Raw genomic sequence first — 144,179 nt, 5'->3', positions numbered from 1 at the left:
AGATCTAAAGCCATCACATATATGTTTAGCAGGTCTATCGTGTACGTTTGAGCGCATTGCTAGGATAATAGCACAGTGAGCTATGAAGATGATATGTGACTTCTATCCCTTACAAACCCCCAGTTTTATGTAACACATCCTGTACATTAATTTACAAACTTATATAATTTATTGTACATGTACTTTGCACGTGTTGATGTAAAGCGCTCTGACACCCTGCATTGGGACAAGTAGGGCTATACAAGAAAAAATAGTGGTACTTAAATTATTTCAATGTCTCCTGAGGTGTAGTTAGCTCTATATAAAGGCAATTTACTTTGTGTAAATACTGGGAAAGACCAACACATCTCACATTCTTACAGTGCATGCATATCTCTTAAACAGGGACTGAACAAAGTGAAAAGCTACCTCTCTAAGTATGTGTGAAGTGCTAACAAGGTGTAAGCCTTTGTTTCCCCTCCGCTTCATTTGCATCAGGTGTGAGGCTCCTGACTGCTCCCAGCCAAGAGACTGGAAGAAAAGGAGGCCTGATGACCCCTCAAATTCGGCCTTTGTTATGGTCCCCAGCAGGAGTCTTAAATACGACAGCCCTGTCTCTGCCTGCACTTTGTTGCAGATGGAAAGCAGACAACGTACAGGTGGTAAAGTGTCCGGGTGTTTGGAGATTACACCAGGACGGGTTCAGCACATTATTCAGTGGGGCCTAAATTCTTGGCAGGGTGGACGGCGTTCACCCTGTGAAAATAGTGGGTGGATGCCGTCCACCCGCGTGTACCCCTAACTCGTGTCCCATTGCTAGGTAAAGGAAGGTTCTCTTTCGACCAGGGCTTTAAGTGGGCCGGGTCTCACCGGGTCTGAGCACCGGCAGTTTTTTTAAGGAGGGCTCGAAACGGGTCTCTATCGGGCTCTGTTTTGTGCCCTGGCACAGGAGGTCAGTTTTTTTCGAGCGTTGTAGTGGAAGGGAAATCCTTTAAAGAGAGTGATTTTCTCTCTGGATTTCTCTTCTCTTTTCGGAACTAAGGAGCAGCAACATTGTCGTAATATCACCAGGGCTTTATGTGGAAGCTTTTTAAATTTAATATACAAGCAACAGTTGCTGCTTATCTATCTTATGCAACTAACAACCATTGACAAAGTCAATAGTCCTGCCTTGTTGTAAGTATGATGTTACTTGTTGTATCATATATCTGGATGCAATGACAGGAACAACAAAATACCAGGCGGGTGAAACACTATGCTGGGCACAAACTTTTAGCTTATGTGTTTTTAAGCCACGCCCTAATTACATTGGCCACGCCCCCTTGAAAGACCCCCCAGTTTTTTCATCCCACTTAAAGCCCTGCTTTCGACATCAATACCCTTCTCATTGCGGCAGGCTCCAGTGGGGCACCCTGTCCACTTAGGGAACAAGGGGGCTCCACTGAAGTTTTGTGGTAATTACTTAGGAATGTGGGGGGGGGTTAAGTCTGTGGGGGGATGCAACTCCCAGAATGCATTAGTTTGTTAAAATAAAAACGAACCCCACGTCCTTTGAGGCATAAATTATCTGGTAACCTTATCAAATCTTCCCTAGCATGGACATTTCCTGAACTGTATGAACTTCCCCTCCCCTCTTTCTGTGGCGTGGAAGTAGTGGCATCAGCCGCTACTCGAGGCCTTTCGTGCTCCGCTATCCTGAAGTCTCCTTCTTTGCTGCACGTAGGAGGGGGGGGGGCAAAGGTCGGGGAGAGGCGGAGGGAGGGGTGTGCGGTAGAAATCTACGGTACATTCCCATACGCCACACCTTCCGGCGTGTTACAACACAGCCACCCCCTCAGCGCGGCTGTCGGTGTCAGCGAGTTCACTGCCAAGTGTAAGAGGAAGTGCTCCCAGCAGCGAGCCAACAGGAAGCAGCTGCTGCCATGGCGACCACGTCAAAACAAGTCCCGCCTTCAGCCAGGACTTTCCCAAGCAGGCTCTTCCCACAACAGGCTGTGCGAAAACAGCACTTACGGCACCCAGACAGGCCTTTGACGAAAACAGGAAAACCTCCGAAGGCGCTTCAAGAAAACAGGATCAACACCCAAACAGGCCCTTCGCCATAACAAGGAGAACACCCAAATGGGGCAGTTGCGCAAGAGGCCCTTCGGGGAAACTAGCCGTACACCGAAAGAGGCACTTCGTAAAAACACGAATAACACTTGCACAAGCCCTTTGTGGAAGCAGCTATAACGTCGAACCCCTTGATGAAACCAGATCTTACCCCAAACAAACGGTTCGCAAAAACAGAAATAAAAACCAAACAGCCCTTTGAGAGAACACAAAAGGGTACCCAAACAGGCACTCTATGGAAACAGGCCCTTCACAAAAACAGGTTTTAAATGGGCAGGTACTCTCCGGCACTTGAGTACTTGCATTTCTTAAATTTGAAAGAGAGTACCTGCACACTTCTCAGGAGCAAACAGGTACACTAAAAAGTGAGTACCTGCACTCCTATTTTTCAATTTAAAGCACTGCTTTACATATAAAAAGGCCATTCACGAAACAAGAATAACACCAAAAAAGATCCTTTTACGAAAATCGATCTGCACCCAAGCAATCCTTGAGGAAAATAGGAATGAACCCCAAGCTGGCTCCCCCAAAAGACTAATGCACCGAAAATAACATTACCCCAAAAGAGGCCTTGTACCCAAACAAACCCATGTTCAAATTAGGCTTTATACTCTTAACGGGCATTAAGCACAGCTGACCTTGGGTCAAATCAGGCTCGTCATCAAAACAGACCATTAAAAAAAAAACATTCTCTCCACACATTGCAGGCAAGGCAGGCCTTTCATCAAAATAGACCCGACACTATAAACAGGCTTACATTAAAGATGTGTATCTCCCCAAAGAGGCATCAGCCTTTGACAAAAGTATGGTTTCTGTCAATACTGGTCTTCTGTCCTTTTGCCAAAATGTACAATTGTTCAAACAAAGCTGAACCTTTATTTAAACAGGCGGTGTGTTAAAAGAGCCTGTACAGCCTATCCTTGTAAACAGGCGGTCCATGAAGAAAAACCTTGGGCAAAACAAGTTTTTTTTTTAAAACAGACAGTTAGACAAAGCCGAGTTTATATTAAAACGGGTCTTGTAAAAAAAAAAAAAAAGGTAGACCGCAACCACTATATAGCGCCAACACAGGCATTTTACAAGAACTGGTCTTGTAAAAAGTAAACTCATCATCGGAAGAAGGCTCCTGACAAGCATGACAATGTTAGTAGGTGCCTCGTGCCAAAAAAAGACTTGCTCTAAAACAGTAATTGTGCCAAAACCTAAAGATACCGGAAGTGTAGTGCCAGAGTAGGCGCTACTTCAAAGTAGGCCTGATAGCACTAGTGGGTTCATGCCTCAAGGCCTTGCACTGCAGTGGCAGCAATGATTAGGACCGGTGTTGTTGCACAATCTAGCCTTGGAACCTGAAAACCTGAAGTTCACATACAACAGAGTGGAAAGGGGAACTCTGTGGTGGTGGATTCAGGGGCCTAATCCTTCCTCCCTCAGCAAGTGTGTTGCCTTAGAGAGCATGGCCTCTGTAGTGAGCCCCAAGGCCAGGATTTTTTTAACAACAGGCCAAATTATGTTTTGCCATTGGAGCGCTCTCTTTACCATAGCATCACAGACGTTTGGGGCCATTTGTTTCAATTTGGCACAGTCATGTGTCCATTTGTAGTGACACCCGAAGACATTTTCCCGCAGTAGTCTTAACACAAACCCCCTCTCTGTGTTTGCGGCCAGGCAGGAGCCATCCTAAGGTGGAATAAATGAATCCAGGCGCATGTGGGCACCCAGCGGGGGACATACCTGGGAACACAAGACCCACATCGCTCAGGGTTCTGGGCAGGAATAGTGATCCTGTCACTTCTAGGACAGGATAGAATCAGGGGACAGGCACAGGGATACCGGGTGTGTAACCTAGACGTTACCTGAGTGGTTTGGACGGTCTCAGGGGATTGGCACAGGGATCCAGAGCTGTCACCACTTGGGTTGAAAGGGCTGACTCTGGCTCGGATGATTGGCTGAGAGGATTGGCATACATAGTTCGTCACCTCTGGGACTGGATGGCTTGACAGGATTGGTTGATAGGGAGCTTGTATTCGATGGGCTTGGATGTCTCAGGAGACTGGCAGAGGAATCCCAAACCTGTCACCTCTAGATCTGGGTGGCCTCTGACGGCTGTCACAGGCACACATCATCTCTCCTTTCTGAGGCAGCGTGGTCTACGGTGACTGAAACATGGATATAGAGTCTGTCACCCCAAGGACTGAAGAGGCACCGGCACAGATTATGGGAAGGATTTAGATTTTTTTTTATTTTTTATTTAAGCTCATAGCAGTAGGAGGAGGGTTGGCATGAGTAAAGGGAGGTGGAGAGGGGAGGGGTAGCAAGCACTATGAAAATTCAAACCCTTCCCTCTTGTACCCCTCCACTATTCTTTTTCAATAAAAATAACAAACTCGCATGTCCACCACTCAAATTCAGTTCGAATTCCCTATATACTAATTTCCCCACTAATCCTGCTTGGGTTACAGAGTAGCGTGCTACCTGCCGCAAATAGCTTCAACACCCATCAGGGGTAGCAAGCGCTATATAAATGCAAACCCTTCCCTCATCTGTCCCTCCACTATCCTTTTCAAGCCAAAAAACAGACTAAAATGTCCACCACTCAAATGAATTTCATATTTCCCCATAACAAGTTGTCACTAATCCGTTTTGGGTTTCAGAGTGGCGTGCTGCTCACCGAAAAAGTGCTTTAACACCTCATCAGGGGTAGTAAGCGCTATATAAATGCAATTACAATTACCATAAAACACAAAGCAGGAGTAAGAAACACAGACATAAAATAACATCTAACAAAGGTAAAGAGACATGGAGACAGAGGTCCAGAAAGCAAGAGAGAGTGGTAAAGACAACAGAAAGAGGGAGAGGGAGAGGGAGAGAGAGAGAGAGAGAGAAAGAGAGAGAGAGAAAGATAGAGAGAGAGAGAACGAAGGATGCAAGCAAGGCAGAGATGGTCTGGGTGGATGACTAGGTGCATGGAGGGAGGGAGCGGTGGATAGATCGATGGGAGGGGTGGATGGATGAGGCAGTTGCGTAGGAAGTGGGGGGGTGTTGGGTGGGGGCCGCCCTGGGTGTCATCACTGAGGGGGGTGACAAAATGGCAAAAATGTGTGTTTTAAACACATCTTTTTGACATTTTGTCAAGCCGGGGGTGGTATCCACCTGATCTTGCTTCGCCACTGGGATGAGACAGGGAGAGTGAGAGTGGATGGATGAGGGAGGGGCAGCCTCATGGAAGCTAAAGAGTTTAAACAAGAAGAGACGTGAAGGGAGCACAGAGAGGCGCAGTATAAGTAGAAGACGGACATAACGCCGACAGATTAGACCGTCAGATAGAGATGCCCATGATATAGACTCGCGAGCTAGACACATGCCACGAAAGAGAAGAAGCGAAGTCTGACAGGAGCGGGCAGCAGGGGGGGGGGGGGGGGGGGGGGGTGTACCAGCGCGGAGAGGACGTGGGACTGATCGCGAAGGCAGGGAGAGGGGAGGCGCTCAGTCAGGCCCCGGGGCACATCGAAGAAGACATTTCTTATAAACTTGTCTTCAGTTTCTTTCAACAGTTCGTGAAGCAGAAGTGTTAAACCCCAGTCACCGAGTTCACAGCATTACTCACCCCTGGGCCTCTCTGGCAGCCAAGTAACCAAAGACAGAAAACAACCAAGGGGCAGACAGGACACAGACAGGGCCACGCCTAGGTGCGGGGGGCATCGGAAATACACAGAGAACAAGAAACAGACACTGAAAACCAAGCAGGGGCACAGCAGAGGCACTCCCCACATGGTCGCACCACCCGAATCCCAATAACTTCAGACCACACAAGTTTTTTGTTTTTATGGAAGAATTGAGGCCGCAGTTTATTAGGCATTTCCAACTTACAAGCGATCCTTTGCACACCATTATTTTTGTCTGGCAAGCCTGTTTCCTCACCCCATCAACTCTGCACTGTGCCCTACATCCAGTGCAGCTACCTTCGCCAAGGTGACCTATCACCGTCCTTAACCCCATTTGCTCTGCACTGTGCCCTACATTCAGTGCAGCTATCCATGCCCAGGTAACCCATACCCCTGTGGACGCACCTTTTCCTTTCACTCCGGGCAAGCTTCTGCTTCCAGCCCGACCGTGTAACCTTTTACCTCTGGTTGCCACGCACTCTTGGGTAAGCGTCTGCTTTAACCCAACCGGACGGCCCCTTTTGCTTCCGGTGTCCACTCACTCCCGGGTAACCATAGGGTTCCAACCCGGCCGGATGACCTTTCACTTCCGGTGTCCACACATTCCTTCCGGGTAAGCGTCTGTCCCACCCCCGCCCATTTACTCTTCGCTTCCGTTGTGTACCCTTTGTTACCTGGGCAAGCCGATGTGCTTCCCGCCCGTCCAACCTGATTTCCTGTTCCCCCATCCATCTCTGCGAGGTGACCCGGTAATTGGTCTCCCCACTTCCCCCCTGCCACCGGCTCCGCCCTCAATCGTTTACTTCCGGTTCACCTGAATCCGGGGAGCTCGGGGAGCTTGCCAGTGACCCCCTGAGTCCTGACTGCCCTGTTTGCGGTCTGTGCCCGCTTCACAGCCTGCTTTTGTATTCCTCTTGGATCGCTTTGTACGTCCTGCCTGCTAATCCTTCCTCCGCCAAAGGACCTCTTGCAAGTCCACTATGCCTCTGCGACAATTATAACCACCTTGGCCAGCCCCCCCCCCCCCGAACTCTTGTTTTTTCACGGGTGGGTGGGCGGGACTTCTCCTGACTCAATTCCCGGAGAAAGAGGGCCTTGCGCCCGGTGCTACAGAATATGGCGGAGGAGGCTCTAGCAGTGGGAACAAGGCACCGGTATCGACGTTGTGTGGACACTTTTAGGAACTTTACAGCGGATGATTCCGAGCTTCCAAGCAATGTTCAGCAACTGGGGAGGCGGGTCAAGCAGTTTGTGGTGTGGGCCAAGGGAGCCCGCAAATCTAGGTCATGGGTTGGAGAGCACCTAGCAGCAATAGCATACCATTCAAAACTAAAGGGTTTTGACGATCCTACGAAAGGTTTTGTGCTTAGGGCAGCCTTGAAAGGGTGGGCAAAAGAAGAAAGTAAAAAGCAGGATCACAGGTCCCCAATTGACTTTAAAACACTAAAGATTTTAATGGACCACCTCCCTTTGGTATGCTACTCGGAGTTTGAAAGTACGCTGTTTAGAGTAACATTTTCCCTGGCCTTCTTCGGGGCATTTCGCATTAGCGAATTAATTGCCAGGTCAAAAGGGGATAAAAGCAGCAGGGCCTTGTTGGTGAAGGACATATCACTAGGCACAAAGCAGGTATCCCTACGGGTGCGGCACTCTAAGACAGATCAAGTGGGAAGGGGACAGTTCATAACACTGAATAGGATGGAAGGGCACAGCTTGTATTGCCCAGTTACGCTCTTGGCAGGGTACATCCGGGAACGGGAAGGTGTTAATGGCGATAACTACCTTCTCACCCACAAAGATGGGTCCCCAGTAACATTGTACCAGTTTAAAAGGGTGTTAGCAGCAACGGTCCAGGCAGCTGGCCTCCAAGGGTGCCATTACACTACACATTCATTCCGCATTGGGGCAGCCACCACAGCCTTCCAGGAGGGCATGTCGGCAAATGCAATAAAACAAATTGGAAGATGGCAATCAGACAGGTATCGGGTGTACATTCGCCCAACATCCGACGGGTAGAGGAGGGAAGAAGACATGGGTTGCGGTGATTCAGTGGTAGGGGTCTTGACTAAACTTATGTACTGCAATTAAATGTATAATAAAAGGCGGATATAAGATTGATACACGACATTTATGTGCTTCTGTTCTACTCCACAGAATACAAAACAGTGTGGGTCATCGGGCACTCTTACGTGTCAATGGCCGCTAACAGGGCCCGCAGCCTTGGGTGGAATGCAACGTTCCCGTTCCAAAGGACAAGGGTGCGATGGTTTGGCAAGCCAGGGTTGCACTGGAGAGAATTGGGGAGCGTCATTGAAGACTTCCGCACCTGTGCAAAGGACCCAAATGTTTTAGTAATTCATCTAGGGGGAAATGACCTCCCAGTGATGGGGCGGGGGGAACTCTTTCACATGTTAAAGAGGGATCTCACTAATTTAGCTAGGAGCATGGACACCACAGAGGTTGTATGGTCCGAAATAATTCCTAGAAGGGTATGGGCTGGTGCTCACTCCCAAAACGGCATGGAGTTATCAAGGAAGAGACTAAATAGCCTCATGGACAAGTTTTTAAAAGGGGTAGGTTTAGGTAGCATCAGGCACACACTAATTAACTTGCGGCAGCCGCACTATTACAGGGCAGATGGGGTGTACTTATCAGACACTGGAACAGATGTCCTGCTACGAAATATGCTAGCAGCATTGAATGCAAGGGGCTGTTGGTAGTTTGCAAGAATGGGGCCGCAGTAATGGCATGGGGGGGCTCTCGCTGGCAGCGATAGCTCCCAGCGAGGCATGGCGGTACTTACAAAGCGATCCAAGAGGAATACAAAAGCAGGCTGTGAAGCGGGCACAGACCGCAAACAGGGCAGTCAGGACTCAGGGGGTCACTGGCAAGCTCCCCGAGCTCCCCGGATTCAGGTGAACCGGAAGTAAACGATTGAGGGCGGAGCCGGTGGCAGGGGGGAAGTGGGGAGACCAATTACCGGGTCACCTCGCAGAGATGGATGGGGGAACAGGAAATCAGGTTGGACGGGCGGGAAGCACATCGGCTTGCCCAGGTAACAAAGGGTACACAACGGAAGCGAAGAGTAAATGGGCGGGGGTGGGACAGACGCTTACCCGGAAGGAATGTGTGGACACCGGATGTGAAAGGTCATCCGGCCGGGTTGGAACCCTATGGTTACCCGGGAGTGAGTGGACACCGGAAGCAAAAGGGGCCGTCCGGTTGGGTTAAAGCAGACGCTTACCCAAGAGTGTGTGGCAACCGGAGGTAAAAGGTTACACGGTCGGGCTGGAAGCAGAAGCTTGCCCGGAGTGAAAGGAAAAGGTGCGTCCACAGGGGTATGGGTTACCTGGGCATGGATAGCTGCACTGAATGTAGGGCACAGTGCAGAGCAAATGGGGTTAAGGACGGTGATAGGTCACCTTGGCGAAGGTAGCTGCACTGGATGTAGGGCACAGTGCAGAGTTGATGGGGTGAGGAAACAGGCTTGCCAGACAAAAATAATGGTGTGTAAAGGATCGCTTGTAAGTTGGAAATGCCTAATAAACTGCGGCCTCAATTCTTCCATAAAAACAAAAAACTTGTGTGGTCTGAAGTTATTGGGATTCGGGTGGTGCGACCATGTGGGGAGTGCCTCTGCTGTGCACCTTGGTTCAGCCCCCCACTCCCAAGGGGGAGGGGGACAGTGGCTGGACCGGGGGTCTCAGTGGAGGCCTCCCCTGGGAAGCAGAGCCCGGGCACCAATAAGGATTGGCTGGAGATAAGGAAGGAGAAAGAGCATGCATCAGTCTCCAATATTCCTCTTTGAAGGGCGTCATTTCTTGCTGCGCCTCCGGCCATTCTGCCCGGAATCTTTCCCACTGTAAGCGAGAAAGAGCATCAGCTGCCTTGTTCTGAACCCCTGGCACATGCTTGGCTGTTATCTGAATATTATACTGGAGACACCTGCTCACTAAATGCCTTAATAAGCCTACTACAATGGGACACGCCGCCGACTGATTATTTATTGCCTGGACGGCTGCCATGTTGTCGGACCGGACGACAAAGCACTTGTTAACCAAGGTGTCCGACCATATCGATAATGCCACCAGAATAGGAAAGAGTTCTATCGCTGTAATATTGTTGGTGAGGCCACCTTGCCGCCAGGCCGGTGGCCACTCCTTGGCACACCACGCAGAACCCAATATTGCACCAAAACCCCCTTGCCTGGAGGCATCTGTGTACAGTTGCGACCTCTGATCAGCTGTCCATAGTGACGGCCATATTCTAACCCCATTGAACCCTTGGAGAAAAGACAACCACATCTGCAAGTCTTTCTTCCGCCCCTTCTTCAACCTGACAAAGTGATGTTTCTGAGTCATGCCTGACTCAATTCCCGGAGAAAGAGGGCCTTGCGCCCGGTGCCCACCTTTAAATACCCCTATCCCCTGCCACATTCCTAACCCTAGATTTACAGCTGAGCTGGCCCAGCCCCTTCTCTGGTGGGCCCGCTCTTTCTCCTTCCTTATCTCCAGCCAATCCTTATTGGTGCCCGGGCTCTGCTTCCCAGGGGAGGCCTCCACTGAGACCCCCGGTCCAGCCACTGTCCCCCTCCCCCTGGGGAGTGGGGGGCTGAACCAAGGTGCATAAACCGGAGTCAGGCAGACAAGGCACCTGGGTAAAATTAGAGTACAGGGAGGACAAGGAACAGACACTGACAGAACACACAAGTGTCAGGCAAGGGCACAGAAAGACATGTGGAGTACATAGAGTACAAGGAGCAGGCACTAGGAACAGACAAGAGACAGGCATGGGCAGAGAGTGACATCTGGAGTATACAGAGTACAGGCAACAGGCCATGACAACCGAGGACGTGACCTAGGAACAGGCAAGCGACAGGCATGGGCACAGAGAGCCATCTGGAGTATACAGAGTACAAGGAGCAGGCACAAGGAACAGACAAGAGACAGGCATGGGCACAGAGTGACATCTGGAGTATACAGAGTACAAGGAACAGGCCCTGATAACCGAGGACGTGACCTAGAAACAGGCAAGCGACAGGCAGGGGCACAGAGTGACATCTGGAGTATACAGAGTACAGGGAACAGGCCCTGACAACCGAGGACGTGACCTAGGAACAGGCAAGAGACAGGCATGGGCCCAGAGAGACATCTGGAGTATACGAAGTACAGGGAACAGGCCCTGACAATCGACGACGTGACCTAGGAAAAGGCAATAGACAGGCAGGGGCACAGAGAGACATCTGGAGTATACAGAGTACAGGGAACAGGCCATGACAACCGAGGACGTGACCTAGGAACAGGCAAGAGACTGGCAGGGGCACAAAGAGACATCTGGAGTATACAGAGTACAACGAGCAGGCACTAGGAACAGACAAGAGACAGGCATGGGCCCAGAGAGACATCTGGAGTATACAGAGTACAGGGAACAGGCCCTGACAATCGAGGACGTGACCTAGGAACAGGCAAGAGACAGGCAGGGGCACAGAGAGACATCTGGAGTATACAAAGTACAGGGAACAGGCCATGACAACCGAGGACGTGACCTAGGAACAGGCAAGAGACAGGCAGGGGCACAGAGAGACTTCTGGAGTATACAGAGTACAGGGAACAGGCCCTGACAACCGAGGACGTGACCTAGGAACAGGCAAGAGACTGGCAGGGGCACAAAGAGACATCTGGAGTATACAGAGTACAACGAGCAGGCACTAGGAACAGACAAGAGATAGGCATGGGCACAGAGAGACATCTGGAGTATACAGAGTACAGAGAACAGGCCCTGACAATCGAGGACGTGACCTAGGAACAGACAAGAGACAGGCAGGGGCACAGAGAGATATCTGGAGTATACAGAGTACAGGAAACAGGCCCTGACAATCGAGGACGTGACCTAGGAACAGGCAAGAGACAGGCAGGGGCACAGAGAGACATCTGGAGTATACAGAGTACAGGCCCTGACAATCGAGGACGTGACCTAGGAACAGACAAGAGACAGGCAGGGGCACAGAGAGACATCTGGAGTATACAGAGTACAGGAAACAGGCCCTGACAATCGAGGACGTGACCTAGGAACAGGCAAGAGACAGGCAGGGGCACAGAGAGACATCTGGAGTATACAGAGTACAGGCCCTGACAATCGAGGACGTGACCTAGGAACAGGCAAGAGACAGGCAGGGGCACAGAGAGACATCTGGAGTATACAGAGTACAGGGAACAGGCCCTGACAATCGAGGACGTGACCTAGGAACAGACAAGAGACAGGCAGGGGCACAGAGAGACATCTGGAGTATACAGAGTACAGGGAACAGGCCCTGACAATCGAGGACGTGACCTAGGAACAGACAAGAGACAGGCAGGGGCACAGAGTGACATCTGGAGTATACAGAGTACAGGGAACAGGTCCTGACAATCGAGGACGTGACCTAGGAACAGGCAAGAGACAGGCAGGGGCACAGAGAGACATCTGGAGTATACAGAGTACAAGGATCAGGCACTAGGAACAGACAAGAGACAGGCAGGGGCACAGAGAGACATCTGGAGTATACAGAGTACAGGGAACAGGCCCTGACAATCGAGGACGTGACCTAGGAACAGACAAGAGACAGGCAGGGGCACAGAGAGACATCTGGAGTATACAGAGTACAGGCCCTGACAATCGAGGACGTGACCTAGGAACAGACAAGAGACAGGCAGGGGCACAGAGAGACTTCTGGAGTATACAGAGTACAGGGAACAGGCCATGACAACCGAGGACGTGACCTAGGAACAGACAAGAGACAGGCAGGGGCACAGAGAGACATCTGGAGTATACAGAGTACAGGCCCTGACAATCGAGGACGTGACCTAGGAACAGGTAAGAGACAGGCAGGGGCACAGAGAGACATCTGGAGTATACAGTGTACAAGGAGCAGGCACTAGGAACAGGCAAGAGACAGGCATGGGCCCAGAGAGACATCTGGAGTATACAGAGTACAGGGAACAGGCCCTGACAATCGAGGACGTGACCTAGGAACAGGCAAGAGACAGGCAGGGGCACAGAGAGACATCTGGAGTATACAGAGTACAGGAAACAGGCCCTGACAATCGAGGACGTGACCTAGGAACAGACAAGAGACAGGCAGGGGCACAGAGAGACATCTGGAGTATACAGAGTACAGGCCCTGACAATCGAGGACGTGACCTAGGAACAGACAAGAGACAGGCAGGGGCACAGAGAGACTTCTGGAGTATACAGAGTACAGGGAACAGGCCATGACAACCGAGGACGTGACCTAGGAACAGACAAGAGACAGGCAGGGGCACAGAGAGACATCTGGAGTATACAGAGTACAGGCCCTGACAATCGAGGACGTGACCTAGGAACAGGTAAGAGACAGGCAGGGGCACAGAGAGACATCTGGAGTATACAGTGTACAAGGAGCAGGCACTAGGAACAGGCAAGAGACAGGCATGGGCCCAGAGAGACATCTGGAGTATACAGAGTACAGGGAACAGGCCATGACAATCGAGGACGTGACCTAGGAACAGGCAAGAGACAGGCAGGGGCACAGAGAGACATCTGGAGTATACAAAGTACAGGGAACAGGCCATGACAACCGAGGACGTGACCTAGGAACAGGCAAGAGACAGGCAGGGGCACAGAGAGACTTCTGGAGTATACAGAGTACAGGGAACAGGCCATGACAACCGAGGACGTGACCTAGGAACAGGCAAGAGACTGGCAGGGGCACAAAGACACATCTGGAGTATAAAGAGTACAACGAGCAGGCACTAGGAACAGACAAGAGATAGGCATGGGCACAGAGAGACATCTGGAGTATACAGAGTACAGGGAACAGGCCCTGACAATCGAGGACGTGACCTAGGAACAGACAAGAGACAGGCAGGGGCACAGAGAGACATCTGGAGTATACAGAGTACAGGGAACAGGCCCTGACAATCGAGGACGTGACCTAGGAACAGGCAAGAGACAGGCAGGGGCACAGAGAGACATCTGGAGTATACAGAGTACAGGCCCTGACAATCGAGGACGTGACCTAGGAACAGACAAGAGACAGGCAGGGGCACAGAGAGACATCTGGAGTATACAGAGTACAGGAAACAGGCCCTGACAATCGAGGACGTGACCTAGGAACAGGCAAGAGACAGGCAGGGGCACAGAGAGACATCTGGAGTATACAGAGTACAGGCCCTGACAATCGAGGACGTGACCTAGGAACAGGCAAGAGACAGGCAGGGGCACAGAGAGACATCTGGAGTATACAGAGTACAGGGAACAGGCCCTGACAATCGAGGAGGTGACCTAGGAACAGACAAGAGACAGGCAGGGGCACAGAGAGACATCTGGAGTATACAGAGTACAGGGAACAGGCCCTGACAATCGAGGACGTGACCTAGGAACAGACAAGAGACAGGCAGGGGCACAGAGTGACATCTGGAGTATACAGAGTACAGGGAACAGGTCCTGACAATCGAGGACGTGACCTAGGAACAGGCAAGAGACAGGCAGGGGCACAGAGAGACATCTGGAGTATACAGAGTACAAGGATCAGGCACTAGGAACAGACAAGAGACAGGCAGGGGCACAGAGAGACATCTGGAGTATACAGAGTACAGGGAACAGGCCCTGACAATCGAGGACGTGACCTAGGAACAGACAAGAGACAGGCAGGGGCACAGAGTGACATCTGGAGTATACAGAGTACAGGGAACAGGCCCTGACAATCGAGGACGTGACCTAGGAACAGGCAAGAGACAGGCAGGGGCACAGAGAGCCATCTGGAGTATACAGAGTACAGGGAACAGGCCATGACAACCGAGGACGTGACCTAGGAACAGACAAGAGACAGGCAGGGGCACAGAGAGACATCTGGAGTATACAGAGTACAGGAAACAGGCCCTGACAATCGAGGACGTGACCTAGGAACAGGCAAGAGACAGGCAGGGGCACTGAGAGACATCTGGAGTATACAGAGTACAGGGAACAGGCCCTGACAATCGAGGACGTGACCTAGGAACAGACAAGAGACAGGCAGGGGCACAGAGAGACATCTGGAGTATACAGAGTACAGGCCCTGACAATCGAGGACGTGACCTAGGAACAGACAAGAGACAGGCAGGGGCACAGAGAGACATCTGGAGTATACAGAGTACAGGAAACAGGCCCTGACAATCGAGGACGTGACCTAGGAACAGGCAAGAGACAGGCAGGGGCACAGAGAGATATCTGGAGTATACAGAGTACAGGGAACAGGCCCTGACAATCGAGGACGTGACCTAGGAACAGACAAGAGACAGGCAGGGGCACAGAGAGACATCTGGAGTATACAGAGTACAGGGAACAGGCCCTGACAATCGAGGACGTGACCTAGGAACAGACAAGAGACAGGCAGGGGAACAGAGTGACATCTGGAGTATACAGAGTACAGGCCCTGACAATCGAGGACGTGACCTAGGAACAGGCAAGAGACAGGCAGGGGCACAGAGAGACATCTGGAGTATACAGAGTACAGGGAACAGGCCCTGACAATCGAGGACGTGATCTAGGAACAGGCAAGAGACAGGCAGGGGCACAGAGAGACATCTGGAGTATACAGAGTACAGGCCCTGACAATCGAGGACGTGACCTAGGAACAGACAAGAGACAGGCAGGGGCACAGAAAGACATCTGGAGTATACAGAGTACAGGGAACAGGCCCTGACAATCGAGGACGTGATCTAGGAACAGGCAAGAGACAGGCAGGGGCACAGAGAGACATCTGGAGCATACAGAGTACAGGCCCTGACAATCGAGGACGTGACCTAGGAACAGGCAAGAGACAGGCAGGGGCACAGAGAGACATCTGGAGTATACAGAGTACAGGGAACAGGCCCTGACAATCGAGGACGTGACCTAGGAACAGGCAAGAGACAGGCAGGGGCACAGAGAGACATCTGGAGTATACAGAGTACAGGCCCTGACAATCGAGGACGTGACCTAGGAACAGGCAAGAGACAGGCAGGGGCACAGAGAGACATCTGGAGTATACAGAGTACAGGGAACAGGCCCTGACAATCGAGGACGTGACCTAGGAACAGGCAAGAGACAGGCAGGGGCACAGAGAGACATTTGGAGTATACAGAGTACAGGCCCTGACAATCGAGGACGTGACCTAGGAACAGGCAAGAGACAGGCAGGGGCACAGAGAGACATCTGGAGTATACAGAGTACAGGGAACAGGCCCTGACAATCGAGGACGTGACCTAGGAACAGGCAAGAGACAGGCAGGGGCACAGAGAGACATCTGGAGTATACAGAGTACAGGCCCTGACAATCGAGGACGTGACCTAGGAACAGGCAAGAGACAGGCAGGGGCACAGAGAGACATCTGGAGTATACAGAGTACAGGGAACAGGCCCTGACAATCGAGGACGTGACCTAGGAACAGACAAGAGACAGGCAGGGGCACAGAGTGACATCTGGAGTATACAGAGTACAGGCCCTGACAATCGAGGACGTGACCTAGGAACAGACAAGAGACAGGCAGGGGCACAGAGAGACATCTGGAGTATACAGAGTACAGGAAACAGGCCCTGACAATCGAGGACGTGACCTAGGAACAGGCAAGAGACAGGCAGGGGCACAGAGTGACATCTGGAGTATACAGAGTACAGGCCCTGACAATCGAGGACGTGACCTAGGAACAGACAAGAGACAGGCAGGGGCACAGAGAGACATCTGGAGTATACAGAGTACAGGAAACAGGCCCTGACAATCGAGGACGTGATCTAGGAACAGGCAAGAGACAGGCAGGGGCACAGAGAGACATCTGGAGTATACAGAGTACAGGCCCTGACAATCGAGGACGTGACCTAGGAACAGGCAAGAGACAGGCAGGGGCACAGAGAGACATCTGGAGTATACAGAGTACAGGGAACAGGCCCTGACAATCGAGGACGTGACCTAGGAACAGGCAAGAGACAGGCAGGGGCACAGAGAGACATTTGGAGTATACAGAGTACAGGCCCTGACAATCGAGGACGTGACCTAGGAACAGGCAAGAGACAGGCAGGGGCACAGAGAGACATCTGGAGTATACAGAGTACAGGGAACAGGCCCTGACAATCGAGGACGTGACCTAGGAACAGGCAAGAGACAGGCAGGGGCACAGAGAGACATCTGGAGTATACAGAGTACAGGCCCTGACAATCGAGGACGTGACCTAGGAACAGGCAAGAGACAGGCAGGGGCACAGAGAGACATCTGGAGTATACAGAGTACAGGGAACAGGCCCTGACAATCGAGGACGTGACCTAGGAACAGACAAGAGACAGGCAGGGGCACAGAGAGACATCTGGAGTATACAGAGTACAGGCCCTGACAATCGAGGACGTGACCTAGGAACAGACAAGAGACAGGCAGGGGCACAGAGAGACTTCTGGAGTATACAGAGTACAGGGAACAGGCCATGACAACCGAGGACGTGACCTAGGAACAGACAAGAGACAGGCAGGGGCATAGAGAGACATCTGGAGTATACAGAGTACAGGGAACAGGCCCTGACAATCGAGGACGTGACCTAGGAACAGGCAAGAGACAGGCAGGGGCACAGAGAGACATCTGGAGTATACAGAGTACAGGGAACAGGCCCTGACAATCGAGGACGTGACCTAGGAACAGGCAAGAGACAGGCAGGGGCACAGAGAGACATCTGGAGTATACAGAGCACAGGCCCTGACAATCGCGGACGTGACCTAGGAACAGGCAAGAGACAGGCAGGGGCACAGAGAGACATCTGGAGTATACAGAGTACAGAGTACAGGCCCTGACAATCGAGGACGTGACCTAGGAACAGGCAAGAGACAGGCAGGGGCACAGAGAGACATCTGGAGTATACAGAGTACAGGGAACAGGCCCTGACAATCGAGGACGTGATCTAGGAACAGGCAAGAGACAGGCAGGGGCACAGAGAGACATCTGGAGTATACAGAGTACAGGCCCTGACAATCGAGGACGTGACCTAGGAACAGACAAGAGACAGGCAGGGGCACAGAAAGACATCTGGAGTATACAGAGTACAGGGAACAGGCCCTGACAATCGAGGACGTGATCTAGGAACAGGCAAGAGACAGGCAGGGGCACAGAGAGACATCTGGAGCATACAGAGTACAGGCCCTGACAATCGAGGACGTGACCTAGGAACAGGCAAGAGACAGGCAGGGGCACAGAGAGACATCTGGAGTATACAGAGTACAGGGAACAGGCCCTGACAATCGAGGACGTGACCTAGGAACAGGCAAGAGACAGGCAGGGGCACAGAGAGACATCTGGAGTATACAGAGTACAGGCCCTGACAATCGAGGACGTGACCTAGGAACAGGCAAGAGACAGGCAGGGGCACAGAGAGACATCTGGAGTATACAGAGTACAGGGAACAGGCCCTGACAATCGAGGACGTGACCTAGGAACAGGCAAGAGACAGGCAGGGGCACAGAGAGACATTTGGAGTATACAGAGTACAGGCCCTGACAATCGAGGACGTGACCTAGGAACAGGCAAGAGACAGGCAGGGGCACAGAGAGACATCTGGAGTATACAGAGTACAGGGAACAGGCCCTGACAATCGAGGACGTGACCTAGGAACAGACAAGAGACAGGCAGGGGCACAGAGTGACATCTGGAGTATACAGAGTACAGGCCCTGACAATCGAGGACGTGACCTAGGAACAGACAAGAGACAGGCAGGGGCACAGAGAGACATCTGGAGTATACAGAGTACAGGAAACAGGCCCTGACAATCGAGGACGTGACCTAGGAACAGGCAAGAGACAGGCAGGGGCACAGAGTGACATCTGGAGTATACAGAGTACAGGCCCTGACAATCGAGGACGTGACCTAGGAACAGACAAGAGACAGGCAGGGGCACAGAGAGACATCTGGAGTATACAGAGTACAGGAAACAGGCCCTGACAATCGAGGACGTGATCTAGGAACAGGCAAGAGACAGGCAGGGGCACAGAGAGACATCTGGAGTATACAGAGTACAGGCCCTGACAATCGAGGACGTGACCTAGGAACAGGCAAGAGACAGGCAGGGGCACAGAGAGACATCTGGAGTATACAGAGTACAGGGAACAGGCCCTGACAATCGAGGACGTGACCTAGGAACAGGCAAGAGACAGGCAGGGGCACAGAGAGACATTTGGAGTATACAGAGTACAGGCCCTGACAATCGAGGACGTGACCTAGGAACAGGCAAGAGACAGGCAGGGGCACAGAGAGACATCTGGAGTATACAGAGTACAGGGAACAGGCCCTGACAATCGAGGACGTGACCTAGGAACAGGCAAGAGACAGGCAGGGGCACAGAGAGACATCTGGAGTATACAGAGTACAGGCCCTGACAATCGAGGACGTGACCTAGGAACAGGCAAGAGACAGGCAGGGGCACAGAGAGACATCTGGAGTATACAGAGTACAGGGAACAGGCCCTGACAATCGAGGACGTGACCTAGGAACAGACAAGAGACAGGCAGGGGCACAGAGAGACATCTGGAGTATACAGAGTACAGGCCCTGACAATCGAGGACGTGACCTAGGAACAGACAAGAGACAGGCAGGGGCACAGAGAGACATCTGGAGTATACAGAGTACAGGAAACAGGCCCTGACAATCGAGGACGTGACCTAGGAACAGACAAGAGACAGGCAGGGGCACAGAGAGACATCTGGAGTATACAGAGTACAGGCCCTGACAATCGAGGACGTGACCTAGGAACAGACAAGAGACAGGCAGGGGCACAGAGAGACTTCTGGAGTATACAGAGTACAGGGAACAGGCCATGACAACCGAGGACGTGACCTAGGAACAGACAAGAGACAGGCAGGGGCATAGAGAGACATCTGGAGTATACAGAGTACAGGGAACAGGCCCTGACAATCGAGGACGTGACCTAGGAACAGGCAAGAGACAGGCAGGGGCACAGAGAGACATCTGGAGTATACAGAGTACAGGGAACAGGCCCTGACAATCGAGGACGTGACCTAGGAACAGGCAAGAGACAGGCAGGGGCACAGAGAGACATCTGGAGTATACAGAGCACAGGCCCTGACAATCGCGGACGTGACCTAGGAACAGGCAAGAGACAGGCAGGGGCACAGAGAGACATCTGGAGTATACAGAGTACAGGGAACAGGCCCTGACAATCGAGGACGTGCCCTAGGAACAGGCAAGAGACAGGCAGGGGCACAGAGAGACATCTGGAGTATACAGAGTACAGGGAACAGGCCCTGACAATCGAGGACGTGACCTAGGAACAGGCAAGAGACAGGCAGGGGCACAGAGAAACATCTGGAGTATACAGAGTACAGGGAACAGGCCCTGACAATCGAGGATGTGACCTAGGAACAGGCAAGAGACAGGCAGGGGCACAGAGAGACATCTGGAGTATACAGAGTACAGGCCCTGACAATCGAGGACGTGACCTAGGAACAGGCAAGAGACAGGCAGGGGCACAGAGAGACATCTGGAGTATACAGAGTACAGGGAACAGGCCCTGACAATCGAGGACGTGACCTAGGAACAGACAAGAGACAGGCAGGGGCACAGAGTGACATCTGGAGTATACAGAGTACAGGCCCTGACAATCGAGGACGTGACCTAGGAACAGGTAAGAGACAGGTGGGGCACAGAGAGACATCTGGAGTATACAGTGTACAAGGAGCAGGCACTAGGAACAGGCAAGAGACAGGCATGGGCCCAGAGAGACATCTGGAGTATACAGAGTACAGGGAACAGGCCCTGACAATCGAGGACGTGACCTAGGAACAGGCAAGAGACAGGCAGGGGCACAGAGAGACATCTGGAGTATACAGAGTACAGGCCCTGACAATCGAGGACGTGACCTAGGAACAGGCAAGAGACAGGCAGGGGCACAGAGAGACATCTGGAGTATACAGAGTACAGGCCCTGACAATCGAGGACGTGACCTAGGAACAGACAAGAGACAGGCAGGGGCACAGAGAGACATCTGGAGTATACAGAGTACAGGAAACAGGCCCTGACAATCGAGGACGTGACCTAGGAACAGGCAAGAGACAGGCAGGGGCACAGAGTGACATCTGGAGTATACAGAGTACAGGCCCTGACAATCGAGGACGTGACCTAGGAACAGGCAGGAGACAGGCAGGGGCACAGAGAGACTTCTGGAGTATACAGAGTACAGGGAACAGGCCCTGACAATCGAGGACGTGACCTAGGAACAGACAAGAGACAGGCAGGGGCACAGAGTGACATCTGGAGTATACAGAGTACAGGCCCTGACAATCGAGGACGTGACCTAGGAACAGACAAGAGACAGGCAGGGGCACAGAGAGACATCTGGAGTATACAGAGTACAGGAAACAGGCCCTGACAATCGAGGACGTGACCTAGGAACAGGCAAGAGACAGGCAGGGGCACAGAGTGACATCTGGAGTATACAGAGTACAGGCCCTGACAATCGAGGACGTGACCTAGGAACAGGCAGGAGACAGGCAGGGGCACAGAGAGACTTCTGGAGTATACAGAGTACAGGGAACAGGCCCTGACAATCGAGGACGTGACCTAGGAACAGGCAAGAGACAGGCAGGGGCACAGAGAGACATCTGGAGTATACAGAGTACAGGGAACAGGCCCTGACAATCGAGGACGTGACCTAGGAACAGGCAAGAGACAGGCAGGGGCACAGAGAGACATCTGGAGTATACAGAGTACAGGGAACAGGCCCTGACAATCGAGGACGTGACCTAGGAACAGGCAAGAGACAGGCAGGGGCACAGAGAGACATCTGGAGTATACAGAGCACAGGCCCTGACAATCGCGGACGTGACCTAGGAACAGGCAAGAGACAGGCAGGGGCACAGAGAGACATCTGGAGTATACAGAGTACAGGGAACAGGCCCTGACAATCGAGGACGTGACCTAGGAACAGGCAAGAGACAGGCAGGGGCACAGAGAGACATCTGGAGTATACAGAGTACAGGGAACAGGCCCTGACAATCGAGGACGTGACCTAGGAACAGGCAAGAGACAGGCAGGGGCACAGAGAAACATCTGGAGTATACAGAGTACAGGGAACAGGCCCTGACAATCGAGGATGTGACCTAGGAACAGGCAAGAGACAGGCAGGGGCACAGAGAGACATCTGGAGTATACAGAGTACAGGCCCTGACAATCGAGGACGTGACCTAGGAACAGACAAGAGACAGGCAGGGGCACAGAGAGACATCTGGAGTATACAGAGTACAGGCCCAGACAATCGAGGACGTGACCTAGGAACAGGCAAGAGACAGGCAGGGGCACAGAGAGACATCTGGAGTATACAGAGTACAGGGAACAGGCCCTGACAATCGAGGACGTGACCTAGGAACAGGCAAGAGACAGGCAGGGGCACAGAGAGACATCTGGAGTATACAGAGTACAGGGAACAGGCCCTGACAATCGAGGACGTGACCTAGGAACAGGCAAGAGACAGGCAGGGGCACAGAGAGACATCTGGAGTTTACAGAGCAGAGGGAGCAGGCACTGAAAGACAATCTGGATTATAAAATGGAAACAGCCAGGAGACAGAGAGGGAGACACTCGAGCACAAAGAGACACCTGCAATCCGCAGAGAAGGAGAAGCCAAAGCTCAAAACCTACTCTTGAAACGGCCAGGACAGGCAGGGACACACCTGGCCACATGGAGGCGTCTGAAGTAGGACCATGAGAGAATAAGGACCATGCACAGAAACACAACCAAGGGCATAAACTGGAAACAGACCGACAGGAACACCCCTGGAAACAAAGTATCCGAAGTACAGAGAGAACATGGAACAGGTACTGAAAGACAACCAGGTGCATAAACTGGAGACAGGCAGCAAACAGACTGGGCCCCGGCTCGGCACAGAAGCACATCTGAAATACACAAACTGCAAGAAACAGACAGTGAAAATCAATAAGGACACACACAGGAAACTTACAGTGATACACCTGTGCACAGATGGACATCTGAAGTATTGATAAAACCAAAATCAGACACTGAAGAAACAGGAACATGTACTGGAAGTAGACAGAAGACAAACAGGCAAAGAGGGACATCTGAAAAAGAAACGGATGCTGAAAACAACTAGGGGAACTCGCTGTAAACAGACAGTTGACACCCAGGGACTCTCCTGGGCACTGAGGGGCGTCTGAAGTATTAAGAAAACAAGGAGGAGATGGAAACGTTGGAAAACACAAATACAGAATCAACTGCTAAAAGCCACAGACACGACTCACCAGTGACCGCTGCAACATTGAGAGTAAGAAATAAGCGCGGAAAACAACCAGGGGTACAAACTAGAAATATGGGAGACAGATAGGGGGACTCACCTGGGCAAGAGGGGAGTCTGAAGTATTGCGAAAACAAAGAGCAAAAACTAAAACAAGAATTTGCAATGCAATAGGTCTTGCATTAGGAAAGTGTGAGCTATTGGTATTGTAAATGACACATTTTTTTAATATGTGTTGGCTTTGAAAATATATAAATTAATAGCTTGTTATTCACAAAGCCAATAGCTTACACTTTCCTAATGCGAGTCCTATTGGCTATGGCAATGCTTGTTGGTAGCAAGCAAGGACAGTGCTGTTGTGGTGCTGAGTGATGATGTGGTTGGGCTGAGTGATGTGGTGGTGCCCCTTAGTGATGTGGTGGTGCCCCTGAGTGATGTGGTGATGCCCCAGAGTGATGTGGTGGTGCCCCTGAGTGATGTGGTGGTGTCCCTGAGTGATGTGGTGGTGTCCTTGAGTGATGTGGTGGTGTGATGTGCTGGTGTCCTTGAGTGATGTGGTGGTGTCCTTGAGTGATGTGGTGGTGTCCCTGAGTGATGTGGTGGTGTCCCAGAGTGATGTGGTGGTGTCCCAGAGTGATGTGGTGGTGTCCCCGAGTGATGTGGTGGTGTCCCCGAGTGATGTGGTGGTGTCCCCGAGTGATGTGGTGGTGCCCCTGAGTGATGTGGTGGTGCCCCTGAGTGATGGAGGGTGGAGCTGGAGGGTGGAGCTGGAGGGTGGAGTTGGAGGGTGGAGATGGAGGGTGGAGTTGGAGTTGGAGGGTGGAGTTGGAGTTGGAGGGTGGAGTTGGAGTTGGAGGGTGGAGTTGGAGGGTGGTTTGGAGGGTGGTTTGGAGGGTGGAGTTGGAGGGTGGAGTTGGAGGGTGGAGTTGGAGTTGGAGTTGGAGGGTGTAGTTGGAGGGTGTAGTTGGAGTTGGAGGGTGTAGTTGGAGGGTGTAGTTGGAGGGTGGAGGGTGGAGTTGGAGGGTGGAGTTGGAGGGTGGAGTTGGAGGGCGTAGTTGGAGGGTGGAGTTGGATTTGGAACATTTTCCCCACTGATGAAAGAGGAATCTAGAAACACGTGTCTGGGGATACACTTGAAAAGAATACTGGTACTGGCCAACAAACTGTGAGAACTGTGTGTGAAGCGAGTAACACTGAACCACATCGACGATGATGCATGAGGTAATTCAGCTGTGACGTGTCAGCAGGGTGCTCCAAATCCCTTTGACTGTCGGAGAGTGGAGTTGGAGGGTGGAGTTGGAGTTGGAGGGTGGATTTGGAGGGTGGAGTTGGAGTTGGAGGGTGGAGTTGGAGTTGGAGGGTGGAGTTGGAGTTGGAGGGTGGACTTGGAGGGTGTAGTTGGAGGGTGTAGTTGGAGGTTGGAGTTGGAGGGTGTAGTTGGAAGGTGTAGTTGGAGGGTGAAGTTGGAGGGTGTAGTTGGATTTGGAGTTGGAGAGTGGAGTTGGAGGGTGTAGTTGGAGTTGGAGGGTGTAGTTGGAGGGTGGAGTTGGATTTGGAGTTGGAGGGTGGAGTTGGAGTTGGAGGGTGGAGTTGGAGTTGGAGTTGGAGGGTGGAGTTGGAGGGTGGAGTTGGAGGGTGGAGTTGGAGTTGGAGGGTGGAGTTGGAGTTGGAGGGTGGAGTTGGAGGGTGGAGTTTTTTTCTTTGGTGAGAAGTGTGTATGTACCTTTAAAAGCGTCACGAAAGACCTACTGATATCCAGTGCACTTTAAACTATCTGGGAGAAACAAGAGGGTTAGAAATGAGGAGAGTCAGCTGGTAACGGTAAGGCAACCTTTCCAAAGTAGTGGCGAACAGATATATATTACAACAGTGAGCGGCAAGTGATTTACGTTTCTTTTATTTATGCATTGAAGTTCGGCATTTGAATCTATGTCTGAACGGTACGGAAACACCCTATGGGTCAGGCATGGTCAACGCAGAACACAGTGTTGATTTGTAATGCCTGTATAAACTATGATTAAAAACATTGTTTGTTGGTAATGTTTTTAAGTCACTTGTGGTCAATGTCAAAAATCCCCTCGCTCTAATCTATGAAGCAAATTTTGTGGCGGCCATTTTAATCCCAGTCTATTCTATTACATGGGTTGTTAATTTTGCACAGCAAAACTCTCACGGGCATGCTAATCTGGAGGTGGTTTGGGATGAGAATGCAAGCTCCAGATAAAAGTTAATAAAGGCTCACGAGGCCAGCAAGTTCGGGAGCGCATTCCTTTGAAGTCTGAAGGGGGTGCGGGGGAGCGGCTTCCTTTGAAATACCAAAAGTCTTAGACAGGCACTTCGCTAACAGGGTGATGGTAGAATGGGGACAGTTCCACATAAAAACAAGCACCCAGGAAGTTGTACGAGGCGAATAATGGGGCACAAGCCCGTTTGGCGGGGGAGGAGGCTGCAAGCACGTCTGTGTGGAATGAAAAGTGCAAACATCTGTAGAGAACTTCCGAGCTGAAGCAATAAGTGGGTTGAATGGAAACAGGTGGGACAGACGCTCGTGATGGGGAGAGAGGGTGCTAACTGGGACAGGGTAGGAAAGAGGTGAATGGACAGGGGAAAAGGCAGGTAAAAAGATAGATGATGCGGAGGACAGGCGAGAAGGGGCGGGTGAAACAAGCTCTCGGCATTGCTGTGGCGGGGGTGGGCGGGGGAGCGGCAGCCTATGAAGTCTGTTGCAGAGGCTCAGACAAATGGTGGTGTGTGAGTGGCTTCCTTTCAAGTCTGTTGGGGGGCCGGGGGAGCAAATGGCAAGCGCGTGCCCGGCACACATGCACTGGCCATAATCCGCATTGCAAAGCCCTCTTGGTAGGATTTTCTGGTGCCCCTCTGTATCTCTCGCCAGCAAAGCACAAGCGCATTGGCAGGCGAGACCTAAACAAACAGGGAATCAACTAGCAAAAGTAGAAAACAACTCATGGGCACCGCAAAACAGAGAGCAAAAACATCGTAAAAAACGAAAGATTACATAAACTAAGAACTGCCAAGAGACCGGACACAATTGGACACAGAAGGAAACCTTAAGAACAAGAGAAACAAAAATATGGAATACATTATATTAAACTTAAGAGATACACACACAAACAAAACAGAGAAACAGACCCGTGCGAGAAGGGTGTTCCAGCCTCTTTGATAGCCTGGGACTGTGAGAAAAGGTGTATGTGGGCCCAACTGGTAAAAATATTTGCGACCTAAGTTTAAACGAGAGAACAGAAAACATGTTTGCAAGAGTAAATCCCCAAACCAATTCACTGAATCAGGAATGGTAAAGGTTTGTCTTTGCAAATGAGATCTGCCTGTAAGAATATTTTGTACCATATGCTGGAAATCCGTAATTCACAAACCCAGGGTTAGAAGAGGGTTTGTGGAAGTCCTGAGTGGGTCCAGTTGCACAAAGTTGGTGAACATGGCCATGTACACAGCTTCGTAGGTATTCAGCAGTATTCTGCAGGGAATTTTCCAAACCATGTAACAACAGCAGATTTACTGGGCAAGGGCAGAAATGATGTTCTAGGATGTCAACGGAGAGGGAAACCCCAATCCCCCAAGATGAATGGGGAGGTACCAGAACAAATCCTTTTTTTTTTTTAACTTTGTTTTCCATTTCCATAATACAAAAAGTCATTCACATGTGTAGTACACTGCCGCATCACAGTAGGTAACTCTACGTTGAATCATACAATTAATATTGAATACATTTGCCGAGATTGTCTCCTCCACCCTCCAACCGACTTTGCCTCAGTAACTGCCTATCTATGCAACTAGAATATCCAGACAATGCTTTCCAACCCCTCAATAATCATCTGTAATCTGAGAAGGTCGAGTTTCCCCTCCCCTTAAATGAAACATACATAACAATGGGTGCATCTGAGAGGCGTATGCCCACCCTGTAGTGTGTCACCCCCACTCCTGTGAGGACCAGCCCGTCTACCAGAACGAATCCTTCATGTGTAAATGTTTTTTTGCACACACGGAATCAAAGAAAGTGTGTGAGAAGTTGGCCTGATATATGATGTTTCCAATTCTGGAACCACCCTGTATCAGTCGAAGCTTTCCCTTATGCTGTCTGGTTGTAAGTCAACCTTGTAGACAAGCTATCTTAATGGTAGCATAGACTAAGCAGCCTTAAAGGCTTAACTCAAGAGGTCGTGTTAAGCGAGCTGTTTTACCAATCACAGTCCTGTAATATCAAATGAAAGGACACCACACAAGTATATATTATAAAAATATATGTATTTATTACTCAAAATAATCCCCAGTATTCTTTATGAACAAAGGGGCACAAGCGTTAAATCAAAAGCACAGTATAACATACAAAGTTGCACAATTATGGATGTGGGCGAGGGGCCACTCAGACCATATATTAAGAAAGTGGTATAAGAGATACCAATCAAACAGTGGTTAGGCCTAGGGCCTAGGGAATCGCTGGGAGCAGTCGGGACAAGCAAGGCTGAAGTCGGGAAAAGCCCGCGGGATTCGGGTGCAGTGCTGAAAGCACACGCATGCACCAATGCAAGTCAATGGTGCGTAAAAGTTAAGCAAATAGAGTTTTAGGACACTTCCGCTGAACCTAGAAAGACAAAACTTAAGACACAGACCCTAGAGGTGTGTACCAGTGTGGGAACACTGGCGTTGCAATGTTACCTCACCCACAGGAAGCGGGTGCACAGGGTCGAAGTAGTGTCGGGTTTCGTCACGCTGGTTCTTGGTGCTTGAAGCTGCAGAGGCTGCAGGCGCTGTGAAGGAGAAGTGTCCGGTGGGATCCAAGGGTGGATCGAAGTCGAAAAGTACCTGAAAGCAGAGGGGACAGAGTCTGGGTCACTCAGCAGTGACCAGGGTGGAACCAGGATGGAACCAGGCAATGTCGGGCGCAATCAGGTCGTTGTTGAGGAGCTTCTCTCCGCTGTCACGTGGGCTCTGGGGCATCTACGAAGTCCAGGAGTGGGTCACGATCTGCCCCACGAAGGCTCTCGCCGTCGGCGCTGTCGGCTTCAAGATTGGAGCAAACAACACTTGGCAAAAGCAATCCACGTGGAACTGGGAGATTGCTTCTCACTCGGACCAGGAAGGTCAGAGTGGGGGCTCCTTTTCAGGGGAGCTGGTGCAAATCTGGAGCAACCAGAATCACAAGTCGTATTTCGGTTTTCGTTGGCACAGGGGCCACAAGCCAGCTGGCAAGGGACTGCCCAACGCGTTGAGCCAAAAGAAGCAGAAGGGCCCCACGCAGCACTCGTCGAGTGTGGAGGGCTGAACTTCGGTGCAAGAGTGGCTCAGGGTTGGGGCTTCTCAAACCTTGGTGTACAGCTTCGAGGGTCACTCGTGGGCTGCACGGTCAGCGTCTTGTGGTCTTTTCAAGATGGCGTGCCCCACGCTTCCGGTCGCCTCCACGGGTCTCCGCTCTGCAGGGACTGTGGATCGGGCTGTTAGAAGGCAGGCAAGCTTGATCTCGTCGATCTCTGTCGCTCGAGTTCCGGCGGGAACTGCAACAAAGCAGACGTTGAGGTGCTGGATGGTGCCTGTTTGCACAGGGTGGTCACTCCTTGACCACAAGGGAGATTCTTCAGTCTTCTACGTTGAGTAGGATGTCGAAGGGTCCAGAGTTTCATTTCTTATCTTTCATCAGGATAATCTGAAGTGCATTGGCACTGCTCCCACTCTTATTCGAATCTGGGGGGCTGGATTACCTGCTAGGTCCCCTCCTATGGGTGGGACCCAGGAAGGGGATGGATACACCCCTTTCCTTTGATCCAGGCCGCGCTGGGACTGGGGCTGGTGTGCCCCAGAACCGGTTTGACCGGATTATGCAAGGGGCAGCCTTGTGCTCCCCATGCAGTGTCTGGTTTCTTTCAAACCTCCCTGCTACAATCCACTATCTCCTGTCTGGGGGGGTGTGACACCTCCCTGCGACAGGAAACCCTTTGTCCAGGCCCCTTTGGCTGAGTTTCGGTCAGCTTCAGGGGGTCAGACTTGTGTCTGTGGCAGAAGCATCCATTTTGTGGATCTGAGGCCCTTTTAGAAATTAACCGCATTTCAGTAAAGTAACATGTCTTACCCCTCTAGAGGGGTGGAATGCTATCCCCGTCGCCAGAACTGGCGAGGGGATAGTATTCCAAATCCTATGACACCTTACACGACATGTTTTGATAAAGCCAAACCAAAGTTGCTATATAACCGCGAGGATTATAATGCACTTAATAGTATATGGTATGGCATTATCCTGAAACAGCTTAGGGATTTGTTCCCGACGGCTGCAGACAGGCTCAGCTCATGCTAGAGCTCCATCTCACATTAAACCACGCACTCTGCCTCCAGGATTGATAAGGCCTTCCATAGGAGTGACTCACAGGTTTATATGTGTCCAGATATAGGTTTAGATATAGGTATACTATATCTAAGCAAGAGGTGATTACACCATCTTGCCCCAGCTGAGTGATCAGCCAGTCGTGTCAATTTAAGAACCAGCCAGGGGTGGCAAAAGATATGCTGCAGCCCCTGGTAGGCCTTGGTGGCACCTATGCCCTGAGCACCTATAGTGCATGGTACAGGGGCTGACAAGGAGTCCATTTCCAATTGTGGTATGTACCTAAGGTACATGGAATCCATTTTACAGAGAGAGCAGATAGCCTGGGACCCTGATTAGCAGGGGACCAGGCCAACTAAGTAAAAAACCAGCTAAACACAAGGCAAAAAATCTGGGGTAACCATAGTCAGGTAGCCACCTTCCTACAAAGTGGAACGGGTAAATCTACATCTGCGTTTCAGTTACACGTGCAAAATGATACTCCTGTTACAATTCTGCATCTGGAAGTTCATATGCATTCCAATCCTCAGGGGCATCTAGCAATAGTACACTGGAATTTTTTGTATATTCCAAAAAATCCCAAATTGTAGGTGTACCTCTACCAGACTAAATGTGCAGTGTTTGGGGCATTTTAGGATTGGGCTCCTTGTTTCTATGTGATTGTGCGTGAGGTAAAAGGGGAGTGCGCGTGTAATACGATACGATGGGCGTGAATCTGTATAGACATTGCACGTCTTGTTGTGGCTCACTATACTGTAACAAACTGTGTTTGTTAACTATATGTGTGTGAGAGAATGAAAGGAGCCCTGCTATGACGTGTGTAAGACACTCCGAGGGCGGGGGGGGGGGTGAACATGGATGACTGAAGAATGTGCGTGTTTCACCGTGTGCAATATTTACACCCATTGGTTAAGAGTCTATATTATATTGTGTGCATTGTGCAAGTGAGTGTGTACAGTTTGGGCCTTCTGTGTGTTCCTGTAATTCTTGTTTTATGGCAATGGGTGGCAGTGTATGTGAGAACGCCGTGAGTGCTAGAGTGTGAATGAGTGACGGTCTGTCGTGTAGCTGTGTGTAACAGAGAGAAAAGCAAAACTCGTGAGGAATTCTGAGGGTGCACATAGTCGGGCAAGTGAAAGTGTGGCCGTGTGTGAACAGCTGAATGTGGGCACCTGTCACTGCAGCCGTGCAGCTCACTGTAAAGGTATGTTTCTTTATCTGTGCGAGGCTGCAGGCCTGTCAGACTGTGTGGGCAGGCGTGTGCACAGCTGTTGGAAGGAGGTGTGTTGTCTGTTGGCCTCCGACCGTGACGGTGTGACTCAGTGAGAGTACGTGTCACTGTACGCCCCACGTAAAGTGTGCAGGCGCGTGCTTGAGTCAGAGACACGGTGTTGTTTGGCCCTAAGTTAGTGTCCATTGGCGCTTCTGCACCAACGAAGGTGTTTATGTACAAAAAATATGCGTGTATCCGGATTTCGGGGGCCCTGGGCCAAACATATTTTGGGGGGCCCTGTTCGAACCGGCTTTGAACCTATGATTCTGTTTCAGCTCTTTCATTCTCTTTTTGCCCACTGCACATGAATACTGGTCCAAATTATAAATCTGTTTACAACTAGTAATATTTAGGGATAGTGACTTGTTTTTTCGGTATTATAATGCAGCAACAGTTAATTAATATTGTTGCAAATAATCCTTGTGACCCCCCTCTTATCTCTCAAATGTGGGGCCCTGTATTCATCTAAAACAAGCTTTAGTATAGATGTTGTATGGTTTTGAAAAACAAAAAATCTTCTGCAAGATGGCAGTAATAGACTCCCAAACATCGCTCATACTAAAAATAAATGAAAGGAAAATGGTATTTAACACAATCGGTTTAAGAATTATTCAAGGTCAACAGGACAAGACTATCTACAGAACAAAGGTAGCTTGGGGGGGGGGGGGGAGAGACTGAATGGCTGGGGTCCACTTTGCCCATGCCTTAAAATGTCTCTGCTGTGTATAAAGGTAAGAGCGTGTCGGCATGCTTGTGTGTATGTGTTAAAATGTGCACTGCATGGGTGTGCGCGGTGTCCATCTGCCTGAATGTGCCCTAAACAGGGAGTTTATACTGATTTATGTAAGTGTGAACGGGAGACTGGAAACAGTGACCACGTGTGTTTGCGAATTGTTATACGAAAACCGTGGCAGCAGCAGGAAAGCCCCTTTCCAAGCAGAGAGAGGGTTTGGTCGGCGAACTTGTGAGATGTTGGAAACGTGAAGCCGTCTGCGCCCATGTTTGGATCTGTTGTTATGGCATGTCTGCACACCCTGGCGGTAACTGGGAGGCCTTCTGTTTGTGTACAGAGGTGTCTATGTGTGATAGTGAACACGTGCAGTCTCCTCTGCCTCTGTTGGGTCTGTCTCGATTGGGCCTGCTGGTTGTCAGGGCCAGTGTGAGTGTCACAGCTGCAGCAGAGAGGCCATGTGTTTGTGTGGGGTGGCGACTGGTGTGTGATAGTGAAAGTGTGAAGTCCTCTGAGTTGTTTCGGAGGTGTATTGTCGGGGCACATATGAGTGCCCGGCTGAAGCAGAGGGGCCATGGGTTTGTGTGTAGTGGGGGTTGGAGTATGACAGTGAAAGAGCGAACTATGTCTGGTGTTTGGGTGATGCGTTGCCCAGGGACTATGTGAGTGCCCCGGCTGCACCAGAGAGGCCACGTGTTTGTGTAGAATAGTCAGGGCTCGAGCCGGGGTACCACGCGGGTGGACGGCGTCCCCCCACTTGTTTTACTGGGAGCTCGATAACTGGAGCAAATGGAGCCACACATTCACTCTTTGCCCCCCACTTATTTTTTTAGGACTTCTGCCCTGATAATAGTACAATGGTGTGTGTGTGTGATAGTGAAAGCTGAGACGCTCTCTGCACCACCGTTACTTATGTGCCGCATGTGTGTTATCAGGGCCTGTCTGAGTCCCCCACTGCTGCCAGGAGGCCCTGTGTTTGTGTATAATAGAAAAATGGTGTGAGTGAATAGTGAAAGCGTGAAGCACTTTCTGCCTCACCGTTATTTTGGTCTGTGTGTTGTTTGGGTGGTGTGCTGCCAGTGCCTGTCTGAGTGCCCTGGCTGCAACAAGGAGGCCCTGTGTTTGTGTATAATAGTACAATGGTGTGAGTGAATAGTGAAAGCGTGAAGCACTTTCTGCCTCACAGTTATTTAGGTCTGTGTGTTGTTTGGGTGGTGTGCTGCCAGTGCCAGGCTGCGATCGGGAGGCACTGTCTTTGTGTATAATAGTACAGCGGCATGTGTGATAGTGAAAGTGTGAAGCGCTGTCACCTCACTGTTGTCAGGGACCGTGTGATGTTTGGGTTCAAGAGTTGTCAGGACCTGTCTGAGAGCCCCGGCTACAGCCTGGAGGCCCTGTGTTTGTGTATAGTACAGCGGCGTGTGTGATAGTGAAAGTGTGAAGCACTTTTCTGTTTCACCGTTGTCACGGACCATGTGTTGTTTGGGTCCGAGAGTTGTCAGGGCCTGTCAAAAAGCCCTGACTGCAGCCGGGAGGCCCTGCTGTTTTTGTGTATAGTACAGCAGCGTGTGTGATGGTGAAAGTGTGAAGCGCTGTCCGCCTCACTGTTGTCACGGACCGTGTGTTGTTGTGTCCGGGAGTTGTCAGGGCCTGTCTGAGTGCCCCAGCTGCAGCCTGGAGGCCCTGCTGTGTTTGTGTATAGTACAGTGGCGTGTGTGATAGAGAAAGTGTGAAGCGCTGTCCGCCTCACTGTTTTTTTTTTTTTTTTGGGAATTTCAATGCTTTTAATCTCTTATTGAACTAAGTACAGTTAGTCGCCTGACAAATAGAAAGTGGGAAACATTTTTTAGTTTTTGTTTGTCAAGTAGAAAGTAAAAGTAAAGTAAAGTCCACATTTGTAAAGCGCACAATCACCCGTAAGGGTTTCTAGGCGCTGGGGGGCCGTCGGGGAGATTAAGCGAGCTATTGCCCAGAGTCACATGGTGCTGGGCTAACCTGCCGCCGGAGCCGGGGATCGAACCGTGGTCCCCAGATTCCAGCGTCAGTCGCCCTGGCCGCGGCGCCACACAAGTAGAAGAAAGAGATAAAAACCTATAAGATATCACTAGAACTGGGACAGCGGTAAAAGTAATCCATGGCAAATTAAATCAGGGTTTTTAAAAAAAAAAATTTTTAACACCTTTATTAACAACAAAAGGAGAGACAAGTCGAGGCCTACAACCAAACCGGCCGGCCGCCATGTGCAAAACAAGCAGTAGTCCCAATGCAAATAGTACAGAATCAATCAGCACAAAGCAGAGGCAATATAGTCGTAAAGGGGAAAAAAAGACATAGGGAACAAAGGGCCAAGACACAGGAGCAAAAAGGGGTTAATTTTATAATATAGGGAAAAGGCGTATGACAGGCGCACTTACAATATATAGACATCCGATAACCCATAACCAACCTCAGCGTCAATAAGGGGGTAAGGGGCCGCATTATAGGGGAGGCAACACCATGCACACAAGAAAGTCAGGATATTTGAGACATAACCGGCCCCGAGCATTATCATCGTCACATGCCCACCACCCAAAACACAACCAGGCCAGAACAGAGGGATCGGGAAAACAGCACAGCAAAACCAGCCCGTCATAGAAACCTCTAGGAGAAAGGAAGGGAGAGGGGAGGGGACGAGGAAAAGAGGGGAAAGAGGGGGGGAAGGAGGGGGAAGGGAGGACAAGGTGAAACAATGAAAAAGGAAAAGGAAATATAAAAACGAAAGGAAGAAGACACGTCGACACAGGCCTCCCGCGGCGGGAATACAGGAGACAACAGGAGTATCAGCACAAGTGAGGGTACGCAGTCGAGAAGAAAAGCAGCCTAATCATAGAAGGAGGATTAACGACGCCACACACCCCACCCCAAACACACCACAGGAGGCCGGGACAGACGCGGCCTCACGAAAAAGAGATACAAAAGGGCCATAGAACCAGAAAACAAACAACAAATAGGACCCAACCCACCCATCCCACCCTGCACCCCTGCAGAAGGCTATGGCCTACCCTTCCAACAGCGTGCCTGTCGCCCTAAACCAGAACCCAAAATATAGCGAGAAGGAAGAAAGAAAAACGAGAAAAAAAGGGAACAGAAGCGGAAAAAGGAAAACATGAAAACATGAAAACATGAGGGAGGAGCATAATAACGGTAATCAAAATGGTCGGCTGCCGCCCTCCGCTCAACCAAACAAGCACAGCCAAAAGCAGACCAGAACGACACCCCACCCAGCGCCAGAAAACGTACAGAGAAGGGGACCTCCCACCTTTCCACGGGTAGAAACAACTGCGCCACTAAGTCGTATACCAGGAATCGACCAGTCGACGTGCATATCACCCCCAACCCTTTCGAGCCACAAATTCCACCCACTATATGTCAATGTAACACAAAATACTAAATACAAGACCCGTATATAATCGAGAAAAATGGTGACCAGCATAGCGACATGGGGGGTAGATAGGTCCGCAAGGGAGCAGAAGTCCAAACAAAGAGTTGAGATGTATCAGCAGTCGCAGCACGGATAAAGAAAAACAGGAGTTCAGTGTCGCCGCTGGGGCGGGCAAGGGGGTCTCTGCGATAGACAAAGGCAAAGTCATCGGAGCAGGCACAGGAGGTAATCCACCAATAGTTCCAGGCAAACAATACTAGCATACAATTCACAAAGCACAAAGTCGACACATTGCGCAATCAGAGAAATCAGCACGCCGCACAGCTATCTCGGTCAGCAACGAAGAAACCGCCAGTCTGTGATAGGAAGCATTCATCCCTGTCCCGTTTTATCTTGTCCACCACTGCTTACCAAAGTGACCCAGGAGGGCGTGAACAGCAGTCCAAAAGTGTCAATTCGATCGAACCACTCAACCGTAACATATACACTCAGATCCAGCGATCCCAGGCTGGGCCAAAAGCACACCATCCTCATGATATAGAGCGGAGCCGAGCCAGGGAGGGAAGTCTCAGTGTCCAACCACTTCTGGAGCGGCCCCCGGGTAACGGGGAGCATGGCTTGGGGAGAACACTCCCGTCGCGATTGCAATCCGAGGTTTTCACGTCGTCCCGGGCAAACACCATCTACAGCAAGAGTCATCTCAGGGCTTGGAGTCTCAAAGCCAGGTTTGTCGCATAGGGCAGCCATCTTGTCGTAGACAGACGTGGAGCAAGGAATGTCGCTGTGGACCTGCGAATCAGCCAATCTCGAACTTCCCAGTGCACACAGAATATCATCCACCTTGCTGGTCAGGGTTCGAACAGAGTATACCATATCGTGACGAAGGGAGACAACAGCCGCCAGTAGATCGCCATAGCCCTGGTCACGTCCACGCTTCCCTCCGAACATGTCCCCCTGTTCCACACGTCCGCGACCACATTGTAGCCCAGACTCCTCAACGCCGCACTCCATTGTCACCCTCTGCGGTCTTTGGTAGAGACACTCCGAGTCGGGCCAGGCTGCGCACAGTGGGGCATCAAATCACTGTATATTGAATGAGCGGCAAACAAAACCGATATGGTGCCATAAGTAGTGTCCTGTAGAGAAGCCGCCCTGTTTGACGTTTAAGGGGCGGAAAATTCGGGAACCTCCCGCCGATAGCGGGACAATGCGCAAGCAGTTTCGTGGCAGCCAACAATCAGGGCTCCTGCAATCGTACGATTCCCCCAATAAACCGCCAGGTACGCTTTGCTCCGTATCTGCAGTCCGACAGGGCGCACGTTTCAAAATTCGGCCGTTTCTTGGTAGAAATGATCCGACCGGCTCCCCACAGTTGCTGGCGCCCGGTGTTGTTCACTTGGCAACCGGCCTCGACATCCACTCGAGGTCCCGGTCACAGGGCCGCTGCGGGCCGCAAACTGCGGTCGGACGTTTCACCCGCTTGCGAGGAAGCGCAAGCCTCAGGATTTCACCGTAGGTCGTCGGAACACATCAGCTTCCGCAACGTGTCGCATTGGTGCAGGATCACTGGCAGGATAATAACAAAGGAGGAGACGGTCCTCGGAGCCGAGGGACTAGGCGTCCGACCCGGGCCCATCTTGGCTCCTCCCTGTTCGCCTCACTGTTGTCACGGACCGTGTGTTATTGGGTCCATGAGTTGTCAGGGCCTGTCTGAGAGCCCCGGCTGCAGCCTGGAGGGCCCGTGTTTGTGTATAGTACAGCGGCGTGTGTGATAGTGAAAGCGGGAAGCGCTTTTCTGTTTCACCGTTGTCACGGATCGTGTGTTGTTTGGGTCCGAGAGTTGTCAGGGCCTGTCTGAGTGCCCCGGCTGCAGCCTGGAGGCCCTGCTGCGTTTGTGTATTGTACAGTGGTGTGTGTGATAGTGAAAGTTTGAAGCGCTGTCCGCTTCACTGTTGTCAGGGACCGTGTGTTGTTTGGGTCCGAGAGTTGTCAGGGCCTGTCTGAGAGCCCCGGCAGCAGCCTGGAGGACCTGTGTTTGTGTATAGTACAGCGGCGTGTGTGATAGTGTAAGTGTGAAGCGCTTTTCTGTTTCACTGTTGTCACGGACCATGTGTTGTTTGGGTCCGAGAGTTGTCTGGGCCTGTCTGAGAGCCCTGACTGCAGCCGCGAGGCCCTGCTGTTTTTGTGTATGGTACAGCAGCGTGTGTGATGGTGAAAGTGTGAAGCGCTGTCCGCCTCACTGTTGTCACGGACCGTGTGTTATTTGGTTTTGAGTTGTCAGGGCCTGTCTGAGAGCCCCGGCTGCAGCCTGGGGGCCCTGTGTTTGTGTATAGTACAGCGGCGTGTGTGATAGTGAAAGTGTGAAGCACTGTCCGCCTCACTGTAGTCAGGGACCGTGTGTTGTTTGGGTCCGAGAGTTGTTAGGCCTTGTCTGAGTGCCCCAGCTGCAGCCTGGAGGCCCTGCTGTGTTTGTGTATAGTACAGCGGTGTGTGTGATAGTGAAAGTGTGAAGCACTTTTCTGTTTCACCGTTGTCACGGACCATGTGTTGTTTGGGTCCGAGAGTTGTCAGGGCCTGTCAAAAAGCCCTGACTGCAGCCGGGAGGCCCTGCTGTTTTTGTGTATAGTACAGCAGCGTGTGTGATGGTGAAAGTGTGAAGCGCTGTCCGCCTCACTGTTGTCACGGACCGTGTGTTGTTGTGTCCGGGAGTTGTCAGGGCCTGTCTGAGTGCCCCAGCTGCAGCCTGGAGGCCCTGCTGTGTTTGTGTATAGTACAGTGGCGTGTGTGATAGAGAAAGTGTGAAGCGCTGTCCGCCTCACTGTTTTTTTTTTTTTTTTGGGAATTTCAATGCTTTTAATCTCTTATTGAACTAAGTACAGTTAGTCGCCTGACAAATAGAAAGTGGGAAACATTTTTTAGTTTTTGTTTGTCAAGTAGAAAGTAAAAGTAAAGTAAAGTCCACATTTGTAAAGCGCACAATCACCCGTAAGGGTTTCTAGGCGCTGGGGGGCCGTCGGGGAGATTAAGCGAGCTATTGCCCAGAGTCACATGGTGCTGGGCTAACCTGCCGCCGGAGCCGGGGATCGAACCGTGGTCCCCAGATTCCAGCGTCAGTCGCCCTGGCCGCGGCGCCACACAAGTAGAAGAAAGAGATAAAAACCTATAAGATATCACTAGAACTGGGACAGCGGTAAAAGTAATCCATGGCAAATTAAATCAGGGTTTTTTTAAAAATTTTTTTTTAACACCTTTATTAACAACAAAAGGAGAGACAAGTCGAGGCCTACAACCAAACCGGCCGGCCGCCATGTGCAAAACAAGCAGTAGTCCCAATGCAAATAGTACAGAATCAATCAGCACAAAGCAGAGGCAATATAGTCGTAAAGGGGAAAAAAAGACATAGGGAACAAAGGGCCAAGACACAGGAGCAAAAAGGGGTTAATTTTATAATATAGGGAAAAGGCGTATGACAGGCGCACTTACAATATATAGACATCCGATAACCCATAACCAACCTCAGCGTCAATAAGGGGGTAAGGGGCCGCATTATAGGGGAGGCAACACCATGCACACAAGAAAGTCAGGATATTTGAGACATAACCGGCCCCGAGCATTATCATCGTCACATGCCCACCACCCAAAACACAACCAGGCCAGAACAGAGGGATCGGGAAAACAGCACAGCAAAACCAGCCCGTCATAGAAACCTCTAGGAGAAAGGAAGGGAGAGGGGAGGGGACGAGGAAAAGAGGGGAAAGAGGGGGGGAAGGAGGGGGAAGGGAGGACAAGGTGAAACAATGAAAAAGGAAAAGGAAATATAAAAACGAAAGGAAGAAGACACGTCGACACAGGCCTCCCGCGGCGGGAATACAGGAGACAACAGGAGTATCAGCACAAGTGAGGGTACGCAGTCGAGAAGAAAAGCAGCCTAATCATAGAAGGAGGATTAACGACGCCACACACCCCACCCCAAACACACCACAGGAGGCCGGGACAGACGCGGCCTCACGAAAAAGAGATACAAAAGGGCCATAGAACCAGAAAACAAACAACAAATAGGACCCAACCCACCCATCCCACCCTGCACCCCTGCAGAAGGCTATGGCCTACCCTTCCAACAGCGTGCCTGTCGCCCTAAACCAGAACCCAAAATATAGCGAGAAGGAAGAAAGAAAAACGAGAAAAAAAGGGAACAGAAGCGGAAAAAGGAAAACATGAAAACATGAAAACATGAGGGAGGAGCATAATAACGGTAATCAAAATGGTCGGCTGCCGCCCTCCGCTCAACCAAACAAGCACAGCCAAAAGCAGACCAGAACGACACCCCACCCAGCGCCAGAAAACGTACAGAGAAGGGGACCTCCCACCTTTCCACGGGTAGAAACAACTGCGCCACTAAGTCGTATACCAGGAATCGACCAGTCGACGTGCATATCACCCCCAACCCTTTCGAGCCACAAATTCCACCCACTATATGTCAATGTAACACAAAATACTAAATACAAGACCCGTATATAATCGAGAAAAATGGTGACCAGCATAGCGACATGGGGGGTAGATAGGTCCGCAAGGGAGCAGAAGTCCAAACAAAGAGTTGAGATGTATCAGCAGTCGCAGCACGGATAAAGAAAAACAGGAGTTCAGTGTCGCCGCTGGGGCGGGCAAGGGGGTCTCTGCGATAGACAAAGGCAAAGTCATCGGAGCAGGCACAGGAGGTAATCCACCAATAGTTCCAGGCAAACAATACTAGCATACAATTCACAAAGCACAAAGTCGACACATTGCGCAATCAGAGAAATCAGCACGCCGCACAGCTATCTCGGTCAGCAACGAAGAAACCGCCAGTCTGTGATAGGAAGCATTCATCCCTGTCCCGTTTTATCTTGTCCACCACTGCTTACCAAAGTGACCCAGGAGGGCGTGAACAGCAGTCCAAAAGTGTCAATTCGATCGAACCACTCAACCGTAACATATACACTCAGATCCAGCGATCCCAGGCTGGGCCAAAAGCACACCATCCTCATGATATAGAGCGGAGCCGAGCCAGGGAGGGAAGTCTCAGTGTCCAACCACTTCTGGAGCGGCCCCCGGGTAACGTGGAGCATGGCTTGGGGAGAACACTCCCGTCGCGATTGCAATCCGAGGTTTTCACGTCGTCCCGGGCAAACACCATCTACAGCAAGAGTCATCTCAGGGCTTGGAGTCTCAAAGCCAGGTTTGTCGCATAGGGCAGCCATCTTGTCGTAGACAGACGTGGAGCAAGGAATGTCGCTGTGGACCTGCGAATCAGCCAATCTCGAACTTCCCAGTGCACACAGAATATCATCCACCTTGCTGGTCAGGGTTCGAACAGAGTATACCATATCGTGACGAAGGGAGACAACAGCCGCCAGTAGATCGCCATAGCCCTGGTCACGTCCACGCTTCCCTCCGAACATGTCCCCCTGTTCCACACGTCCGCGACCACATTGTAGCCCAGACTCCTCAACGCCGCACTCCATTGTCACCCTCTGCGGTCTTTGGTAGAGACACTCCGAGTCGGGCCAGGCTGCGCACAGTGGGGCATCAAATCACTGTATATTGAATGAGCGGCAAACAAAACCGATATGGTGCCATAAGTAGTGTCCTGTAGAGAAGCCGCCCTGTTTGACGTTTAAGGGGCGGAAAATTCGGGAACCTCCCGCCGATAGCGGGACAATGCGCAAGCAGTTTCGTGGCAGCCAACAATCAGGGCTCCTGCAATCGTACGATTCCCCCAATAAACCGCCAGGTACGCTTTGCTCCGTATCTGCAGTCCGACAGGGCGCACGTTTCAAAATTCGGCCGTTTCTTGGTAGAAATGATCCGACCGGCTCCCCACAGTTGCTGGCGCCCGGTGTTGTTCACTTGGCAACCGGCCTCGACATCCACTCGAGGTCCCGGTCACAGGGCCGCTGCGGGCCGCAAACTGCGGTCGGACGTTTCACCCGCTTGCGAGGAAGCGCAAGCCTCAGGATTTCACCGTAGGTCGTCGGAACACATCAGCTTCCGCAACGTGTCGCATTGGTGCAGGATCACCGGCAGGATAATAACAAAGGAGGAGACGGTCCTCGGAGCCGAGGGACTAGGCGTCCGACCCGGGCCCATCTTGGCTCCTCCCTGTTCGCCTCACTGTTGTCACGGACCGTGTGTTATTGGGTCCATGAGTTGTCAGGGCCTGTCTGAGAGCCCCGGCTGCAGCCTGGAGGGCCCGTGTTTGTGTATAGTACAGCGGCGTGTGTGATAGTGAAAGCGGGAAGCGCTTTTCTGTTTCACCGTTGTCACGGATCGTGTGTTGTTTGGGTCCGAGAGTTGTCAGGGCCTGTCTGAGTGCCCCGGCTGCAGCCTGGAGGCCCTGCTGCGTTTGTGTATTGTACAGTGGTGTGTGTGATAGTGAAAGTTTGAAGCGCTGTCCGCTTCACTGTTGTCAGGGACCGTGTGTTGTTTGGGTCCGAGAGTTGTCAGGGCCTGTCTGAGAGCCCCGGCAGCAGCCTGGAGGACCTGTGTTTGTGTATAGTACAGCGGCGTGTGTGATAGTGTAAGTGTGAAGCGCTTTTCTGTTTCACTGTTGTCACGGACCATGTGTTGTTTGGGTCCGAGAGTTGTCTGGGCCTGTCTGAGAGCCCTGACTGCAGCCGCGAGGCCCTGCTGTTTTTGTGTATGGTACAGCAGCGTGTGTGATGGTGAAAGTGTGAAGCGCTGTCCGCCTCACTGTTGTCACGGACCGTGTGTTATTTGGTTTTGAGTTGTCAGGGCCTGTCTGAGAGCCCCGGCTGCAGCCTGGGGGCCCTGTGTTTGTGTATAGTACAGCGGCGTGTGTGATAGTGAAAGTGTGAAGCACTGTCCGCCTCACTGTAGTCAGGGACCGTGTGTTGTTTGGGTCCGAGAGTTGTTAGGCCTTGTCTGAGTGCCCCAGCTGCAGCCTGGAGGCCCTGCTGTGTTTGTGTATAGTACAGCGGTGTGTGTGATAGTGAAAGTGTGAAGCACTTTTCTGTTTCACCGTTGTCACGGACCATGTGTTGTTTGGGTCCGAGAGTTGTCAGGGCCTGTCAAAAAGCCCTGACTGCAGCCGGGAGGCCCTGCTGTTTTTGTGTATAGTACAGCAGCGTGTGTGATGGTGAAAGTGTGAAGCGCTGTCCGCCTCACTGTTGTCACGGACCGTGTGTTGTTGTGTCCGGGAGTTGTCAGGGCCTGTCTGAGTGCCCCAGCTGCAGCCTGGAGGCCCTGCTGTGTTTGTGTATAGTACAGTGGCGTGTGTGATAGAGAAAGTGTGAAGCGCTGTCCGCCTCACTGTTTTGTTTTTTTGGGGGGGGGGAATTTCAATGCTTTTAATCTCTTATTGAACTAAGTACAGTTAGTCGCCTGACAAATAGAAAGTGGAAAACATTTTTTAGTTTTTGTTTGTCAAGTAGAAGAAAGAGATAAAAACCTATAAGATATCACTAGAACTGGGACAGCGCTAAAAGTAATCCATGGCAAATTAAATCAGGGTTTTTGTTTAAAAAAAATTTTTTAACACCTTTATTAACAACAAAAGGAGAGACAAGTCGAGGCCTACAACCAAACCGGCCGGCCGCCATGTGCAAAACAAGCAGTAGTCCCAATGCAAATAGTACAGAATCAATCAGCACAAAGCAGAGGCAATATAGTCGTAAAGGGGAAAAAAAGACATAGGGACCAAAGGGCCAAGACACAGGAGCAAAAAGGGGTTAATTTTATAATATAGGGAAAAGGCGTATGACAGGCACACTTACAATATATAGACATCCGATAACCCATAACCAACCTCAGCGTCAATAAGGGGGTAAGGGGCCGCATTATAGGGGAGGCAACACCATGCACACAAGAAAGTCAGGATATTTGAGACATAACCGGCCCGAGCATTATCATCGTCACATGCCCACCACCCAAAACACAACCAGGCCAGAACAGAGGGATCGGGAAAACAGCACAGCAAAACCAGCCCGTCATAGAAACCTCTAGGAGAAAGGAAGGGAGAGGGGAGGGGACGAGGAAAAGAGGGGAAAGAGGGGGGGAAGGAGGGGGAAGGGAGGACAAGGTGAAACAATGAAAAAGGAAAAGGAAATATAAAAACGAAAGGAAGAAGACACGTCGACACAGGCCTCCCGCGGCGGGAATACAGGAGACAACAGGAGTATCAGCACAAGTGAGGGTACGGCAGTCGAGAAGAAAAGCAGCCTAATCATAGAAGGAGGATTAACGACGCCACACACCCCACCCCAAACACACCACAGGAGGCCGGGACAGACGCGGCCTCACGAAAAAGAGATACAAAAGGGCCATAGAACCAGAAAACAAACAACAAATAGGACCCAACCCACCCATCCCACCCTGCACCCCTGCAGAAGGCTATGGCCTACCCTTCCAACAGCGTGCCTGTCGCCCTAAACCAGAACCCAAAATATAGCGAGACGGAAGAAAGAAAAACGAGAAAAAAAGGGAACAGAAGCGGAAAAAGGAAAACATGAAAACATGAAAACATGAGGGAGGAGCATAATAACGGTAATCAAAATGGTCGGCTGCCGCCCTCCGCTCAACCAAACAAGCACAGCCAAAAGCAGACCAGAACGACACCCCACCCAGCGCCAGAAAACGTACAGAGAAGGGGACCTCCCACCTTTCCACGGGTAGAAACAACTGCGCCACTAAGTCGTATACCAGGAATCGACCAGGAGACGTGCATATCACCCCCAACCCTTTCGAGCCACAAATTCCACCCACTATATGTCAATGTAACACAAAATACTAAATACAAGACCCGTATATAATCGAGAAAAATGGTGACCAGCATAGCGACATGGGGGGTAGATAGGTCCGCAAGGGAGCAGAAGTCCAAACAAAGAGTTGAGATGTATCAGCAGTCGCAGCACGGATAAAGAAAAACAGGAGTTCAGTGTCGCCGCTGGGGCGGGCAAGGGGGTCTCTGCGATAGACAAAGGCAAAGTCATCGGAGCAGGCACAGGAGGTAATCCACCAATAGTTCCAGGCAAACAATACTAGCATACAATTCACAAAGCACGAAGTCGACACATTGCGCAATCAGAGAAATCAGCACGCCGCACAGCTATCTCGGTCAGCAACGAAGAAACCGCCAGTCTGTGATAGGAAGCATTCATCCCGGTCCCGTTTTATCTTGTCCACCACTGCTTACCAAAGTGACCCAGGAGGGCGTGAACAGCAGTCCAAAAGTGTCAATTCGATCGAACCACTCAACCGTAACATATACACTCAGATCCAGCGATCCCAGGCTGGGCCAAAAGCACACCATCCTCATGATATAGAGCGGAGCCGAGCCAGGGAGGGAAGTCTCAGTGTCCAACCACTTCTGGAGCGGCCCCCGGGTAACGGGGAGCATGGCTTGGGGAGAACACTCCCGTCGCGATTGCAATCCGAGGTTTTCACGTCGTCCCGGGCAAACACCATCTACAGCAAGAGTCATCTCAGGGCTTGGAGTCTCAAAGCCAGGTTTGTCGCATAGGGCAGCCATCTTGTCGTAGACAGACGTGGAGCAAGGAATGTCGCTGTGGACCTGCGAATCAGCCAATCTCGAACTTCCCAGTGCACACAGAATATCATCCACCTTGCTGGTCAGGGTTCGAACAGAGTATACCATATCGTGACGAAGGGAGACAACAGCCGCCAGTAGATCGCCATAGCCCTGGTCACGTCCACGCTTCCCTCCGAACATGTCCCCCTGTTCCACACGTCCGCGACCACATTGTAGCCCAGACTCCTCAACGCCGCACTCCATTGTCACCCTCTGCGGTCTTTGGTAGAGACACTCCGAGTCGGGCCAGGCTGCGCACAGTGGGGCATCAAATCACTGTATATTGAATGAGCGGCAAACAAAACCGATATGGTGCCATAAGTAGTGTCCTGTAGAGAAGCCGCCCTGTTTGACGTTTAAGGGGCGGAAAATTCGGGAACCTCCCGCCGATAGCGGGACAATGCGCAAGCAGTTTCGTGGCAGCCAACAATCAGGGCTCCTGCAATCGTACGATTCCCCCAATAAACCGCCAGGTACGCTTTGCTCCGTATCTGCAGTCCGACAGGGCGCACGTTTCAAAATTCGGCCGTTTCTTGGTAGAAATGATCCGACCGGCTCCCCACAGTTGCTGGCGCCCGGTGTTGTTCACTTGGCAACCGGCCTCGACATCCACTCGAGGTCCCGGTCACAGGGCCGCTGCGGGCCGCAAACTGCGGTCGGACGTTTCACCCGCTTGCGAGGAAGCGCAAGCCTCAGGATTTCACCGTAGGTCGTCGGAACACATCAGCTTCCGCAACGTGTCGCATTGGTGCAGGATCACCGGCAGGATAATAACAAAGGAGGAGACGGTCCTCGGAGCCGAGGGACTAGGCGTCCGACCCGGGCCGATCTTGGTTCCTCCCTGTTCGCCTCACTGTTGTCACGGACCGTGTGTTATTGGGTCCATGAGTTGTCAGGGCCTGTCTGAGAGCCCCGGCTGCAGCCTGGAGGGCCCGTGTTTGTGTATAGTACAGCGGCGTGTGTGATAGTGAAAGCGGGAAGCGCTTTTCTGTTTCACCGTTGTCACGGATCGTGTATTGTTTGGGTCCGAGAGTTGTCAGGGCCTGTCTGAGTGCCCCGGCTGCAGCCTGGAGGCCCTGCTGCGTTTGTGTATTGTACAGTGGTGTGTGTGATAGTGAAAGTTTGAAGCGCTGTCCGCTTCACTGTTGTCAGGGACCGTGTGTTGTTTGGGTCCGAGAGTTGTCAGGGCCTGTCTGAGAGCCCCGGCAGCAGCCTGGAGGACCTGTGTTTGTGTATAGTACAGCGGCGTGTGTGATAGTGAAAGTGTGAAGCGCTTTTCTGTTTCACTGTTGTCACGGACCATGTGTTGTTTGGGTCCGAGAGTTGTCTGGGCCTGTCTGAGAGCCCTGACTGCAGCCGCGAGGCCCTGCTGTTTTTGTGTATAGTACAGCAGCGTGTGTGATGGTGAAAGTGTGAAGCGCTGTCCGCCTCACTGTTGTCACGGACCGTGTGTTATTTGGTTTTGAGTTGTCAGGGCCTGTCTGAGAGCCCCGGCTGCAGCCTGGGGGCCCTGTGTTTGTGTATAGTACAGCGGCGTGTGTGATAGTGAAAGTGTGAAGCACTGTCCGCCTCACTGTTGTCAGGGACCGTGTGTTGTTTGGGTCCGAGAGTTGTTAGGCCTTGTCTGAGTGCCCCAGCTGCAGCCTGGAGGCCCTGCTGTGTTTGTGTATAGTACAGCGGTGTGTGTGATAGTAAAAGTGGGAAGCACTTTTCTGTTTCATCGTTGTCACGGGCCGTGTGTTGTTTGGGTCCGAGAGCTGTCAGGGCCTGTCTGAGTGCCCCGACTGCAGCCTGGAGGCCCTGCTGCGTTTGTGTATAGTACAGCGGCGTGTGTGATAGTGAAAGTGTGAAGCGCAGTCGCCTCACTGTTGTCAGGGACCGTGTGATGTTTGGGTTCGAGAGTTGTCAGGACCTGTCTGCGAGCCCCGGCTGCAGCCTGGAGGCCCTGTGTTTGTGTATAGTACAGCGCCGTGTGTGATAGTGAAAGTGGGAAGCGCTTTTCTGTTTCACCGTTGTCACGGACCGTGTGTTGTTTGGGTCCGAGAGTTGTCAGGGCCTGTCTGAGAGCCCTGACTGCAGCCGGGAGGCCCGGCTGTGTTTGTGTATAGTACAGCGGCGTGTGTGGTAGTGAAATTGTGAAGCGCTGTGCGCCTCACTGTTGTCAGGAACCATGTGTTTTTTGCGTCCGAGAGTTGTCAGGGCCTGTCTGAGAGCCCCGGCTGCAGCCTGGAGGCCCTGTGTTTGTGTATAGTACAGCGGCGTGTGTGGTAGTGAAATTGTGAAGCGCTGTCCGCCTCACTGTTGTCACGGACCGTGTGTTGTTTGGGTCCGAGAGTTGTCAGGGCCTGTCTGAGAGCCCTGACTGCAGCCTGGAGGCCCTGCTGCATGTGTGTATAGTACAGTGGCGTGTGTGGTAGTGAAATTGTGAAGCGCTGTCCGCGTCACTGTTGTCAGGAACCATGTGTTGTTTGGGTCCGAGAGTTGTCAGGGCCTGTCTGAGTGCCCCGACTGCAGCCTGGAGGCCCTGCTGCGTTTGTGTATAGTACAGCGGCGTGTGTGATAGTGAAAGTGTGAAGCGCTGTCGCCTCACTGTTGTCAGGGACCGTGTGATGTTTGGGTTCGAGAGTTGTCAGGACCTGTCTGAGAGCCCCGGCTGCAGCCTGGAGGCCCTGTGTTTGTGTATAGTACAGCGGCGTGTGGGATAGTGAAAGTGTGAAGCGCTTTTCTGTTTCACCGTTGTCACGGACCATGTGTTGTTTGGGTCCGAGAGTTGTCAGGGCCTGTCTGAAAGCCCTGTCTGCAGCCGGGAGGCCCTGCTGTTTTTGTGTATAGTACACCAGCGTGTGTGATGGTGAAAGTGTGTAGCGCTGTCCGCCTCACTGTTATCACGGACCGTGTGTTGTTGTGTCCGGGAGTTGTCAGGGCCTGTCTGAGTGCCCCAGCTGCAGCCTGGAGGTCCTGCTGTGTTTGTGTATAGTACAGCGGCGTGTGTGATAGAGAAAGTGTGAAGCGCTGTCCGCCTCACTGTTGTCACGGACCGTGTGTTATTGGGTCTATGAGTTGTCAGGGCCTGTCTCAGAGCCCCGGCTGCAGCCTGGAGGCTCCGTGTTTGTGTATAGTACAGCGGCGTGTGTGATAGTGAAAGCGGGAAGCGCTTTTCTGTTTCACCGTTGTCACGGATCGTGTGTTGTTTGGGTCCGAGAGTTGTCAGGGCCTGTCTGAGTGCCCCGGCTGCAGCCAGGAGGCCCTGCTGCGTTTGTGTATTGTACAGTGGTGTGTGTGATAGTGAAAGTTTGAAGCGCTGTCCGCCTCACTGTTGTCAGGAACCATGTGTTGTTTGCGTCCGAGAGTTGTCAGGGCCTGTCTGAGAGCCCCGGCTGCAGCCTGGAGGACCTGTGTTTGTGTATAGTGCAGCGGTGTGTGTGATAGTGAAAGTGTGAAGCACTTTTCTGTTTCACCGTTGTCACGGACCGTGTGTTGTTTGGGTCCGAGAGTTGTCAGGGCCTGTCTTAGTGCCCCGGCTGCAGCCTGGAGGCCCGGCTGCATGTGTGTATAGTACAGTGGCGTGTGTGATAGTGAAAGTGTGAAGCGCTGTCCGCCTCACTGTTGTCAGGGACCGTGTGTTGTTTGGGTCCGAGAGTTGTCAGGGCCTGTCTGAGAGCCCTGACTGCAGCCGGGAGGCCCTGCTGTGTTTGTGTATAGTACAGCGGCGTGTGTGGTAGTGAAATTGTGAAGCGCTGTCCGCCTCACTGTTGTCAGGAACCATGTGTTGTTTGTGTCCGAGAGTTGTCAGGGCCTGTCTGAGAGCCCCGGCTGCAGCCTGGAGGCCCTGTGTTTGTGTATAGTACAGCGGCGTGTGTGATAGTGAAAGTGTGAAGCACTTTTCTGTTTCACCGTTGTCACGGACCGTGTGTTGTTTGGGTCCGAGAGTTGTCAGGGCCTGTCTTAGTGCCCCGGCTGCAGCCTGGAGGCCCTGCTGCATTTGTGTATAGTACAGCGGCGTGTGTGATAGTGAAAGTGTGAAGCGCTGTCCGCCTCACTGTTGTCAGGGACCGTGTGTTGTTTGGGTCCGAGAGTTGTCAGGGCCTGTCTTAGTGCCCCGGCTGCAGCCTGTAGGCCCTGCTGCATTTGTGTATAGTACAGCGGCGTGTGTGATAGTGAAAGTTTGAAGCGCTGTCCGCCTCACTGTTGTCAGGAACCATGTGTTGTTTGCGTCCGAGAGTTGTCAGGGCCTGTCTGAGAGCCCCGGCTGCAGCCTGGAGGCCCTGTGTTTGTGTATAGTACAGAGGCGTGTGTGATAGTGAAAGTGTGAAGCACTTTTCTGTTTCACCGTTGTCACGGACCGTGTGTTGTTTGGGTCCGAGAGTTGTCAGGGCCTGTCTTAGTGCCCCGGCTGCAGCCTGGAGGCCCTGCTGCATGTGTGTATAGTACAGTGGCGTGTGTGATAGTGAAAGTGTGAAGCGCTGTCCGCCTCACTGTTGTCAGGGACCGTGTGTTGTTTGGGTCCGAGAGTTGTCAGGGCCTGTCTGAGAGCCCTGACTGCAGCCGGGAGGCCCTGCTGTGTTTGTGTATAGTACAGCGGCGTGTGTGGTAGTGAAATTGTGAAGCGCTGTCCGCCTCACTGTTGTCAGGAACCATGTGTTGTTTGCGTCCGAGAGTTGTCAGGGCCTGTCTGAGAGCCCCGGCTGCAGCCTGGAGGTCCTGTGTTTGTGTATAGTACAGCGGCGTGTGTGATAGTGAAAGTGTGAAGCACTTTTCTGTTTCACCGTTGTCACGGACCGTGTGTTGTTTGGGTCCGAGAGTTGTCAGGGCCTGTCTTAGTGCCCCGGCTGCAGCCTGGAGGCCCTGCTGCATTTGTGTATAGTACAGCGGCGTGTGTGATAGTGAAAGTGTGAAGCGCTGTCTGCCTCACTGTTGTCAGGGACCGTGTGTTGTTTGGGTCCGAGAGTGGTCAGGGCCTGTCTGAGAGCCCTGACTGCAGCCGGGAGGCCCTGCTGTGTTTGTGTATAGTACAGCGGCATGTGTGGTAGTGAAATTGTGAAGCGCTGTCCGCCTCACTGTTGTCAGGTACCATGTGTTGTTTGCGTCCGAGAGTTGTCAGGGGCCTGTCTGAGAGCCCCGGCTGCAGCCTGGAGGCCCTGTGTTTGTGTATAGTACAGAGGCGTGTGTGATAGTGAAAGTGTGAAGCACTTTTCTGTTTCACCGTTGTCACGGACCGTGTGTTGTTTGGGTCCGAGAGTTGTCAGGGCCTGTCTTAGTGCCCCGGCTGCAGCCTGTAGGCCCTGCTGCATTTGTGTATAGTACAGCGGCATGTGTGATAGTGAAAGTGTGAAGCGCTGTCCGCCTCACTGTTGTCAGGGACCGTGTGGTGTTTGGGTCCGAGAGTTGTCAGGGCCTGTCTGAGAGCCCCGGCAGCAGCCTGGAGGCCCTGTGTTTTTGTATAGTACAGCGGCGTGTGTGATAGTGAAAGTGTGAAGCGCTTTTCTGTTTCTCCGTTGTCACAGACCATGTGTTGTTTGGGTCCGAGAGTTATCAGGGCCTGTCTGAAAGCCCTGACTGCAGCAGGGAGGCCCTGCTGTGTTTGTGTATAGTACAGCGGCGTGTGTGGTAGTGAAATTGTGAAGCGCTGTCCGCCTCACTGTTGTCAGGAACCATGTGTTGTTTGCGTCCGAGAGTTGTCAGGGCCTGTCTGAGAGCCCCGGCTGCAGCCTGGAGGTCCTGTGTTTGTGTATAGTACAGCGGCGTGTGTGATAGTGAAAGTGTGAAGCACTTTTCTGTTTCACCGTTGTCACGGACCGTGTGTTGTTTGGGTCCGAGAGTTGTCAGGGCCTGTCTTAGTGCCCCGGCTGCAGCCTGGAGGCCCTGCTGCATTTGTGTATAGTACAGCGGCGTGTGTGATAGTGAAAGTGTGAAGCGCTGTCTGCCTCACTGTTGTCAGGGACCGTGTGTTGTTTGGGTCCGAGAGTGGTCAGGGCCTGTCTGAGAGCCCTGACTGCAGCCGGGAGGCCCTGCTGTGTTTGTGTATAGTACAGCGGCATGTGTGATAGTGAAAGTGTGAAGCGCTGTCCGCCTCACTGTTGTCAGGGACCGTGTGGTGTTTGGGTCCGAGAGTTGTCAGGGCCTGTCTGAGAGCCCCGGCAGCAGCCTGGAGGCCCTGTGTTTTTGTATAGTACAGCGGCGTGTGTGATAGTGAAAGTGTGAAGCGCTTTTCTGTTTCTCCGTTGTCACAGACCATGTGTTGTTTGGGTCCGAGAGTTATCAGGGCCTGTCTGAAAGCCCTGACTGCAGCAGGGAGGCCCTGCTGTTTTTGTGTATAGTACAGCGGCGTGTGTGATAGTGAAAGTGTGAAGCGCTGTCCGCCTCACTGTTATCAGGGACCGTGTGTTGTTTGGGACCGTGTGTTGTTTGGGTTCGAGAGTTGTCAGGGCCTGTCTGAGTGCCCCGGCTGCAGCCTGGAGGCCCTGCTGCGTTTGTGTATAGTACAGCGGCGTGTGTGATAGTGAAAGTGTGAAGCGCTGTCCGCCTCACTGTTGTCAGGGACCGTGTGGTGTTTGGGTCCGAGAGTTGTCAGGGCCTGTCTGAGAGCCCTGGCTGCAGCCTGGAGGCCCTGTATTTGTGTATAGTACTGCGGCGTGTGTGATAGTGAAAGTGTGAAGCGCTTTTCTGTTTCACCGTTGTCACGGACCATGTGTTGTTTGGGTCCGAGAGTTGTCAGAGCCTGTCTGAAAGCCCTGACTGCAGCCGGGTGGCCCTGCTGTTTTTGTGTATAGTACAGCGGCGTGTGTGATAGTAAAAGTGTGAAGCGCGGTCTGCCTCACTGTTGTCAGGGCCGTGTGTTATTTGGGTTTGAGTTGTCAGGGCCTGTCTGAGAGCCCTGACTGCAGCCGGGAGGCCCTGCTGTGTTTGTGTATAGTACAGCGGCGTGTGTGGTAGTGAAATTGTGCAGCACTGTCCGCCTCACTGTTGTCAGGAACCATGAGTTGTTTGGGTCCGAGAGTTGTCAGGGCCTGTCTGAGAGCCCCGGCTGCAGCCTGAAGGCCCAGTGTTTGTGTAAAGTACAGCGGCGTGTGTGATAGTGAAAGTGTGAAGCTATTTCCTGTTTCACCGTTGACACGGACCGTGTGTTGTTTGGGTCCGAGAGTTGTCAGGGCCTGTCTGAGTGCCCCGGCTGCAGCCTGGAGGCCCTGCTGCGTTTGTGTATAGTACAGCGGCATGTGTGATAGTGAAAGTGTGAAGCGCTGTCCACCTCACTGTTGTCAGGGACCGTGTGGTGTTTGGGTCCGAGAGTTGTCAGGGCCTGTCTGAGAGCCCCGGCTGCAGCCTGGAGGCCCTGTGTTTGTGTATAGTACAGCGGCGTTTGTGATAGTGAAAGTGTGAAGCGCTTTTCTGTTTCACCGTTGTCACGGACCATGTGTGTTTTGGGTCCGAGAGTTGTCAGGGCCTGTCTGAAAGCCCTGACTGCAGCCGGGTGGCCCTGCTGTTTTTGTGTATAGTACAGCGGCGTGTGTGATAGTGAAAGTGTGAAGCGCTGTCCGCCTCACTGTTATCAGGGACCGTGTGTTGTTTGGGTCCGAGAGTTGTCAGGGCCTGTCTGAGAGCCCCGGCTGCAGCCTGGAGGGCCCGTGTTTGTGTATAGTACAGCGGCGTGTGTGATAGTGAAAGCGGGAAGCGCTTTTCTGTTTCACCGCTGTCACAGACCGTGTGTTGTTTGGGTCCGAGAGTTGTCAGGGCCTGTCTGAAAGCCCTGACTGCAGCCGGGTGGCCCTGCTGTTTTTGTGTATAGTACAGCGGCGTGTGTGATAGTGAAAGTGTGAAGCGCTGTCCGCCTCACTGTTATCAGGGACCGTGTGTTGTTTGGGTCCGAGAGTTGTCAGGGCCTGTCTGAGAGCCCCGGCTGCAGCCTGGAGGGCCCGTGTTTGTGTATAGTACAGCGGCGTGTGTGATAGTGAAAGCGGGAAGCGCTTTTCTGTTTCACCGCTGTCACAGACCGTGTGTTGTTTGGGTCCGAGAGTTGTCAGGGCCTGTCTGAGAGCCCTGACTGCAGCCGGGAGGCCCTGCTGTGTTTGTGTATAGTACAGCGGCGTGCGTGGTAGTGAAATTGTGAAGCGCTGTCCTCCTCACTGTTGTCAGGAACCGTGTGCAGTTTGGGTCCTAGAATTGTCAGGGCCTGTCTGAGAGCCCCGGCTGCAGCCTGGAGGCCCTGTGTTTGTGTATAGTACAGCGGTGTGTGTGATGGTGAAAGTGTGAAGCGCTGTCCGCCTCACTGTTGTCACGGACCGTGTGTTGTTGGGTCCGGGAGTTGTCAGGGCCTGTCTGAGTGCCCCGGCTGCACCAGAGAGGCCCTTCTGTGTTTGTGTATAGTACAGCGGCGTGTGTGATAGTGAAAGCGTGAAGCGCGGTCTGCCTCACTGTTGTCAGGAACCATGTGTTATTTGGGTCCGAGAGTTGTCAGGGCCTGTCTGAGAGCCCCGGCTGCAGCCTGGAGGGCCCGTGTTTGTGTATAGTACAGCGGCGTTTGTGATAGTGAAAGCGGGAAGCGCTTTTCTGTTTCACCGTTGTCACGGACCGTGTGTTGTTTGGGTCCGAGAGTTGTCAGGGCCTGTCTGAGAGCCCTGACTGCAGCCGGGAGGCCCTGCTGTGTTTGTGTATAGTACACCGGCGTGTGTTGTAGTGAAATTGTGAAGCGCTGTCCTTCTCACTGTTGTCAGGAACCGTGTGTTGTTTGGGTCCGAGAGTTGTCAGGGCCTGTCTGAGAGCCCCGGCTGCAGCGTGGAGGCTCTGTGTTTGTGTATAGTACAGCGGCGTGTGTGATAGTGAAAGCGTGAAGCGCTGTCCGCCTCACTGTTGTCACGGACCGTGTGTTGTTGGGTCCGGGAGTTGTCAGGGCCTGTCTGAGTGCCCCGGCTGCACCAGAGAGGCCTTGCTGTGTTTGTGTATAGTACAGCGGCGTGTGTGATAGTTAACGTGTGAAGCGCTGTCTGCCTCACTGTTGTCAGGGACCGTGTGTTGTTGGGTCCGGGAGTTGTCTGGGCCTGTCTGAGTGCCCCAGCTGCAGCCTGGAGGCCCTGCTGTGTTTGTGTATAGTACAGAGGCGTGAATGATAGTGAAAGTGCGAAGCGCTGTCCGCTTCACTGTTGTCAGAGACCGTGTGTTGTTTGGGTCCGGGAGTTGTCAGGGCCTGTCTGAGAGCCCCGGCTGCAGCCTGGAGGCCCGGTGTTTCTGTATAGTACAGCGGCGTGTGTGATAGTGAAAGTGTGAAGCGCTTTTCTGTTTCACCGTTGTCACAGACTGTGTGTTGTTGGGTCCGAGAGTTGTCAGGGCCTGTCTGGGTTCCCTGACTGCAGCCTGGAGGCCCTGCTGTGTTTGTGTATAGTACAGCGGCGTGTGTGATAGTGAAAGTGTAAAGCGCTTTTCTGTTTCACCGTTGTCACAGACTGTGTGTTGTTGGGTCCGAGAGTTGTCAGGGCCTGTCTGGGTACCCTGACTGCAGCCTGGAGGCCCTGCTGTGTTTGTGTATAGTACAGTGGCGTGTGTGATAGTGAAAGTGTGAAGCGCTGTCCGCCTCACTGTTGTCAGGGACCGTGTGTTGTTGGGTCTGGGAGTTGTCAGGGCCTGTCTGAGTCCCCCACTGCAGCCGGGAGGCCCTGCTGGGTTTGTGTATAGTACAGCGGCGTGTGTTATAGTGAAAGTGCGAAGCGTTGTCCGCTTCACTGTTGTCAGGGACCGTGTGTTGTTTAGGTTCGAGTTGTCAGGGCCTGTCTGAGTGCCCTGACTGCAGCCGGAAGGCCCTGTGTTTGTGTATAGTACAGCGGCGTGTGTGATAGTGAAAGTGTTAAGCGCGGTCTGCCGCATTGTTGTCACGGACCGTGTTGTTTGTGTTCGAGTTGTCAGGGCCTGTCTGGGTGCCCCGGCTGCAGCCTGTTGGCCCTGCTGTGTTTGTGTATAATAGAACAATGGCGTGAGTGAATAGTGAAAGCGTGAAGCACTTTCTGCCTCACCGTTATTTTGGTCCGTGTGTTGTTGGGTCTGGGAGTTGTCAGGGCCTGTCTGAGTCCCCCACTGCAGCCGGGAGGCCCTGCTGGGTTTGTGTATAGTACAGCGGCGTGTGTTATAGTGAAAGTGCGAAGCGTTGTCCGCTTCACTGTTGTCAGGGACCGTGTGTTGTTTAGGTTCGAGTTGTCAGGGCCTGTCTGAGTGCCCTGACTGCAGCCGGAAGGCCCTGTGTTTGTGTATAGTACAGCGGCGTGTGTGATAGTGAAAGTGTGAAGCGCGGTCTGCCTCATTGTTGTCACGGACCGTGTTGTTTGGGTTCGAGTTGTCAGGGCCTGTCTGGGTGCCCCGGCTGCAGCCTGTTGGCCCTGCTGTGTTTGTGTATAATAGAACAATGGCGTGAGTGAATAGTGAAAGCGTGAAGCACTTTCTGCCTCACCGTTATTTTGGTCTGTGTGTTGTTTGGGTGGTGTGCTGCCAGTGCCTGTCTGAGTGCCCTGGCTGCAACAAAGAGGCCCTGTGTTTGTGTATAATAGAACAATGGTGTGAGTGAATAGTGAAAGCGTGAAGCACTTTCTGCCTCACCGTAATATAGGCCCGTATGTTGTTTGGGTTGTGTGTTGTCAGGGCCTGTCGAAGTGATCCGGCTGCAGTCGGTTGGCCCTATGTTTATGCCTACTAGTACAGCGGCGTGTGTGATAGTGAAAGCGTGAAGCGCGGTCCGCCTCACCGTTGTCACGGACCGTGTTGTTTGGGTTCGAGTTGTCAGGGCCTGTCTGGGTGCCCCGGCCGCAGCAGCAGCCCCCGCCCCCGGCCTACAGTGCCGGGCCCTCTGCCAGCGCGTCTGGCCGGGCTGGGAGCGCCTCTTCCAGGAGCAGGCCCGGCCCCTGAGCTGGAAGGCGTCTGGCAGTGGAGGGGCTGGGGGGGAAGGGAGACTCGCTAACAATGAGAGGGGGGCTGACTCACCCACGCTTCCCAAAATTCCCACCACCTCTGCTTACGGGAAGCCTTCCTTCTGTAATTAACCCCACCCCCTCGGGGAGACGGGGTCAGGGGGCGGCGGCTGCCTCTGATGTGGGCAGGCAGTATGGATGGTTGTGCTTAGGCCAGGGCCCTGCCTCCTGGTACAACATCTGCCAGCGGTGGGGCGGCAGGGCCTGCAGTCTGAGCTTCATAACACCTCTGCCCCGCAGGCCGGGGCTGCGGCCTCAACCGTACCCTTGTTCTCTCAGTACTACTTTTGTTCCCTCAGTACTACTGCCCCATACATGCAAAAACTAAGTGGATTACAACTTTACCCTTGTTCTCTCAGCACTATCCTTTCCTCTCAGTACTACTGCTTCGACATGCACAACCTACGTGGACTCCAACCCCGTACCCTTGTTCTTTCAGTACTCCTGCCTCGATAAAGTTAAAAGTCCACATTTGTAAAGCGCACAATCACCCGTAAGGGTCTCTAGGCGCTGGGGGCCGTCGGGAAGATTAAGCGAGCTATTGCCCAGAGTCACATGGTGCTGGGCTGACCTGCCGCCGGAGCCGGGGATCGAACCGTGGTCCCCAGATTCCAGCGTCAGTCGCCCTGGCCGAGGCGCCACACCTCTCCCTGATACACGCCTCGAAACATACACTACTTGATCTCCAACTTTTCAGTGCTTCCTCCCCGTACTAGCCTCTTCAGTCACAGGCATCATACGGCTCCGACACTGCCCTTGTTCTCTCAGTACTATCAGGGCTGTAAGTGGGCCGGGCCCCAGAGGAAATAAAAACGGACATTGAAACCAGTCCCTTTCGGGCTCTGTATTCGTGTCCTTAGCATTAATGGCAAACACACTGATCGATTTCCGCACAATGAACATCAAAACATTGAGGTAATCCAAGTCAGCTATTTAGTTCCTGTTTATATTCCACGTTGTACTTAACCTTGCATTCGTAGAGTGTAAGCTAGTTCAAGGCTAACGCGTTTCTGTATCTTTTTTCATGTGGCATATCATTCTCGTATAGTGCAAACTTTGACCTCAGTCACCAGGTGGTCATGAGGTGTTTAAGATGGGCCATGATTCGGAGCTCTGGAGGCAGTGCGAGTTTCTCACAATGCCTACTAGTGGCTCAAAAAGGTGTTAAGAATACATGGGCATCCTATCCTTGGCCTCTCTGCAGGACGCACAAAGCAATGGTCAGCTTAGTAAAAGAAAATGCAGTGCTTACAGACGAGAGGGAATCACAGAAATGTAGTTTACCAGTTCAAGGCATTTCTTTAATTTACATAGGTCACGCCGTTTTAGAGACCACCCGTTTTATTCATCCTACTTAAAGCTGAGTACCATTGCAATGACCAATACAGACATAATTATGTATAAAACACCACCCGGAATACAATTGCCTCTTGCACGCAAACTTCTGATTCCCAGCTTTACCCTGGTTGTGTCAATACTTTTGTCATGGGACAATAAAGGCCATAACTGGTCCTCCGTTTTGCTTTTCTGATTTTGTAGGTCTCATCTACAAACAGCTTTAGGCAGATCTATTGTTTCTAAAACAAAGTGGGCTTTGCGTCAGCCCCTTGCTCATGATTGGGCAGCTTTGTTGTTTATCTCAGTTGACTCCTCTTGATTTGATGGCATCCCCCCTACATGGCCAGGTATTGCGGAGTCTCTGACTCTAAATACCCAGATTCCCATAACCCTCAGACTATTTATCCCCTTGGCCCCCCCCCTCCTGGGGTACCACCCCTGTGGCACACATGGCACACAACTACCATCAGAACATTTTGGGTTAGGGGTCATAACAACCCCAGCCATATTTTATTTGCAAACCATACATCATACATTTTTACATTTCATATTAATACGCAGAAACCCCCATAACACTCCATACAATATTATTTACAATATTCATGGATGGCTAATCTTAACAGAGACTCTAATACATAGCCATTCCTAATCCTGAACTAATAAAAAACACATTGTCTCTGCCTTTCTTGCATTAAGCCAACGTGTAAGATCATGACTGACAACTACGTGCGAGGCCCCCCCCACCCCTGCCGTGACCTTGCGCAGGAGGCACCCACATGCCCAGAGGGTTACCTACCTTGGGCACCCCCTACGCCCTCAAATACCACCCCGAAGGGGCTGTGCTCCTATGCTAGCTTGGTGTCCACACACCCGTGAGGGTATTGGCCGCAAGGGCCCGCTAGATGCATGCACTTCCCCACAGCGCACCCTCAAGCTAACTGGCCGTAAGTGCCCCCTGGAGGTCCATTAGAGACCGCTGCCCTCCACCTATCATGATTAACAATGGGGATGCCTACAAAGGACCGTAAATGCCCCACCAATCATGACCTTACCACAGACCAAGGATACTATAACGCAAAATACGACACATGCTGACTACTACAAGAGAACAAGCAAGGACAGTGCTGTTGTAGTGCTGAGTGATGATGTAGTTGGGCTGAGTGATGTGGTGGTGTATTAGAGTGATGTGGTGGTGTATTAGAGTGATGTGGTGGTGTATTCGAGTGATGTGGTGGTGTCCTAGAGTGATGTGGTGGTGTATTAGAGTGATGTGGTGGTGTATTCGAGTGATGTGGTGGTGTCCTCGAGTGATGTGGTGGTGTCCCCGAGTGATGTGGTGGTGTCCCCGAGTGATGTGGTGGTGTCCCCGAGTGATGTGGTGGTGTCCCCGGGTGATGTGGTGGTGTCTCTGAGTGATGTGGTGGTGTCCCCGAGTGATGTGGTGGTGTCCCTAATGATGTGGTGGTGCCCCTGAGTGGTGCCCCTGAGTGATGTGGTGGTGCACCTGAGTGATGTGGTGGTTCCCTTGAGTGATGTGGTGGTGCCCCTGAGTGATGTGGTGGTGTCCCTGAGTGTTGGAGGGTGGAGTTGGATTTGGAGGGTGGAGGGTGGAGTTGGAGGGTGGAGTTGGAGGTTGAAATTGGAGGGTGGAATTGGAGGGTGGAGTTGGAGGAGGGAGGGTGGAGTTGGAGGTTGGAGTTGGAGGGTGGAGGTGGAGTTGGAGGGTGGAGTTGGAGGGTGGAGTTGGAGGGTGGAGTTGGAGGGTGGAGGGTGGAGTTGGAGGGTGGAGTTGGAGGGTGGAGTTGGAGTTAGAGAGTGGCGCTGGAGTGTGGAGTTGAAGCTGGAGGGTGGAGTTGGAGGGTGGAGGGTGGAGTTGGAGGGTGGAGTTGGAGGTTGGAGTTGGAGGATGGAGTTGGAGTTGGAGGGTGGAGGGTGGAGTTGGAGGGTGGAGTTGGAGGGTGGAGTTGGAGGGTGGAGTTGGAGGTTGGAGTTGGAGGTTGGAGGGTGGAGTTGGAGGTTGGAGGGTGGAGTTGGAGTTGGAGGGTGGAGTTGGAGGGTGGAGTTGGAGGGTGGAGTTGGAGGGTGGAGTTGGAGGGTGGAATTGGAGGGTGCAATTGGAGGGTGGAGTTGGAGGTTGGAGGGTGGAGTTGGAGTTGGAGGGTTGAGTCAGAGGGTGGAGTTGAAGGGTGGAGTTGGAGGGTGGTGTTGGAGGGTGGTGTTGGAGGTTGGAGTTGGAGGTTGGAGTTGGAGGTTGGAGTTGGAGGTTGGAGTTGGAGGTTGGAGTTGGAGGTTGGAGTTGGAGGTTGGAGTTGAAGGGTGGAGTTGGAGGGGGGAGTTGGAGGGTGGAGTTGGAGGGAAGTTGGAGGTTGGAGTTGGAGGGTGGAGTTGGAGGGTGGAGTTGGAGGGTAGAGTTGGAGAGTGGAGTTGGAGGGTGGAGTTGGAGGGTGGAGTTGGAGGGTGGAGTTGGAGGGTGTAGGGTGGAGTTGGAGGGTGGAGTTGGAGGGTGGAGGGTGGAGTTGGAGGGTGGAGTTGGAGGGTGGAGTTGGAGGGCGGAGTTGGAGGGTGGAGTTGGAGGGTGGAGTTGGAGGGTGGAGTTGGAGGTTGGAGTTGGAGGTTGGAGGGTGAAGGGTAGAGTTGGAGGGTGGAGTTGGAGGGTGGAGTTGGAGTTGGAGGGTGAAGTTGGAGGGTGGAGTTGGAGGGTGGAGTTGGAGGGTGGAGGGTGGAGTTGGAGGGTGGAGTTGAAGGGTGGAGGGTGGAGTTGAAGTTGGAGGGTGGAGTTGGAGGGTGGAGTTGGAGGGTGGGGAGATTGCATGAAGAGAGAGTTAGGTGGGGTGAGGGGGCATAGAGAGGGTTATGGGGTGAAGAAAGGGTGGTTGAGGAGATGGTAGAACAGTAAAGGGAGAACACGGAATGAGCAGAAAGGTGGGACACGGATACAATCATTGTGGTGAGAAAGAAAAAAAAAAAACAAGAAAACACACAAACCCGAGGAGGGCCACAAGAGGCAGGAGGAATAGAGAGAGAAGAGACTAAAATGAAGAAGAGACGACAATTGAGCAGAAAATGGGAGGAAGAGTGTGACTGAGTGACATCATGTGCACTCACCTAGGTGCCTCGAAGCCAGCAGCAGCGCATTGCTTGGTGACTAGCGGTCTCCTTGATGGCTGCAGTGCATTTGTAAGGTAGTAGTGCACACTGTGACAGAGTAGCTGCTACTGCACAGTTATTGTTATTGTTATTGTTAATTTAGATTTGTATCGCGCCAATCACCTACAGGTCTCTAGGCGCTCGGAAATCGATGTATTCATACAATAACTGTGTGTCCCACAAGAAGATGATACAGCAGCCCGACTACATTGTACCCAGAGCCCTCCCAAACAATAATGTCTTTAGACATTTTCTGAATCGCAGGAGATTCACTTCCCTGCGTAGTTCCTCAGGCAACTTGTTCCATAATTGAGGAGCCAACACCGAGAAAGTTCTCCCTCCCTTAGTTACAAGCCTGAACCGAGGGCAGTTCAACAGCTGAGATTCAGAAGATCTAAGATTTCTTTTTGGACAATATACTTCCAGCCGGTCTCTGATATATGCCGGGGCATGGCCATAAATAGCTTTATGGGCCGTACACATGCTCTTAAACTCTACCCTCTCCTTTATAGGGAGCCAATGTAGGTTCCGTAGCAGGGGAGATGCTCTAGTCCTTCTAGGGAGTCTAAAAATCAGACGCGCTGCGTCATTCATGACGACCTGCAATCTGTTCATGAGCGTCTTTGGGAGACCTAGATAGAGGACATTTCCGTAGTCTATTCTTGACATAACTGTTGCTGCCACCACCGTTCGCAGCATAGACTGGGAAAGAATGGGCGCTAGCTTGCGTAGCTGCCTGATGGTATTCGTGCAGCTCCCGACAACGGCAGAGATTTGACTGCCCATTGACAGGTCGCAGTCCAATTTGATCCCCAAGCTCTTTACATTTGCCTTTGGAGTCGGAGTTGGGCCTAGCTCCTGAGGCCAATAGAGATCATTCCAAGGTGAGGTGGCTGATGAAATTATCAAAACCTCAGTCTTGTCTGGATTGATCTTTAACAGATTTCTCGTCATCCAGCCGACCGTAAACCTCAAGATCTTCTGTGCTTGCAGCTGCGCAGCCTCGGTATTATCGATGCTCAGTATAAGCTGAGTATCGTCGGCGTAGTTAAAAACTCTACAGCCCATACTAGCCAAAGATACAATCAGGGGTTGAAGATACAGATTGAACAATAGTGGGGACAGTGCGGAGCCTTGAGGCACCCCACATTTTAAAGTCCCCACATCTGATATCAAATCCCCCAACTGTATCCTCTGGGTTCTACCCAGAAGAAAGGACCTCAGCCAGTCAAAGTCCTCGCCTTTGACCCCGATGTTGTCTAGTCTTCCCAGGAGCAGGTCATGGCTGACAGTGTCGAACGCCGCAGACAGATCTAAAAGAATCAGGGCGCTCGGTTTCTTGGTGTCAGCCATGCCTCTTAACTCGTCCAACACCGATAGCATCACCATCTCAGTACTATGGTATGCTCGGAACCCTGCCTGTCGCTCATGGAGAAACGAGTGGGACTCCACATAAAGGGATAGATACTTCAACACGTGCTGTTCTAAAATTTTCGCGAGAAAGGGCAACTGAGAGATCGGTCTATAGTTCTTCAAGGCAGCGGGGTCCGCGCCAGGTTTCTTCAACAGAGGCCTAACTCGCGCTTCCTTGAATTCGGCAGGTAAATAGCCCGTTTCTAGAGATCTGTTTAGGAGAGAGATAAAATGCTCCTCCAGAATAGGGCGGGCCATGCGAAATACACTAGGGGGGCAAGGGTCTGCGGGGGAACCAGACTTAATTCTACCCATCAGATGTTCCAAGCTCAATGCATCAATCTCAGGGAACTTCATAATAGTACAATCTGTGGAGATGTGGGAGTCAGGATATAGAACGGACCCATTTAACGTATTGTTTTTTTATCTCCACGATGATGTTCTCCACCTTTTCCAAGAAGTACCCTTGAAAGGTGTTACAATCTATAGTGGTGCCTGAGCATTCTGTTTTTTTACTCAACTCGGATAGGATTTTAAAAGTCTCCTTCTGGACATTCCCTGCCTTATTTAACCGGTCCTCATAATATACCGCCTTTGCCTGCAGTATAAGCTTTTTATAGATATGAAGGGAAGCTTTATACTGATCCCTAGCTATGCTACTTTTTGTTTTTCTCCAGGATCTCTCCATAATCCGGAGTTTCCGTTTATGCTCTCTCAAGAGTGAAGTAAACCAAGGAGCACCTTTCCCTAAACCCTTAAAGGGTTTAATCTTTTCAGGTGCTATTTGGTCAATAGCTTGACGCAAGCTCCGCATTAAGTCAGTATGTTCATAATCCAAATTGCATCCAGCAGAAAAAGGTCGAATCACTTCAGAGAGAGGTCGAATCACTTCAGAGAGAGTCTCAGTCAAAGATTTTAAGTCAACCTTATCCCAATTACGAGTTTTCCTGACTTCCCTAGGTGGATCCTTTAAATGTCCGTTTATATGAACCTCACAATTCACTAAATAGTGATCAGTCCAAATGCATGGTAGAACCCCACTTAAGATAACGTTTGGATCTGAGGTCCATGCAAGATCAAGGGTATGACCCTTGATATGCGTGGGTACTTCCACAAGCTGTCTAAGGTTCAATGAAGACATTATAGAATTTAATTGACGTGAAGCCGGGTCCTTATGAGGGTTCTCCCAATGTAGATTAAAGTCTCCGACTACAGCGATTCTTTTATATCTCGTGCAAAGGTCGGATATAATAGGAGCAAAGAGATCGTTAAATAACGGAGTGGAGTTCGGTGGGGGATAGACCGACAGAACGACCAAACAAGAGTCATTTAAAGTGATTTTTACCCCCAATAAATCAGAAAGGTCTACTGTTTCTGACAGTAACTTTACTACCGATAGATTCTTTTTATACAGGATTGCAACCCCCCCTCCCCGTGCACCTCCAGCACGGTTTTGCCATATTGCGTCATAATTAGCAGGGAGAGCTGCAATGATATCTGGCATGGAGTTATCATTCATCCATGTCTCCGACAGAGTCAGGATGTCAATATCATTGTTCTGGAGTAAGGTAAAGATCTCCACCTGATGTTTATGGAGTGACCTCGTGTTTAGGCTAGCTAGTTTTAACAAGGAGGACTTAGTGGCAGAGTTCTCAATGCCAGAACGTAAAATAGCATAGTTATGCAACTTTTCTAAAACTACGGGATCTAATGGCTGCTCACCTTTGTCAAGCTGGCGCAGCTCTTCCAACGAATAGGAGAGCCGTTGTGCAGATATCCTAGCCCCGAGGCCCGTCTGCGCGCGGACGGGCGCAGACGGGAGCAGACGGGCTGGACTCTGGCGTGACTCCGGCGATGCTCCGGCGAACCCGCAGCGCGTGCCCGCTGCGCGTCAACATGGCCCGTTTTAAATACCGGTCTAGCGTCCTTGCGACGACTAGACCGTGCGCAGCTTGTCTGAGCTACACCCCCAACCCAAAATGGCCGCCACAGTGCTGCCTCGAAGGGACAGGGACCCGCACAAACGCGGTGGAACAACAATTATAGTGCCAGTAAGTGGACGTTGTATTAAAAGCCAGAAAAACGGCAGCAAAACAAATTAACTAACTACAAAATCGAAATATTTAAAAAGCTCTTATAATGGCTCTTGTGAGCGCGCCACGCTCTGTATTACTTCCTGTAAGTTAAGAGTAGTTTCCAATCACAGGCCACCTAGTTTGCCCCGTTTAAATACCGGTCTAGCGTCCTTGCGACGACTAGATCGTGCGCAGCTTGTCTGAGCTACACCCCCAACCCAAGATGGCCGCCACAGTGCTGCCTCGAAGGGACAGGGACCCGCACAAACGCGGTGGAACAACAATTATAGTGCCAGTAAGTGGACGTTGTATTAAAAGCCAGAAAAACAGCAGCAAAACAAATAAACTAACTACAAAATCGAAATATTTAAAAAGCTCTTATAATGGCTCTTGTGAGCGCGCCACGCTCTGTATTACTTCCTGTAAGTTAAGAGTAGTTTCCAATGTACTTGGTAACTGCCTCTAGGCACTGTCTAGTGAGTGTTGTGGCTTCCACTGCACACTGTGGTGGTGACGCTTTGTGCAGCGCCGAGAGTGCAGCTGTCATGACCACAAGGCGCTGTTAATACCATGGGGCTTGTGTGAGGGTGCTACGAAGGCTGCCTGCCATACAGTACATGACTGTCACTGATAGCGCAAAGAGAGGGTTAGTTGAGGTGAGGGGCAAAGAGAGGGTTAGTGGGTGAAGAGAGGGTTGAGTCAGGGGACGGTAGAGCAGAAAAGGGAGAACATGCAAGGAACAGAAAGGTGGGAGACGGATACAAGCACTGTGGAGAGAGAAAGAAACAAGAATAAAAGTTAAGCAAAGCCTGGCGAAAGACGCAGCCGCCATAATTACAGATAAAGCGTTGCTAAAAGGAGGGACACGGATACAACCACTGTGGTGAGAAACAAAAAAAAACATGAACCCGAGGAGGGCCACAAGAGGTAGGAGGAATAGAGAGAGAAGAGATTGAAATGGAGAAGAAGAGAAGACAATTGAGCAGAAAATGGGAGGAAGAGTGTACACACGCCTAGGTGCCTCGAAGCCAGCAGCAGAGCAGTGCTTGGTGAAAGCCTGGCGAAAGACGCAGCCACCATTATTACAGATAAAGCGCTGCCAAAAAGGTGGGACATGGATACAACCACTGTGGTGAGAAAGAAAAACAAGCTCTCGGCATTGCTGTGGCGGGGGAGGGGTGGGCGGGGGAGCGGCAGGCTTTGACGTCTGATGCCCAGGCACAGACAAATGGTGGTGCGCAATGTGCACGGGGGGAGGGGCGGGGGATCGGCAGCCTTTGAAGTCTGATGCGAGGCACAGACAAATGGTGGTGTGACGTGGCTGGTGATGGCATGCACACGCCTCTCTCACATGAACTGTGCGTGATCCGCAAGTTTGGTAGAGTTTTTGAAGTGCTTGCTATAATTCTCGCCTATCTATCCCTGCTGGATAGAAATAGTCGAGACCTAAAAATGTTAGACAGACAAAATTGCAACAAACCGAAGGACAGTAACAACTAGATACCTGAAAGGAAATAAACACAGGCAAACCTGCAACGGAAAACCACTTTCAGATAAGACAATCTGCTGCCTCAGGTATGGTGGGTGGGGAAAAATAGAGAGAAATTATCTCCAAGCCCAAGATGGGGCAGCTGGCAGCGCGTTGTGAAGGGAGCAGCGAGGGTGCAAAAGAGACCGTCTGGCCGCTCTGCCACCCCTTTAAAGGGGCGGGAACCGGCGCAAATCAGCTGCCCCTGCCCCAGGCGGGCCAATGACCTTGCATGATAGGGGCCGGTGCCAGCAGCGTGATTCACTGCTGTCACCAGCCCCACCCCTCTAACGGGGAATGGCACACCACCATAGGTGCGGCGCGTCCCGAGTGCGTGGGGCGCCTTAGCATATGGCTAGGTATTGCCGAATCCCCACCCCCAAACACCCCGATTCCTATAACCCTCAGACTATTTCCCCCCATCTTGGGGTAGCCCCTTCCCGAGGCACAGATCGCACAAAACTACCATCAGAACATTTTGGGTTAGTGGATAGAACAACCCCAGTCATATTTTGTTTGCAAGCAATACATCATAAATTTTTACATTTCATAATAATTCGAAGAAAGCCCCATAACACTCAATACAATATTATTTACAATATTCATGGATGGCTAACCTTAACAGAGGCTCTAATACATAGCCATTCCTAATCCTAAACTAATAAAATGCATATTGTATCTGCGTATCCTGCATTGAGCCTCTATGTAAGATCATGACTGGTCCAACTACGCGCGAGGTGTGTCCCCCCCCCCCCCCGCCCCCCCCACCCCCGAAGTGACCTTGGCAGGAAGCCCACCAGCCCAGTATGTTACCTACCTTTGGCACCCCTTAAGCCCTCAAATATCACTCCCCACGGGGCTGCGCTGCTAATTGGGCTAGCTTGGTGCCCATGTGGGGATTTTACCGCAAGGGCCTGCTGGAAGCGTTCACTTCCTCACCCGCACCCTCTAGCCAACTGGCCGTAAGCGCCCACTGGAGGTCCATGAGAGACCGCTGTCCCCCACCTATCACCATTAACAATGGGGATTCCTACTAAGGACAGTACAAGCCCCACCAATCATGACCTTACCGCCACAGGACAGCATAGTTCCCCACTATCTGGGCCCACCACCTAAGCCAAGGTCATGTCTTGCTTCGCCTAAGGGTCAACCATGCCAACAAGTTTTCCAAGAAGAACTCATTCCCCAACTTTGAGAGGTGGACACCGTCCTGTAAGAAAACCTCTCCCCCGTATGCATCCATGCAAGATGGTCTGGAGCTTGGGGGGCCTAAACAGCTTACCCATCTTATTAATTCTCTTAACAGAATGATTCAGGGCCTAGACCGAATCCCCCCACCCCGCCACTACAACCTCGGATGATGCCGGACCATGCTAAAACTGACTGCGGGCATCTACTCGCCAACCACCCCCTCTCGGTGATCAGCGCCTCAAACACGCCACTCCTGCCCAGATGTACCAAATCGTTGCCCCCCAGGTGTATTACTACAACTCCGGGGGGCATATTCCCCTTAATCAACAAGAACTCCATCATGCTCCTTTAATGTCCCAACAGTAAGGCCCCTATGTCAGGTTTTACTCACGTTTTCGCAGTAACGCTATTCAAACAAAGAAAAGATCCTCAACCTCTCCAGGTCAACTATTGTACCCAACTGAGTCAAAGTACCAACAGTCACCCGGGGAAGAAGGGAAATAAGACCAGGAGGAAAACACAAAAGGTCTCACGTCGCACCCCAGTTGGAGTCAGAACCAGTCAATCGAAAGAAATCTCTGTTAGGAAAAAGAAAAGAAGAAGAGCTAAGTACACAGGGTGTTTCTACTCCTACAGTATATCCTTTCTATTGGCGCTTGTGTCTACCTGAATAAATCCTTTCTTCCATGTATTTCTGGTAGCTGGAGTGTGTGAGAGAATGAATAAATCTAAAAAGGCAAGAGATAAAAGTAATTTAAGTACTCTCAGTTGAAGGGTACATGAATAGAAAAAAAAATAAAGCAAACTCTGTGCCAGAACCTACGTATGATGTATAACCACGAACCCAAGTCGTTTTTAGGTCTCGGCCTAGCGTACACTGCGCAGCAGTGCAGTGTCGCGCAGCCGAGATTTAATGTTTTCCTAGAGTGGGGTTTGAACCCGCCCCTCTTCTCCATTGGCTGGCTTCCTAAACGGAGGCCAGCCATTGGAGGAGAGGGGCATCACTCCGTTCAAGCCCCATATTTTTGGGATAGAGGGGTGTGTTTTGGCTGTTCTTTCTCTCCCTGACGTCATCGGGAGAGAGCAGCCCCCTCATCACGCTGCCTGCATGCCCAAGTCAGCTCTCTGATTGGTGTTCCTTATTAACCAATCAGAGGGCCGACTTGGGCGTGCAGGCAGCGTGAGCATTTCTGCCCGACCGCCGCCAGAAGAAGTCGGCTCAGCATCCTGTAATCCTGGGAAAATTACTTAATCTCCTACTGAGGTCCTTTATTATCCATACTTTCAAGAATCTTTGGCACCTCATGCGATATTTACTTTTAATGTACCGTTAACCTCTAGCTAACGCCCAGCATTCCTTCTCTGCGCACCCAGCCTCCTAGTCTTCACCAGCGGTGTGATGTCTGCGGACGGACCTGCGGGAGGAAGGCCCCTGCAGTCAATACTAAAACTCACAGTAAAATGGATCTTCGTCTGGCTCATAGAATGGATGCGTCCTCAGTACGGCCCTGCAGTCTCATCACTGCTGAGGGGCCCTCACACGGGCAGACCCTCACCCTGTCCACGCCGCTCCATGAGTCAGGCAGCGGCAGTACATGCCGGGTGCACTGAAGGCCCTCAGGCCTGCTCAGACGCTGCAGCACCCATGCCCAGGAGCCCCTCACGTGCCCCAGCCCATCGCCAGGGCCACGGGCACTCACTCACTGTGGCTCAGGCAGCAGCACCGACTGGCAGCGTTCCCTGTCCGGGGCAGGCGCAGGCCTCGCCCAGGACATTGCAGCAGGCCTCGTCACAGGACGAGGGAGACTCCAGAAGGAGCTCCAGTGACTCAGTCGGTCTGGAGCAGCTGGGACACGTGTGGAGGATGAGAGCCCCGCTCCCTCCAAAGTCAGCAGCTGCCGGGCATGTCCGGCCGCACATTCCTCTCAGTAACCGGGCAAAAACAGCCAGAAGCAGCGCAAACCAACAGGTATGCTTTGCACAAGCCTTAGGCGATGATCGCAGAACTAGGAATGGTGAAGTATGCACGGCAGGAGCTCCCCCAGCAGTGCTAAACAGATGCAGTCTCCCCTTGTGGGGGCATACCCCACCAGGGCAGTCATGGCCAAGGCCAAAATGCACTGCAGCAACATGTCGCACGAGCCTGGCACCTACCATTTGAAAGCAGGGGGACACTACTGCAGTTGCCCGTCTTGTTCAGGCATGCAATGCCACTGATGTACAAGCTGGGGCACAGAGGCATGGAACCGGTGAATGCTCTCCTGCCCCTGCCCCCTCATTCGTTGTGCTTGCTCTCCTGCCCCTGCCCCCTCATTCGTTGTGCTTGCTCTCCTGCCCCTGCCCCCTCGTTGCTTGTGCTTGCTCTCCTGCCCAGGGGCGTAGCACAGGCCCCCGCAGCCCACGCGGTGCTGGGGGCCCCTAGCTCCAAGGGGCCCCCTCGGCACTGGACTCTGGCCGGGAGAGCTCCTGATTGAGCCCGAGGGGGGCCCCCTAAGTACCGTGCAGGGAGGCCCCCTCACTTTTTGTTACGCCAGTGCTCCTGCCCCTGCCCCTTGTTGCTTGTGCTTGCTCTCCTGCCCCTTCGCTGTGCCTGCTCCCCTGCCCCTTCGCTGTGCTTGCTCCCTGCCCACTCGTTCATTGTGCTTGCTCTCCTGCCCCCTCATTGCTTGTGCTTGCTCTCCTGCCCCTGCCCCCTCGTTGCGTGTGCTTGCTCTCCTGCCCCTGCCCCCTCGTTGCTTGAGCTTGCTCTCCTGCCCCTGCCCCCTCGTTGCTTGTGCTTGCTCTCCTGCCCCTGCCCCGCCCCCTCGTTGGTTGTGCTTGCTCTCCTGCCCTGCTATTGGCATTGTAAATGACAATGCCATTTATTTTAAAAACAAAAACATAAATAAAAATAATGTCATGAGCAATGCCAATAGCTCTAACTTTAAGAATGCCGAGACCATTGCATTGTAAATGCTTGTTAATTAACTGATGCTCTTAACTGTGCTGAACAATGTCCACCTTCACTTCAGGTAGAAGTAACAGTATTCCTTTTTAGGGCTCGGGCCTACGCCACCACGAAGTGGGGGGCGTAGCTTCCGAGCTCTTATGCGTTCAAAAAAAAAAAGAATTCAGAAAGGGATCCGGCTGGCACATTCCTTGGTTTTTTATGGCATCTGCCTAGTGATTCGTCTTCGCTGTGCTGTCTATTTAGTAGCGTTTACGTGATAGGCTATATGTAATGTACGCGTGCCCGATTTGGCATATTTTCGGCGGTTTCGCGCACGGCAGACTTATTAATCTTAATTAGGAGCTGTCAGAGTGCCCGTGTAATGCAATCCAGATGGTGCGAGCGCGTTCACCATTGCATTGCATACAAAAAAGTCATCTGATCTCTTCAGAGAGTGTCCGCAGGCGCTGTACGGGGCATTTTTTTCCAGGCGCGAGGGGTCTTTGTAAAATCGTAGACTGCGCCTCGTTCCCCGCAAATCTAGACGGCCAGCGCTCTAACCAAATATGCGACAAAAATAACCCGGATGACAGGGAAATGTGTTGACATCACTGGTCGTGTAAACTTAACAGTGCGTTTTTATTTCGGAGGAGCCGGTCGCATTTCTTCTCACCCGACAAAGGCTTTGCTGCCTCAACGACACGTCCTAAATGTCAGAATTGCGCCACAGCACAATGAGGCGCTGTGTCCCCCTCTCAAAGCGTCTAATGTGCTGCAGCCAAATGACCGATTTTTATGGGGCGGCCAAGAGGGTCGTGCTGCAGCCGCCCCCGGTTAACGTGCTAACATTACAAGCCTCACATCCTCATGGCAAGTAATGCGCGTCCATGTTTTAAAACCGAAAAAAACCTCAAAATGTAAACGAAGATCTTGCCCTGTGAATTAATTTGTTCCCATCTTAGACTTCAAGAGACAGCATCTAACAGAGAATCAAAACAAGCATTGTCAAGCGCAACAGGTCTAGACTTGCAAGCCTGCCCTTATTTATTTTTTTGCTAGCAAATGCAATAGACATTACAGTTTTAAAAGTGAAAATAGTAAAATTGCAAGTTGGGAAGCTACAGGACCCTCACAGAACAAATAAAATAGAAATGAAAGACATATTGGCCCGTCAAGCCCTGGTGCATGTGGTCATTCTCAGTGTACAACTGTCAATGGATGAAAAGTGGGAGACCTATTACCCCACGGTGTATGCTACGGTGGGCGGAAGCAAAACGAGAGTAACAATGTAACAGGCCACTGGATGAAGAGGGCAGATCCAAAGACTTTATGGATTTACATATGTATTTAAAAGGGTTTTTAAATAACACGAAAGACGATTCTAAGCCAGACCTAAAAATGTGTTGTGTGCAAGGACAGCAATATAAAGAGGCTGTGGGTTCATGACTTTATACTCCACTTGTATCTATCACCATCACTTATAAGAATATGTAACTAAAGGCACCAGATGCCAGGGTGGCATTCTACTGTTCACCAACCTGGGGCACAAAACAAGGCCTAACCCTTCAGTTATTACATACGACAGTGTGGAACTCAAATTTATAATACTGATTTAAGATGTCTGCATTTGCTCCAACTAGAAGGAACTCTGGAATCTTTAGAACCCATGTTTACTATGTTTACTTCTGTGAAATCAAGCAACCTGTTGCAAGTCCTGGTAGGAAGACGCTAAAATGCAGAAAATGTCCATAGATCTGAGAAGGCTGTGGAGTGAATGTGGTTCCAGCTCCTTTCTCTGTAAACATAGTGTAGCCGAGATAAAGTACACATCATACAATCAAAGTTAAATAATGTCAATAAGCACTTTTCGGTGTTCGGTACAAAATGCACTCAGCACAGGTTATGTGATGCAACCGATCCTGTTTACGAAAAAAGGGTGGGGTTCAGGCCGCCATCTTGTGTTTTTGTTTTTTTAAAGAAAACTCTGCATTCTACAGGTTTGAAAATGCTCTTTTAATATCATACGGCACTACCAGTTACTGCAAAGAGCAGCATGGCATCTGACTGATGGAAATCTGTTTAGTGACCACCCAAAACAGGCTGAGTACGGAACAAGCACGTCACAACTAACTTCGAAAAGGACGTTTAAGACCAGGGCCTGCGGGCAGACTACAAGGTGAGGATTCAGGTTCCACAAAAATGTACCACGGACACCTGAAGGAGCTTCAAATAACTCGTTTTTGAATACCTGACTGAAGAAGGCGGTGCATACCTTTGCACTGCTGTAAAAATATGATTATATATCTGGGAAGTAAAATAAGATCTTCTTACATAAGCTGGCTGCGTTACTTATTGAAGTCTCAAAAATGTAAATTCAAAGGACAGCATAGCAGTTTCTGAATTAGTTAAAGATTAATGAGCCAGACGGTCGCATCCAACAACGAGGGATGCCGCTTAAACTGGTCACGCTTCATGCAGCAGTTAAGACCCGGTTTACACAGCATTAACGTATTAATATGTAAAGTAAAATACACCACGTGGACTTGTGGAACCCAGGACTAGGTGCATTATGCGGTAAGTCAAATCTCAAGGAACTGTTACTTACTCCAAAAAAGTTACATATAAAGGAGTAGTGAAGTAGTGAGTAGTGAGTAGAGTAGTGAGTAGAGTAGTGAGTAGTGAGTGCAGAGTAGTGAGTAGTGAGTAGAGTAGTGAGTAGTGAGTAGAGTAGTGAGTAGTGAGTAGAGTAGTGAGTAGAGTAGTGAGTAGAGTAGTGAGTAGAGTAGTGAGTAGTGAGTGCAGAGTAGTGAGTAGTGAGTAGAGTAGTGAGTAGTGAGTAGAGTAGTGAGTAGAGTAGTGAGGTGAGTAGAGTAGAGTAGTGAGTAAAGTAGTGAGTGCAGAGTAGTGAGTAGAGAAGTGAGTAGTGAGTAGAGTAGTGAGTAGTGAGTAGAGTAGTGAGTAGTGAGTAGAGTAGTGAGTAGAAAGTAGAGTAGTGAGTAGTGAGTAGAGTAGTGAGTGGAGAGTAGTGAGTAGTGAGTAGAGTAGTGAGCGCAGAGTAGTGAGTACAGAGTAGTGAGTAGTGAGTAGAGTAGTGAGTAGTGAGTAGAGTAGTGAGTAGAAAGTAGAGTAGTGAGTAGAGTAGTGAGTAGAGTAGTGAGTAGAGTAGTGAGTAGAGTAGTGAGTAGTGAGTAGAGTAGTGAGTAGTGAGTAGAGTAGTGAGTAGTGAGTGCAGAGTAGTGAGTAGTGAGTAGAGTAGTGAGTAGTGAGTGCAGAGTAGTGAGTGCAGAGTAGTGAGTAGAGTAGTGAGTAGAGTAGTGAGTAGTGAGTGCAGAGTAGTGATTAGAGTAGTGAGTAGAGTAGTGAGTAGTGAGTGCAGAGTAGTGAGTGCAGAGTAGTGAGTAGAGTAGTGAGTAGAGTAGAGTAGTGAGTAGGACATCAGAGGCAGCAGCTGTGCAAGCTTCTTACACTCACAAGGAGACCACAGGCAGCTGAGGTGCAATCTTCTCCCAATCACAAGAACGACATCACAGGCAGCAGCAGTGCAAGCTTCTTACACTCACAAGGAGACCACAGGCAGCAGAGGTGCAAGCTTCTCACACTCACAAGAAGGACATCACAGGCAGTAACGGTGCAATATTCTCACACTCACAAGGAGATCACTGGCAGTACACACCACATGAACACACTCCATAACACATAGCAACAATACATTGGCATTTACAATGCCATTAGCTCAAACTCAAATAAATCCGAGCCCGATTGCATTTCTAATGCTTGTTTTTTGAGGTATCAACATGAAAGTAAATAAACAAAAAAGCAAAAAGCGGATCTCCAGCAACTCGGAGCCTATATAGCTTGGGTTATAAATAGCTTGATTGATATAATCTTATAGTTTTAGCGCGCAAGTGCTGTTACTGTGATAGGACTCATGCAGCTTTTCACCTGTTTTTGTTTGGTATAGTAAACAATCTTCCCAGAGGACAGGAACCTGCCGCGGTTGTCAAGAGGATTCACGGAGCCAAGAAAAGGAGAGACGGTGGAGGGAACGTCGCCTCGACGAAGGATACCGAAGAGAAGAGCAATGATCCAAAAGGGGAGGTGATGGAACAGGAACGCCGGTGGAGTGAATGTCACCTCGACGAAGGACACCGAAGAGGAGAGCAACAATCCGAAAACACATGTAAGTGAACCGTAAGAAGTTATGCTTTCCCGAAGCAGGAACACAAAGCATTTCTGCTCAGGGTCAGCAAGTTCTTGTGCTTCCTGCACGGTAACGGGAGTCGGCCATAATTGTAGTTCGCCGGTTGCGTGTGTCTGGCGTGACCGGCAAACATGACACCCTTGCCCATGAAAAGAATTGCAGGTCCGTTCCATATGATTTCCTGTGGAAAAAACATGCCTCAACCTTTCTACATAAGAATGGCCTACAACCAATACTTCAGTTTCACCCGGACCCCAGACGGGCACCTGGGCAGCACAGGCATCCTTCTACCAGCGCAAGCTTCCTTGCTGCGTCACAGGACATGAAAACTACGAAAAACCAAAAAAGAAATAGTATATAGCCCTTGTAGCAATCCGAGGACCACCTGCCAATCCTCTTTACCTCTTGCCCCGAAAGACCCATAGCCGTGGCCTCTGTGGCCGCCCCAATTCTGAAGGAATGGGTAATGAATTCAGAAGGCTCCATCCCTGCCACCCTGAGGGCTATCCCAAGCACCCTAGTGAACTGAAACTTGGTGAGAGGAGTGCAATCCTCGTGGATTAGGAGAGGACCCCTGAGGACTATGAGCCTGGAATGTTTTGAGGTTGCTCATGGGACAGCACGAGTTCCCTTGCGCCCTGTGCAATAAGATGTGGTCCCCGCTGCCGCCCTAGTCCGTTTTTGACCCTGGGATCGATAAGGACACGGAACTCCCCTGTACATGCACGTGTGCCAGCTGAAGCCCTCCTCTCTAATCCTTCTTATTACTTGCCACCAGTTCCCCCCACCCAGAAAGCACCATAAAAGGCTAGCATAAAGGCCACCCTGAAAAGATGAACCTCCCTGGTAGACCTACAAACGCACGCAAGCGATCTCAATTCCTCCGCAAGTGTACTTATGCCAGTAGGGCACCGAGCATCTGCCTGTGACCCCTGGAAGTGTTGCCATCCATTCAAAGCCCACTATGAAAGTTCTGGTTGGATACCGGTGGCCCCGCATTTTTGCTAAGAAAATGGCCACTGTATGGTGCCGTGCGCACGCTGCAGAACGCCCCCATCCCTTAGTCACCTCAAGAATGATGAAATAAGGGAGGATTCATGCCAGACCCCTTCCCAGCCTTCCCCAAGGAAAGAACAATAGGCGCTAAAAGCCCCCTCTTAAGCCTGCCTTGTCCTGGGTGCTAGGCTGGCTGCCACAAGGTCCAATAGGTTTGGGCACCAAGTTGCCATAGATGGTCTGGAATGGGAGTTGGGAATTCAGCTGCTTTAGGGTGGTGCGACCTGAAAACCTACATCTTGAAACGAGACAGAGCATCAGCTGTCTGATTCATCACACCTGGGACATGTTTGGCCCTAAACAACACATTCAGTTTCATGCATTGTAGCACTATCTATTTCAACAGCTGCAGTATCATTTTACATTTAGCTAACTGTTGGTTAATGCACTCCTCCACTGTCATGTTGTCAGACCAAAAAATGACTGATTGGTTGCCAAGCTGATTTTGCCAAATGGTCAATGCCACCAGGATAGGGAAAAGTTCCAAGAAACCTATGTTGGTAGTCAAACCTGACTCCAGCCAAAAAGTGGGCCAACGCTGCGCAGACCATACTGGGCCCAGGATTGCACCAAACCCTTCTCTTCCTGCTGCATCGGTCAGCAGGCCCAGCTCCTCACTGGACCTGGGAGGGAGGTGGGGGGGGGGATGGAGGGCTGGGCCACACCATGGAGCCATTGAAATCCTACAGGAATGCCATCCAAATTCACATGTCCTGGCGGAACTCACTAGACAACAGCTTGCGGTGGTGCTTCTCCCTTAGGTTCGACATTGCCCGCGCAATAGAACGCGAAAATGGGCAGGCCATGGGGATGATTCTCAGTGCAAAATTTAGCTGCCCTACAGATTTGCGTAGCTGGTGCAAGGTGACCTCATCCTTACTCAAGCACTACTGCAGCACGAGGGAGAAAGCGGCACCTTCCCCTGCTTGAGCCGGGACACCCCAGTTACAGAGTCTAACTCGATACCTAGGAATTCAATTGCCATGGACGGCTCCACAGTTTTGCCTGGAGCTAATTCGACTCCAAATTCCCCCATTAGCGCAGAGAAAGAATGCAATGTCTTGCCACACTCTGGCGAGCGAAAGAAAAGGAAATCGTCTAAGTAATGCAGAACCCACCGATGGCCCGTCTCCTGCCTGGAAACCCACTCAAGAAATTAACTGAACTTCTCAAAGTATGAGCAGGAGACTGAGCAACCCATGGGCATGCACTTGTCCAGGTAGCACTTCCCCTCAAACTGAAAACCCAGCAGATGAAAGTCCTGAGGGTGCACAGGGAGAAGTCAGAAAGCTAACTCGATGTCAGTTTTCGCCAAGATGGTACCAGGCCCCAGCTCCTGGAGAATTTGTATCGCCTGATCAAGGGGGGGCGTATCTGACCGAGAATAATGCGCTGTCGACTGCATCATTCAGTGACTGCCCCTGGGAGCGGACAAGTTATGTATTAGGCAAAATTCACCTGGGTCCTTCTTGGGCACCACCCCGAACGGGGAGTAAACAAAATCCTCCAATGGTACTGATTCAAATGGGCCAGCCACCCTCCCTAATCTCACTTCCTTCTCAATCTTTGCTACCGCCACTGCCCTGTTAAGTCTTAAAGACTGCTGATTCCTGCAGTGGGGGAACAGTCAGGTCCCCAGGCGCTGGTATCCGAAAACCCTCCTTAAAACCCTCAAAAAGAATTTGGGCTGTGGTTGGACTAATGTATCTATTAAGCCATGGTATCAGTGCCTGTAAATTCACAGGAGATGCAGCTTTGAGGAGGGGTATGTCATGATTCTTGCTTCTTCCCCCTTTAACCTTTGAAACATTTTGATTCGGGATCAGAAGGGAGGCTGCAAAATGAGCAAGTGTGCTTGAACCTACACGCCCCGGGTGGCCTGGTGCAGGTTCGCTTATTATAGTCCCAACATGTCCCCTTTTTCCCACCTCCCCTGCGCTATCCGCGGGCCTGCCCGAAAGGACTGCCCAGGGGTAGTTTCCTGGCACACTTGCTTCATGTGGCATAACTACATAATGAGATCAATCTGGTCCCATGTTAAATCAGGATCAGAGCCTTCGCCCTCCTAAACTCCTTGTCATATTCCTTCCAGCCCACTCCCCCGTATTAATCATGCGCACAAGCAATCCGGTTCTGATAACATGCCATTTGGGCACCCAATCCAGTGAAGCATTCTGCCATAATGGCTCGGTAATTGGAGAAACCTATTATCCAATTGACCAAAATCTCCTCTATGTTCTTTCTTTAAGGCCAGTGGCCACATTTCCTGGTGTGTGCACACTCCTTGCACCTTTTCACCTCCTCCCTTTCCGGCTTGTCCAGTAGCAAATCAAACATGTCCACATATTACCCTTTCCAAATCTTTTCTTTCACCTCCAGCGAAATGTGCCTGAACAGAAGTTACCGTGGCGACCATATCTCCTGCAAACCTAAATGTGGCAACACTTGTGCCATACCTGAGATTGCTGGGTCTTGCTTCTTGGTGGGAGCGCCCCCCACTGCTATTTAACTTTAGCTGGTTCAGGGGAACTCTTGTCTTTTTCTGCGCAGCCCTGGTCAGCCGCATTAGCTGTTGTGCTACTAATCACTGTTGCCCCCGTAGTCACAGACTGGGCCCCTATCTGCCTGGACCCCTCTATCTGTGCCACCAGCTTCCTAGCTTTCGCCAAATCATCTCCTTCAGACAAAATGGCCCCATTCCCAGCCTTATGGACCCATGTTCCGAACTTAGACTACCATGGCAGCACAGCAGCCAAATTGGCCATTAAATCAGGCTGACTAGGGCCTCCCCCTGCATTCACTCCCCCCGCTGGCACCTCACCTAGAGGCCCCGGACCCACAGGCATGTGCGTCCTCGCCTCTTCACAATGGTCCCTTCCACCTGGCCTTGAGGGCCCAGGTATCTCTTCCTCATGAACCCGTGGGGGCCCTTGGCCTTCTTTCCCGTCCCTAGCTTTCTTGGGCACCGGTGGGAATGCTGCTCTGGGAGCTACCCCACCCCACCTAGGTCTCTCTTCAGCCCCTTCTTGCCCCTCCGCCCGAGGGCGATTTCTCAACTCTTCCAAGGACTAGCCCATATGGTCCATCCTGTGCATCAACAACTCCATCAGCTCCTCCATGTGTGTGCGCTTCTCCCAGTTCTGTGTCCTAGGCGCCATTCTTAGCCCACCACCTAACCTTCGTGCACCAACAATCAAATGAAAAAACGCCTGGCAAGCACTGCCTGTACAACACCCAATAATTTACCAAAATGCTGCCTGCAGTCCTTAAATGCTAAGACCATTCTCCAGCGAGCAAGCGTGCATTGACAATAACAGCTGCACCTGTGGCTTCAACCTGGGCAATGCCTAAACTAGTAATGACAATACTATCATAAAATCACCCCCCACTCACACAGAAAAACAAGTACCAAAAAATGCCAGCGAGCCTGGACAATCTGCTGCAACAGTGACCCCAACCTAAGGCCAGCATCCACTGCTGTGGCTTGACTACACTTGCAAAAGGAGAAAACTAGTACCAGCTTAAATGCCCAGCAAGCACAATGCTAAAGCCAAATGTGCAGCAGGGAACCCAAAGGGGTCAACACCTAAACACCACCCCCCTCAGATTACTACCCCGCACCCTGCCCCTCCCCCTCCCCACGTAACCGCCCGACAGCTACTCCCACCACCGACCTCTACTGGTTGTGTGTGTGTGTGTGGTTGTGTGTGTGTGTGTGGCTGTGTGTGTGTGTGGTTGTGTGTGTTGTGTTTGTGGTTGTGTGTGTGGTTCATTGTGGTTGTGTGTGAGTGGTTGGGTGTCTGTGGTTGTGTGTGTGGTTGTGTGTGTGTTTGTGTGTGGTTGTGTGTGTGGTTGTGTGTGTGTGGTTGTTTGTGTGGTTGGTTGTGGTTGTGTGTGTGGTTGTGCGTGTGGTTTTGGTGGTGTGTATGGTTGTGTGTGCTTGTGTGTGGTTGTGTGTGTGTGGTTGTGTGTGGGGTTGTGTGTGTGGTTGTGTGTGTGTGGTTGTGTTTGTGGTTGTGTGTGTGGGGGGTTGTATGTGTGGTTGTGTGTGTGGCTGTGTGTGTGTGTAGTTGTTTGTGGTTTTTGTGTGTTTGTGCGTGTGGCTGTGTCTGTGGTTGTGTGTGTGTGGTTGTGTGTGTATGGGTGTGTTTGTGTGTGTGGTTGTGTGTATGGTTGTGGTTGTGTGTGTGGTTGTGTGGTTGTGTGCGTGGTTGTGTGTGTGTGGTTGTATGTGTGGTTGTGTGTGTGGTTGTGTGTGTGGTTGTGTGTGTGTGTGTGTGTGTGGCTGTGTGTATGTGTGTGGTTGTGTGTGTGGTTGTGCTTGTGGTTGTGTGTGTGGTTGTGTGTGTGAGAGTAATACCAAAAGCATCTCAAAATAAAGCAACACAAACATCGAGTTTGTGGAAAGAGAAAGCACGTTGTAAGTCAAACGGGTAGCAGCAAAGCATTAACACAACAACATGTTCTTTGATGTTTTTTGAACGAGAACATCAAAGGGGCGCCGCGAAAGTGATGGCGGGCGAAAGTGAAAGTGATCGCGGGCACTTAATGAACATGACGAGGTGCCTCTGCTCCTAAACGCACGCCCGCGCAAATGCACTGCAAGCTGTAGCCAGCGGTAGCATTTTTTGAAGCCCTTCTTACTTAAGGTCTGGCCAGACAAGCGCAAGCACTGGGTCAGGCGAGACCTAAGAATTGTGGGTCAGGAGAGTGAAACACTCAAGCCGGTGCGGCTCCCAGCTGGCCCTGAAGCGCTCAGCCTAAACCTCGTACAAGCAGCTAACGAGGTCCGATGCCTGCAGCACTCCCTATGGTCATCCGACATCCTGGAGGAAAACAAAAAAGAGAGAGTTCATCTCCAAGTCCCCGATGGGGCAGCGGGTTGAGGAGGGAGCGGCGATCTGTGCAAAAGAGACCATCTTGCAACTCAGCCGCCACTTAAAAGGGGCAGGAACTGGCGCAAATCAGATAACCCTGCCCCAGAAGTGCTTGAGGCATTTCCGGGTCACCCTCCAGGCGGGCCAATGACCTGGCATGTTTGGGGTTGGTGCCAACAGCGTCATTCACTGCAGTCACAAGCCCCGCCCCCTCTGGCGGGGACCGGCACACCGCCATAGGCATGTCCCGAGTCCGTGGGGTGACTTAGCATTCTTGTGTTAGTCCTGCACCGCAGCATTTCCATCTCACATGTTCTAAATGGAAGAGTTGTCCCATTCCACTGTTTACTTAAGGGAACTCTTCTTTTTCATTTTTTTTCAGCATTTCATGTGTGCACGTGTTTTCTTGCTCACTCCCCTACTTTTTCTGTTGGACGACTGCACTGTCCTACTCCCCAATGCATATAAATAACAAAAGAGGGAGGGAGAGAAACAGTGGATTCAGTCTCCCTGAGCGTTATAAGTAAACAAAATGGAATCCACTTGGGGGCTGGTGGTGGTCCCTACTGTGGTGGGGAGCACACCGTGTTGTTTAAATACCCCTCACACACCAACAGGCCCCTTGGTGTCATGCTTCATCATTGGGGTCTCCGCACCCCTCTACGGGATGCGGCGTGCTACGACCGACGACTACGTGGGAGCACTTCCTGTGGACTATGTGTGGATGTGTGTGGGGTTCTAAATGTGAGTGGTGGAGTGGTGAAAGTGATATCTTAAAAAATACCTGGCTGGTGGGGAAAAAAGACTTTAATTAAGCCCCGGGCTGGTATTGTTAAAAACAGGGGTGCAGTATGAGGTTGCTGGTGTATAATAATGTACATTAACCTCTTTTTAGTGCGTCGACATGAACATGTTTCGGAGTGCGAAACTCCTTCTTCAGGACGGGAAATGCACAAAATTCCCCACCGTACTCACATGAATGTATATATAAAAGTGTATTATACAAAAATAGTGAACTATAGGTGTTTATGTACCTAAATTGTAGTTCAACACGTAGTCTTTGCGCCCAGTTGGCGTTTTTATCACGACCTGGAGGGAGAGAAGTACATAATCAATACCTTTCTCATTATGCATTTGTAAATGTGATATAGGTTTCAGTGACCTTAAGGACAAAGAACATGCATATATATATAGGGTTATAGATTTCCTCCAAAGATCATACACCCTGTGAATAAAAGTGACAAAAAGGACATGGACACACATGTAAACACAGACATAACACACATGTTTGGATTGCTGTTGGTTCCAAAAATTCCTTCAAGTATGGGGATAAAAACGTATTTATGGCAGTAATTGTCTTACTTAGTGTTTTTGGTTACAATGCCTCATGAGCCTTTAGCGCATTTTTGGGGGTTCCATCATGCTTGGTTCAGCGATCTGTAGGTATTAGAAAAACTGATTTAGGATCCATTACTTACATCCACTGGTAAACCTGCTTTCTGGCTTGTTCGTAATTCACGGTTTTACAGGAGACGATCTGCCCTCTTCGCCTCAGCGCTGCTCCGACGATAGTGCCGGTGTGGGGAGGGCTTGTACTATTTATACCTTGGTGTCCAGAGTTAATTGCCAATTTGCCGGCTAATTAAAGTCGGATGTAGGCCCAAACATGGGCTGTTTTTACCGTTTCCCTTCTGTTTCCCGGTTCCACACTAGTGAGCAGTGTTGTTACCTTTGCGCATGCTCCGATTCGGGGGATGTGAGTGTGCATGCGCCGTAGTCGGAGACTAGGTGCGTGCACATGCGCGGATCGTGTGGGCCGGCTGCTTGATTATACCGATGTCAGTGCAGCTGCTTGATTATACCGATATCGGTGCAGAGAGGCCTTTTAGAAAAGGCGTCTATGGGGCAAAATGAAGTATACTGGCAGCATGGTCTATCGGTAACTTCGATATCGGTGCATAAAGTCTAAAACGGCTCCGCTTAGCAATAAAGATGTGGGGCAAAATTAGGTTTTTCCTGGCAGCACCAATGTTATGAAAACTTACATGTCTCAAGAAATGTTATTGAGCACTTGGCTGCTCAGGAAGAGGAGATGCCGAGGTTCCGTATGGAACCGGACCTGGCCCAATGCGCCACCGCCCAGCTCCAGTAACACAATATGAAAAAGCACTGGCAAAGCCAATAGTTTGGCCAATGTTCAGAGGAGTGAAAAGAACCACCTGAATTAAGATGAAGTAAACAGCAGCACCATTCTCATATAGCATCAATGATTCCTTTTAAAGTGCATTGCTTTCAATCATTGTTAAACATGCAGCATGTGCAGTTTTTAACACTATCAGCCCCTTTTCTTGCACTCCCATCTCACTCTCAACCTTTGTCGCAGTGCCCCCCTACACCAACACCCTCCCTCCCAAAAACAACTTGGCATCAGCCTTACGGAGCTAAGTTCAGAGTTTATAGAGTGAGTCGGGGGAGTTGTGGAGATGTTTGCATCAGAGGCCAGTCACTGCTCTGAAGTAATCAGCCATGGACTGACCTGTGAACGCAAAAGGGGCATCCTACTACCTTATTTTGTTCATCAGCAGCATGGAAGGGCGGCAAATTTCTTCCCACCCAGGGCACTATCCGAGTAAGGGCCGGGCTTTGTTTCCACATGTAGGAGAGGAGACAGTGCAGGTAACAGAGAGAAGCATCGTGTATGGGCCGACACTTGGCAACCTCGATGACAGTACTGGACTGAGAACCCAAAGCAGCCCTTGCAAATTTTGTCGGACCAGCCCCGAACTGTGCGTAGCAAGCGCAGTAAGCGAGCCTGACCATTACAAAGTGGGCTAGGGGAGGGGGTTCTCTCCCCAAGAAAACGTTGGAAAAATATTACAAAAATGGTGCATTCTACAACAATGTTCAATTGTATTAGCTTTCAGGGCACAGTAAATGACGACCTTACAGTGCACCAGGACACGACAATCTTCTTGGGGCCCTTCAATGATTCCCTCACTATTGCCCTTCAACAGCACCCCTCATCTCTCCATAGCCCCTCTCACAGGTATTTCATTTGTTTTATAGGGCCTCTCATTCCAGTGTAGGGAGTTGGAGCACTTTATACTACGTGTGCACATACAGAGACAATGAATCATACATGTGTAAATCAGTGTTTAGAAAATTTTACACAAAACTAAAGGGAATGCAAGGTGTAGGATTTACATGTCATCCTTACTAGTAGGCATTATTTAAGAGTGCTTGGTCTGGAGAGGCACAAACTCAGGATTCAAAACGTAACACAGTGGTTGGATTTATTCAGTGCTTGAAATGGAAAAATAGAAGTGCAGGTACTCTATACCAGAGTACCTGATTGTTTCTGAGAAGTGCCGGTACTCTCCAATTAAAAGTATTGCATTTCTCTTGAGAAGTGCGGGTACTCTCCCGCTCAAAATAAAAAAAGTGCTGGTACTCCGTACCGGACAGTACCGGCTCATTTAAAGCACTGGATTTATTAATAAGAATGTATAAGAATGTATTTCTACCCAAACAACCCCATTTTAGCAGCATTAAGATAATGAAAGACTGGGTTAAAAAACATGACTTTCAAACCTGTCCCATGCATTTTGCGTGCAACTCTTTGATGGCAGTTCATAGCTCACTGTGTTACATTTATTACAAATGTCAGTTACAAATTGAAAGTAACTAGAGGATCTCTGTGACAAAAGCAGTACTACTACTCACTGAGCTATGCACATTAGAAACAGTTCTGTGATCTGTATTGTACACGTTCTTAGCAGCATGCACATTAAGCCTCTGCGCTTTCTTGGATGAGTCAAAACTACTAACAGACAAAACTCCGATCTCTCTCCAACATGAAGATAAACCACCAGATATCAATCTTGTCTGACACTTTTATTGTTGCCTGAAAACTGCTGGGTATACAAAGACCTCTGCAGTGAGAGTGAGAAGTGAGTCATTATACTGGACAGTCTTGCTGATAGTGTTACTGGGGGTCGACAGCTGCAAAACTGGCCCCCAGTTTCAAAACCTGCCTCCCACCCCTCCAGCCTCTCGGGGAAACGCCAGATCCCCGGTACGGCTTTGCTCAATGGTGCATCTCTTCAAGTTGCACTGATACTCAGCAATCTCTAACCCACACCGAAGAAGTATTTTCCTGAAGAAATTGACCACATGCACACCCGAGCAGTGGACAACCATCTTCCCAGCAGAGTACACACACTGAGTCAGGCCTGCACTTTGAAGGAGAAGAACCCCTCCACGCATAGGGGTGCCAACGTTACAAGAGAAAAACACAGCCATATTTTGTTGTTTTAAGAGTCTTGCAAAGGCCAGAAATTATACTAATAAGACTTAAAATCAAATGTATTTATTTGTAACATTACTTTTCTGCCGTTGTATACTTTAATTATTAGTCAGGGGTCGTGTTGTCTATGTAGAATTGCGGTTTGAAGAATGTAAAGATAAGGGTTAAAAAATACTGGCTCTGGGTGATTTTGCTTCTTTTTGTACCAGTCGGGGCATTAAAATGCCAGTGGTGCCGGTAGAAAACAGGCCAGGTTGCACCCTGTCCACCCCGCCTTTTCTCAAAGGAGTCATCCGATCCGTCCTGGCAACTGTCCCCACCTGAAAGGCCCAGCCTAGGCCCCGGCTCACGCCAGACATGGAGCCCCCAGCGAGGGCCCCACCTGTCTGTCTGTCTGTCTGTCTGTGAGGCACCGGGTGCTCTTTCCAAGCACGCCCCAGGTCCTCTCACTGCCAGGTGTCTGAGGCTCCCGAGCGCGACGGGCCAAGTTTGGAGTCAGTCCAAGCACCTGCTGTGCCCCCTGAGCTACCAATCATGCCCGTGCATGGGGAGTGATCACATGGCGAAGACACTCGGGCTTCCGCCCCGCCTTGCTACCTCGGAGGCGTGTACGCATGCGCGCCCTCCTCTTGCACGTTTTTCACTTCATAGACCTGTGTACTTGGGCCTTTTGTGAGGTGTTTGCAACATTGTACTGGGGTAATCTCTACACAGAGTATGCTATGACTATATTTTTTTCAGTACGTGCATGTATATAAAGTAGGTTTCTACGCAGCATCTGTTATGTGTTTCAGCATGCAACGTATACGCTACAAGTGTTTCTGTGCGGGGTGTGTATCGCGATTGTGTGTTTCTGTAAGCAGTGTGTGATGTGTGTCGATATGTAATAGTATATGGGTCAACATGCAGTTTATTATGTGTGGGTATACAGCATGTGCACTCTGTGTGTGCGTCTGTATTCAGCGTGCTACATATGAATCCTGTATGCACAAACTAGGTTTGTATCTCTGTGCAGTGTGCACACTATTTGTGTTTTGTATCACTCACTATGCAGCGTGTATCCTTGGTTTCTGTATCTGTGTATAGTTGCCAGGATGCAGTGTGTGTACTATCAATGTGTCTACCTGTATGTGGTTTGGGATATGCGTGCATGGGTCTGTATAGAATGTATGTTCTTTGTGTACGTGTCTGAATCCAGGGTGCATTGGGTATGTATGTGTCAGTGTTAAGTGTTTGTTCCATGTGCGTACGTGTTTGTTTAACCTGTGTGTAGCATTGACAACTGAACGAATTTATTGTGGCAGAGGAGTCTTGTGTTGTCTTGGGATAGTCTGTTCTTGAGATAGCCCACTTGCGTTTTGTGTATGAGGTTTGGGAGTTGCTCGTTGAGTCTACCCACTAGTATTTTTGCCTATATTTTGCAGTCTACGTTGATTAGAGAGATGGTTCTATAGTTCTGCGGAAATTGCGTGTCTTTGCCTTCTTTGGGGATGACTATGATATTGGCCTCTGCCATTGAGTTTGTCATTTTCCGTGCTTTGATGCAGTGTGCGAAAACCTCTTTTAGTGTGTTTCTAATATGGGGGAGGAAGTGTTTGTAAAATTTGGCTGTGTATCCGTCCGGACCTGGTGCCTTATTATCTTTTAGGGCCGCTACTGCTATGTCTATTTCTGCCCCTGTTAACTCAGATTCTAGTGATGCACATTGTGCCTCTGTTAGTTTGGGTAGGCTAAGCTTGCCCAGGAGGGTTGCCCCCCCATCGGGGTTGAGGTTTTTGTCCTCTTAGTATAATACCTCATAGAATTCTTTGAAAACTCTGAGAATCTCTTAATTGGTTGTTTGAGATTTCTTGTTGGCGTCGGTCATGGCTGCTATGGCGTGTTGTCTTTGCTTGCTTTTAAGGTAGGAGGCCAGGGCTTTGCCTGCTTTGTTTGCTGAACAGAGATTTATGGCTTTGTACCTGTTGATCCATGTGCCCGCTCTCTCGCTTAGAATCTTATTTAGTTCGTATGTTTTCCTTGTCATGGTAGTTAGTGTGTTCCTGTCTGCTAGGTTGACGCTGTGGAGCATCTCCAGGTCTTTGATTTGTCTCTCTAGTTCTGCTATTGTTTTGTTTCTGTCCCTGTTCATTCTGGCCTTGATGCTTATTATTTTCCCTCTTATTGTGGCCTTCATAGCATCCCAGAGTACTCCCTTGTCTATGTTTGGCTTGTCTTTGATTTCTAGATATTCTTTGATGGCTTCCTCTATGGCTGCTGCATTGGTTGGGTTCTTAATGACATCGCTATTGAATATCCATCTACAGCTAGTTTGTTCGTTGTGGCGACCGCTAAGTGTTAGGCTAATGGGGGAGTGGTCAGACACTGTTCTTGGCGCAGTCTCCGTGTGTTCTATGAGGTGAGTGTGAGTGGCCGATATTAAGATGTAGTCAATCCTGCTGTATGAGTTGTGGGGGTGAGAGTAAAAGGTGTAGTCTCTGGCGTCTGGGTTCTGGAGTCTCCATGGATCTCTGAGGTGGAGTTTGGCGCATAGGTTCCTAAGTGTGTGTTGGGGCTTTGCTTGGTGACTGGTCCTTTGTGAGTGTCTGTCTAGGGTTTGGTCCAGTACCTGGTTAAGGTCCCCTGCTACTATCAGTAGTTCCTCTTGGGGGAGACTGCCGAGTTTGTCTCCCACTACTCCCCAGAAGGACTCGTCCTCCGTGTTGGGGCCGTAGATGTTGGCGATGTGTATCGTTTCCTCCCCCCGCTTCAGGCTGGTTATTAGCAGGCGTCCATCCTCGTCCGCCTGGTGTTCGAGTAGGGTCCACCACCACATCCACCACACCCACCACCACCACGTCCACCACCAACACACCCAGCACCACCACCACCACGTCCACCACCACTACCACCACCACATCCACCACCACCTAGTCCACCACCACTTAGTCCACCACCACCATGTCCACCACCACATCCACCACCACCACGTCCACCACCACCACGTCCACCACCACTACGTCCATCACCACCATGTCCATCACCACCATTTATTATTTATTTAGAAGTTTTCTATAGCGCTAACAAGACCCGAAGGTAGCAGAGCGCTTTACAGTAACAGGTGTGACAGGGTGAACAACAAGACATGTAACAAGTAGAGGCAGTCCAATATTGGGGGAGGGAAAGTGAGTAACAGTGGGACTTTTGGTGTAAGGATACATAGCTAACACCATGTCCATCACCACCACGTCCACAACCACCACGTCCACAACCACCACGTCCACCACCACCACGTCCACCACATCCACCACCACGTCCACCACCACCATGTCCACCACCACCACGTCCATCACCACCACATCCATCACCACCATGTCCATAACCACCACGTCCACCACCACCATGTCCACCACCACCACACCCACCACCACCACGTCCACCACCACCACATCCACCACCACCACAACATCCAGCACCACCACATCCACCACGTCCACCACCACCATGTCCACCACCACCACGTCCACCACCACCACACCCACCACCACAACATCCAGCACCACCACCACAACATCCAGCACCACCACCACAACATCCAGCACCACCACATCCACCATGTCCACCACCACCATGTCCACCACCACCACATCCACCACCATCACGTCCACCACCACCATGTGCACCACCACCACGTCCACCACCACATCCACCACATCTATCACCACAACATCCACCACCACTACGTCCACTACCACCATGTCCAGCACCACCACGTCCACCACCACGTCTTCCTCCACATCCACCACCACATACACCACCATCACATCCACCACCACCACGTCCACCACCACCATGTCCACCACATCCACCACCATGTCCACAACCACCACGTCCACCACCACCACAACCACCACCACCACATCCACCACCACCACATCCACCACCACTACATCCACCACTACCATGAAGGTGCACCTTCAGTTTCACTACCATGTCCACCACCACCACGTCCACCACCACCACGTCCACCACCACACCCACCTCCACCACCACCACGTCCACCACAACTACTACTACCACCACGTCCACCACCACCATGTCCACCACCATGTCCACCACCACATCCACCATCACAACCACCACCACCACGTCCACCACCACCACGTCCACCACCACCACGTCCACCACCACCAGGTCTACCACCACCACCACATCCACCACCACCACATCCACAACCACCACCAACACATCGACCACCAGTACCTCCACCACCACTACATCCACCACCACTACATCCACCAACACCATGTCCACCACCACCACGTCCACCACCACGATGTCCACCACCACCACATCCACCACCACACCCACCTCCACTACGTCCACGTCCACCACCACCATGTCCACCACATCCACCACCACAACAGCCACCACCACGTCGACCACGAGGCCACTACCACGTCCACCACCACCACGTCTACCTCCACCACCACCACCACCACTACCACCACCATGTCCACCACCAAGTCCACCGCCAAGTCCACCTCCAAGTCCACCACCACATCCACCACTACATCCACCACCACCACTACATCCACCACCACCACGTCCACCACCACCACGTCCACCTTCACGTCCACCACCACCACCACGTCCACCACCACCACATCCACCACCACTTCCACCAGTACCACTTCCACCACCACTACATCCACCACCACGTCCACCACCACCACGACCACCACCACCATGTCTACCACCACCACGTTCTCCACCACCATGTCCACCACCACCATGTCCACCTTCACGCCCAACACCACCCCCACCACCACCACGTCCACCACGTCCACCACCACCATGTCCACCACCACCGCAACCACCACCACCACATCCACCACCACCACCATGTCCAACACCACCACATCCACCACCACAATCACCACCACCTCCACCACCACCACGTCCACCACATCCACCACCACTGCGTACACCACCACCGCGTCCACCACGTCTACCACCACCACCACCATGTCCACCACCAACACCCCCACCTCCACCACCACACCCACAACCAAAAACTCCACCACCACTCAAATTACCACTCAGTGCCACATAATTACACACCACATAATTACACTGCACTCAATGCAACATACACTCCAAATACCACTCAGTGCCACATAATTACACGCCACATCATTACACTCTACTGAATGCAACACACACTCCACACAATACCACTCAGTGCCACTTAATTATATGCTACATAATTACACTGCACTCAATGCAATATACACTCCACACAATACCACTCAGTGCCACATAATTATATGCTACATAATTACACTGCGCTCAACGAAACATACACTCCAAATACCACTCAGTGCCACATAATTATACACCACATAATTACACTCTACTGAATACAACACACACTCCACACAATACCACTCAGTGCCACATAATTATATGCTACATAATTACAATGCAACATACACTCCAAACAATACCACTCAGTGCCACATAATTACACGCCACACAATTACACTCTACTGAATACAACATACACTCCTCATAATACCACTCAGTGGCACATAATTATATGCTACATAATTACACTGCGCTCAACGCAACATACACTCCAAATACCAATCAGTGCCACATAATTGTATGCTACATCTTTACACTGCGCTCAACGCAACATACACTCCAAATACCACTCAGTGCCACATAAATACACACCACATAATTTATCTATCTATCTATCTATCTATCTATCTATCTATCTATCTATCTATCTATCTATCTATCGCCCTCACTCTATCTATCTACCTATCTATCTATCGCCCTCACTTACTCTATCTATCGGCATCACTCTATCTATCTATCACCCTCACTCTGTCTATCTTTCGCCCTCTATCTATCTATCTATCTATCTATCTATCTATCTATCTATCTATCTATCTATTGCCCTCACTCTATATATCACCCTCCCTCTATCTATCTATCACCCTACCTCTATCTCCCTCACTCTATGTATCGCACTCACTCTATCTATCGCATCACCACAGCATCACTCAGCACCACCACGGCATCACTCGGGGGCACCACAACATCACTATGCACTACCACAGCATCACTGAACGCCACAGCATCACTCGTTGCCACCACAACATAACTCAGCGCCACCACAGCATCAATCTGTGCAACCATTCAACAACAACTGGTTCAAATATGTTCTCTCAATGTTTCAAACTTTATTACAAATGTCACAAAAAGATGTTAATATTTCACTTCTGTTTTTGGATTTTCGTCACAATAAAATACACTGTACATAATCTTCACAAAAGTTATTTACAAAAGTTTAAGCTATTGCCATTATAAATTACAATAACTTTTATTTAAGTATTAATTATTTGGTAAAAAAAAGCCATTGTTATTTGTAATATCAATGTATCTAAGTCATGTAAATACAACACATATTGCATTACAAATGCTATAGGTATCACATTTGCGAAAGTTATAACTATTGGCATTGTAAATGACAAAGCTATTAATTTAGCTATTTTCAAAACCAACACATAAATAAATAAATTGTCATTTACAGTACCAATAGCTCAAACTTTCCTAATGAGAGACCTATTGCATTACAAATGCTTGTTTTAAACTGTTCTGTTGCATTGTTTATTGCAACACGAGCTTTCTGTCATGTGAGGGCCACAGCCGGGAATGAATATCACTACAGATACTATAAAAAATGTATACCCAAGCACTCCTAACACATTCCAATAAGCAAAGGTGCACCAAATGAATATTGTCAAAAGAGTTTAGTAATGTTTCTTTCAAATATGCTCCTGATGTGATGGCATTGGCACGCAGCTGACGTTGACTTATGCCTGTCACAGACAGAATGTCTTGGTGTTTTAAAATGGGATGAGGTCAGATAACGACAGTTGAGAGCGGGGGACTTGGAGTTTTCGAGATAGCCTCTCTGACCCCACCTGCTGTGCCAGGATTCTTCCAATAAAACTTAATTTCTAAGAAAACGGCTACTGGTCTTTACAGGATTGGCGACGAGTTATCAAGCGATCCTGGCACGGAGAATCTATGCGTGAAATGGTTTATTCTATATAAGCTGCACGCCACAACTAAGTCTGGTAAAGGAAAGTTCCAGCGTACCTTGGGTCTACAGATTTCATCCAGATTTGTCCTTTAGGTATTTTACGTGTGGGCTTACCTTCATTTTGGCAGCGTGGATTCCTTGTGGTGTGGCGCGAGACCCCTGTATCAGGCTTCCCTCAGCACGACTTGCACCGCGCGCATGCATCGTTGCTTTGCTTTTGAGCTTAAGGGAGCGCGTTTGTGCAGACGTGTTGTGCCCCACCACCTTTCTTTAGTAAACTACTCTACAGTGCATGCATCCGCACGTTGGAAAGGAAGTCGATCGTCTCAAATGTACACTTTATCGGCAAGCAGTACCCTTCCAGCTGTGTAACTCTGGAACTATTGAAAGGGTTGCCTCTTCATGACAAGTCGTGCCTCATCCTGCCTATAGGTAAGGTACCGCATTTCAAGTACCTGTGCCTGGGTGAGGTGTCAGGGAGCAATTCTCTGGTGTTTTTGACATTGTAGTGTATCGTACTCGCTGACTGTCTCGGTTTAAGAGTTATTGGGACATCTTTGAGATTTGCCTGACTGGCACAACACTTTGCTGGTTATGTGTACACGCTGACAGTCACAGCTTGAGACTGCTTATACACTTGTTTTGTTTATTAACTGTTTGTGATATGGCTTCTGGGAATGTATGGAACCTTTCACCTCCTCAGCCATTCTTAGCAGCACAGGGCGAGCCAATACTTAAATGGAAAGAATGGAAAGAGCATTTTGAGAACTATGTTTCAACATTTGAAAACGATGAAGATTTAACTTCAGAAAAGAAGAATACAATTTTACTGCACTGTTTAGGAGCTGGTGGCCTGAAAATATACAACCAAATACAAAAGAAACCCAGATCTGGAGAGCAAAGTGATGTGTATAAACATGCGTTGGAAGATGTAGATACTTATTTTAACCCCACAGTGTGTGTATCTGTAGATAGATACACATTTTTTCATAGGAAGCAAGGCAAGAACGAGCCTGAAGACGATTACATAGCGGCTTTAAAGAATCTAGCACTAACTTGTAGATTTGCCAATTTGCATGATGAGTTTATTCGTGCCCATATAGTCATGCATGCTGCTAATTCTAACATACAAAACAAGTTATGGACTATGGGTGAATCGACACTACAAGTACTAGATGTGGTAAAAAAAAAAAAGCAGAATTAACTGGGTGGTGTGCCAGGGCTGTCATTCCTAATATGGAGGTAGATGAAAAAGTGTTGTTGCAAAGATACGACAAAAGGATGTGTACAAAAACACAACTATAGCCCTTAGTAGAAAAGATACCAATATTACAGGCCACTCTAATCAATCCACATGCAAGGATGGGGGCACATGTTGCTTTAGATGTGATCACAAAGGACATTTAGCCAATGATAAAAGATGTCCTGCGAGGAATCAAAGGTGTTCGGGATGTGGCATGATAGGACATTACCAAAAGGTGTGCAGGAAACAGAAAGGTAAAGGAGTACATTTCCTCTAGTAAGAATTGAATGAGTCAGAAGACTCTGATGATGGAAGCTTAAATATGTGTGTTTTTTGTGTAGATGATGGTGTTTTAGAAGTCGAGGAACACCACAAGAAAAAGTGTGATGTTAATATGGGGGTGTAGTTGTAACAGTTACGGATGATTCAGGCTCACCTTATACCATCATTAATGAAAAATTCTGGCAAGAAACATTTGTACCTGTTTTAGGTAATATGTTGGAACTGGCTGACACTTGTCCTAAGACCTTCACTGGGGAGGACATACAAATGGTTGGTATGAAGGTTTTAGTATTTGAGTTTAGAGACAGGCGTGCAACGTGTAAATTATGTGTCACTGTTTCTGGAACCTCAGTTTTGGGTTGGGGTGATTAAAGAGAATTGAAGATTATCCTTGACCCCTATAGCCCAGATCCAGTGTTGGCAGTACAGGATTTTGACACGCTGGAACAAGATATTTTGAAAGAATTTCCCGGTGTATTCTCTGGTTCCATAGGTAAATTGGAAGGGTTGCAGCAAAAAATTATTCTGAAGGAAAAAGCTGTACCCCAGATCCACAACTTGAGGAATATACCCTTAACCTTGAAAGAAGAGGTCAGGCAGGAACTAGAGAAACTTAGTTTGGAGGGCGTGATAGAAAAAGTGGAAACTTATGGTGGTAGCTTGCAGGGCTAATGCAGAAATCAGTTTATGTGTGGATATTAGAGATCTTAACAAGATCATTGTTGTGGGTCAATTTGTGGCTGAAGTTTTTAAGACATTTTGAAACGTAATGGTATCAAGCACAATACCACTTTGCTGTATCATCCTGCAGGGAATGGTGTAGTGGAAAGGTTTAACAGAGTGATAAAAGGTGCAATTCAGTTAGCTAAAAACAACAACCTTAATTTGGAAGTGGGGTTGTTTCGCACTATTTGGCCTTTTAAGATAGCCCCATGCACCACCATAGGTCATTCACCTTTCGAAATGATGAGAGGAAGAACTGCATTGTCCAAAGACAAAATTGGTTGGATGCCTAAAACCAAGAGGGTGTCTTGGGATCCTAATGTAGTAAGGAATAGAGTGAACAAGGCAAAACTGGTGTCCAAACTTATTATGACAGAAAGCATGGATGCAAGCAGGTGGATTTATAGGTGGGTGATGTAGTGAAAGTTAAAAGATCTGGAGTCTTGAGGAGTGGTCTGAACAGCTACTCAAGATCACATAGAGTAGAGAAGGTATTTTGTAAACATGCCTGAACTTCTAAGCAACGGTAAAGTAAGGCACATGTGTTCTTTGTCTCTGTGTAATAAGGGACAAGTCCATGATGGTGGTGAATTCGATTGGTTGTGTGATGAAAGAGAGGGAGGGAACAGTGAGGAGAATGAGATGTGGTCTCCCTTGGCCTCCGAAGGTGAGGGTGCAGGTTCAGTGGTGGATGGTAATGGTGGGAGTACAGCACCACCACAAATTTGTAATGGTGGGAGCTTTGAAGTTAAAACTGGAAGGTTTGGAAGATTAGTGAAGAAACCTATCAGATTCAATGATTACATATGTGAGTAAGTATTTATCTCTCCTATACTTAATGGTAATGTGTTAAGCTGTGCATATTGTTTTTTTAAATGAAATGTATTGAACTCTGGAAAATAGTTTTTTGACATTTTAATGTTTCATTATGTATGTAGTTATTTTTATTGGGTTATTAAAAAAAAAGGGGATAGATGTGTTGAGAGGCATTGGCACGCGGCTGACATTGGCTCGTGCCTGTCACACACAGAATGTCTTGGTATGTTAGAATGTGATGAGGTCAGAGGATGACGGTTGAGAGCGGAGGACTTGGAGTTTTCGAGATAGCCTCTCTGACTCCGCCTGTTGTGCCAGGATTCTTCAAATAAAGCTTAATTTTTAAGAAAACGGCTTCTGGTCTTTACAGGTCCACAATTCAGTCCAGAATTTCACATGTAACTTGATTGTGAATTGTAGCTATGCATCAAAAGGCAAGCAACGTGTTTTGTCGCAACAGTGACTTTTTCAAGGCTAAAAGGTAACGCACAAGGATCAATATCGTTACATCAATCAATGGGTATGCCAAAATCTTCCAACCAAGTACATAAGAATAAGTATCAAAAGGTCTGTATATTGTGTACAATCACCGTTCCATAGACGGGCTCTACATGTGGGAACATCAAAGTGCTGCGCCTATATTGGTAAACATGCATAACAAATACTAATGTTAGAACAGTTTGCCATGATAAGCCTCCAACTGAGTGCTGTCGAGCGTCCGTGTCAGAGTGAGTAAACACCTACTCAACAGTGCTCCGGTATGATTTTTTATGTTTTCAGAAATCTGAAACCAAATGGTTCATGTTCCACATACACACTATGGCGGCAGGGCGTATATACCATGTGAGCACCATTATATACTATAAATTAACTTTGGTACCTGACACCATTGCTATATGTTTCAGGATGTGCAGTTACTAAACCACAGCTACCGATTTGTCGTAGGATCACTACAGATACTAATGAGTGGTGGCTGTCTGCACGTCGTGTGTCTGACTGCAAAATGTATGTGTCTTGTGAAGTGTGTGCAACGTGAGCCCTATTTACAAAGCATAATTTCACGAGGAATTATGATTCTTGAGATTCTGGAATAAATCAAATGTATAGTACTTCATGTACGTCAAGAGTACGTCACACCCACCCAGAGAAACATCTTAGCAAATGTCTCCATATACTCGCCTGTATAGAGCGTGTCCAGAATGTACTTGAATGCAGTTGAGGCGGGCTATATGTAACTAAAATCTCTGTGCAGTAGGCGTGTACCCGCCTTAAATCAGTTTGCGTCTGCGAGTATTATTAATCTCTAAACTGCATCTGTCTGCACACAAGGTGCACAGTGTGTGTGTGAATGTGAGGCACACGACTCGGCACGTTTGTATGGCTGTTGGTGCAGCGTAGGTGCGATGCTCTAATATCTATGTATTATGAGGTGCCCACATACAGCGTGTGCATTAAATACGCGCATGTCTGCAGGCAGCGTGTGTGCGTGTGTCTGCACACAGCTGCCTATGCACCCTGGGTGCAGGTGGCGGTGGCGGGGTCAGGGCGGGCCCCACCTGCGCACCTCGCAGGCTGTCATTAAAGGCTCTTAGAGGTCAGGAACAAAGCCGGGACATTGCGCAGGTAGCTGGCTGCGCCCCGATAATTACAGCCCGGGCAGGGCCCGGCTCGTGCCAGCATACCTGTGGTTTCCGTGTTGTGATGCCACAGCTGACCCGGGGCTGGGAGTTAAGGTCATGGTTAGAGTCAAAACTGTCCGGGGACTTAGGGTCCTGGCCTGTGAGACTGAGATTTGTAGTGAAATGTGTGGCCCTCTGGGTAGGCCACACTTGTCCCCCTCCGGCCGTCGAGCAGTCCGTCTTCTCTGTCCATAACCGCAACGCAGGTCACAAAGCGTGGCGCACAGGAAAAAGGCAGAGATTTAATAATAATTTGAGGAAGTTACCGAGAGGTCAGGAAAGTCTTACGCAAGTTGTGGTCACGCGCCAGATTTGGCGTTGTTGGTGCTCGGGCTGGAACACTTCCGCAATCACGTAGAGAGGAATCCGCCCGATGCTGCAGGAAGCTTCCATACAGGCCCTGGACGAGGAGGAGACCCTGGGCCCCAGGATACATGGATCTCGCGCCTCAGGCTATGCTGGGTACATAACGCTGATGGGTGAAGGACCCTGCGTGGCAGGGTGGGGAGACCCGAGAGCGAGACCACTTACCCAACATTTGCCCCCAACCATCCGCCCACCCATCTGATCCACCCGCCAATAATCCATACATGAGACTCACAAGAACTGGGTATGAGCATCAAATTTGTAGGCCCTATTTATTTATGATCATGATTAAAACAAATATTACCAAGGAAAAGCACACTCTTATTTACATCCTTCATCACTAAACGATCACCTAATTAACGGTTTTCCCAGAGTCACAGATAACCACTTAACTGGCCCTTCCAATATCAGCTGATTAAATCGTCACCCCCCACCCCCTGCTGGATCTTTCATTGGATGAGCTCTCCCACTACCAAGGTAGTTTAGGCCAACCAGTAAGCAGAGCCCTAAAAACACCATGCCAGGGCCAACCCTAAAGAGGCATCCCCTGGCACCTTTTGGGAGATGGGTCTGGGTACTTGGCCAGACTTTGGTCTCCTGGCACAAGCACCCTCTCCCCCACCTCCCTAGGGCAGTGCTATGGAGAACCCATGAAAAAGAAAAGTTAGGGGTAGTCCCTGTACTCCTATCCCTCCCACACCACTACAGTACCACTGACCATGCTTGGGGTAAAATTTGAGCTTATATTATGGCCGCCGTGGTACCCTGCAGCTGTCCCCCACCACGCAGCCTCCACCCACTATCACTACAGGAGCCAGGTTTCCTTCCGCTACCCCTGTTGGGTCTGCACATATATGCTGGGGGCTCCCATGTCAGAGCTCCCTTTGTTCAGTCTACAGGTATCCTTGCCTCTTGGTTACTGTTAAAGAGAGTGGACACCACACCACCCCTCACCAGAGGTGGTAGTGTGCAGACACACAGAAATAGGCCCAGGTGGTGAAATGGTTTATTAGTGAGAGAAGCTCCCTGCCTCTGTGGCGTGCAGACACACTAAATCTTACAGGAGCTTGAATGGGATGGCTGGTTAGTTTTCCGCCGTTGAGGTGTGCAGCAACAGGACATTGGACTCTTGTGATGGGGATGCTTTGTTAGTACCTGAGAAACTACCAGCCTTTAGAGGTGTGTACTAGTGTGGGGGACGGTTGCATAGTGATAGATGCTTCTTGGCTCTGCGGTGTGCTGACCCTTCATCATGTGGTGGTGCTGGAAGAAACTCTGGGGCATATTATCAAGAACAGCGTTAAAAATTATCGCTGGTTTAGCGGCAGAAAACTGCAGCTTAAACGGCTATAATGGGCTTGATAATATGCTCTTGTGAATTCCCATAGAAGCCCAGGTTCTGGTGTCAACCTGGGCTTATATTGGAATTCTCCAGGGCATATTATCAAGCCCAGTTTTCTGCCACCAAACCGGCGATAATTGTAACGCCGTTCTTGATACTATGCCCCTCTATTTTTATGAGGTGGGCTCACACCGACTGGAGAACAACCGCCTCTCATCCAACAACATGTTATACAAGCAACTTTGCACAGAGCAATTGGTGATAAATTCACACTCTCATATGCAAATCTACTAAAGGGCAATGTGAAATGAAAATGAATCTAGAATAAAGATGTCGTTGAGAACTTACCATCTTTGGAGCAGTTACATTGAAAGTATTATTACAATGTGGTACAAAGATGGAAACACCCTAAAAAATGCTCTTCGCTTCTGAAAAACAACCAAGTATGACGTTTGACTAGCACTACAATCATCAATCACTCTTGGGCATAGAATACTATGTGAAAGGTTGTTCCACTAATCCAAACTCTTCCACAGGTATATGGCAGTAGATTTGGCACTATGTGCAGGAAGGAGCCATGCACAGCACCAGATCAGCAATAGCCCTAAAGGAGAACAACCAAGAATCAGGAGAAACTGTCATGATGTCCATGTTTTCAAAGACGATCCGATTGAAGCTGTTACTCCGTTTCCAAAGAGATCGTGCAACAGGAGTGCCCTCTAAAAAGCCCTATATCACAGTTTATAAAAGGACAGAACCATACTTGTCAACAGCCGAGTTCTAAACGAAAACAATTTCACATTCTGAGAGGCCCATCGAAATAGTCATAAAATGGTCAACAAACATTGCCATGTATTTAAGAAATGCTGGATAAACACCTTAGGGACAGAGAAGCAATTACTTAAAAAATCCAGAAACATCAAGACTGAATTCTGAATTCAGACTGCAAGGAACAGCAGTGCCAAGGACTTTTGATGAACGCTCAAAGAATATTGTGATTTTATATTTGTCGCACCTGTCCTCCTTATAAATCGAGGATAAACAAATGCAAACCGTTCAAAGACCCACATGAGCAGATGCAAACCATAAAAAGATGTATGATCTACCAAAGTGTGCACACCGTATACATACTCTACTGTCCCTACTCAAACACACGAGAGGAGCACTAAACGTCTACTCAAGATTAGAAGACAAGAACACAGACGTGCAATCAAAACCTTGGAACCTAAACAACATCTAAATAAACTTTCCACCAATCACACCAATGACAGAACTTTAATATTTGGAAAACGTAGCAAAACAACATCAAGGAAGAGACAGAGAAGAATATCTAAAGAAAAGAGAAAGCTATTTCATCCATAACCCCAGGACAGTCAATAAAGGCCTCTCCAAGGATGCTACTTTGCACTTAATACTTTTGTAAATCCTTTTTTAAAAAAAATGACTTCTGAAACTAAAACCTAATTGTAGGAAGCTGGCTTTTTATGTAGTGTTTCCACTATAGGTTGCACACCATGCAAAAAATCAATACAACCCGTATTAATTCACAGGGCTTACTTTAATAATCCCAAATGCTCTATTTGTGGTATTGTGGCCGAGAAGCCTAGGCTTATCATGTTAAGCACTTATTGAACAGACTCAAAAAATGGTACACACACTCAAGAAGAAATCCGAGACCAATTTAGAACAATAACACAGATTTTTAGATAATTTTAGACACCAAGATCATCAGAATCAGGTAAATACTTTTGGAGTCATGAATATTACAAAGAAACAGTAAAATGCTCAAATAACGTTTTTTGAGGTATGAACCTCTCATGCGGTAATGTTATCCTATAGGGGGAAAGACGTTTACAGCATACATATGCTTGCAAGCAGTTGTAGAAGGTGCCCTTCAGTACTTAAGATGTTTGGAATCCAAGGTCCAAAGAACCACCAGCAGTTTGGGTTCCCCTGCCCTGGTGTGTCGAGGTGCAGAGATACTGGTCGCGTTGGTAGCTTCAAGCGTTACATGGTTTAGTCCAAAGTACCTGTAACAAAAAAGCTGCAAGTGGGAACTTGGGGTCTAGTTTGGCAGAACCCAAAAGGGGCTCAGCTCATGAGGATCTCTGGAGTAAGAGGTCCCAGTCGGTTTTCGTTAACCTGGGCTGTGGGGCTCAGGTGCAGAGGTGTTTGGTCGGCTGGCCACTTGAGTTGTAGGCTCTCACGGTTCTCCGTCTTAACCTGCAAAGGGGAAGAAAACAGACAACAGGGCCTCTGTCGGTATGCGTCTCATTGGTCATGACATCCCACGGTGGGCAGGTCAGTTTTAGCAGTGGTGGTATCTGGACTGGACACGCCACAAACCATGGTTGTGTCAAATGCTCTGGTACCCAGAGTGTTGGTGCATGGAGACTTCTGGGGGGTCTAGGCTCTTTAAATTCCCTGGAGAGATGAGTTTGACCCTTTGGCACCACAAGGATCTCCTCTTGGTGAGATGCTCTCCCTATGGGCCCGATAGCCAGCAAAACGAAGTACCAGACAAGTGCGGTTGGTGCCTGCAGATGCAGAGGGATAGCTCCGCCACCCCAAGGGTGGTTGTTGAAGCACTGGGCAGGCCTCCAAGGGTTTGGGGAGTTTATTCCACTCCTGGACGAGTTGGTCTAGCAATTGTTGAGGTTATCAGCAGCCAGGCAGGGTTTGGTGCGAATTTCGGAGCAGGTCGTCTGTTCTTGCGGTGTCAGCTCTTTTTTGTTCTTCTTCAGTTCCCAGGTAGACAAATCTGAAGCTCTGGTGTCAGTGGGACCCCTAAATACTGAGTTTATGGGTGTTTAGATGAGTATAGAGCAGTAGCCAAAAGGTTACCAACCCCTTGGTGGTCAACACCCCCTATATGACCACTTCCTGCGAGGAGCGGGCGTAATCCTGATCCAGAGTTCCAAGTTTCACCAAAACCAATATGGTGAAACCCTTCTTTGACTGTCAACTTCAGGTGTGTCACCTTAAGGTTGTGCCTAGCCTTTAAGTGTGACATGCCTTCTGACTATCTAATTTCCCACCTGCTCTGGGTTTTTATTTTTTCATTTTTTTAAATAGCATGTCACAAAAAATGGCAATACCAGACTATTAGATAGGTAGCGTACATGAATGCAGTGGGTTAATTTCACCTAGTATGGACCTGCTTAACCGTGCTTTACCACATTGAAGCTTTCAGCGCTACATGGAATGTTGCACAAATAAATACCACATTTCGTGACCTGATACTTGAACATGCCTTTTATATCAACGTAACTCCCTCAACAACCCCCAGCCCCTCCACGTGGACGTCCCTTGGAATTTTTGGGAGTGTCATGCTGTCATTGGTATAATACCTATTTGTATATGCGTTATAAGTTTTGTGAGTCAATTGTCTCGGTCTATGAGTTTATGTTTGGCTTAGACTGTAGGTCACTTATCATCACTGACTATGCCAGGAGGTCGTCTGCCAATCTTTCATCTTTCCTAACGAGATTCATTCTTACTCGCTCAGCAGTAGCCCATTCAACCATGTCTTTTAACCATCTGTCTAAGTTTGGAGGCATTGGTCTTTGCCAGTCAATTACAATGCGGCTTTTTGCATGAGTTAAACCCAGTAGAACAAATTTCCTACTTAGCTTCTTCTTTTTGGGTGTAGGAAGCAGACCCAATAACACTGTACGTATCTCTCTCGGGGTCTCCCAGCCCACTACTGTTTTTATTTTTTGCAACACTTCCTCCCAGAATTTTGTCACCTGTTGGCATGCCCAAATCACATGAACAAAGTCGGCCTCCGTTTGCCTACATCTGTGGCATTCACCGGACCGCTCCAGATAAATTCTGCTGAGGGCCTTCGTGTGAGGTAAGCCTGATGGATGTAATTATATTGTATGAGTTTGAACCATGCATTGGAGCAGCCCAGTTTTACCCCTTCGTGTATCTTCTCCTATTTTTTCTCTGTGATTTTCCCTTCCATTTTTGTTGTAATGCAAGTGGATTTTGTGGCAAATCATCTCAGATTGCCCTGTATAAGTGTGTTATCATGTGACGCCCTCGTGCCATTTGCAGCATTACTTGGAGGGTTCTCGTTACTGGGGGCTCTTCTGGAAATGATGGCCAAATCTCTCTGGCTCTTGTGAAATCTTAGCATATTGTAAGAATTGCCTCGCTCCCAATTCGTACATGACTTACGCCTTTTCCTGCGTAATGAACTGGCCATGGTGTATAGATCCCATCATCATGCAGCATTCTGCCCTCTACGTGCGCACCGACATTGCCTCTGCAATCTTAGCGAACCCCGGGATCGCCCACAAAAGTACCACTCTTCTCACAGTGTTTTCCCATGTCTCAACCACGTGTCTAATAAGGTGCACAGTTTTCCCGGGGATCCTTTTCCCTTGCATTAATAACTCTGGTAGTGAACTTCCTTTGTAAGACCGCTCTTGGTCATCCTGCCCGGGGACTTCATGTTGTAATTGCTTGGCAATATAGCAATATTCAATACAGGGTACCATACACCCCCCCCCCCAACTGTCATGGTCTCTGTAGTGTTGAAAGGCTGATACGTTTACGTTTATTGCCCCACAACACTTCTGTTAGTAGGGTCTCTATTTGTTTAAATTCCCACCTGCTCTGGTGTGGCATTGTCACTGGTCTCAGAGATTCCTGATCTCAGAGAGGGAGGGCTGGCACCTACAGGGGGTAAGAAACTCTGCGGTGGCGGGCTGGAAGATACCAGTCAGCCAGCAACTAGTAGGGTTTCAAGGGGCTTCACTAAGGTGCCCTCTGAGTGCAGGTCATAATAAGATTTTTGATACAAAACGTGTAATATAGTGTACCCTGCCTTAGATTTCTTAGGCATGCTGTAGGGGTGACTTCCATGTAATACATGCAGTGTACAGGGGCATGGCACACAGTGAGTGTGCCATGTTTTCAGAATGGTTGCACCATTTCATGCATCCTGCAATAGCAGCTGCATGCACTTTGTGTGTGGGATCCTTAGGGTGGCATAATACATGCTGCAGCCCTTAAGGACCCTCTCTAATACCCATGCCCTGGGTACGAGGGGTGCCATTTACTAGGGACTTACAGGGGTGCAAATGTCCTTGCCAATTGGGTTACCATTGGACGTTTGTCTTGTTTTTAGGGAAAGAGCACTGACACTGGGGCCTGGTTAGCAGGGACCCAGTGCACTACCAATCAACAACTTCAGTACCAGTGAACATGAAGTGGGGATGACCATGTCAAAAGGTGCCACATTCCTACACTAATCTCATTGCTATTTATGTTATGTTATGTGGATTTGTAGCGCACGCTTACCACCCGAGGGATATCCAGGTGTTGGAGAAGATGAGTAGTCCAATTGGGCTCCAAGTTGAATAGCCATGTCTTCAGTTACTTGTGGAATTTGAGAAGGGATGGGGAGGCCCTGATGTGGTATGCAAAATAATTTCAGGATTTTGCGGTTATGTAGAAAAAGGCGCATCCTCCTGATTTGCTCCTACGGATGCAGGATATTTGCGTAAGGTGGAGTGAGGTTGAGCGCAGTTGCCTTGTGGGTTGGTGGAAGTTGAGGCGGTGGTTGAGGTAGGCAGGTCCGACGTTGTGGAGCGTTTTGTACGCGTGGGTGGGAGGTTTGAATTGGTAATGCTTCTGGATAGGTAGCCAGTGTAGCACTCTGCGGTGGGGCCTGCTGTATTCATTGAGGGGGATGTTGAGGATGAGTCTAGCAACAGCGTTCTGGATGTTCTGGAGTCTTTCCATGAGCTGATTCATAATGCTGGCATAGAGTGCGTTGCTGTAGTCTAGTCTGCTAGTGACAAATGCGTGGGTGATAATGCGCCTGGTGTCAGTGGGGAGCTAATGGAATATTTTGCAGAGCATATGTAGGATGAAGAAGCAGGAGGGGGTGACAGCATTCACTTGTTCACCTGCCCTTGATGATGCAGAGGTTTTTGGTATGGTTGGTGAGAGTGGGCATGGGTCCCAGGTCTATGAACCACCAGGAGTCACATGTTCCCAAAGATCAGGACTTCAGTTTTTTTGTGTTGAGCTTTAGGCAGCTCTGTTTCATCCAGTTTGCTTTGCTAGACATGCAGGTGAAGAAGTTGGTGGTGTGGTTGTTGTCTGTAAGGGAGAAGATGAGCTTGGTGTCATCTGCATAGGATACAATGTTGAATCCATGGGATCTTATGACATGGGCGAGTAGTGCCATGTAGATGTTGAAGAGGGTAGGGCTCAGCGATGATCCTTGAGGGACTCTACATATGCTGTTCTTGAGTTCAGAGGTGTAGGGTGGTAGCCTGATTCGCAAGGAGGCCAGCCAGCTTAGGGCCTTGTATTCTGGAGTGCTCGAGATATGGATTAGTGTGCAGTGGAAGGCGGTGTCAAAGGCTGAAAAGAGGTCGAGTAGTATGAGTGCAGCGGTTTTCTCTTTGTTTCCCCTTTGTCCATGATGTTCTGGATGTCGTCATTTGCTGCGATGAGAGCAGTTTCCATGCTGTAGTTATTGCAGAATCCAGACCGTGAGTTGTCTAGTAGGTGGTGTTGTTCGAGATGGTCGGAGAGTTGTTTGTTGATAGCTTTCTCCGCAGCTTTGGATGAGAAGGGAAGTAGTGAGATGGGTCTGTCATGGTTTCTTTCGGAGAGCTATGATGTCTGCGTGTTTCTTGTTGTTCAGGAGGGTTCCACTTTGGATGGAGGTGTTGATGATGGTGGTGAGGTAGGAGCTGATCAGAGTTCCTTCAAGATTGAAGATATGGCAGGGGCAGGGCTGGTGGGGGCCCCAGAGTGGATTGTTTCTCATGATTTTGGTGGTGACTTCTGGGGTGAGAGGTTTCCAGTTAGTGATCTGGTGGTCCAGTTTGCGGTGGTGGGCAGCTGACTGATGAGTTCTTGCGTATTGAGCATTGGGGGGGGGGGGTTGAACTTGCTGTAGATGTTAATGATTTTGTCCCACTCCCACAATGCCAAACTGACCACCAGATGGAACTAACTAGGGTCCACCTCACATCCCACCTAGATTATTGTAATGTAATTTACATCAGCCATCCTAAATCATTCATTACCTGGTTTCAATGACAACAAAAGTATGCAACCAGAATGGGCTTTAAGCTATGTAAGAGGGACCACACCATGCATGGTCTGTCAGTGCTCCACAGGCTACAAGTCAAAGCGATCAATCAAACTCAAGATTCTCTGCACTCTCCACAGAGAAACTTGGGGGAAAAGCCCAAAAATATCAGCAAAACCTTCCTCATGCTATACCCCAGCCAGACACCTCTGCTCATCAGCTGCTAGCTGATCCAGCAATGGTTCTTCAAGCAGATCAATCAAAAAGGCAGGTCACTGGGAACCCTAGGCTCAAGTCTGTAGAAAGTCCCCAGCTCGGTACTTAGAAATGAAACCCAATCCTAAGCGCTCTGGGAAACTCCTGAAAACCAAACCATTTGGGCTTGCATCCTAAATGGACTGTTTGGACTTTCCAAGGGACATGATCACAGAACATCAGGTTTCCACATCACCCTCCCTGACCAGACCCTTTTGCCACCTCTGCTCTCTATCAGACTGGATATTGTTCCTGTCCCCTTGTATGCTCTAGATCAACTGATGAATTACACATACTATTCTACTCTGTGGTTTTTATATAGAGCATGGCTGTCAGTAGGCCTCCCAGCACTTTTGCAGCTACCGTAGAACAACCCAGGTATGACACTATTCCTTGAACAGCCAAGTCGTCAAGGCTTTGCGGAACTGAATTCTTGTGCCAGACAAATTAATTCCAGGGGGTGAGAATTCCATCGCTTGGATGCCAAGAACAACGTGGAGCGTCGACCCAGCGCGATCTCCGAATCCTGGGGACCGTGAGTAAATGGCAGAGACTAATCTAAGAAGCCTACCGGGTACATAGAGAGAGGCCAGTGAACGTAGCAATGGGGGACCTCTACTATTTATTGCCTCGTGTATGTAGCATAAAGACTTAATCTGCGCCCTGCATACCAGCGGAAGCCAGTGGTGATCCCTGAGAGCTTAAGTGACTGACTGACATCTGGGTGTGTCTGTGAGCAGTCGAGCCGCCACATTATGCACAGTTTGCAACTTTTTGACAACGTAAGAAGGTGAGCTAAGGAATAAGGCATTATCGTAGCCCAGGTGTGCCAGTACCAACGCCTGCACAATTATTCTCCTGGTTACGAAAGGGAGGAGCTTGAGAGCTTTCCTCAGTAATCTCAGGATGCCATAGCAGCCTGCAGAGATTTTTTTAGCCTGGTATTCCATCATAGGTTTTGGGTCTAGCCATACCCCCAGGCACTTTATTGGGCCTGTGGGGGTCAACAACTTACTTTTACAGTCTAGAATGGGCCTCGGGAGACAGCCACGAGAATTATTGTCCAACGCCATAACTTCCGTCTTGTGCTCATAGATTTTTCGTTTACAGCTGGCCATGCAACTGGCTACTGCCTGGAGGCACGAAGTAAGGGATAGATGATTGGAGGTCTGGTCAGGTGAAATAGATATGACCAGCTGGAAGTCATCGGAACAGGACACCAATAACAATCCAAACGATTGCACAAGATTGGCAAGAGGGACCATAAACAAATTAAAGAGAGTGGGACTCAGGGAAGAACCCTCGGGCCCTCCAGAACTGAGGGGAAGATGGGAGAATAATATGACTGATCTAGGACCTGAGAGGTTTGATTCTTCAGGAAGGAAAAGAGCTATTCCAGTGCTTTGCATTGGACACCTGCATTGGGGACTCTCTGAGTGAGGATTGAATGGTCGGCGGTGTTGAAGACAGCACTTAGCTCAAGAAGGATAATAGCTGCAGATCCGCACTGATCAAAAAGTTCCCTAGTTTTTTGTTCACCGCCAACAAACCACACTCTGTGCTGTGTTGTGGTCGGTACCCCTTTTGGGTTGGATGGATCACTGCCCTTGATTCCAGGAAGGCAGAGAGGTTTTTATTAACATGTTTTTCCAGAAACGTTGCCACTCCTTTCAGCAGACAAAATTGGCCTATAATTGTTCAGACAGAGTGGGTCAAGGGAGGACTTCTTTAAGAGTGGTCTAACCATAGCATGCTTCCAAGGCTGTGGGACCTGTCCACTAGAGAGAGAAAAGTTTAACAGCTTTGTCAGCACAGGGGCAACACAATCTGCTCCATTTTGAAGGACATGATGATGGGTGGGTCCAGGGGTGTGCCTGATTTTACGTTACTTAACTGCTCCTTAACCGCATACGTGCAGCGGTTATTTTTGCGCTGTGCGGCTTTTTTCTAAAAGCCGCGTTACATGACGACCTGAGCTCGTCATGAGCATGCGAGCGGCGCAACTCATGACGAGCTCAGCTCGTCATGAGCACGGAAGTGGTTAACCAGGTTCCCTGTAAGTTGAGGAAACGATGACAGCTCGCCCACTGTCGACGCAGGTGGGGATTTATTGAGAGAAAGGCCCCTCGTGTCAGTCTTATCCGGAAGAGAGGAGTAGATGTCCACTATTTTTCCCTGAAAGAAGTGTGCCAGATCATTACTATGCTTGACAGAAGCATTCCCCTTGGGGCAAGCTGTAGGTGGCACTGTAATGCCTTTGAGGATCCTACAAATTTCTTTGGGGGAGTTAGCCATTTTGGTGTCGAAAAAAGTAGCTTGAGCCTTTTTAATTTCTGAACGGTATAACCTAATAGATATTTAGATCAGTTTACTTGAATCATCAAAGGACTTTCTCCATCTTCTCTCCAACCGTTTGCATTCTTTTTTAGAGACAATAAGTGAGCATTGAACCAAGGGAATTTGTACATCCAATTTGCACCTTTTTTCCATCTACTCGGGAGAACTCTATTGAGTGAATCAGTGATCTATCCGTTGAACTGAAGAGCTGCCCCTGTGGCATCTGCTTTAAAGACTGGTGATAGGGTTTCCAAGGCCTGTTGCCACTCTTCTTCATTTAGATCTAATCGCCTGACCAAAGAGACAGATGAGGTTGATGGGGGTATTGCGAACCAAAAGGAATCATATAGTGGTCTGACCAGATTACGGGGAGAGGGGTCTGAATCTGGAGTGTGTCCATGTTCCTGTACACCCGCTCAGTGGTATGGCCCTTCTCGGTGTGGGGCCGTCCACCAGCTGTATAAGCTGTAATGAGACCATATCCTGTACGAGAGTTTTAGAGGTCATAGCGCTTATAAAATTAAAAAAATAAACAAATAAACCAATTATATGTGCCATATCGATCCAGTGTGTATTTATTTTCGGGTCTCAATCAGATGCATCCCTTATGCCTTATGCCAGGGCCATCTTAGTGCACAGGGAACTTCAATGCATTTGTTCACTTCGGGCCAGATGTAGGTAGAGATATACCGGTCGGCCGTTTCCGACTGGTATTTGGCTTTTCAGATGTAGGTGGGCCTGAATTTACAGAATCGGTATATTTACCGATTCGGTAAATTTACCACTTCGGTATTTTACCGAATCGGTAAATATACCGATTCTGTAAATCCATATGTAGGTGACACTCCAAAGAGTGCCACAGGCCCTTCAGAGTCGGTATTTTACCACCCAATCCTATTGGGTGGTAAAATACCGAATTCAGGTGTGCATGCACATCTGTGTATGCACACCTGTGTAATGTGACACACAGACATGCCCTTAGGGCATGTATGTGTGCCACATGTCACACATACCTGTACTTGGGGTGCTAGAGGGTGTCAAAGTGACACCCCCTGCACCCTTGCAGGATTCGGTATTTACCGATTCTGTAAATACCGATTCGGTATTTCACATTGATTCCTATGGGCTTCAAGGCCCATAGGAATCAATGTGAAATACCGATTCGGTATTTACAGAATCGGTAAATACTAACTCTTACAGAATCGGTAATTTTTTACCTACATCTGCCTTCTTCCAATTTACCCGACTCTTAAATACCGATTCGGTATGAGTCGGTATTTAAGAGTCGGTAAATCGGAATTACCTACAACTGGCCCTAAGTGTGCAAAGTCTCTAGACTACCTTACAGTACGTATGACAAGGAACCAGGGTGGCCACACATTTCTGAATACACAGATATCCCTTATGTCAGTGCTGGGGAAATGTTGTTGTCACCCCATCAATATCCCCTACTTGCATATTGATTTCGTCTTCACTCTGATGTGCTTACTATAGTCTGCGTTTTTTCATGGGCTACACGCCAGCCTGGGAGAACCGTGCCCTGGTTTTTACACCTCGGTCTTTCACTGTGTTCTGGCGTTTTTTAAAATATTTTTTTTTATCTTACATGTATTTTCTCACCATTGCAGTTTACATCAGGGTGACTGGAATTATGCAATTCGGTTATTTTATTTTTATTCTGACAGCATTTATTTTTATTTATTATATTTAAAGTCTTGAAAAATTTTAGCTGTCGATACTAGGCTGAGTTTCACGAGTGTTTGCTGTCATGGAACTCATTTTAATTGTGAGTCGGTAGCCTCGCCAGCATTTGGCATGTCTGGGCATAATTTGGACACCTCTTTGTTCGAACAATTATATTTCAGGTTTAAACATAGAATAGTTTCTGAGTTCCAGCCCTCTGCATCTGACTTGTTGCTCAAATCAGAATATTCCTATTCCCATTAATGACGAAACATTCCTGCAACTTGGCATTTGAGTAGCTGCTGAATTATAATTAGGGCTCCCGGTTTTATGGTATTTATTTTTTGCCCATTTCCGTGTGTATTTATCCATATTTATTTTTTGGCCATTTTATCTGTATTTATCCATATTTATTTTGTGTTTTTCTTATAAATGAAGTTGTAAAACTGTACATTTCCATATCTATTTAACTGACATACTTTGATGTCTTCCGTGTTTGAGCTATTTAAGCTACCAAATATTACACAACAATACATCCACTGGTAAATACTAACATTACTACCATAAATGTATGTTGACATATGCCTTTATTTAAAGAAATTTCATCCTGTTTTTTTAATTTTCCCATACTGCTCAGCTGCTGTCTTATAATTCATGAAAGACCGCAGAGAGTCACTTAAAAGATGCACAAGCTTCTGTGTTTATCCACTTTTAAAAATAAATACAGACAGAAAACACATTGTTTCTGTCTGTATTTATCTGTAAAAATCAGTAAAAACGGAAAACAGGGAGCCTTAATTATAATATTCCTCATGAAGCAGGTCGGGTGCAACCTACAGGTCCCTCATGCAGAAGCGGCCTGTGCAGGTAAGAGTGGTGGGCGGTGAGGATGGATGGAGGGGGGATTCGGCAGACGACATATGAGAGAAAATAAATGTTGGCTTGTCATCGTCTGTTGAAATCCCTGCTCCACAACTCTTACCTGCACGGGCCGCAGCTGCCCTCATGACCCATGATCTGGGGGTGCTCTCAGTGCCGGATTAAATTCTGTGGAGGCCCCTAAGCAGTCGAAAATTGGGAGTCCCCCTTGCATATCATCTCCTAATACGGTTTTTAATTTTACCAACCAACAATTTTAATAAATCAATTGTTTTACACAAAACTATACATTAACAATTATTAATGTTATTAAACTCTTTTTTGTTTTTTGTTTTAATAAACCCACAAAACTTCAAATATTCAATGGGTACATTACACTAATACAGTATTTTCTCTATCGAGTCTTTAATGTAACATTGTCGTTTCTTTGAGTTGATCCACTTTTTTTCTATCTTTTGGAAACATTTAAGAAAGCTTGATTTCCATTTTCTTTCAAGATCAAATCAATATTTTTTGATCCATTGTTGTGAGGCCCATAAAAGGAGTGGGCCCCATAGACCGGTGCCTACTTTGCCTATTTGGTAATCCGGAACTGGGCGCTCTTTGCTCTCACTCGCACCTGGAGTGCAGCGGTCAGACCCGCCTACCTGCAGGAACCCTGTGTTTAAGCTGAGCTCTGGGTGAGGTCAGGCCGCGGGTGGATGCTGAGAAGCAGCTGCGGTAAGTACCATGAAGAGGAGGAGATTCTCCCACCCACACTCACACAGGTGCTGCCATCCAGCACGTCAGCCTCCCATGGATAAGACTGAGTTATGCCCGGGTAAGAGGGGCGACCTGAGTAGGGCCAGGGAATCAAACATGGAGGGACTCTGGAAGGATTCGGGTGAGAAGGAAGGTCAATATTGTAGTAACTTCCGGGCAACTTAAGTTTAGGGTCCTGCTGACCTTGGGATTGAACCCTGTGGGTTGAAGCCTGGGTGTCGGCTCTGACATTCCAGGAAGGGGCCTGGGGAGGATCTGGGAGGGATGTAGGAGCATGTGGAGATCAGGGGTGTTGCTGCCATTTGTGCAGCAGGTGCGTTGGTACTGGGGCCCACTCAGCCCTGATTATTGCAGCATTTTACAATTCAAACAGCAGCAAGAGGCCCATTTCCTCACCATTAATGAGGTTGGATGAGAAGGGGGTATGCTCAGATTTGCCAGGAGGCAGGGGTGGTCTGACATGGTCAAGTGGATTTCGGATGGAAATCAATCAAGTGGCTACCTTTTTGTGCCAAAGGGCATTGGAGCAATTTACATGAGCAGCAGATTACATTACACAAGTTCAGGTTAATGTTATTTTAAGGAAGGTAGATTACGTGATTTAGCCACATAGTGTTGATCCAATGGCAGGACTCAAACCTGGTTCCCCAAACCCAGAATCAGTAGCTCTGGCCGTAGAGCCACATTCATGTCTGTCCATTGGATGTATGACATTACAACGCATGCTTTTACATCGCATGCCTTTACAATGTGGTTTTTACAACGCATAGCGCTTTGGGGTGCTGGATAGTGAATAGTTTAATTTACTATTCCAACTCCAGTCCCCGTGGACACTAGTGAAGGTGTTGGATAGTATATTAAACGGATTCCCTATCCTAGAGCGCCCCCCAGCGCAATGCGTTGTAATGGTTTGCGTTGTCAAAGTTGCGTCGTAAAGGCACTGCGTGGTAAAAGTTGCGTTGTAAAGGATGTTTCCCCTGTCCATTTATATATGACAGTTATTCACAAGTGGTAAGGTTGTGTATGATCACCTATAGTGAGCACATTCTCTGTTGAAACGGGTTTGTGAAGTTAAATCGCAGCAACAAATACTGGAAGGTTCACCGGGAGTCCTCTCTGGGAATACCTGCAAATATTTGTTTTAAAACTGGTTCCAGGGACATTGTGCAGCACATTTGTACTGGTGAACAAACACGGATACTCGTTTTAAATATTCCTTACATTTTGACCAGGGCTTTCACAACCCACCAAAAGTCAACTCACGACCGACCAGTAGGTCGCGACCCACAGTTTGGAAAAAGGCTGCTATGGAGATGGTGGAGATTATCTGTGTTACTGGCTAGGCTTGGAGGTTTAGAGACAGCATCCTTGGTAACCAAGGGCCAATCCTCTCTCCTTTCGTGGGGTGAGATTATAAATCCAATGCGAGGTCAGGAACAGATCATCGGGGGGGGGGGGGGGGGGGCTTGAAGGCCTTATCTGGAAGTGGGGCAGGTAGAGTCACCCACGTGTCAGGCTTTCCTAGACCCACTAGTCCCACTGTTTCAGAGACACCGGACCGGGAAGTCTAACAGGTACCTGGTTCTCCACCCCGCTTGCGCCCCCTCGCCACTCTTCCCAACTTCACCAGTCTTTGAGAAGCCCTGACAAGTCTAATACAAGACTAATTCATTGATTTGTAAAGATACTGGTCTGTTTCATTCTCACGTGACTGCCTCGTCACAGTCTCGGGGAGTGGTATTTTGCGTGGCGGGCTCTTTCTCAGCCTTAATGGCCTTTCAACCCCTTCGCACTCTCTGTCATACGCTGATATTACTCCCAGCCTTACCCGCCTTTCAGACGGACAAGTGTGTTTTAGAATGTATGTCTGAGTCTGTCCTAGCCCAATCAGCCTTTCACTTACACTGGCCTGACGTCAATTTACAAAGCGCTCAGTTGTCCCCGAAGAGTCCTAGCGCTTGGCCTGCACAGCCCTATTCTGAGGCCACATTCTCGCGAGCTGGTACATTTCCAGATTCCTCTGGCCAGTCCGCCAATGCCTTCTGGTAATATTAGTATTTCCGGAGTGTGGGCAAGGCAGCATATTTTTTCAAGTGTGTACATTATAGTGGAAAACTGCTGGGTGTTGCTGGAAAGTCGAGCTTCTCTGCGGCCTTTGGCCAAAGTAAACACTGCCAGGAAAATCCAAAATGGCCGAAAGGCGATTATTGAGTAAATATGCCCCGCGTGATTGGTATCTGCCGCGCCCAGCCAGCCTCGGCGTGGGAGGTGGACATTTCACACCACCTACACGGGAAAGAAGGGATCTGTGGGAGATTGGGGCGCGCTCCGTGTGCTTGTAATGTAGCATCGTGGCTTCACGAGTCTGGTGCAGAGGCCTGTTTCGTATGCACCCCGAGGGTCTTGGTGTTCAACCCCGTAAGATAGCTCGGTGGGTTAATGCATCTATAGTGTAGATCCGTGTACAACCAGCTAGTCACAGGGCAACACCCTGGCTAAATACCTCAGGGGAGTAAATGCAGGTCAGAGTGCTGGTAACACAAAACACAGGTCGGAAAGGTAATGCACCTGTTGCAGAGACCAGTGTGCAGAGATCTGTGGGGGTCCCGGGCTCAACAGTGATAATATAGCTCAGGGGGTAAAGCGCGGGCTGCAGAATGATCCAAAGGGCATTGACTCATTGGTTCATCATTCATAGAGCAATACACTGAATACCAGAGGCGCAACTAGAGCCAAATTTCGGGGGGGGGGGGGGGGGGCGCTAAGAAAAAATTTCGGGGGGGGGGCGGGCTGAACCAAACACCCCACCCCCCCAAAAAAAAAACCTTCTGATTAAGTGCAACTAACAACCCCCCAGCCCCAAAACTCCCCCAGCGTGGGACTTTAGGTGCAGACCACTGGCAGAATAGAGCACATGATATATCTCTCAACAAAGGACTGTACAAACCCCCGATGTATAAAATAAATAGCCGACTACGTTAGTAGTAGGGAGCGAAAGGGAACACAGCGCACTAGAATTCTAAAAACTCTTAACAGTAGATTGATCTGAGAAATTTCAGACCCTGCAAAATTCCATGCAAAACTGCGCCACCTTGTGGCCTTTCTAGCGCGGTGCAAAAAGAAGATTTGTACTGTCTCTTCTGAGAAACAACCATCGTGGAGAGAGAGCACAGCTGCTTCTTCAAACTCCCCCCCCCCATGTTCTAAACCCCGCCCCAGGCAATTATTTTACATGTTTCCCCCCTTATTCTCTCTATTTCCAGGTATTTCACATCTTTGTCTTTTCCCCGACTCTAGTCATTTCTATTCTTATAGGCAGACGCACCACAGTTCGCTTATCATTTATCGAGGCCCCCAGGCCCAATCTTCCCGTCTCTTCCTGTGTGTCCAGCTTTTTCCCATTTTTTATTGTCGGTCAGCTCCTTTACAAAGGTATAAAACGTTGGGGCTTTTTTCAGCACACCATTAAGTTCCTATTCAGTCTTTACTCTAGTCATCCCTTCTTGGGGTATAAGTAAACCCTCTAATGGACAATTGAAACAAATCAGTAACACTAATTAAAGAACAAAGATCCAGATAGGTCAAACTTCTTGCTGTTTGCCAATCCTTTATTTGCACATAGAAAACGTAAAAAACTCCCAGCACACGGTTTGCCAGAAAAGACTGAATAGGAACTTAATGGTGTGCTGAAAAAAGCCCTAACTTTTTATATGTAATTTGGTTGAACATTGAATTGTGCCTACAACAACTTGAGGTAGTAGGTTTTTGGGGCGAATATAGCACCCATATTTTGTACATAGTAGGATATTTATATATATCACGTTTTATTTGTGCTATACCACTGCTTTGTTTAGTGAAGTGTGCGGATGTTTCCCTATGGGAACACTACTACCTAAATTGTGCTTTGTTGATCCTTTACAAAGATATTTAGAGCGCACGCAGGTAAAATTACATTTTGACGTTTTGGTGTTACCACTCCCACTGCAAAAAGGCAATTTGTTGCAATTTGGCGCCCTGTTGTTAACTCTCATGGCAACGCTCTAAGGCAGCTGTCTACCTTAACTTGTCTCTGGCCATATTTATCGTCTCCTATGCACCGCTGACCAGTTTCTCTTTCGACATGCTTTCTTGTTCGTCTTTCGATGACCCCGTGTCTATGTGGGGGCAAAGCAAAACAACGCCACTCACCCGTGCTACAATGTGACGAATCGTCCGTGCGCTGCCCAAACCTCATATTTAATGGCATTGGACTGAATGGGACCCCCTGAAGGGTTGTGGTGGACCCCGGCGCCGAAGGGGCAGCCTAAGTATGAGAAGCTGCCAGAGATCACACAGGGAGCTTCTTCAGCAGGTCTGGTGATAACAAGGAGTCTACGAGGCAACACATGTGTGCAACAGGCAGAGTTAGTCGAATGCTACATTCCAGTGCCAAATGTGAATGCCAAGGCTCAAGGAAAAGTGGTACAAAAGGGGGTGGTGATGGACGGAGCATCTGAACCAATCAACCACTCACACCCAGTCAACAGATCTGGGTTTGATCCATCACCGTTCTTTAGCCCACTCTGCCACCCCAGTTCAGACATGGCTATATGCAAATCAGTCTGACCCTGTGCCTCATGGGAACAGTCCAGCCCAAACTGCCAAGCCATGCCTTCCCTGGACCGGAAACAAGCTTCCTAGGACCGGTTTCAGGCATTTCAGCCGTCTTCAGCCAGGCTTGCTTGAATCCAGTGGCAAAGTGAGCAAGGGACTCACGTCTGAGCAGATGCTCCGTCCATCACACCCCCTTTTGTACCGCAAGGCTCAAGGAAAAGGCACAAAAAGAGGACTGCCACGGAGACAGGGCATGCAAAGGAAAGGGCAGAGGTACAAGGATGAGTGTGGAAGCATACTCACCACATTGTACGAAACAAAATAATGTAAAATACACAAAAATGTAAATGCATACAAATATAAGAAGGTACTATTGTAAATAGGGCTCTGGTAGCTCAGGGGTGTAGCTTGGTCAGTAAGATTGGGGTGGGGGGTGAACTTCAGAATTTACAACAAACACCCAGGCATATAATGTTAAAATACATTATACGACAAACAGTGTGCCAGAAAGGGGCTAAAGGGGCAGTGGAAAGGGAGAAGAATGTGGATTGGTAGGAGTGAGAAAACACAATATTTTGTAAAATAACCAACATTTTTGAAGCCTTTTAAAACAGAGACTTCTGTTCTTTTTTGTCTGTGTGTTTGTGTATGTACAATTGCTGGTGAAATCCGACAGACACCTCACCATACCCAACTGAAATTACCTGTACCCAAGTATTTACCACATAATACATTTATTAAGAGGGTGTAACACCCCAAACACACTCCTGAAGCTACATCCCTTGGTACCTTGCAGAAGAACCAGGTCATCCAAAATCATACCTATCAAGGCATGGGAATTAGGGATGTGTAACACATCGAGAAAGCATATCCACAAAGCAAAACGTTGACACGTTTCAACCCAGTACACCCTTTTTGATGGCCTTTAGCTGGGCAAATCACAGTTTTAGCAGATTAGAAGTCTTTGACTCCAAGTACCAATATATATCATCAGAAAAGCGCAAGACCTTCTGCAAGTGCAGTAAACTGTTGAGCCTCCAAAAAATTGTTAATGGCTGCCAAATCCAAATTTCCATTACAGAACACCTTGCCAGGATAACTCAAGAGGAAGTTAATATTAAAGACAGGTTACACCAGAGGGTTGTAAAACCATCCTATTCCTCTCCTACTCTACAGAGCACCACTGTCAAGAAAACCCTCAAATTTCTTTTCGGGTCAGAGTAAAACACCTCCCCAAAGATGGACTGCATTGAAATTGGATCAATAAGTTAATTGCGGGTCAGTAGAGGGAACGCTTGGCTGTTGCAGCCTAAAGTAGGTGAGCAGCTAGAGAAAGCTTAATGATGGCAAACTTTTATTCAGTCAATTCAGGGCTAACAATGTGTCCAGATCTGAAGAAAGCTTAGCATGGCCCTGTTTGGGTCACATTTGGTTAAAAGCTATCTCCCTGTTACCAGAACTATCCAAGTGGGTGTCTAACGGAGGCTTCCGGCACAGAGCTTGCGTCCAGGGTGGACTGCACCCTGTAAAGTCACGAAACCAAAAGACAGGCTGAAGCACTACTACCTAGAAAAACCACAGCCCACAGCATGTGTTGTGAGTCACTGACACATAGAGCACCCTTCACACCCAGAGACTGACGGCCGAACACCTCTTCCCCTTTCTCAAATTGCGAAACGCCCTCTATGCAGAAGACCCGAAATCACCAGGAAGACCCCTGGTGCCAAACTAAGCATCACTTTCAACCACAGGGTGGGCCCCGGGTGTCTGGGGACAGTCCCTCATTCATCGATGCCCACAAACGTCTCAAGGAGGGTGTAAGGGCTGGCATGACACAGTGTTTGCGGTTGCAGTCGCCTTTGAAGCAGCAGCACACCCAGGCATTTGCAGGTGTTGCGGCATAAAGGCTCGTGCATTTCGAAAATTCAAATTATGGTGTAGTGCATTGAACAACACAACTCCAAGACAGCTGAGTTGGTGAATACACAGGCTGCAGACATATGTGTGCCAGATATGTGTACAACCAGCAGATGGCAGGTTCATCTCCCGATGAGCTAGCCCTTTATCATTCCAAAGTCATTCAATTGAGAATTATTGAGTATGTTAAATAGTACCCATGTGTGTTATAAGGATTAAAACCTCAAGCCCAGCTTTCATCCAACTGAAGCTCAAAAGATATTCACAGGAAAGAACACTCCGCCCCAGGCAGGCATCAGATCTCATTGTCCATAACAGTGGCTAAACCCTAGAGACCTCTTCTAATGTGAATAAGAACCATAAAAGACCTCCGACAATCAAAGAAAGTTGCAAATACCCGGCTGCTCCCAGGATAATGGCACAAGACTGAACCTAACCGTCGAACATCAGAAGAAAGAATAAACTAGGATGTCCGTGCTGCTGCTGCGGGTGCCAGTCCTTAATTTGTAAAGAAATATGTGCCAGGGCTCTCCTCAGGAGGCCACTACAGCTTGCAACACCCATTGCCCCTGCCAGCGCAGCCGTCACAGACCCTACACAACTACCATCTGCGAAGCCAGAAGGGGTAACCCAGTATCCCTCAGAACCTGGGCATGTATATTATTTACAACAATGGTTCTGTCGGGAGTAGCTATTATTTTGTAATTTCAACATCAATTTAAACAATGAATCAACTGGTGGCGCAAAAACACAAACAAAATTCCACATTCAGTTATGGTGGAATAATTAACTTAGATTTAGAACTTCAAACAAAGAGTTTTATCCAATGCAAAATTTACCATGTGGACAGGCTGTCTAACAATTCAATCAATGAAGCGGCGCAAGTGGAAATTATTTACAGCGACAAGGTGACAACTGTTTGTGTTTTTGCTCCATCAGTTGATTCATTGTTTAAATTGATGTTGAAATTACAAAGAAATAGTTACACCCGACAGAACCATTGTTGTATATAACCTACACAACTACCAAGCATCACATTGGTAAATTTTGACAACTCAGACTGTTTGAGCCCCCAAAAGCTATAAGAATGGCTTGGGAGGCAGGTAATAGTTGTTTTTAATATATATTGAATTAATAAAACAAATCTTGTTCTGTTTATCTCTAAATCACACAAACAGCGCCACCATGTGGCAGCTGTCATAATAGCCGCTGTTGACAATTAATTGCCGGTGCTGAGCACTGGAAACTACGGCTCAAATTAAGCACAGGGGTGCACTTTGCATGGCATGGTTCGAAGCTGCACCAGAACACCCGATGCCCTCAGCGATCACGAGATGTTGTGTAGCCCCTGCCATCTTTGAGAAAGGCCAAACTTTTATCTAAGGCATCTCAAAGAGGTCCACAGAAGAGCATGCTCCTCTTCAGCCTGAAATCAGACTGTACCTTGCTTCTCCATAGTAAAAACAAATACAAGCAGCAGAGCTTTGGGGCTCTCTTCTTATCATAAAAAAACGTCAAAAAACACCTGCCAGTCTCTGAGGACTTGGCAATGTGTAAAGAGTGAAATGTGAAATATGGTACTGTGGTGCGGCTCTCACACTACCTAATCTGTTTAAACCCCACAAAAATAAAAAGTGTATCTGGACATTTATGTCTGGGTGTACAGCTCCACTGGCATCAAGTGTAACTGGCTGTACATCTACGACTAAATTAGTAATCTGTTTAAGTTGAACCTTAACTGAAATATATTCCTGGACTGCGTGTGTTTCATCCCTCAATATTCATTACAGTATATACACTATGAATGCTCATCTGAAATGAAAGTGATACAATCCCTCTCATATATGTAAAACGTGGTACTACAGGTTAGATGCAGTAATAACTTATTTGAAGTGCTGTGGGCATTTCTGAACAGAGCACCCGTTTGTGTAAACAGAGCCAACTCATAATGTGTAATTTCCATGCTCGCCATATACAACACCGCTGGGGTGAGGTGTAATGTGAGGTACTGCTAGGAGTAGCGGGTCCCCATTTGGCGCCAAAGCCGTGCTTCCTATCACAGTACAGTTCCCTTCAAGTTCTCATCCTTCAAGTGCTCATCTAAGATTCCTGAACTAACCTTCAGAACACAAAGGCTGGTCATACCATAGCATTACTTGGGTCCATCTGTGCTACACAGAGGTGGGCCGCCCATGACAAACCTGAAAGGAAATGTATTCTAGACCTGCCCGCGTCCGGATAAACACCACCTCTGGTGTAAACGACTATCCTTATATTTAATCTGGCTAAGACTTGCCTGAATTGAAGGATCATTGAATGCGGCATTCCAGATAATGGAATGGCTGGGACTATCAGGTCCTCCATGGGCACCCTGGACCTACCTCCTTGGGGACCAATCATCTCATGAAAATGCCCATCGGCCATTCCTGGAGTAACTAGGATTGGTTGTGTAATGCCAAGTGCTATCAGTCGTCAACGCCAGACCCAGGAAGAGTCAACAACAGGTATACGTTTGTTCATATACTCTCTCCTACTCACACCTATGTGTAGAAGCAGCTGCTCTCTTGCTGAGTCTCATCATTCAGTGCACTGTCTGCCATGCACACACAACAGGAGAATACTTCCCACATAAGCCAAATTTCACTCACAGACTTCATATCCATTCACACACTAGCACACAATGTTTCACTGTCCTATCCAGGGCTTTAAATAGAAAAAGTACTCACCAAATTCAGCAGTGGGAGGTGGGGGGAGTTTGGGGTGGGGTTAGGAGGCAAGCATTTAATGGGAGTCAGAGTTTCTTGGTGTGGAATTGTACGTGGTAATACAGAGATATTTCTGCCATCTGTAGAGTATTCTACTATTTATGTAGTTTAATATTTCAAACCCGGCTAAATGAAGCAAACATAATTGGTTATGTGCAAAGTGGGAGAGATAAGCACAGCTTGCATGTTGTAAGCAAAGATTTGCAAGACAAATACACGGTGGGTGGGTGAGTAGAGTGCACGGTGGGTCATGTGAGAACATGGTATCAGGGTGAGCATCGGTTAAGTAAAGCAAGCATGCTAAGTCTGTCCAAAAAGATAAGCAGAACTTGCATACCATTAGCACAAACCATCAAGGCAAGTACAGACTGGATATGTCCAACACATTGTAGGTACATTGGGTAGAAGAAAGGTCAATGAAACAAAGATTTCTAAAACATACCTTTATAGTGTTGACCAGGCCTCAGATTGCTACAGATGAGGTGTTAGAACAATTTTATAGCATTTGGATATTTCCTAAAACAGAGGTCTGAAAACAACATAACGGCAAGAAAATTAAGGGATGCAAAAGCACAAGACATTGAAAAAACATTTTGAATTTCGAAAAAGATTTTAATAGGCAAGGGGCTGACAACAGCGAAGGTTCGACCACTGACTCTCTTCTTTGCAAAGCAGTGTACCAACAACAAAACAGTGCACATGCAACTGACTTTCTAAAACAACAAAAACGATGCAGGCTAGAATACTAGATGATGCACTAAATCTCAACCCCAAGGAGACACCATCAAACAAATATTCTAGAATGCCTAATTGTTGGTGATTGTTAGGGATGTAGAACTAGGTTACAGTAACTTTTTTTTCCTTTGCTTTATATTCACAGGGTGTATGATCACTTTTGGTGTGAGGGGCTAAGTTAGAACAACAGTTTTTAAACAAAAAAGGGGGTTGGGGAAGGGCCCTAACAAGACAACAACATGTCAGCTGGGTACAACTGGACATGATCACACTAGGTATAAGGATCAAGGGTCCCGCTCGCAGGATGGGACTTTGTGCAGTCAGCCCTTCCTTGGCATTTTTACACTCGACGGAGCAGCGGACCGGGGATAAGGAATCTTGAGCCCCAAGAGGAGCAGGGACTCGGGACTGCAAGGTCCAGCGGGCCTTGCGCTTGGACGATTGGCCGCAGCTGGGCCCTCTTTCCGAGCTCTCCCACCACCGCACATAACGCCTCGCGGCCCCCGCTTCGCGGGAGCCGCTCGCAGGCTGGGACTTTGTGCAGTCAGCCCTTCCTTGGCATTTTTACACTCGACGGAGCAGCGAACCGGTGATAAGGAATCTTGAGCCCCAAGAGGAGGAGAGCAAGGACTCGGGACTGCGAGGTCCAGCGGGCCTTGCGCTTGGACGATTGATCGCAGCTGAGGCCTCTTCCCGAACCCTCCCACCAAGTATTTAAAGATAGCCCCATTAACGCGCTAGTGGAACGCGCGCGGGACGAAGACCAGGGCGAAGCACGGGCCAAGGGCGGGCCCATTGTAGCCCGTTCGAGCACGGGCGAGACCGGACCGAGCCACCCCCCTTGGCTCGTTTCCCGCACGCCCTAGTCAGATACTGGCCGAAGGGAAAGGACCATGTCTACCAGAGAAACAAGGAGCAAAAGTGCTCTGGCCAGTGGAGCTCTAACAGGCACTCTGGACAATTATTTTGATAAAGCAGGCGCCCTCCTGATAAATGAAATTACAGTACTGGAACGGCGCATATCCCAGGAAATCGAGTGGGTAAGAAGATCTTCTATGGGAACTATAGCACACGCAAGGACTCCCGAGAAAGAACTTAATTGCATCCCGCTTGCTTCAGGGGATAATGCGAACAATGGGACAGTGGCTTTGTCTGATGTAGATATCTCTATCTCTTTTAATGATCTTCCCCACCCACTAACTCCATCACAGATCCACACACAATCTGGTTCCCCCCCCTGTTGCCAACAATGTTAGTCCTAATCCCAGAGATAGTCGCTTAAAGCAGGGAGCTAGGGAAGGGGCAATACCGAAAAGGAAAAGAGTTACCCAAAACCCAGGCGGTTGCAAGGCAAAAACCGCCAAGCTCAATCCCTTATTGGAAGCCGACTCTGTAGAGACTGGTAAATCTGCACCCACACTGCCTGAGAAAACCACACAAACGTCCCGAGTAAACTCACCTCTGCGGGTTGCGGAGCAGGCAAATTCCAACTCTAGCCTAACCGAAGGAGGTGACATTACCATCGCTAACATTGCCGCTCTCCTGAAGTCTCTCCTTAGCCCCCTAGAAGCCCGCCTAATAAAAATTGAGGCCAGGCTAACGTCCATAGAAAAATTAACGACCCGATTAACAGATGCTCTCAAAACTGACAACAAGGACAGTAGGGGTGGTACTGAGCCCAAGAATAAGAGGGTTACACTAGTTCCATCAGTGAAGGAGGTTAGACAGCCCACATTAACTGCACAACCTGAGCCGATCACCACCCACTCTTTAATTTCCCAGCCAATTGAAGGAGCTCCCATACCGACCCACTCAGGGTCTAACACCATAGCTAATCAGGGAGACCCGGTCAGGACACAAAAAATCAGGCCCCTGAATCTTCCCCCAGAGGCGAGACCATATGTAGTCATCCTAGCTGGTATACCAGAGTTGAAACCAGAGACCACAGAATCGGCCACCTCTCTAAAGAACAAGGTGGCCAGCTGGCTCTCCTTAAATCGACCTCTCCCCCGAGGAATAGTGAGCGAGGTTCTCACGGCAAGAAGAGTCCCCTGGGTTGGCAACTCGAGGAAATCAATCAAAGGGGACTGTGCCGTGATTAACTTCAGGGATCACAGGACTGTCTCCCATATTTGTGGTTGGCCCTATCGTGATCTGGGTACTTTTATTCAATCCTTACCTCTTTCCTTTTTTTACCCACCCTCGAAGTACGTACCTGATGAGGAGGGATGGGAAACAGTCCCTAGGCGAGGGGATGGGTGGGGAGGCTGGGAGGGAGGAGACCTCCACCGGCACATAGCCAGGCAGCCTGCCTACTTTAACACGTATAATAGGTTTAGCTGCCTGGATATGATTGATTGACACCTCCAGAAGTGGGGGCGGGTGGGCCAACAGCGAATCAGTGGTGATGAGGAAGGAAACAATAGTCGATCTAACAACCATACTCATCGTATCATAGGGACTATGCCCCGTGCCGAACGGCATTATGACCAGGAAGGCCAACCCCCCCAATTGGGGATGTTGTCCACTCATGGGGAACCGGCAGGAAATCCAGGGGATCTGGTCGAAATCACAATACCATCCGTGAGTCAACTTGACATGAGGATTGCCCCAAGTTCCGCTCCCAATCCCAGACCGCTTCCGTTAAAGATACTCTCATGGAACCTGGCTGGTTTGGGAAATAAGCTTGACTGCCCAGAGTGGAGCACCTTTGTAGGTAGCAAAGACATTTGTCTATTCCAAGAAACCTGGGCACGGGAGGAACACTCCCGTTCAGGCTTTGCGGTATTCTCCACCCTTGCGAGATGGGGGGTAAGGGGCGGCCTTCTGGCGGCCTTGCGATTTGGGTAGGTACACACCTAGGTTCTAAGGCCACACCTCATCCAATAGCTTCAGATGACATTCAATGTGTCATCCTGGAATGGTCAAATTCTAGTAAATTGTCATTGGTAAACGTTTATTTAAGGCCGGTGAATGTAACTAGGGAATCGAGTACCATCGAGGAACTTTCCGCCTTCCTTAGTGATCTCCCACAGGGAATTCCATTCCTGGTAGCAGGTGACCTGAATTCACACTTTGAGCCTCTCGCAGGACTATCCGACGAGATACCACTGGAGGAGGATGCGATGTGCCTAGTTCCCCCCACGGCGGCCCCTCCACCCAGAGCGTGGACACCCCTAGCAGTTCAGATTACCACTCTAACTCTTAATCATGGCATCAGGGCTTGTAACGGACGCATGAAGTCTGACATTCCCCCAAAATGTACATTTAACAAAGTGGGAAGGGAGTCAAGGCTGGACTACATCTTTGTTCCACTGTCCTCCTGGTCGCACATTGAGGACTTCAGGGTGATACCCAGGGAGGATAACGATCATAACGCGCTAGTACTAGAATACTCCCTCCCTGGTACTGATATTCCAAATGGGGGCGGGGCAGACGTCCCCGAATTGGGACTGTCCCTGGCCAGCAATAGACGGAGAGTGAGGTGGGAAAAGCTAGCTGCCAATTCAGAGAAGGTCTCAGGGCTGTATGCCCTTGTCATTCAATCAATCAATCAATCAATCAATGACACTTATAGAGCGCGCTACATACCCGTAGGGTCTCAAGGCGCTTGGGGGAGGGGGTGGGGGGTGCCGCTACTGCTCGAACAGCCAGGTCTTCAGCTTCTTCCTGAAGGAGAGGTGGTCTTGGGTCAGGCGCAGGTTGGTCGGGAGGGAGTTCCAGGTCTTGGCGGCCAGGTAGGAGAAGGACCTTCCTCCTGTAGTTGCTCTTCGGATGCGGGGGACGGCGGCGAGGGCGTGGTTGGCTGATCGGAGGTGTCGTTTGGGAGCGTAGAAGTTGATCCGGCTGTTGAGGTAGCTCGGGCCTTGGTCGTGTAGGGCTTTGTGTGCGTGGGTGAGGAGGCGGAAGGTGATTCTTTTGTTGACGGGGAGCCAGTGAAGGTCTCTCAGATGTCCGGAGATGTGGCTGTGTCGTGGGATGTCGAGGACGAGTCTGGCTGAGGCGTTCTGGATCCGCTGGAGTCTCTTCTGGAGCTTGGCGGTGGTACCGGCGTAGAGGGCGTTGCCGTAGTCCAGTCGGCTAGTGACGAGGGCCTGGGTGACGGTCTTCCTGGTCTCGGTGGGGATCCACCAGAAGATCTTCCGTAGCATGCGTAGGATGTTGAAGCACGCCGAGGAGACGTTGTTGACTTGCCTGGTCATGGAGAGGGAGGAGTCCAGGATGAAGCCCAGGTTGCGTGCATGGTCTGTCGGTTTGGGTGCGGTGCCCAGGGCGGGAGGCCACCAGGAGTCGTCCCAGGCGGAGGGTGAGGAGCCCAGGATGAGGACCTCAGCCTTGTCCGAGTTCAGTTTCAGGCGGCTGGTCGTCATCCACTCGGCTACCTCTTTCATCCCTTCGTGTAGGCTGGCTCTGGCGGTGGCGGGGTCGTTGGTCAGGGAGAGGATCAGCTGGGTGTCGTCGGCGTAGGAGATTATGCTGAGGTTGTGTTGGCGTGCGATGGCCGCGAGGGGGCTCATGTAGACGTTGAAGAGGGTGGGACTCAACGAGGATCCTTGAGGGACGCCGCAGATGACTTCGGAGGCCTCTGACTTGTACGGTGGTAGGCGGACTCTCTGTGTTCTTCCGTCGAGGAAGGAGATGATCCATTCCAGCGCCTTGTCCCGGATTCCGACGTTGCTGAGGCGCTGTACTAGGGTGCGGTGGCAGACAGTGTTGAATGCCGCGGAGAGGTCTAGGAGGATGAGGGCCGCTGTTTCTCCGTTGTCCATCAGGGCTCGGATGTCATCGGTGGCGGCGATGAGGGCGGTCTCGGTGCTGTGATTGGCTCGGAAGCCGGACTGTGAGGGGTCGAGGGATCCATTAGTCTCGAGGAAGGCGGCCATCTGCTTGTTGACGGTCTTCTCGATGACTTTGGCTGGAAACGGGAGGAGCGAGATGGGGCGGTAGTTCTTGAGTTCGGTGAGGTCCGCTGTTGGTTTCTTGAGTAGAGCGCTGAGTTCGGCGTGCTTCCAGCTCTCAGGGAAGGTGGCGGTGTCGAAGGATGTGTTGATGATGTCTCGCAGGTGGGGTGCGATGACAGCGTCGGCCTTGTTGAAGACGTGGTGAGGGCAGGGGTCGGTCGGTGATCCGGAGTGGATGGAGTTCATCGTGCGGATGGTGTCTTCGGTGCTGATCGGGGTCCAGGCGTGGAGGGTGGTGGTGGGGGGTGGTTGTTCGGTCCTGGTGTGCGTTGGTTGTTTGTTGAAGCTGTTGTGTATGTCCGCGATCTTGTTGTGGAAGTAAGAAGCGAGGGAGTCGCAGAGGTCTTGCGATGGGGTGATGTCATTGTTTCCTGCGCTGGGGTTGGAAAGCTCTTTCACGATGTTGAAGAGTTCCTTGCTGTTGTGTGCGTTGTTGTCCAGCCGGTCCTTGAATGCAGTTTTCTTGGCGGCGCGGATCAGCTGGTGGTGCTTCCGAGTGGCCAGTTTGAGGGTGGTCCTGTTGTCCGGTGTAGGTTCCCTTCTCCAGACTTTCTCGAGGGCTCGGCAGTTCTTCTTGGAGCTCTTGAGTTCGTCGGTGAACCATGGGGCTTTCTTGCTGCCGGGTCTGCTGGACGGGGTCCTCAGCGGGGCGAGCTCGTCCGCGCAGATGCTGATCCACTTCGTGAGGTTCTCGGCGGCCTGGCTGGGGTTCGCTGAGCTGGCAGGAGGGTGCTGGCTCAGGGAGGTGTCGAGCTGGTCTGCTGTGATCTTGTTCCAGCTTCTGCGGGCGGCCTGTTGCTGGTGGTGGTGGGTCGTCGTTCTCTTGAAGGCGAAGTGGACACAGCTGTGGTCCGTCCAGTGGAGTTCTGTGGCGTGGCTGAAGGCGACGTCTTTGCTGGATGAGAAGACGGCGTCGAGTGTGTGTCCGGCGAGGTGGGTGGGGGTGGACACCAGCTGCTTGAGTCCGAGATTGGCGAGGTTGTCGAGCAGGGTGCTGGTGTTGCGGTCGTTGTTGTTCTCCAGATGGAAGTTGAGGTCCCACAGGAGGATGTAGTCAGCGGAGGGGAGGGCATGCGGGCTGACGAAGTCGGCAATGTCCTCGCTGAATTGTGTGCGTGGTCCCGGAGGTCGGTAGATCAGGGTGCCTCTGAGGGTGGTATTTGAGTTGGTGTGGATCTGGAAATGCAGGTGTTCGGCGCTGGTCAGGGTGTTGTCGGTGCTGGTCGTGAGACGGATGGTGTTCCTGTGGATGATGGCGATGCCTCCTCCCATCTGGTTGGCGTTGCGGTCCCTCCGGACGATCTTGTAGCCCTCTGGGATGGCGATGGCGATGTCGGGGGCTGAAGAGGCGTTCATCCAGGTCTCCGTGAGGAAGGCAACGTCAGGAGCTGTGGCGTCTAGGAGGTTCCAGAGTTCGATGGCGTGTCTGTGGACGGAGCGGGTGTTGAGCAGGATGCACTTGAGGTGGTTGCTGCTGGTGTTCGACTTGGCGGGAGCTGGTGTGAGGCAGGTCCGGATGCAGGAGAACTTGCAGGCGTGGCAGCTGAACGGTCCGTGGGAGCGTCGAGGGGTGGCTTGGTGGCAATCTGGCTGTCGGCCGGTGTTGAGTGCGATGAGGGTGGCGGCGGAGTACGTCAGGCGGGTCGGTCGGGGTCTTCGTGGGCCAGGGGTCCTGGCCCTGGGCGCGGTCCAGGCGCGGACGGGCGCAGACGGGCTTACCTTTGGCGCGCCTTCGGCGCACAATCGGCGCGCCCGCTGCGCGTCAACGCTGCGCGTTCGCACGGTCGCCATATAAGGCGAAGTGCGCGGGTGGGCGGAGCAGCTGGGAGGCGGGAGCGGGGAGGGAACAGAATGAAAAAAGGGGCGGGGTCAGCGGTGGTGGCGGGAGCGGGGAGCGGGGAGGGAAGACGGAGGGCGGCGAGATAGGCGGGAAACCAGGGAGGAGAACGCTAGCACGGGCAACAGATATCTCAACAATACAGGCACAAATGAGGTCAGGACGCTAACACGGGCACAAACGTAAGGAAAAAAATACAGGCACAAATGATGGTCAAAACTAAGAAAAACAACCAGCAGCGGAGGAAAAAAATGCAGGCACAAATGATGGACAAAACAAAGAAAAACAAACAGCAGCGGAGTCAGCCGGCAGCCGGCAGCCGGCAGCGAGGCAGCGAGGCAGAGGGCAAGGCAATGGGGCACACACGCAGCAGCTGGTGGCCGTGCGGCGCGGGGGTGTCCCACAAGTGGGTCACACTCACCTGCGCCGCGCGGTCGCCATATAAGGCCAAGTGCGCGGGTGGGCGGAGCAGCTGGGAGGCGGGAGCGGGGAGGGAACAGAATGAAAAAAGGGGCGGGGTCAGCGGTGGTGGCGGGAGCGGGGAGCGGGGAGGGAAGACGGAGGGCGGCGAGATAGGCGGGAAACCAGGGAGGAGAACGCTAGCACGGGCAACAGATATCTCAACAATACAGGCACAAATGAGGTCAGGGCGCTAACACGGGCACAAACGTAAGGAAAAAAATACAGGCACAAATGATGGTCAAAACTAAGAAAAACAACCAGCAGCGGAGGAAAAAAATGCAGGCACAAATGATGGACAAAACAAAGAAAAACAAACAGCAGCGGAGTCAGCTGGCAGCCGGCAGCCGGCAGCGAGGCAGCGAGGCAGAGGGCAAGGCAATGGGGCACACACGCAGCAGCTGGTGGCCGTGCGGCGCGGGGGTGTCCCACAATTCCTATTTTTGAAAGGGTGAGCGCATTATTGGAGCAACCTAACATCGGCGAAGCGCACACAAAACTATGGATGGCACATGAGGACCTTATTAAGTCCATGGCAGAAGTTCTTTTCTCTATGGGAAAGTCAGGGGGAGGAAGGCCACAATGTCCTACTTGGTACAATGCGGCTTGCCGAAAAGCTAAATCTGACCTACTGACTACCCTCAAGGGAGGCAAAAACAGATCTCTTATACAGGAAAGGAGAAAGGATTATAAGCGGCTGATTACCCATGCCAAGGCAGAATGGGACTACGACAAATGGGAGAACCTGACCATCGCACTAGCCGTTAGGGACTCCCGGAAGTTTTGGCGATTAGTGAATGCAGGGTCTGAGGAACTATCTCCCGCAATTGAGCCTAACATCTCAGCCGAGGTCTGACAAGATCACTTCCAGACCTTGTATACGGATGGAGATAGGGCCTCAACCGATGTATTGCCGCCTACTGGCACACTGCTAGAGGGGGACTATTTCACAGAGGCAGAGGTACGGGTGGCCATTTCAGGGCTGGCTTCAGGAAAGGCGTCTGGCCTAGATGGCCTCCCGGGCGACATCTTCAAACAAGAACCGGATATCTGGGCTCCCTTCTTCTTGACAATTTTTAACACTGTTTTGAGGGGCATGGAGGTGCCCTGTACTTGGCTGGGAGCAGAGATTGTCCCTATATTTAAGACGGGATCGCCTCTGCTTCCAGCCAACTACAGGCCCATCAGCCTTATCGTTGTGTCCCAAAAACTATTCGGCAGGCTGATACTTGATCGCCCCCAAAACTGGATTGAGGAGTTCTCCATTCTTAGCCCCTACCAGGCAGGTTTCCAAAAGAAGATTTCAACAACGGACCAGATTTTCCGATTGAATCTTCTGTTCTGGAAAACGGCAATAATCGAGGGCGGCAGCCTTTACACGGTCTTTGTAGACCTGCGCGCCGCCTTTGATTTGGTCCCAAGATATAGACTGTGGACCATGTTGGCGGAGATGGGTATCCCTCCTGATATCCTGAACATCCTTATGAGACTGCACCATGACGACTTTGCACGGGTCAGGTGCGGCAGAAACGGGATGCTTTCAGGAAGATTCCCCGTTGACAGGGGGTTGAGGCAGGGTTGTGTGCTTGCACCGACCCTGTTCTGCCTCTTTGTCAACGGGGTAATCGACCACCTGACTGGGATAGCAGACATTGATGCTCCTAAGCTCAACGCCAGCAGGGTGCCCGCTATTATGTTTGCGGACGACACCCTGCTGTTGTCAAAATCCCCGATGGGAATACAACGGGTCTTGGATGGATTTGAAACCTTTTGTGCAGAGCGGGGACTGGAGATTAATGCCCTGAAAACTAAATACATGATTCTCAGTCCCCCACCTTCAACACGCCCCAATCCCACCATAGGCACACTGAGATTAGAGAGGGTTCACACATTTGAGTATCTGGGGGTGACCATCAACCAAAATTTGACCTGGGATACACATCAGACAAAGGCTGACATTAAATTAGCTCAGTTAACGGGTGGTCTCTCCAGGATGGCAAACAGATCATCTCATAAACCCCTCGGCCCAGTGCTCCAAATTTACAAAATGCAGGCCCGGGGGGCAGTCACACACAGGGGGGGGGGAGTTGTGGGGGCATATACCTGCGCAAAACCTGACAACCACTGAGAACAAATTCATCAGGCAGATGGTGGCCCTAGCTGCAAGCACCCCACTCTTCCCGCTCAGACTAGATCTGGGCCTAAGATCAATTGAGGAAGAGCTGGGATAAAAACCACTTACTTTCTGGCGACGAATTTGGAGTACCCCAGAGCTCTTGAGCTACCGGATGGAGTTACAAGAGATCTTATCTCTTCCAAACATAATGAACATTCCCTGGCTAAAATATATAAAAAAGACATGTGAGAGCCTAGGTAGGCCAGAACTGTGGTTGGACCCAGTAAAGGCTTGTAGCAAGGTTTCGCGCAAATCTTTGTTACAGGACTACTATGATTTCAAAATAACATCTTTACTACAGAATCCTCGCATGGGGTCTTTAACCCAATTATTCATTAAATCCAAAGACTTTTATCATCAGGAACTTGTCCTCGATACAATAAGCCCTGCCCTGACAAGAAAACTATTTTTGCAGTGGAGGTACGGCACACTCCCTCTTAGAGCACTCAGCAGCACCTGGTCCCACCCCCCTACCCCAGAGCTTTGCCCAGCATGTACGTACCACCAGGAAAATTATTTGCATGTTTTATTCTTTTGTAATGCTTATCAGAAACCTAGAAAGTACTGGCTCGTTCCCCTTCTTAAAAACCTGGGGTTGAGGCATTACTTGCCCGCTTACAGAATACTAAAGACAGACGTTTCACCTCCGATTGTGTTTGCGGTAGCCAAATTACTAACTGCGATGTGGCATATACGTACTCGTTGCATGCACTTTGACATAGATTCAGTATAATTTCTAAAACAATTTCATGCTTGCCGATATCTAACTGAAATACAGTGCATTCAATCTATGATATTTTAAATCGGATCTGCGATTCATGATAGGCAAACCATTGTAACTGTCTGATTTTGAATAATTGGATGAAAGCTGTAATGCCTTTTTTCTTTAAACCATTGTAGAACGAACTTGTATTAACCAAGTTCACTTTCTTTTAAACTTTGGATGTACTCTTTTATGATCTATTCGATCGAAATAAAGAATGAAATGAAATAAGGATCAAAGCCGGTATGTGACACAAGAGTCTGTTAGGTGGAACACTCACCTCTCTCAAGCTACTTAATTCCTTGTGTTTTCTTGCACACCTCTTTCTGCCTCTCATAATCAATCTGATCTTATGCACCCCATCTATCTCAGTGCGTGGTTGATATGTTTATGATCCACTGCCTCTTCACCAAACGAAATCCATGCATGAGTGTACCCAACCTTATGCTCTATACCCCAGGGGCGTAACAATACCCCCCCCACACACATCTCCAGGGGTGTGGAGGGGCTCCTGAGCTTCAGGGACCCACTCTAGCACAGTGTTCGGGCAGCGGGCATCTGGCCTAAGAGCTCCTGACCGGTACCGGGGGGGGGGGGGGCATCCATGTACTTTGCAGTGGGGGCTCCCTCAAGTTTAATTACGCCACTGCTGTACCCTGCAGTATTCACTACTGCCTTCCGGCTCACTGGCCCTTCATCTTGTGCAAGCAGGATATATGCTTCTCGCCCTGAGGCACATAAATCCAGCAGGTTGGAATTATGTGTCCACTGCTGCCTCCCATGTGAACCCCCTTTCCCTGACTAACATATGAGCACATATACTCATGTCCCCTAACGTACACACATAGAAAACTAACACATCCATAGAGCCTAGGTTTCAAAACTGCTGTGTGGTTTCGAGGTGAGGCATCAGAGAAACTTGCCAAAACACAAGTCCGCAGCTCCAGTGACTAACTTGTTAGCGCTTATGCGCATGTTTGTTCTTTTGTTCACCATGAGTCCACTCTTTACCGCTATTCTTGAATTAAGGATACCAGGTGGCCTGTGTCATTTGTGGGCAGGCACATTCATGCTCAGGTGCAGAGCTGTTTATATTGGGAAAGTGCCGTCATCTCCCAAGCAAGCATTTCTATATCACCCCCTCTGACTCGTCCCCTCTCCACTTCTCCTTTACTCATACCAAACCTCCTCCTACTGTTATCATCTCCAAATAAACACTTTGTAGACTCTTCCCTCTTCTATCCCTCCACTATCCTTTTCAATCCAGCTAAAAGACTCACATGTCCACCTCTCAAACTAATGCCATATTTCCCAGTAATAATTCACCATTAAACCTTTTTGGGTTCCGTAGTAGTGTGCTTCAATGCTTCGTCAGGGGTCGTAAGCTCTATATAAATGCAATTACAATTAATGGAGGGCCCAGTTTCCAAAGCATACAAATGGACAGTCAAGCAGTAACAGCACCCCCCCCCATCCACCCCACCCCAGCGCCTTGAGACCCTCACGGGTGAGTAGTGCGCTTTACAAATGCATGATTGATTGATTGACATAGGTGGATTGGGACAAGAAGAGACAGTGGTATGCCTGTTGGCTGCCACCTGTCAGGTGCCTGCACAGTGGCCTGCATGGCTCAACACCACCCGTCTCAGCACCTGAAAAATAGAGAGACAGTTATTTAATAATCACTCCTTTGACGAGCAGTTGCAAGCTCTGCCTGGATTCCCACAAGGGCCAAGGCAGTTCTCCTGGATGTTTGGACACCTTTGTAGTGGTTTGGGAAAGAGTAGGCAGAGTAAGGTGCTATCCAAAGCAGCCTCAAGGAAGCAACTTTCAAGAACAGCAGACCACACATATTCCCTGACCAGTGCGGAGACAAGAGCTTTAACCCCTTGAGAAAAATAAGCATTGGCATAGCCAATGAGTCTTGCCTTTGGGACCTTATACGTTTTAGTCATGCAGCACGGTATCCTGGGTTCTTTAATGTGGAAGCCTTGACACTAATAGGCATATTAAAGAACTACATTGAGAACTACTTATTTAAAGTGTAATTTTTGTACAACTAAACTACAGGGGAGACAATAATAATAAAAGGGGAGCAAATGGATTAGATAAAGATTTGAACAGAAGGGGTTGGGATGGTAGAAACAAAGGGCAACAGCAGCTGGTATAACATGGTCAAGAACTGAGTTCTTCTCTATACATACATGCAGACTGTAACAGCAGTAGTGTTAACGTGAGAGAATGCCAAGAATTGACAATATTATAGCAACGCAAACGTTATGCCAGGATTGGATGCATAATATAAACTATTATGTCAATTCAATCAATAGACATCATTATGTTGAGAGTATCCATAACATGTCAATAATTTCACCGGTATACTTTGTTCATGTTTGCTCCATCACTCAGTAATCCTAAATGCATGATTAAATTTGTTCTTACAGTCAATCATGCTTGGTCCATGCCTAATGTGCATTTAACATATAAACATCAGTGTGTCTACATCTGTGTCTATGAAATGAAATGAAATGAAATGAAATGAAAAAATAACTTCTAGAGCGCACTGCGGCCAAGCGGCTTCCTGGCGCTGAGGATCACATCAATGTCTACCTAGAGGGCACGGGAGGAATTTAGCCAGGGAAGGCCTGAAGAAAGAATAAAGTTTTAAGAGCTTTGCGAAAGTGAGAAAAAATAGGAATGGAGCGGATAGAGAGGGGGAGAGTGTTCCAGATCTGAGGGGCCCGCACAGAAAAGCGAGTGCCACCAGTGCGGGATTTGCGGAAGCGGGGGACGTGAAGAAGAGAGAGGGAAGAAGACCGGAGAGAGCGGCTATTCTAGAAAGATTGTCTGATGAATGTTGTTTCCTATTTGGATGGCAGGAGAGAGTTTGGATGTAGAGAACAAATTATATATTTCCATCAATATTAAACAAGCATTTGCAATGCAATAGGTCTTGCATTTACGAGAGTTTAAGCTATTGTAAATGACAACGCCTTTTATTTATGTGTTGTTTTTAAACTCTCGCAAATGTGAGACCTATTGCATTGCAAATGCCAGCGCCCATGCTTTAAAAACAAAACAAAGCTTTAGGAGAGAGGATTTCCTGCCTGCTGTTGCAGGCAGGACAAAGCAATTTGAGAAAAAAAGTGCTTGGAGGCTGTAATTAAAACCCACAGAGCAACAAGACACGTAATTGGGGGTGTACCCATGGAAGGGTTACAAAGTGAGACAAGACGGTACTAAGGAGGGACTACTAAGCCTTTTGACCAATGAACAGCCACAGTTTACAGTGGGCAATGACATAAGCCAATGAAAAATATGGGCGGAGAGTGGGTGGAGCTTCAGGGCCCTACATGAATACGGCACGACTCACAGAGCAGCGCATGCGCTGCCCAGGCTCGACCTAAAAAGGTCTGCACTTATGTTGTGAAACTGTTTAATTCTAATTACTAAATGCTGGATTTCGAAGCATTAGGACATAGAACACAGAGAAGAGAATGCAATGCTGAGAAGAAGCTGCATATTTGTTGATGCGTTTTTGGAAATATACACACCAGATATTAAAAAGATGTTATGCAGGTTAGCAAAATGAGCCAAATTCTCTGGATTAAGTCAACAACTAGCAGTCATATGTGCAAAAAGACCTTGAACAGGTTAACTAGCCCAAGTGTAATAAAGGAATGCCACGCTCCGCCTTTCAACATTAATACACTAAGACCTCCATTAAGAGCAAGGGTCATCTTTTAAAGCCCAGAACAATCCCGATCCCTCTAAACACGAATCAGCTCTGCGTAGTTTTAGAACTTCAGCAAGCGAGAGGGTGTGTGCTTTCTAATCACCTCACTATTGACCAAGAAGGAAAGCTATGACTTCCAACATGCATGAAAGCCAAATGGATTGGAGATAGGGCCACTGTTTTATGCTGAGAGTCCCTATCTTTGTACATAATGGCACAGTGAAATGTGTTTTCCTCATTATTATCTTCGGTCCCGATCCCACCCAAGAGTTAGCAAGGCTGCCCAAAACATTAAATAGACAAAGCATAAGGGTCTGCTCTACATATGGTGGTCTGTAAGGTTGGAATTAGGGTTCCACTGTATCATGCTCAGATTTGAGTCAGTTCTGGGCTGAGGTTTGCACTTACTTCCACATGCAGTTGTACAATTTAGTTCTGCACTACATGTGCGCGATATCAAGCTTATTTTTTCAATAAAACGATGAACTGCAAACACATTATAACTAAGACTCCCAGTTTCCCATTTGTATAGATTTTTACAGATAACAGACAGAAAACAATGTATTTCCTGTCTGTTTTATTTTTAAAAGCGGAAAAATACAGAAAATTGTGCTTCTTGTGAGAACTCCAAAAAGAACAATTGATGGACAGAATGCAGAACAATGTCATACATTCACCCCAGTACAGAGATCTGGGCCTAAATCCATCGTTTTTTGCTCACCATGCCATTCCAGTTTGGACCCAGCCATATGCAAATCAGTCTTGACCCTGCGCCCAATGGGAACAGTCCAGCCCAAACTGCCAAGCCAGGTCCTCCCTGGATTGGAAACAATCATCCTAGGACCGGTTTCGGGCTTTCAGCCCTCATCAGCCAGGATAGCTTGACTCCAGTGGCATGGAGAGCACAGGACTCACGTCTGAGCATACCCGTCCCACTCTGGGTGACAAATGCAAAAAGAACAATTGATGGACAGAATGCAGAACAATGTCATACATTTACCCCAGTACAGAGGTCTGGGCATAAATCCATCGTTTTTTTGCTCACCATGCCATTCCAGTTTGGACCCAGCCATATGCAAATCAGTCTTGACCCTTCACCCAATGGGAACAGTCCATCCTGAATTGCCAGGCATGGTGAGCAAAAGAATGATGGATTTAACCCAGATCTCTTGACTGGGGTGAATGTTATGATTTGTTCTGCATTCCGTCCATCAGTTGTGTGTCTTTCGCTTTCTCGTCCTAAGTGCGCCAGGTATGCCCAGACGTGGGTCCTGGGCTCACTGTGACACTGGAATCAAGCTATCCTGCTGAAGAGGGATGAAAGCCCGAAACCGGTTCAAGGATGCTTGTTTCTGGTCCAGGGAGGACCTGGCTTGGCAGTTCGGGCTGGAATGTTCCCATGAGGCACAGGGTCAAGACTGATATGCATATGGCCAGGTCTAAACTGGGGTGGCATGGTGAGCAAAAAAATTATGGATTTAACCCAGATCTCTTGACGGGGTGAATATTGTGATTTGTTCTGCATTCCGTCCATCAATTGTGTGTCTTATGCTTTCTTGCCCTAAGTGCGCCAGATATGCCCAGACGTGGGTCCTTGGCTCATTGTGCCACTGGAATCAAGCTATCCTGGCTTAAGAGAGGTGAAACCCCAAAACCGGTCATAGGATGCTTGTTTCCGGTCCAGGGAGGACCTGGCTTGTCAGTTCGGGCTGGACTGTTCCCACGAGGCACGGGGTCAAGACTGATTTGCAAATGGCCAGGTCTAAACTGGGGTGGCATGGTGAGCAAAAGAATGATGGATTTAACCCAGATCTCTTGACTGGGAGTGAATGTTGTGATTTGTTCGGCATTCCGTCCATCAATTGTGTGTCTTTTGCTTTCTTGTGAGAACTCCCCATGCTCTCCATGCTCAAACTAGACAAGGGGAGTTAAAAAATAGGATGAGATTTCCTTAAACACATGCATATGTTAACCTATATTTATACATAATGCTAATATTTACCAATGTTTGTAGTGTTTTGTTATAGTAAGCTGCTTAATTTGCTAAAAAGCAATGGGAATCAAAGTATGACTGCATGTTTATCAGTTAAATAAATATACAATTTTAAGACTCCATTTATTCTCGAAATACAAAATAAATATGGATAAATACCAAAAAGGTAGCTGAAAAATAAATATGGACGAATCCAGATGGAAGTGTGAAAAAAAAATACCATAAAACAGGGAGCCCTAATTATAACCAAACAATAATAAAAACCCCAATAACAGAAATACCAAAATCTGCGTAACTCTCACGTTCTGTATGTGGGAGAGAAAGCGCTGAGCTTGCACAAGGGCTGACTCTTACATCTCTGTGTAACTAGGTAGAGAATTTGGCTCCAGAAAGAAGAGAAAGTTGGAAGAAAGAATGGTGAAGACATGCATGACATCGTCTACTTTACACTCATGATTTCAACAGCAGTTAGTAAGCCAAACAAAAAGGCAATGCTACCGCACAAAGAAGTTCTGGCCATATAAAAGCAATGAAACAGATTCCCTGTGGCACTGGTGATACGAAGGAACACGTGCGTTCTGGCTAAAGGCTGCAGTGCCTTTAATAAAAACAAGAGGGTTGTGCACATCAAAACGTCACCACCTCCTTCCATCTGCTACCAGCATGTTGAATAAAAGGCAGGGCTGAACCGGTATACACCTGTTACAACGCATTTTTTACTCCGCACTACCACTACAACGCGACCATTACTCCGCATACTATTACAACGCATTGCGCTGGGGGGCGCTCTAGGATAGGGAATAAGTTTAATTTTCTATCCAACACCTTCCCTAGTGTCCACGGGGACTGGAGTTGGAATAGAAAATTATACTTACCACTATCCAGCACCTCTAAGCGCTATGCGTTGTAACGGTATTCGTTGTAAATACCGCGTTGTAATGGTATGCGGAGTAAAAGTATGCGTTGTAACGTCATACATCCGGCTGAACCACAGCATCTGAGGGGCATGGGGGTTCAGATAGAGTTCACGGTAACTGAACATCAGCCCTAAGACACACTTATGTCAAAGAATAGAAGTGACGATAGGCCCGAAAATAGTCCAGAAGCGGGGGGGACGGGGGTGGAGGACGTATAGGCACATTCAATGGAAGACCTTATGATACAATATCCAATTTCAAGGAGTGCCTGTTGCTTGTGCATCTCTCCATAAGAGTGGCATCAATGAGAACTGGTGACACCCTCTCTCAAGCGCAAGTTTTGCAATTGCGGTACCCCACTCGTTGGAATATACTTCCAAGGGACAGCTGATAGCCACAGCCCACTACTCTAGGAAGAATGTTGCCCCTTCAGTCAGGCTTCAGACAAAATGTCCCTAAGTTTCCAACCAGTAGCTCGTGAGCTACTATAGCTCTCCAGCTACCTCTGAGTAGCTCTCCTGTGTGCAGCCCAGCGTATTAAATTAGAAAGCTTTTGCTTGGCTGAATCAATATACATATGAAAAATTGAGATTATACAACACTAATAATATTAGTAGCTCTCATTGCGTTTCATTGAATGTAACTAGCGCTCAGTCCAGAAAAGGTTGGAGACCCAGCCTAAGGAATGGTGCGTGACAATAACAGTGGGCATACAAACCTTGAGGGGGCAGGAGGTCTCTGCTTCTAGCTCTACACTCCAACACTTTAGACAGTCAGGTTTCGGATCCCTTCCTGGAACAAGACTTAAAGCACATGCGCTAAACCGCAAACCAGTTGATTGGGCTGAATACAGTTGCTATCTTGGTACTGAATGATTCAGGAATATAAATATTCATAAAACAATAACAACAGAAATGTTAGGAGGATGGAATGAATCTACTACTGGTTTTATTTTAAATATACGTTTCTACAAATTGAACATCTACTGGTCCTAAACTGTTATTGTTTTAAAACTTTCTTATAAAATGACTTAAGATGTTTGCTTCAGGTGAAATCTGTTTTGTCATTTTGACATGATTGCGTAGTTCATTACATATTCAACTCTAACTGTTCTAAGAGGACTGCCAAATGATCTGAAGGAGATAAACAAGCGGCTGCAAATTCTGATAGACAAAGTCTACTCTTCGCACGTCTTCTATTCAATACAATAACATACTTTCTAGACACGACTGATAAAATAAGCGTGCCCTCGGGGGCCTGAGGAACACTCACAAGATCTTTACTCCAGGCATCTCACAGCTACTTCACTGCTGCCAAGGCTCTATAAGTGTGAAAACAGGCACTCATATGCTCATCCTTCCACACCCGCAGTCACCGTAAGTAGGTAGCTGCTTTTTTAGCCGATAGTTAGCGGTCTGGGATGGTGAGAGGAACACAGGGAAAGCAGCCAGGACCAAGCTACAGTGGGAGGAGGGTGATTGGGGAACGGGAGAAGAACCAAGATATGGACATGATTTACAGCCCTTGGCTGAGAACATTTGAAAGTCCCCAAAACACAACAATCCTAAACTACAAACCAGGGAGAAAGAAAACATAGATTTCCAAAACGAAAATAAATGGCCAGAAGCGAAAGCCTGCAAATAATAGGGCTAGTAGCCAGAGGCATTAGCAACACACCAAAAGAAGTTACAAATGTAAGCGATTCACATCAGAAAAGTAAGGATTTTTGAAGGGCACACAAAGAAACAAATGAAAAGCGATGGGCGTGCTCTAAGCCAACAGAGTAGAAACAGCATGTCTTGAAGAGACAGCGCATGCGCTGCCTGGGCAAGACCCAAAAACTATCATGAGGGCCTCAATCTGACTCCCTGAAAAACTGAGAGTGCTACAGGATGACACTGTATTCATGCAACCTGATATGGCTTAGTGTTTCCAACTTTACTAAATCTAAAATGGCGAATGAGTGCTCCTCTAACCTAAGGCCTGCACTATTTTTGAACCATGAGCTCTGATTGAGTTCTACAGCACTGTAGTTCTGAGTGATCTTCACCTTCGATGGGCCCTTTACATTAACAACTTACTACAGTAGCCATAGAGGGCTATTGTCATAGTCCTTGGTTTAAAACTGGTCCCTGCACACCTCCAAGTTACCTCCTACCTGGTGTTTTCGGCTCGGGAGACAGTGTAGCTGGCAATTTGTGAGAACAGTTGCCTCTTTTTGGAAAATGGTGACTTTTTTTGCTGTTGCAGTCTATACTACTGTTGCAGTACACGTTATTCCGCAGGTTTCATTGATTCATGTCACTATTAATAAGCATAATTTGAACTGACAGTCTCTCCTGCACAGGTACATCGGCAAGAGATGCAGAAGGCCGTGCTCAGGACCTTCAAATCCCACTTACCACACCCTGTGCCAAAGCTATGACTGATGACAGCTGACCCCCTCCTGGTAGCAATGGCATGAAGCAATAACAAGCATTGGCAAATCCAATAGGTCTCGCTTGTGGGAGAGCTATTGGCTATGTCAATTTCCTTTAGCCATTTTGTACAGCAGTCTTGCTGTGCAGCATGACCGAAAGGTATTTAAAAAAGTGCTAAAAATCAACAAGGGGCAGTGAGCCATTTTATTAGTATGGGATTATTATTTGCCGTCAAACAAATGTTTAATTATCTTTCATCTGAGCTTGAGTTTGCCGTTTTGGCCCTGCATGAAGACAGCAGCAAAAAGGCTACACAAAGCAGGGACTGCAGTGCTGTTAGCATCTGAGTAGCATCTTGACACCTGTTGGTGTGTCTTGTGGGTGCTTTTTTTCCGGCAGGGCAAGAGGGAGCCAGCAACAAAAGAGGTGAATGAGGTTGATGTGGCAAGCAACACCGGGAGTGGCAGACTCACAAGCAACAATGTAGAAGAGGGTGGGAGACAGGGCAAGCAACAGTGCTGGAGGGGGAAGGAATTAGAGGGTGCAAGTTAAAGGGAAAAAAGTACCTTTGAAAGCAGCAAGCAGTGGAAAGATATTGGGCAAGGGAAGCAGTACTTGGGCCATGCTCCAAGTAGGGACAAACACACAAAGAGAAAGTGAAGATGACACTTGCTGACTAAAGAGAAGCAAGGAAATAAGAGAGACGATGAAGCCAGCCAATGGTAAGCAATGGGCGGGCTATAAGATGTCATCACTGCCTTAATGTATAGCACTTCTTGACTAAGTAAACAAAATGCCGTGCAAGCAACAGAGCATGCTTGGTTTCAGGTGAAACCTAAAATATAAAGTGTGGTGGGGTTTGGAGGAAGAAAGGGCATAAAGCAATGGATTGTGCCCCCAAAGCATTTGTGTCCTGCCTGAGGAGAATCAGCTTTTACCACACAGGACATATGCCATGCAGTTTTCCCGATGCAGGTAAGTCCTACAGAGGTAAGTATCTGTACCTTTACCACACAGTACTTTACCACGCAGGTAAATATATTTTTTATATTTATAACATGCTTTTTACATTATTTAAAAAAAAAAGTGATTTTAGGATGGGTAGCGATAAAAGGAGGTAAGGCGCACTATCGGGTTCAGGGCTGGGTAAAGGTAAAGGGAGCTGAGGGTGACTTGAGGGTTGACGGGTGGGTAGATGTAAATGGAGGTGAATATGTGACTTGAGGGTTCTGGGTGGGTAGTAGTAAAAATAGGTAAGGGTGGTCTAAGGATTCGGGATGGATAAAGGTAAAGGGAGGTGAATGTGACTTGATTGGATAGTAAGATGTGGTATGGGCTGTCATTTTATGGTATGGTATGCGCTGTCATTTTGTAATATGGTATGGGCTGTTTTTGTATGGTATGTTATGTCCTGTTATTGTATAGTATGGTATGGTATATTATAGTATGGTATGGTTTGTTATTGCATAACAAGGTATGTTATGGTCTTTTCTTGTATAGTATGGTATATCATGACCTGTTATTGCATACTATATTATGGTATGAGTATGGTATGTCATGTTATTGAGGGGTATAATCTATGAACTGCTAACGGCACATATATACATGCATTTAGGCAAGCCCCAATATCATCAGTTTGTACAATTTTAAAACATGTAACATACCTCTGCTTTCTGAAATTGGTTAGGAAGGCGGCATTGCACAGAATGCGACAAAAACAAGGACAAGTCTTAAACAAAAGCATCCTTGGTGAATGCTGCAACATGTAACTTTATTAAAATGTAATAGATTGTGGCTTGGAAAAGACCGGCCAGAGAAAAGCGACTTACTGGAAAGTGACGTTTTTAAAAATCTGAAAAGCAAACAACGAGCGAAGGAAGCAACAGGACCAATATGAAAGAGCAAAAACAAAGCGGCATAAAATCAGCTAAAAAACAAGATAGAGCAGCATAAGAGCATGTAAAAAAACATGCAAGAAAACAAAGAATACTAACAAAAAAGTACCACAATCCAAGCGCAAGCAATGGGGAAGGGCACTAATCAAAAAATCAATCAGTACTTGGTGAAATGCGCAGACACTTACTCACCAATGCAAAGGAAGAAATAAGAGTGACAATGAAGTCAAAAAATGAGAAGTAAGGTGCTGTGATGTATTCCTATAGGTTCTGAATCGATCCCCCTATTCCTGACCCTATTCTGGTTAAACAAACCAACAAGTTAACTAGCAGTCAGCCCATGAGGCAGAAAACCCCCATGATGCAGATACCGTTATCTGACGCAGTCACTCTACGGCACAGGAACGTGTTATCTGATTAGGTCATAACGCTTGCGATCTAATTAGACAAGCGATATTCCTCCAGCCCCTGATAAGGCATACGGAGTTCTCATAACAAATCAAACCTATGACAACCTGGGCAAAACCCTGCGGCCATTGTTTTGATTTCACCGAGAACTTCAGCAAAAGAATGTGCTAACGAGCAAGTCGTATGACATCCTTATTGACGTATCTATGTCCATCCTTACGTCAATCTCGGCACCTTAAAGGTATAAATATTACCGATATTGCCCTATGCAAACACATGCGGTGGTGACGAGATGGAGCAGCCATACTTGCCGAAGCCCAGAGCAGAGCAGACCCCGCTGGCGCAGCCCCGCCTTCCTGACGCGCTGAGAACGAGACGCGCTGCTTTTCTCCTGCCGAGAAATCCAGCACCGGCGCTTCCGGGTAGCCCTCGCAGGCAGCCTGGAATATCGAGACCAGAGAGAGAGATACCATCCCTCATTCATCCTTAATTCCAGGTACAGAACTGAATAACCCCTCGCAGAGAATTCTTTAGTTATTCACTTGGCAAAAACAAACTTAACTTAAACTGTAACTTTCTATTCCCGCCCACGTATTAGGCTTAGGTCAGGTACACGGGGTAGGCGTATTTAGAAACACCAGTTGAGTACGTTTAGTCAAATGTATATGTGTATATAATATATTTTATTCATTTTAAAACATCTTATGGCTTAGAAACCATATCAATGTTTTTACAGTATTATTTTATACTTCTGCTTTTAATGTATGCACTTTACTTAACTATAAGTATTGCAATAATATCGATCCATTTCTCTTGTATGAGAAAAGAGACTGATCAATAAATAACACCTTTTTATTGAACACGCCCGTCTCTTCCTTTTCTCTACATTCTGATGAGACTAAGAATGCACGTACTGACTGAGTAAAATAAATTGCCTTTTGTTCACACGACTCTCGAGATACACTCTTGGTTAGGGGAGAGCAAAGTTGTCATGTTCTATGGTTGTCAGAAACTAAATCCCTTCTTGTCTAATCAGGGAAGTTAATTCCTTCCTGAACATTCGAGAAAGTTTCTAGTGAACTCTGAGCTAGCTGGCAAACCCAAAACTTTAAGTCTAATATCGACAGTAGTAGACCTAGTTAACGTCTGGTCTAGGCCTTTACTATTGAAGGTATTATTCCAATGCGCAGAGCCTATTGGGATAATAGGAACTACACTACAGTGCAGGCTAAAAAACCCTTTTTAAAGAAACAATAGATCATTACAGCAACAGTGCGTACACAGAGGCAGCTGCGGCCCGTGAGGGAGTTGCGGAGGGGCAGGCAGGCGGGGCGGGGGAGGGGCAGGGTGGGCGGTGATAAACACCGGAATTTTGATGATTGCAGGTAAGTAAATAATTAAATTAATAAAATGAATTTCGTTCCATGCCCTGCATCGCATTTTGCGATGCAGGGCGAGCTACGAAATTCGTTTTATTAATTTAAATGTTTACTTACCTGCAATCATCCAGATTCCGGTGTTTATCACCCCCCACCCTGCCCCTCCCCCGCCCCACCTGCCTGCCCCACCGCACCTCCCTCCACGGGCCGCGGCTGCACAGAGGCATATTCTCAAGGACTTATTGTTGAGTTAGCAGCACTTTATCTCAGCCAAAGTGGTGATACATTTTTTGCCCTATTCACAAGCTGGTGCTAACAGCCAATATCACCAGTTTATCTGGGATAGCAGCTGCAAAAAACATCGCCACAGATGACACCGGCAACTAACGCTAATGATATGCAGAGTAGGCGTTCCCGTGCAAAAAGCTGCAACAACACCACTTCGCAACATTCTTAACGACCAGCCAGATCGGCGATAGGATCACAAAACATGCGAGAAGGCGGATTAGCAGCAGGGATTTAACACCTGCTCTTACCTGGTGCAGTCGGACGACAATCTGCACCATAAAAGGGAGCCCAGCCCAGAGCCACACCTGAAGAACAACAGATGTCATGGAGCTACTGATCATGCAGCTCGGAGGTGCTCGGAATCTTGAAGGGCAGGATGGGTTCCACAGACGGAGGTACCGGCAGTGTGCAGGTTGAAGGCGGGGCTAGAATGGAGAATTGAGCCAGATTGAGTGTAGGATAAGGACTGGGGGGACTGGTAGAGAAGTGTGGCTCAATGGTTAGAGTGGCAGAGTGGAGAAGTGTGGCTCAATGGTTAGAGCGGCAGGCCCTGATGCAGAGGTCTAGCCCGGGACCAGGGTTCAATTCCCCGCCTCGGCGGGTCTGAAGCTCAAAAATTCCACGGACCTGATAATTCTCGCCTCAGTGCCTATTCCAATCATGGAGTCCCACTCTGCAACTCTGGGCAATAGCTTTCTTAATCTCCACAACGGCCCCCACAACGCTAAGGATGCCTGGCCTCCACCTTGGGGGTGCCCAGGAGTGGACACCTCACAGGGAAAGCCAGGATGGGTTCCACAGCGGTATTCGTACAAGCGCCTTGAGACCCTTGCGGGTGAGTAGTGCGCTATACAAGTATCAATTTACATTTTACATTACATATCTTGAACAGATAGGCAATTGAACATGAACCTCATAGTTTTGTTCATTCTGTACGGATAGAGTCCTGTGAGCAATTGACTGACTTGACACCTCATTGTTTGTTTGGGGGGGTCCTTTTTGTTTTTATTTCTCTC

This window comes from Lissotriton helveticus, chromosome 1_1, assembly GCF_964261635.1.
Source record: "Lissotriton helveticus chromosome 1_1, aLisHel1.1, whole genome shotgun sequence".
Classification (NCBI taxonomy): domain Eukaryota; kingdom Metazoa; phylum Chordata; class Amphibia; order Caudata; family Salamandridae; genus Lissotriton; species Lissotriton helveticus.
The sequence above is the reverse complement of the archived record's forward strand: the minus strand, read 5'-3'. Positions refer to the sequence as shown.